General features: G+C 39.9%; 2 protein-coding genes and 2 long non-coding RNA genes across 9 annotated transcripts; 2 read left to right on the forward strand and 2 right to left on the reverse strand.

Moving 5' to 3' along the window:
- The first annotated feature begins 30452 nt into the window (after window positions 1-30452).
- On the forward strand, window positions 30453-66431 carry sdha (succinate dehydrogenase complex, subunit A, flavoprotein (Fp)). Its single transcript, XM_077009517.1, has 15 exons — window positions 30453-30686; window positions 37039-37122; window positions 38845-39006; window positions 42323-42466; window positions 42882-43046; window positions 43908-44056; window positions 44334-44458; window positions 44583-44751; window positions 56217-56412; window positions 56622-56793; window positions 56910-57028; window positions 59536-59647; window positions 62966-63096; window positions 65723-65836; window positions 66027-66431. Exons 1-15 carry the CDS (start codon window positions 30627-30629, stop codon window positions 66111-66113), a joined length of 1989 nt encoding a protein of 662 aa, XP_076865632.1. The 5' UTR covers window positions 30453-30626; the 3' UTR covers window positions 66114-66431.
- A 1346-nt stretch (window positions 66432-67777) lies between these two features.
- On the reverse strand, window positions 67778-82102 carry LOC143517243 (uncharacterized). Of its 2 annotated transcripts, XR_013131905.1 has the most exons (9): window positions 81797-82102; window positions 71335-71392; window positions 71117-71182; window positions 70647-70759; window positions 70436-70512; window positions 70213-70324; window positions 68992-70100; window positions 68351-68824; window positions 67778-68135 (listed from the first exon to the last, which is right to left on the reverse strand). It is a non-coding gene; the product is annotated as an uncharacterized LOC143517243 (long non-coding RNA). The 2 variants fall into 2 exon arrangements; XR_013131904.1 differs by having other exon boundaries at window positions 70436-70759.
- rxrba (retinoid x receptor, beta a) lies at window positions 81313-121544 on the forward strand. Of its 5 annotated transcripts, none has more exons than XM_077009519.1 (13): window positions 81313-81471; window positions 82034-82178; window positions 82702-82931; window positions 91608-91761; window positions 92197-92376; window positions 92781-92804; window positions 93110-93270; window positions 94266-94395; window positions 96646-96778; window positions 115102-115143; window positions 115654-115745; window positions 115837-115942; window positions 121188-121544. In XM_077009519.1, the coding sequence occupies exons 2-13, from the start codon at window positions 82163-82165 to the stop codon at window positions 121333-121335; spliced, it is 1416 nt and encodes a 471-aa protein (XP_076865634.1). In that variant the 5' UTR covers window positions 81313-81471; window positions 82034-82162; the 3' UTR covers window positions 121336-121544. The 5 variants fall into 5 exon arrangements, with proteins under 5 accessions (XP_076865634.1, XP_076865637.1, XP_076865636.1 ...); XM_077009520.1 differs by having other exon boundaries at window positions 81391-81477; XM_077009522.1 differs by lacking the exon at window positions 115102-115143.
- On the reverse strand, window positions 113267-120315 carry LOC143517244 (uncharacterized). The gene is made up of 2 exons (XR_013131906.1): window positions 120187-120315; window positions 113267-115024 (listed from the first exon to the last, which is right to left on the reverse strand). It is a non-coding gene; the product is annotated as an uncharacterized LOC143517244 (long non-coding RNA).
- Window positions 121545-121896: the final 352 nt, after the last annotated feature.

The raw sequence follows: 121896 nt of genomic DNA on the forward strand, positions 1-121896 counted from the left end.
ATATATTAGATTATTTTACTCCCACCTGCTATTTGCTGATACAACAACTTCACGTTCTGTCCCCACCTCCTCCCTTGGACAGTCCTGTGTGTGGTGTGCGTGTATGTGTGTCTGTGTGTGTTAGTGTTAGTCTGTGTGTGCGTGTTACTCATTTCACCTGTCTGTCATGTTATCGTTATGTGTTGCACTTGTGCCTTATCATCAGTGTATTTAACTCTGTGTGTGTATTTAAGTGTGTGTCTGTATTTAAGTGTGTGTACATTTAACTGTGTGTGTGTGTGTGTGTGTGTGTGTGTGTGTGTGTGTGTCTGTGTGTTTAAAAAAAACCCTCTAAACTCTAAAGTGTGTGTGTTTAAATTAGTCTGTATTTAAGTGTGTGTGTGTTTGGGGGGGGTGTTTAGAGGTGCTTTAAGTAATGTTTTATAGTTCTTCAGTATAATAAATATGTACTAACTAACCCTAACCTCTCTTTATTAATTACATACCAACTAACCCTAACCTCTCTTTATTAATTATGTATTAACTAACAGTAACCTTTCTTTGATTATTAATTATTAATAATCATTAGGTTATTAATTAATTGATTATTAATTAGGCCACAGACTGGAGGGTTACTGCCTGAAGGAAAAAGCCCTCATTGAGAGTTGTAAGAGACACAAAGTTGTAACAGACACAGAAAGTTGTAACAGACACAGAAAGTTGTAACAGACACAGAAAGTTGTAATAGAGACACAACTCTCACGCCATCTAGATTGACAGACTGTTTACTCCCTCATGTCAGAATTCTTGTATGCTTTTGTAGTGTGGAACAATTCTAGCAGAGTCAAAACAAACAGCTTTTCAATGCTCCCTTTCATGGTCAACGTGTGAAGAGAGACACCAGTCATGATGAGGGAGGTGTTTTTACCCAGCAGGGGAGTGGGCTACGGGTGACTGGATGGGCGATTGGGTGGGGCAGGACACATCCATCTCTCCACACCAACACTTACAGGGGGATCCTCACCAGATCATTCCAGGCAACTGACCAATTACACAGGTCAACAAAAAAAAAAAATTTACTGGTGCCCAAAATATTTTAATGAATTTGGGGTATTTTTGGGGTGCTGATTCTGAATATGCTATCAGTTTTGCCAGATTGGCTCAAGTTTTTGAGATTTTTGGTATCTTATTTATAACACTTATATAGCATTAGCATATAGCACAAGAAGAAGTTGTAATAACGATCCAGACACATTCTGTTACATTTGTGGTGAATATACACTGCAAAAACATAGAAGAAACATAACAGACTTCATAAAAAAAGTGTATTTGGCCTATTTTGGGGTTATGCTTGAGGACCAAGACAAGTCTTGGGCACCACACATAGTGTGTTTTTTTTACACATTTCACGAAAAATCTCAAAAACTTGAGCCAATCTGGCAAAACTGATCACATATTCAGAATCAGCACCCCAAAGTTACCCTAAATTCATTGAAATATCTTTGGCCCCAAAAATGCTGTTGACCTGTGTTATTTTTACTATTTGCCTACAGCTAATGTCAACAACACTGTGGTCATGAAATTGGTAAATGAAATGGAAAATAAATTACAATATTTAGATAGAAAATTAGGACTTTTCCATTTTAGCCACTTCCATTACTTGCCAGTGGTATAAAAAAATGCACGGGGCATTATACTGTATGTACCACTGTATCCACCACTGTATGCACCACTGTATCTGTATGTATCACCGTATCTGTATGCACCACTATATGCACCACTGTATCTGTATGCCACTGTATGCATCACTGTATGCACCACTGTATCTGTATGCACCACTGTATCTGTATGTACCACTGTATCTGTATGCACCACTGTATCTGTATGTACCACTGTATCTGTATTTACCACTGTATGCACCACTGTATGTACCACTGTATCTGTATGTACCACTGTATGAACCACTGTATCTGTACGCACCACTGTATCTGTATGTACCACTCAATGCACCACTGTATGTACCACAAAGCAAAGAGAGGAAGTGCCTGTGAACTCCTTGAGTAGTGGGTTTCAGATGGCAACAAGTGATTTAACCCTAACTGATGCAGGGAGTAGCTGCTTATGTTAAGTTGTGGAAAAGATCATTAATTTGAAAATTTGAAATTAGTCTGGTTCTGAAGGTCAGGTTAATGGCAATAAGCAGATGTTTCACAGTTCAGTGTGTGTATGTGTGTGTTTATTTATTTATGTATGTGTGCTTGTGTTTACATGTATCAGTAGGCATTTGTATTTGTTTGATGTTCATTGTTGGTTGACATGTAACATCTGATGTTTGTGTATTTCCTGTTTAGCGCTATGCGCTATTGCTAATGCTAATAAATAGTGTGATTTTTATGTCGTTGATCTGGGGGTGCTGCAGTTGGTCAGGACTGGTTCAGCAACGTTATGTACCCAAAGAGATCAGCTGACTACCTGACTATACAGCACTGCATGACCAGGTTATTCCATCAGTGGATGTTCATCTTCCCTGATGACATATTCCAAGATCACAATGCCAGGATTCATCGGGCTCAAACTGTGAACATGGTTCAGGGAGCATGAGAAATCATTTTCACAAAAGGACTGCTCACCACAGAATCTTTGGGATCAAATCAAATCAAATCAAAACAACAGTTGTCAGCTTTACAAGTGAGCAAGCCAAGGGCAACAGTGGCAAGGAAAACCTCCCTAAGTGCGTGAGGAAGAAACCAGTGTCTGCTCTTAAATCACACTGCTCTTAACCATTTATGCCCTTAGGTCAACAGGTCCCAACTCTGCCTAATCGTCTGCTCTCTGATACCTCGACTCCTCCAGAATCTCCATTATTCTCATTCTGTTGCTTTGAAGCAGTGAACCAGAAACCTGAATTCTTTGGGGTAGAGAAAAAGAACAGACTCAACAGACAAAAGATAAAGAGAGAGAGAGAGAGAGAATGAGTGAGCATGAGGGAGAGAGAGAGAGAGGCCAGGGTTCAGTTCTTTCAGAGACAAGGCCACAATGATAAGTGACACACGTAAGGTGTTTTTAATTTTTGGTTTGAGGGCAGTGTAGTAAGGAGCCTCTAGTTCTACTGGAGCCTTATGGACCCCTCCACAGTTCAGCGGGTAGAATTACACTTCAAACAGATGCACTAATGCGTTCAGACCTGTACATGTAGTACCCCCCCCTCCCCACACACACACGCCCCCCACCCACACACTCACACCCTCACTCACACCCATATACACCTCCCCACACACACACACACACGCCCCCCACCCCAGTGAATACGTCTTGCAGTTAGAATTTACTGAACAAGCAAAAAAATACTTTACTACAAACAGATTAGAAAATGAGAATGTTAATTAATTAAATGTTTCTCCATTAAATGTTTCTTTCCCCCCCCACACCCTCACTCACACCCACACAGTAAATGTGTTTACTTATGTTACATCTCACACAGGTAGATGTGTTTACTTATGTTACATCTCACACAGGTAGATGTTTTTATTTACTTACATCTCACATAGGTAGATGTTTTTATTTACTTATGTTACATCTCACACAGGTAGATGTGTTTACTTATGTTACATCTCACACAGGTAGATGTTTTTATTTACTTATATTACATCTCACACAGGTAGATGTTTTTATTTACTTATGTTACATCTCACATAGGTAGATGTTTTTATTTACTTATGTTACATCTCACACAGGTAGATGTGTTTATTTATGTTACATCTCACACAGGTAGATGTTTTTATTTACTTATGTTACATCTCACACAGGTAGATGTTTTTATTTACTTATGTTACATCTCACATAGGTAGATGTTTTTATTTACTTATGTTACATCTCACACAGGTAGATGTGTTTATTTATGTTACATCTCACACAGGTAGATGTTTTTATTTACTTATGTTACATCTCACACAGGTAGATGTTTTTATTTACTTATGTTACATCTCACATAGGTAGATGTTTTTATTTACTTATGTTACATCTCACACAGGTAGATGTTTTTATTTACTTATGTTACATCTCACACAGTTAGATGTGTTTATTTTCTTATGTAACACCTCACATAGGAAGATGTTTCTCTACCTAACAAGTGAATTTGCTACACCTTAAAAGCAACGTGTGTCTAAACAACAAAGAAGGTCAAACCCTAACCCTAACATAACACTTACCCTAACCCTAGGGTTAGGGAACAGGGAGAGTTAGGTATAGTTAGGTTGGGGTAAGGAATACCCTAGGGTTAGGAACAGGAAGGGTTAGTAACAGGGAGGGTATGGGTTAGGAACACTTACCCTAGGGTTAGTAACAGTGAGGGTTAGGTTTAATAAACAGAGAGGCCTCTGCCAAACACACCAGTAGTGTAGTACTGCAGATAGAAAAACATTATTATTTGAAGTGTGTGTGTGAGGGAGAGACAGAAGTGTGTGACTCAGATAAAGAATGTTGATAAGGGTGTTTTGAACCTGTAGGAACAGAGGAATAACATCTCTGAATGGATTTATCTCTATTCAACAGGCTTCAGTGGTAGATTTGGATGTTGTCATGGTGCCTTAGTCAACTGAATAAACAAATACGCCTGAGGACTTTTTGCAAATACACTTGAAATTGACAATAAGATGGTTCATTTACTTATATTCATTCAAACATATGTCTGTGTAAGTGAGAATAGAGGTAGGAAAGGGTTTATGTTCACACAGCTGGGCATGTCTCATATGGTTGACAAAAACAAAGAGTGTCAACAGTGTGGTTGGAAATAGCATCTGCTAAAACATTTATGACATCTCTCTTCTTTAGACCACACCTTTCAAAATGTTAACCTTGTTAAATGGACACCAATCACTCTTGGTTATTTGATGTGGATAAAAGACATTGAATGGCCTTTGCTTGAAGAAGCTTGTTTCACATTTACATGTTTTTCCTTTGCTCACACATATCGGGAAACAAGTGCCCTAACACACTTTTTCTCAAGTGCTCTAATACATTTTCTCTCAAGTGCCCTAACATATTTTCAAGTATAGAATATTGTATAGAATATTTTTAAAGTCTTAAAATATTATGTATGTTGTATTAAAAACTCATGACATAACAACTTCGTCATCAAAATGCCATGCACACTAAACATATGAATTTCTATAAACTGAGTAAATGCACTGCACCAATATATTGTGTACATGATAACAGGATGTGTGCTATGCAGATTATGATTATTGTATACTGTAATCATCCAAGAAGGAAGAATGGATTAAGAAATGAGAAATGATAATAATCACAAAAACATTATAACAGAGAAAACACATTAAGCAGTTATTCAAATCATAAACCAGAAGCTTACACTCTATATATCTATATATATATATATATATATATATATATATATATATATATATATATATATATATATATATATATATTGTTATAGGAACCAGTTAAGAGGGTTGTAAAGAAGCTTGGTCTTGCTCAAGTCAAGTTCAACTATTGTGGCTTGAATTTAATTTGAGTTAAATCTGCCCTTTGTCCTGCAGTTTTTTAATGATTTTGTTAGGGTTAGGGTAAGTGTTAGGGTTAGGGTTAACCATGCTTTTTTGTCCTCCTTGGAGACTTTTTGTTACTGCTCGCATGGTGAGCCAGTGTTTATTTTTTCAGTGTTTCTTTGCTGGTTGCTCTTTGCACTCGCCCTTGGTCCTTGACTCCAGGGACGTCACTAAAACAAAAGTCTCACCTGACTACCTGCATGTTCTTAATAGTAAGATAAAAACATTTTAATCATTTTAATTATATTAAATTCAATTATAAGACAAAAATAATTTGGAAAAGGTGTTATATATGAATTAATTCTCGACACACACATACAACCTAGCACCTATGTTAAGGGCTAGCCCAGCCCTGCTTCCATTAATACTGAGGGGGCAGACTGGAACCTGGGGCTCAGTAGCAGTACTAAAGATTTTATGGACAGATTCATGTAAAGCAAAACGTATTTCAGGAATAAAGAGGCTCCCCCTGAATTGGGTTACAGTATGGAATTATCTGCTCTAGAGCCTCAACTATAGCCACTAAACAGTAGTTTAGATCTCCACATTTGCACCCCTGTACTCAAAGGTAAATTGTTGTTAAATTTACCCAAACATCTGTATATGTATAGAACTTGATTTACTGATTAATATCACTTCAGTCTTTCTTTCACAGCACTATACACTCGACTTGATCTGAAGAGCTATTAGAAGTGCTTGATGTCAGTTTACATCATGTGCAAGAATACCATGCAAATAGTGCAGCAGACATGGTTAGGGTTAGGTTTAAGTTAGGGTTAGGGCAATACCATGCATTTCTGCTCTGCTGAAATAGTGCAGCAGACAGGGCTTTTGACAGAATGAAGGATTGCTCTCTGCAAGTGAGGAATGCAATGTACAGAATCAGAACACATAGCCAGACCCTGGCTCTGTTTGAAATAGCCTACTACATACTGCATACTGGCCAAGCAGTACACCTGTAGTAGGCTATTTTGAACAGAGCCCCTGACATGAAACCAAGTATGTGAATAGAGTCAATGGACTTAGATTCAGTAGACAATGAAATAAAGATTATGGAAGCATTTGTACACAGGACAATTCTGATGTTGTCTGGAATTCAGTGCAAGACTTATATATCAGACTCCTGACACTGTAGGCACACAGTGTCACCTCTCAGGTAACTTTCTATGAAATAGTTTGATTGTGCTCAACAGTGTCTTCACAGTGCATGCTAGAACATTCCTGGAGAGGTGATATAGAAAATCAACATTTTTTAAATATTATGAAACAATCAAAATTTTAAGAACATTTTCTGAACAACAACAGTAATACAGTAATATCATTATAATACACTTTATTTACATAGCAACTCTTTCCATTAAAATGAATATCAAAATGCAATATAGTACAAAATTAAACAGCAAAGAAAGAAGAGACAGAAAAATACAGAAAAACAAACACGATGGAGGCAAGATGCTGATGTGAACCTCAGTGACGAAACAGATGTTTATTAGGACAGAGAAAAACCGAAACCAAAACAACAGAACAATGATAAATGACAACAAGTTAAGGACACTACAAAAGATAAAGCTGGCAGCAATCAGTAAGGCAGACAGACAGTGTAGGCATTGTGTGCAACGTGTACACAGGGTCAAACACCAACAAAGAACAACACCAAAACAGGGACATAAACATACACATTAATGAGGAAGCTAACTAAGGACAGGTGTAACAAATGTCCAACTAACAAGGGAGGAGATGAGAGGAAAGGAAAAGTAATAATCGTAGTTGTAATGAGAGGTGAGGCAGGATGCCAAGACGGAAGCTGAGAGTTTCATACTGACGTTTATTTTTTAGTTTAGTGTATTAGCACTTAGCAAGCAACAAACACAAATGAGACAATGAAATTTGACAAATACATAGCAGGGACTAGACATGATGCAACAAGCATAACATCAACAGACATTAAATACTCTTACATGAACAAAACACACTTTAAATACTCTTACATAAACAAGACACATTTAATGCTCTTACAGAAACAGGACACATTAAGTACTCATATACAAACAACACACATTAAATACTCTTACATAAACAAGACACACATTTTTAAGTTTATTAATTTGTTTTTAAGTTTTTTAAGTTGTATAACAAAGAGTATTTAATGTGTGTCTTGTTGAGTATTTAATACTGCTCTACGCACGTTTGCACCACAGCCCCCTAGTAATCATTAGTGTGTGTGTGTGTGTGTGTGTGTGTGTGTGTGTGTGTGTGTGTGTGTGTGTGTGTGTGTGTGTGTGTGTGTAAACATAAACAAACACAAGTACAGCACATAACGGTAATGTGATCCGGAAGCCGTGACAGGGCTTGCTGCTGGGGAGGATGCACCAACAGACCACCTAAAACGCACCTCCCTGGCAGGACAGGGAGAGACAGACAAGGTCATGGGGACAAACACAGGCACAATGAAGGGAACAGACACAATACAGTAGTAAATATGCAAGAAAGGTAAACAAATGGTTAAATAGGCAATAAACATACAACTAAAACAGAAATACTCTACCAGTAACAATAAAATAACTAATCAAACAACAACAATAATAATTTCTTTAATAGGTACACACTAAAGAAATATGTTTTTACTGCTCTTTTTAAAATCAGTGACATAAGAAGCTTGACAAATATTTATTTATTTTATTATTTAATATATTGTGTTGCAGATCTTAAAAACAGAATGCTGTGTTTCATACATGTAATATGTTCTTATTGTTGCTGAGTGAAGGACTATGAACAATTGGAGTATTTAAGAAAAAATAAATTAATCAATTTAGCATTTTGCAGATGGGGATGTGGACTCACTAATGCTTTGTCTTTTATATGATTGTCACCGGTCCCATTGCACAGGAGAGACATCCATGCCCACACACACACACAAACAAACACAATCACACTCACACACACACAGACGCACACAAACACAATCACACTCACACACACACACACACACATACACACACACACACACACACACACACACACACACACAATCACACACACACACACACACACACACACACACACACACATACACACACACACACACACACACAATCACAAACACACACACACAAACACAATCACACTCACACACACACACACACACACACACACAAACACAATCACACTCACACACACACACAAACACAATCACACACACACACACACACACACACACACACACACACACACACACACACACACACACACACAAACACACACACATTCTCACACACACACACACACACACACATACAATCTCTCACACACACACACACACACACACACACACACACACACAATCACACACAATAGGCAAGGCAAGACAAGTTTATTTATATAGCACCTTTCATACACACTGGCAATTCAAAGTGCACTCCCACACACACACAATCACACACACACACACACACACACACACACACACATACACACACACACCCTAGGCCACTCCCTCGCTGTCCCTTGTGTACTAACTATCCCCATCAGCACCTGTTCCCTATTCTCTCTTCTGCTGTCGTGTCTGTATAACTCCTCAGGTCCTCCAATGCTGTGCATTCGTCTGTGCGGGAGCACTGTGCTCCGGGAGACACTAGCTATTCTCACCCTACCAGCATTACCGCAGTCTGCTCTTTGAGCCTTTGGACTATTGTAATTGCAAGAAATTGCAATTAGTCTGGCTAATGATGTTCCACAAATAAATATGTTACCAGTTTATGTACAGTATTGACATGATGTGGAACTACAAATGTGTACCGACACAGTTTATGTGTGTTGGTGGATGTGGTTCTGTGTGCGTGTGTGTTTCTGGGCATGGTTCTGTGTGTTTGTGGGTGTGGTTCAGTGTGTGTGTGTGTGTGTGTGTGTGTGTGTGTGTGTGTGTTTGTGTGTTTCTGGGCATGGTTCTGTGTGTTTGTGGGTGTGGTTCTGTGGGTGTGTTTGTGGTTCTGTGTGTGCGTTTGTTGGTGTGGTTCTGTGTGCATTTGTGGGAGTGTTTGTGGGTGTGGTTCTGTGGTTCTGTTTGTGCATTTGTGGGTGTGGTTTTGTGGGTGTGTTTGTGGGTGTGTTTGTGTGTGTGGTTCTGTGTCTGCCTTTGTGGGTGTGGTTCTGTGTGTGTGTGTTTGTGGGTGTGGTTCTGTGGGTGTGGTTGTGTGTGTGTGTGCGTTTGTGGGTTTGGTTCTGTGTGTGTGCGTTTGTGGGTGTGGTTCTGCGTGTGTGTGTTTGTGGGTGTGGTTCTGTGTGTGTTGATCTGTGTCATTCATCACACCTGTTGCTTGTGTCGTTACCATTATGTGTTGTACTTGTGTCTTGGTCATGTAATAGTATTTAATGTGTTGATGTGGTTGTCTCATCTTTTTTTGATGCAACACTTCTAAAACATCTTAACTTACAGTTAAAATTGCTGATCATATACATTGTTGGGTTCAGATGGATGCTGGTACATCAGGACTAAAAGCAGTCATTGCTGATGTGCTAGCATTTCCCTTCTTTCTTTTTTTTTACAGAGATATTAAAAACATGCAGTCACAGTCACCATCCCAGCAATCTAAAAGTACACCTTGAGTGTGATGCGTAGAGTTTTTAGAATAATTTCAATAAGTTAACATGTATACTCAGGCTTGAACACTTGTTTGCTATAATTTTATGCAAGGTGTTAGAAATATTCTGCCAAGAAGCATCTGAAAATATGCTTTGACTCCTGACTTTACTTTTACGGGAGACGAAATCTTTAAAACCAGGGTTAGGGTTAACCCTAAACCAGGCCACGTCAAGAGATATTTACATTTTATTTTTCAGTAATATTCAGGCTGACGTCATGGCCAACTGCTACACAGAGTACTATCAGATCTCCTTGACTCTTTATCATAAATTATGGCGTGTAATTGCTCAAGGCAGTTCTGGAAGTGCTGGAAATGCGAAAACTGAATCTGATTGGCAGATTTGTTACAACCCAAATAATGAGTTTTGAGATGCTTCAAAGGGCCACTGGCAAATTGTGGCTTAAAACACACTACATAATGTCATGCCATACTGAATGTGTCTGTTACCTATATATCTATAGACCCATATATCTAAGGGCTCACATATTTATCTGTCTATCTCTGTCTGTTTAAACCTAAAAGAGAAATTAAATCTAAAATCTTGGTAGAGCAGGTATGAACCTAAAGCCTCTCAAGATCATTTAAGATGATCTTAGCAGTATGATGCTTTTGGGAAATGGTGCCCTGGTAACATTCCAATGGTCCTTACATGTGGTCATGTACAGAACCCTGACTCCAATATGAGACTATGTTTGTGTATACTTACATAAGGAATTTGTGGAAGCATTTAAGATCAGACAGGGTATTTGGTTGAGTTGGTAATGCGATATTTATAATTAGGAATGTGCTAGCTGACTGCAGGAGGTCGCCATGACACAAAGGGTGACACTGAAGTACTGCCACCTGGAAGCACTTCTCTGAGGTCAAAGGTCAAATGTATTGAACATGAGTGACAACATCCATTCAAAAACATACTGACATCAATCTGCCATTTAAGAGAGAAGCTGGCACTTGCTTGGTGTTCTTGGTATAGTACATTCTCAAATTAGAGCACCCATATTTTTTTCATTGCTAACATACTTCAATATTGTTATTTTGCTTGCAATGATACAAACTTTTATTAGACATATATAGACATATATCAACTGTTCACAAAGTAAATCATGCCAGCACGTGTTCTGCATTGCATTGATTTCAAAGCACAAAAATAATCAATGAATGTGAAACTACAATTACATACTGTAAAAACAAATGACTCCTGTTTCCTGCTGATGTAATTGAAAGTGAAAAGACCACTATGCTCAGCAGCACCACACCACCACACTCAACACCACCACACCCAACACCACCACACCCAGCACCACCACACTCAACACTACCACACTCAACACCACCACACTCAGTATCACCACACTCAACACCATCATACTCAATACCACCACACTCAACACCACCACATTCAGCACCACCACCACACTAAGTATCACCACACTCAACACCACCATACTCAACACCACCATACCCAACACCACCACATTCAGCACCACCACCACACTCAGTATCACCACACTCAACACCACCATACTCAACACCACCATACCCAACACCACCACATTCAGCACCACCACCACCACACTCAGTATCATCACCACACTCAACACCACCATACCCAACACCACCACATTCAGCACCACCACCACACTCAACACCACAACACTCATTATCACCACGCTCCACACTGCTATACTCAACACGACCACACTCAGTATCACCACACTCTGCATTGCCACTCTTAACATCTACACTCAACACCACCACACTTAACATCACCACACAGCATTTCCACACTGAACACCACAGTTCAGTGTGTGTTGGTTCAGTGCGTATTGGTTCAGTGTGTAGTGTAGGACCTTTCCTACATGTTACTAGGGTTACTAGGTGAACCCTAACCCTAGTTACGTCTAAATGAGCAAAATCATAAAACACTAAACATTCCAGACCTGTTTGTCTATTGGATGGCCTCTGAATGTTGACTGTCATTGCCATGGTTACCACTAGCTTTAGTATGATTGAGGCTTATCAGATTTTATTATTGGCACAAACAACAGCGCATTGTGCTGAGACATGTCTTCCAGGGTGCACGGCAATGCAGTACTCAGATTTACATTCATAATTATAAATATAGACACGCAAGCAAATGCATTTTTCTTTTGCCACAGGCTATGTGCCAGAAAATGAATTTCTTTTAAAGTAGAAACTCAGAGATGCTGGGTAGAACTTGAGTTTTGTAAACTGAGAGAATGTGGTAGAATTTTTTTTATGAAACTGGACTCTGTGAACAATGAGCTTAATTTAAATCAAAGTTCAAATCTGACAGACAGAGATGACCTTGAACTGAAACAGTTGACTTGCTAATGAGAAAGTAAGTGATTTGGATGAAGTGGATTTAGACTGTTGTTGACTGCTCTACTGCTATTGTGAAATCTGTACATCTGAGATAAGAATGAACGATTCCCTCATAGAGTGAATAATCCTTTTGTTAATGTTTTTAGTTAAGAATTTTTGGTCAGATTTGCAGATGTGTTCTATGGAATATTATGGGATTATGGGAAATATTATGGGATAGTTAGGGTTAGGGGATGATGAATTCAAACAGGACATCAAATATATACTTCTGTCTGTCTTCCTAAATCTACATCAAATATATACTTCTGTTGGTAAATCTAACTACATCAAATTACATCAAAAATATACTGTCTGTCTGTAAATTTTAATCTATTTCAAATATATTCTTCTGTCTGTAAACCTAAATCTACATGAAAAATATAATTATGTCTACCTAATCCTGATCACATTTTACTTCTGTCTATCAACATTGAGCTTGGCCTTGTCTGTTACCAACCTATGGATATTCTGCTCTGTGTAAAAACCCCTCCCTAACACTAAAACTAACACTAACCCTTTCCCTACATATTATGTAGGGAAATGTATGTATATACTCAATGCATCTATATGTCTGCATTAAGAATTCTAAATTACACTGACAATGTAAAAGAGCTGCAAAATAAAATAAAACTAAATAATTAATAATAGAATCTGTCAATAAATAGTCTGTAGTAAGGGCAGGTAGTGAGTTTGATGTTAGTTACATGACAGGCATATAAGACATGGATGTGATGCACACTGCCAGCATGACCAGTACTTTACTGAACACTCATCATGTGGAGTACTTTACTGAACACTCATCATGTAAAGTACTTTACTAAACACTGTCATCGTGTGAAGTACTTCACTGAATGCTCATCATGTGTAGTACTTTTTTGAACACTGTCATCTTGCAGAGTGATGTACTGAACACTCATTGTACAGAGTACTTTGCTGAACACTGTCATCTTGCAGAGTACTTTATTGAACACTGTCATCATGCTGAGCACTTTCCTGAACACTCATTGTACGGAGTACTATATTGAACTCTCATTGTGCTGAGTACTTTACTTAACACTGCCATCGTGAGGGGTCCTTCCTGAGCACTGTCATCATGTGAAGATGTGGAGGGAGAAGCAGCAGTGCTTTTGTGTAATGCTGTCGCTGCTGTACGTTCCTGAGCTCATGGTAGACATGTGGAGACAATGCTGGGCTCTGGCATGCACACACTGACCCGATAAACTCTAGAGAGGGTATGACATCCTCAAAAGATAACACATCAGATCAGCATACTTACCCACACCAAACGCACACCCCTACATACAGACATACGCATGCACGTTTACACATGCTGAAGCCATTTCCCCATCTTCCCATCAACAGCTTCCCGCTTCCGACCTGGAATGATGCAAAACTGCTGTCCAGGTATTGTGAACTGGGCAAGTGGTTAAGACGTGGACATAGGAAGACTTACAGTGGTGAAACTTCAGTCTTATATACACATAGGATCTGACATGTCTAAACCACTATTAAAACTGTATGTGCTGATACGCATAGCACATTACAAACATGGCAACCAAAAATGATCATGACTGTTGTAATGATAGCATAAAGTTCTCACAAAATCTTTAGGAATCTGCACCTTGTATTGATTGTTATGAAGGTTACACTTATAGCTGTACACTAGGAACATTTATTCTTTATTTATAATATTTGCAGGAAATTCCCGAAATAATTGTTTACCATTGTTTTTTTAACAACTGCCACACATTGTTCATGAGATAAGATACAATATCATGGTTTTCCTGCAGAAAGGCAACAAACTGGTTCATGATTTATTCTAAAATGATAAGCCAATGATAAATGGTTTCATACAGAATACATTTCAGGGTTGTTATGGCAGTAGGATGCACTTCAGAGTGATGTACGTTGACCTGTGCTGAAGCTGATTCACCTATATTTAATTAACCCTTAATGTAGAGTTAGGACAATGGTTAATCCTTAATGTAGGATTTAAAGTTAACCTCGTATCTATGCTGCTGCACCCACTGCTGCAAAGTATGCAGTAAGTAAGTAAGTAAGTATGTAAGTGTGCTTAAAGGTTAGAACTCCCAGAGCAGGTCCATAAACTCCCACCGAAATTCCATTAACTCCCAGAGCAGGTCCATGAACATGAACAGAACCATGTCTAGTATTATAGGGGAGTTAGGATGGGTTTATCTTCACATATTTCAGTCTGATCTGAATGAATCCATTTTGACACATGGTGCATTAACTGTGATGGCATGGAGAGCAGAATGCATGAGCTGGGGCTGCCATGCGGGATAGATCTTATAGTGTACAGTCACGAACACCCTCATAAAACTAGCTGTCAGAAGATATTTGGGCCAGAATGTGAGATGCCGCATATCTTAAATGCCAAAGAAGAAGGAGAAGAATGAGATTATGCATATAGGGAAAAACAAACAAAACATTTGAAAAGATAGAAAGAGAAAAGGAAAAGGAAAGAAAATCAGATAGCACCAAAAAATACAGGTGTCTAGCGGTGTCAGTGAAGTGAAAATGATCAAATAAACACTCTCTGTTTTGGCATTACAAGACTTCCATTGCCGCATATGAAAGGCTAGTCTACCAGCATGTTTGCTCTAACACTGCAGAGGCATGTCTCTTTATACAGGATCGCCGTAAGTGAAGATGGGATGTTTTCCCAACCTGGCAACATGAACCTGAACCAAATCTCATTAAGGGTGTGACATCACTACATTCCCTCCTGCAGTGCCATGTGGGCTTGAAACATTTTGCTTCGTCTTATGATGGATGCATGTCACTGTCATTGTTGCAATTTCACTTCCAGAGTGCTGGAAATAAATTACAAAAATCTAAATTTACATTTACAGTAATTTGCATTTACAATATCGAGATGCTCTTGATTAAAGAAACTGGCAAAGGTCCTTTGATGTGTCAATGGAAAAGATCCTCATGCTGGTACATTAGAGTCTGTGGACAGTGTATTGTAACGGATTGTAACGGAAGTGTCCCTCTTCACTGGGAATTGGGGGAAGATGCACTGAAACAAGTGAAACATGGAGTGGAACAGCAAGGAATTTATTCTCACTGCATTCTCTCACTGCATTCTCTCTCACTGCATTCTCTTCTCTTTGACAGTGACACCATCAGGAATGTGATAAAGAAATAAGTTTTATTTCTTTATTTTATTTATTAAATACAGTTTTAAATAGGAATCTTGTAATGTTTTTATGTTATTCTATTAAAGGTATGATAAGTATGAAGATTTTGCCACACGGAGGGCATGCTTATATTCAATAAGGCTGTTTTTCCATGACACTCTATATACTTAGAATTTCACCATTTGCATAGGTCGTTTGAGACTGTGTGTGGTCGAGGAGTCATTCTTCTCTCACTGTGTGTGTGTGTGTGTGTGTGGGGGGGGTGTATTTGTGTGTATTTGCGAGCGAGTGTATGTGTGTGTATTTGTGTGTGTGTGTGTGTGTGTGTGTGTGTGTGTGTGTGTGTGTGTGTGTGTGTGTGTGTGAGCGTGCAAGTGTATGCTATGTCTCTGTTCAGGAAGCATCACATGCTACCCCTCGGAAGGTGTCTCCCTCCTCACCATGACAACCACAAAAACCTGATTGTGCTGGCCACGCAGGAAGTGCTGCAAGGACAACAGGAAGTGCCCTGGCTCCGGCGATCAAGCTTCGAAGAATTCCAGGAAGTTATTGTGCTCTGTGGAATGAGAGAGGAATGTAGCATGTCTGCAGCTTGGGTGAGAGCTGCAGGCCACACCAGGAGTCAGGAGGCAGGCCAGACCAGGAGACAGGTGGAAAATCACAATGCTGTATGAAATAGGCACTGTGTACATTATTAATGTTCATGTAGGCCAATGTTAGGTGTTTGGTCAGTGCCAAAATCAAGAAAATACATAAGTATATAAGTATATTAGAAGTGACTTGGACAGTGGTAGTAGATTACAACTAATTATTATGTTGTAGGACTACAGTGTAAATAACCCAGAATTTGCAAATGTGTGTGTGTGCAGTGTAAACATGGACAACAGTATAAACAGTCCAGAATACAAGTGTGCGTGCATGAATGTGTGTGTGTGTGCGGTGTAAATATCGACTGTGGTGCAAGTACCCAGAATCTTGTGTAGTGTATTATAACAAAGCAACATCTCCATAACCATCTGTATCAACTCATAATTCCCATTGTCATCAACTCTTTTATCTAAACACTCAGAAACGCATCGGACCTATCAGGTTCCCTTCTGTCCTGCATCCTTTCCTCTCCTGTTCTTTCCATTTCAAACTCCAGCTAATTGACTACACCACTCAAACCGCACCGTCACCATCCCCCATTCAAATTGGAATTTTAGCCTGTTCCGGAAGAGTCCATGTGACAGTCATTCTCCTTAACGCGTGGATGGAAGGGCTGTGGCTGGGGGTTAGGGTGAAAGGTCAAAGGTTATTCCTACAGGCTGAGCTTTAATGACAAAGCACTCCATGTGCTCCCTACTTTCATCTGTCCATCTGGAAAAGCCCTTAAACCCCAACACATTGAAAACAAACACAGACACCAGACATTACTGGTTTAAGACATGCAAACGCTTCCAGGATGACTAATGACCAATTACTGAACAGCTCATAGCCACCAGGTTCACTCAATAACATAGAGAGCATTAAAATACATAACTTGAACCTGTAAAAAAGCATTTAATAGTGTTGTGTTGTAAAATTGCCTACAAACTCTGGCGTAATGATGCCACAAAAAGTTACAATTTATGAGAAATTTTTACAGATAAATGTAAATTGTAAATGTGAAATTTATGATACAGTTTTGAATTTTGATGTTATGAAATTTGATTTATTCAAGGGAACTGACTTCTTTTGCATTTTAATCATTTCCTATGTATCATCCATGTAATCAAACTGTCACAATTATTTAATTAATCATGTATTGAATTCATATAACACTCCAGAAATGAACGTCCCATAGAGTTGAATGGTACTATAAGCAAATGCAACCCTAACTCTAACCATAACCGTAACCCTAACCCTAAACTCTTACCTAACCCTAACCCTAGGGTTAATTAACTGAGTTCATTGTTACTTCAATGTGAATTCAAGTTGAAAATTTGATGCCAACAACATAAAAAATCACCAAACAGCAAATAAACAAACACAAATATAATGAATCCAAAACCACAAAATTCCATCTAAATAATGAAATGTGAGCCAAATCATTTTATGCTGAGGTAGATGAAACTGAATAAATATAACACATACTGTCAACTTCTATGGTTAGAGTTCAGTTGTTTGCACTGCGGTAACACAAAATATCAACCAAACCCTAGCCCTAGGCCTTACCCTAACCCTGCAGTGCTGTAGTGACTGTGGGGCAGACAGTGCCATCTTGGCTAAACCAACGAGTGTGTTATTCAGTACATGGTGTTAATAGTGTTAAAGGTGTTAATGGCTTTGACCCCACTGCTTTCTGTGAGTCCCTGTCACACTGTGGATGACAGACTCTACAGTGCAGCTATACAAATACCAACATTACATTGTTACACTGCATGACATTAAAAACTGTTTTGATAATTTAGTTGAAGGAATAAGGTATTTTCAAACAAATTAAATGATTAGTTCCAGTGCTAAACCTTAAAACACTTGTTTTCAACATTCATGGCACAGTAATAATCTGAAATAATCTGAAATTTTGCAAATTCAAAGGCCTCTAAATACGTATCATCATATGTTCAACCCTAAATATATTCAATACTGTACTATTAAGTACATACAGTAAGATTACGTACACATATGTCTACTGTCCGCAATCTTGGTTCCAGTGTCTTCTATGAGACACTGAACTCTCGTGAGTGCATTTTCTGAAATCTTTGCATACGATAAAATTATGGTACACTCAACTCTTGTGAGCATGTTTTCTATGAGACACTGACTATAATTTTCTTTGCTTACAATAGTGTATTGTACACAGTAAAAATACACGAATTCGTGAAGCCACAGATTCAGTATACTGTATTACTGTATTACTGTAATTTAATGTTTTGACACTGTTTCCTGAAACTGTTCTCTGTAAAGCTCATACAAAACAAACCCTTCACAACCATATATGAAGCATTGTTCAAATACTGAACAAGGTATCACACTAAAACAATGCATATAATAATAATACTAAAATAATAAACTAATAAAATACTAAAACAATACTTTAAGATGGAATGAGACCACGCTTTTATCCCTTTACAAGTAAATCTTCATTTTACCTCCTATTCCAACTTGTTTAGAGCTTAACAAACACTTTCAGGACATCTTAACCTTTAGAACAGTAGGCTGTAACTCCTTGCATACCAGCTAAGAAATAAAAAGCTGTTACTAAATGGAAAGTGAACACACACTAGTTCTGTGTTCATGTAAGCATGTTACATTCTGATGGTTATTGTTGAAAACAATGGCATGTAAAGCCAGTATACTATTTTTTTGCAGACCTAGTAACTTAACCATATGTGAACAATGAATAATAATGTGTATTTTTGCACTCTGTTTGTCTGTACTGATTTGTGTACTGCAGTGGTAGTGAGGGCCTAAAATACTACAGGCATGTGGCGCCCCCCAGTGTTCCCATAATGAAGCACCTCAGGATAGTCAGTGCTGTGCTGAATGCTAAGAACAGTCCACCAAGGGTCTTTTTCAAGTATCCCAGTGGTTCTCCAGTGTGTAACAGCTTTTCTCAGGTTCTAAACTGCATTGGCCATTAGTGCATGTTGGCAATTCCAAATACACATAAGCTATTTTTCACTCTCATTGGTTGTACATCTGCATTTCAAATGAATATTAGGAATGGAGAGATTAAGACAGTAAACATAGTCCATCCATCCATCCATCCATCCACCCATCCATTTTCATCCACTTATCTGGGTCCGGGTCGCAGGGCAGCAGCCTAATCAAAGAGGACCAGGTGTCCCTCTCCCCAGCCACCTCTTCCAGCTCTTCAGGGGGAATACCGAGACGTTCCCAGGACAGCTGAGAGATATAATTTCACCAGCATGCCCTGGCTCTTTTCCGGGGTCTCCTCCCAGTTGAACATGCCTGGAATGCCTCCTTAGGGAGTTGCCCAGGTTGCCCAGATTCCCGAACCACCTCAACTGGCTCCTCTATACGTGGAAGAACGACTCTACTCTGAACCTCTCCCAGATGACCATGCTCTGTACCTTATCTCTAAGGCAGAGCCTGGACACCCTGCAGAGAAAACTCATTTCAGCTGCTTGTATTCGTGATCTCATTCTATCGATCACTACCCAGAGCTCGTGACCATTTTTAACTGAGCAGTATGGGTTATATATGGGCATGGGAGCAGGCTTCTTGAAAGGGTGTATAGTGCATTATTTTATACCTCAGCTCATGCAAAAGAATGTGAGTGCCATTTTCAGCCCATTTTGTGAACATTTTTTTTTGCCCATTTTGTGAAAATTGAGCCATTTGTACCGAGTTCTAGCAAGAACTGACAAACATGGAGGACATGGAGCGACTGGAGGACTTGGAGGGACTGGGGAACTTGGAAGGACTGACGGCAGGACTGGGGGACTTGGCAGAGAAGAGTGAGATGGGGAAGAGGATGAACCAAAATAGCCACGAGGTCTTTTTGCACAGTCTTTCTCATCAGTGGAGTCAACGTATCTTTTGGGTAAGGTAAGAAGGGGGTTTTGATTTAGAGTGCATACAATTGATCTAATAAATGACAATAAGAAAAATGTGTGTGTCCCCCAAGCTGTTTATCTGCATCACTTTGCACATCAGTCATTAATTCAGCTTATTTTACTTTCTTTTGGGCCTTTTGTTAGCATGCTAGAGTAAAAAGAATGAACAGAATGTACAAGAGTAAAACATCAGATGCTCTGAATTTGCAAAACTGGAAATGAACAATAAAAGTGTACAATTAACACGAGATTTCAAAATACACATTTTAGTTTGTTTGTCCAGATTCTGAATATCTACAGTAGAAATGTTTATTTTCCAAAACAAAAATGCTTTTTGAACAAAACATCAGTACTTCTTCAGGACCTTGGGTAAGAAAATATCAATTTACCAGTTTTGTATATAGAGCAAACTTTGTATGTATTCCATGTAGATTCTGGATCCTCATGGCACAATAGTGCCTTTTGAACTTTGCTATGAAAAAGGTGGAGAGGTCTGAAATTGGAAGAATCATCTTTCATACATCGACAGCTCACCACGGCTACTTCCTGTCGCCCGACAAACTCCACCATGTGGTAAAGTGCCATTCTCTAAAAATAAACTTAAAACATTCAAAATTTTAATATTTACAATTTAAAGTATTTAAAAGTTTAAATGACTTGATCTGCTTGATTAAAGGCCCAAAAGGATCAAAATCCTTTGTATTGGCAAAATTATTTAGATCATAGAACTAAATCACATGCTGAGATCAGTTTTGTGTGTGTTTGTGTAGTCTTTCATGTAAGCAATAATTTTCAGTCAATTCTAGTATTTGGCAAGTAGATGGAGCCCAAGTACTACCATACTGATATTTCAGTAATTAAGACAGTTTACATTTATTTACATTTATGGCATTTAGCAGACGCTCTTATCCAGAGCGACTTACAAAAGTGCTAGTGAAGTGCTAGTAAGTTTAGTGAATTACATGGTTCATTTAAGTGAAAAGAAGCTGTTTCAGTGGAAAAAATGCCTAAATAAATCAATGTGCAAAAAATGATTCAATTGAGGCACTAAAGGTCCAAAACAAATTGTATTGGCAAAATGATTCAGATCATAGAAGTAAATTACATTGCACATAGCTTTGTGTGTATGTGTGTGTTTGTGTGTTTTTTCATGTATGCAGTAAGGGCTTCTTGAGGCTTTTTTGTTTGGCTTGAGCCAAGGAATGCAACAGAAGTAGCAATTTGTTTCTAGACCCTACAGTGTGGAAGATATTGTAGCGTCGGTCCGCTGGGGGACGGCGCTATTTCCCATGAGCCCCTGCAGCTCCGGTATTGTTCCTGTTATGTGTAATGTTGGTGCATATATTTATTAGTTATGTCTTTGATTGCGTGTGTTATGTAGTTTAAGTCACCCTGTATTAGTTTAAGTAGTTGTACATTGTCTGAGTCTACCTGCCATGTGTGTGTGATGTTACTGTACTAATGACCTGCCCTCATGTTTCATGTGTTGTTGAGTTCACGCTGTTCTGCGTGTTCACGTCTCCAAGCGTGATTACGTTGCCAAGGCGATTTGAATAAAGGTCCTTATATTAAAAAAATGGATCGGTTTCTGACTCCTCACTCCCACACCACGCCACAATTGGTGTCAGAAGTGGTCCTACGAGATGAGATAGAACGCATCTCCAAAGACCTCGAACGGCTGAGGAGGGAGACGGAGAAACCATACGGCGCTACGAGGAAGAGACAACAGCTGGACGGCCCGAGTGACAGCAACCCACCGCTCTCGGCCCGACAGACGACGAGGAGGAGCGTGACGGCGGCAGCAACCCCGCCCACTCCTTGCGCGCGAGAAATGGAAACGACGACGGCTAGCATGGGACGCCGGTTTAGCCTCCCATGCTACAATGGCGACGCTGACTGGGCAGCCTTCGAGGCCCAGCTGGAGGTGGTGGCAAGCTGTGAGGGGTGGTCTGATGCGGAGACGGCGGCGCAGCTCTGTTTGTCACTCCAGGGACCAGCGCTCAGGGTCCTGGTAGAACTACCTGCTGAATGCCGACGTGAGCTCGCACCATTGAAAAGGGCACTGATGACGCGGTTCGGAAGACAACCCGACGAATCGGCGGCGAAACTACTTCTGGCCAACCGGAGACGGAGCAGGGGTAAGCGGATAGGTGTCTTGGCCTCTGAGGTGGCACTGCTGGTACGGCAATCCTACCCGTCATTCCCCCTGGGAGGCGCAACAACAGCTCTCCCTCGACCACTTCGTACGCGCATTGGAGCCGGGCGAGCTGCAGATGCACGTCCGGCTGGCGAACCCGGACACCATCGACGCTGCGGTGGACGAGGCGACCAGAGCCGAAACGATTCTCTCCGGGACAGTCGACGGATGGGCGGCGACGACACGACCTCGGATCAGACAGCCTAGAAAACAGCTGACGTGCTGGCGATGCAGCGAAACTGGCCACAAAGCAAACTCGTGTGACGCACCGGGAAACGACATGGGAGCCGCCCGGTGAGGGGGAGCCCTCTAGTGTTATCTCCCGAGTTACCGGACTCCCAGGACTCTACATCAACTGTGAGTTAAGCGGTAATTCCTTTCTGGCGCTTATCGATACGGGGTCGTCGGTCTCCTTAATCAGGCCTGACCTATTGCCCGATGACGTGGGGGGTAATTTAGCACTGTCGGGTAGGGCCACGGAGTTAACAACCGTGACGGGGGACCGTTTCGAACTGGTCAGGTGTGTCCCCGTGACACTTGATTTTGGGCACGTGATTTTTTAAAACGCGCGGGGGCGGTGATAGACTTTGACAGCGGTAGTTTGACACTAAATGGCCGGGGGGTCGCTATACACGGGGATACTGTGACGGCAGAGAGGCCGTGTACAGTAGCCGTGCGACAGGCGGGGAGTGACGTGACAGCGCCGCCTAGTGTGGACCCGGTCCGTGATTTGTGGGAACGTAGCTGTGCGGGGTTGTCTGAATCGCAGAGTCGGTCATTGTGGGAACTGCTCGAGCGTTTCAAAGGGGTTTTCGCTGCTAGCGAGCGTGAGTGCTCCAGGACGGGGCTCGCGGCTCACTCAATTGATACGGGGGACGCGTTACCTGTTCGGCTGAGGCCGCACCGTCTTCCCCTCGCAAAGCGTTTGACAGCGGAACAACAGATCAAAGAGATGGCCGCTGCGGGGGTAATAGAGCCGTCGAACAGCTCGTGGTCCGCTCCGGTTGTGCTGGCTAAAAAGAAGGACGGCAGTTGGCGGTTCTGCGTCGACTATCGTCGGTTGAACGCAGTGACTAGGACCGATTCGTACCCCATGCTGAGGGTCGATGACACGCTGGAACAGCTGGCGGGCTCGGACTGGTTCAGCTCGCTAAATCTTCGCAGCGGGTATTGGCAGGTTCCTTTGGCGGGCGAAGCGAGAGAAAAGACAGCGTTCTCTATTGGCACGGGTCTGTGGCAGTTCACCGTCTTGCCGTTTGGGCTCTGTAACGCACCTGCTACGTTTGAGCGCTTGATGGAGCGAGTGTTAGCGGGGGTCGCTAGGGAAAAGTGCGTGATTTATCTAGACGATGTGTTGGTGCACGCCAGCGGTTTTGAGGCTGCATTAGCCAACCTGGAGCTAGTTTTAGGCCTTATTAAGGAGGCGAGCCTCTCACTTAACCCGGCAAAGTGCAACCTGCTGCAACGACGGATCAGTTTCCTCGGTCATGTAGTCAGCAATGAGGGCATCGTGACTGACCCGAGCAAGACAGCTGCGGTCCACGACTGGCCCACACCCCGCACGGTGCGCCAGTTGCGCAGTTTTCTGGGCTTTGCGTCATATTACAGGCGTTTTGTGAAAGGCTTGGCGGAGTGGCGGCGGTGCCAAATTCCGTTGGTCTGATGATGCGGATAGGGCTTTCCTCGCACTGAAAGACAGCTTGTGCAGCGCGACGGTTTGGGCTTACCCTACAGCGTCGGGGCAATTCGTGGTGGACACCGACGCCAGTGATCATGGGCTGGGGGCTGTGCTTTCACAGTTACAGGACGGATCGGAACAGGTCATTGCTTACTTTAGCCGGCGGCTAGACAAAGCCGAATGCAATTGCTGCGTGACGCGGTGGGAACTGTTAGCGGTTGTGGAAGGATTGCGAAACTTTCGGCCGTACGTCTACGGTGTCCCATTCAAACTGCGCACAGATCACGCGTCACTATTATGGCTTATGCGGTTTTGCGAACCCGAGGGCCAGCTCGCGAGGTGGCTTGCGAGGCTGCAGGAGTTCGACTACATGACTGAGCACCGTCCGGGCCGTAGCCATGGGAACGCCGATGCTTTATCTCGTCGTCCGTGCGCTGAGTCGAACTGCGTGCACTGCCAGCGCGCTGAGAGTAGGACTGCTGAGGTGGGGCATTGCGCGGCGGTTGGTCAAGCCCCCTTTGCTCCACCAACACTGCCATGTGTTTCCTGGGAGGAACTGTCCACGGCCCAGAGGGGGGATCCCAAGCTGGGTTGGGCGTTGCACGGGTTGGAGGCACCGCGGTACGACTGGGCCCCGTAGCCAAAGCAGTTCGATCCAGCTGGGCTAGTATGAGGATTGTGAGGGGTGTCCTCTGCCGCGTGTGGGAAGATCCAGGTAGCAGGCGCCGGCTGACTCAGGCAGTAGTGCCGCGGTGCCTTCATGATACGGTGCTACGAGCAGTCAATGGACTACTGGGCTCAGGGCACTTTGGTATCACAAAGACACTGGGGCGATTGCGACAACGCTTCTGGTGGCCAGGCTGTCGTACTGACGTGGAGCTCCATGTACACTGCTGCGACGTCTGCTCTGCAAAGAAGGGCCCGCCGAGGGCTGCCCGCGCACCCCTTCATCCGATGCAGTCTGGCTCACCTATGGAAAGGGTGGCGGAAGACGTGCTCGGGCCATTCCCTGTCACAGATGCGGGAAACCGTTTTGTTTTAGTAGCCATGGACTACTTCACGAAGTGGCCGGAGGCCTATGCTGTGCCAGACCAGAGCGCGGTGACAACGGCGGAGACTCTGATCAATGAGTTCTTTTGCAGGTTCGGGGTCCCTGAAATCCTACATAGTGACCAAGGAAGGAACTTCGAGTCGGAGGTGATGGGGGAGGTCTGCAGGCTCCTAGGCATCCACAAGACGCGCACGACTCCCCTTCACCCACAGTGCGATGGGCTAGTCAAGCGGTTTAACCGGACCCTGGCCGCTCAACTAGCCATTGCCACCCAGGGAAACCAGCATGACTGGGACAAGCGGCTGCGTGTTGTGCTGCTGGCCTGCCGCTCAGCCGTCCAGGAGACCACCGGGTTCACTCCAGCCATGTTGATGTTCGGGCGGGAGCTGCGGTCTCCCGTTGACCTGGCTTTTGGCTCTCCTGCGGACAACGAGGACAGTGCGTCAGCTGGTCCTCCATTTGTTGCAGACTTGCGGGCCCGGCTGCACGAGGTGCATGCGCGGACCAGGGAGAGCCAGTCTGCTGCTGGAGAAAAGCAGAAGCGTGCATATAACATGCGGTGCTACGGCACGCCTCTGCTCCAGGACTCTGATGTGTGGCTGTACAACCCCCAACGCAAAAAGGGACTGTGCCCCAAGCTTCAGTCAAACTGGGTTGGGCCATGCAAAATCCTCTCCCAGTTGGGTGAGGTTGTCTACAGGATCTGCTGGGGCTGGCGGCGCCTTGTGGTGCACCGCGACCGCCTGGCTCCTTACAGGCCAAAACTAGTGGGCGCTGGACGTCGCCCAGACTCTCATGCTCCTGCTTCCCCCTGTGTTTCCCCTGCTGTCCCCCCTTCTGTGTCCCCCGTGGCCGGACAGGCCAGACCGCAGCACGCACGGAGGCCGCCGCGTCGCCTGCAGGACTACGTGTGAGTAGCCTGCTGCTTAGTGTCATGCTGATGTCATGCGTGGGTCTGGGATTGTTATGGGGATGTTCAGTATGCTTGTATGGTACTTGCAAAAATAAAAAATAAATAAAAAATAAATAAATAAAAACTTTGTCTGTTGTTTCCTGACGTTATGTGCCTCTGTATTCATGCTGCTATTTGATGATGTGCCTTGAGCTGTACTTTGCATATCTGTTGTGTGACCACTGTACTGTTGAGTCCTGCTTGGTCGCCGGGGACGGCTGACCTCTTGGGAGGGGGCTGTGTAGCGTCGGTCCGCTGGGGGACGGCGCTATTTCCCATGAGCCCCTGCAGCTCCGGTATTGTTCCTGTTATGTGTAATGTTGGTGCATGTATTTATTAGTTATGTCTTTGATTGCGTGTGTTATGTAGTTTAAGTCACCCTGTATTAGTTTAAGTAGTTGTACATTGTCTGAGTCTACCTGACATGTGTGTGTGATGTTACTGTACTAATGACCTGCCCTCATGTTTCATGTGTTGTTGAGTCTGTTCTGCGTGTTCACGTCTCCAAGCGTGATTACGTTGCCAAGGCGATTTGAATAAAGGTCCTTATATTAAAAAAATGGATCGGTTTCTGACTCCTCACTCCCACACCATGCCACAATACTGTCAAAATGATTCAGACCATACAACTAAATCACATGCTGAGATTAGCTTAAAAGCACTGACACACTGACCCAGGGGATTAGACAAAAAATATACCTTTGGCTGAATTTGTCAGAAGTGGTGAACATAGCAGCAGGAGAACTCTGGTTAATGCATCACATGTAAACACCACTCTTTATCCCTTTTCATTTAGCTGACAAAATCTGTCAAATGTAAATCCCAAACAAACCAAAGAGCAGTAGCGAACCAAAACTTGTTTCCTTTCCTAATAAACTGCAATAAATAAAAAATAAGAAATTGAGACGACAGTAGGCTACAGCTTTTTTTTTCTTCCTCTCCTCTCTCTCTCATAGGATTTTTGTAAAGCGTCCTTGGGTACTAGAAAGGCGCTATATAAGTCTAACTTAATATTATTATTATTATTATTATTATTATTATTATTATTAATATCTGTACTGGATAACTTCTTAAGCAAAATAAGGTTCGAACAAAATAAGGTTCACAGCTCCGTGTTCCTCGGAAACGGAATATGTAAACAACGTGCATGAGGGCATCAAAGGACTGAATCGAAACTAGCTAGCGGTGGTAGCTAACGACAGCTAGCGTCGCCACAGCGGGCGGAAATTATCATACAGTTAAGCTCGCCTACTAAGAGGGAAGATATGATTGGTCAATTTTACTGTCATTTGAAACTGGTATTACTGAATTATAACTGCCAGGCCCTCTGTAAACGAACAGCGGGCATCACAGTCCTGATGGGGGAGACACAGGCTCACAGGCTTCCACTTAACCCCTCAACTTCCAACACAGATTGAATAGACACGGGTGAATAATTTATTTGCTTATATTTCTGTAATTGTTTAGATGTCGATTGTCAAACTGTAAGTAGATATTTAAAAAAATAGGATAAATTATATATATTTATGTTTTAAGAATATTTTAGGCCCTCTGAGAGGGCATGATTTAAGGTGATGGAGTGAAAATGCTAGGACTAGTATGAAAAGTAGCAATCATACAAATTTGATAATAGTGAAAAATTGGTAAATTTTTGCAAAGCACATGTAATTACAAAGTTGCTCTGTGATTCTGCACAGAATCATAGAAGTCCAATTTTGTCTTGATCATTGAAAATATGTAGGAGAAATTCTGGATTTTCTAGTATCGCGCTACCTAGTGGTGCAGTTCCCATCATACTTGAGTATGTCTTAGAGGGTGTGAAAATTACCATACCATGTCAGTTTCATGTGTATGTACCTATGTTAAGCCTGTCAAATAGCCAAAACCAATTAATTGGTGAATGGTGGCCATGTTTTTTGAGTGATGACATCATCACTAAGTGTTTTGTGACCAATTGACCCTATGAAGCTTCATATAAAGTTTTGGCTTGATTTGAACAATGGTTGATGAGAAACATTTTTTCCATGTTATAGCACCCCCTACTGTGGGCTCTATGACAGGTAAAGGGAGAGAGCTAGCTGATGCGATGGAGAGGAGGAAGCTAGATATACTGTGTGTACAGGAGATCAAGTGGAAGGGGAGCAAGGCCAGGAGCATTGGTGGTAGCTTCAAACTCTTCTATCATGGTGTAGACAGGAAGAGAAATGGAGTATGGGTAATCCTGAAGGATGAGTTTAGTAAGAGTATAGTGGAGGTAAAGAGAGTAAATGATGGGGTGATCTGTGTAAAGTTAGAGATTGATGGGGTGATGATGAATGTCATCAGTGCTTATGCTCCTCAGGTAGGTTGTGATGTGGAGGAGAAAGAAGAATTCTGAAGAGAGTTAGATGACGTTGTTTTGCAGGTTTCTAAAGAAGAGAGAGTGGATTTTGGAGCAGATTTAAATGGACATTTTGGTGGAGGGAACAGTGGTGATGAGGATGTTTTGGGTAGATATGGTGTTAAAGAAAGGAATACGGAAGGACAAATAGATTTTGCTAAAAGGATAAAGATAGCTGTAGTTAACATTTACTTTAAGAAAAAGGAAGAGCACAGGGTACCATATAAGAGTGGGGGAAGATGCACACAGGTCAACTATATCCTCTGTAGGAGACGAAACCTGACTTTTAACAGAAGAAAGAAATAAGTACATACATTTTTAACTATGACCTAAAACAATCGATTCTCTGCAAAAATAGTTTGTAATATATTTTATAATCAAATAAAGAGTAGTATTTTAACCGTAAACATGTTTTAACCACTATTTATTTACAAAACACAAATTTATGAAACATTTTAGAGGATTATAGAGCTTAATTTAATGAAATTCATCTAAAAAAAGGTACTTTCTTACTCTGTTACATAAAGGACCTTTTATAATGCCTCGTTCACCTCAACAGCCTCTAAAATGATTGATCGCCATCGGGTCTTCATCATTCCAAATGCCCTCTCCACCACAGAACTGGCCTTGGACAGATGTCTGTAGTACTGGGCCTGCATTGCATTCTGTACTGGCAGATGGGTGAAGCCAGACAGGGATAACCTCTCATCTCCAGTGATGCACCAGCCTTGTGGTGGGTAGAGCTGCTGCACATAGACTGAGCTCCACTTTTGGACCCGGGCATTGTGCACTAAGCCAGGTAAGCCCATGAAAATGTTCAGGAAAAGGCCTCTGTGGTCACAGATGGCCTGCAGCTGAATAGAATGTGAGTTTTGTAATAAATAAGTCCTCTTAAAAGCCCTTAGGTGACCACTCTTTTGAAAATGGCCACAATCCCTTCAACAGTGTGGTGGACAGCATCATGCACTGTTGTTTTGGGGAACATCGAATGCCTCAGAAACACATAGTAGTGAAGCGGGTTCGGGAACCGAGGCAGAAACTGTTTAATCCAAAAATCCCAAGGAAGGAAACTTTATTTACAACGCAACTCAAACAATAGCACTGTTCGCTCTCTAACCCCTTCCCCCCTCCCCTGCTGCACCCCTGGCGCGCGGCGGGCGCCGCCCCCCCAGTGTCACTTAAAGGGCTAAGAAGAATGCCCACCTCCAGGGCCTTGCCCCAGCTGTGATGTTATTCCCCCTCGAGAGCATGGACAAGGGAGTTGACAGTAGCTTGTGACAGCTCTGCATCACTGAAGTACAGACAAAGGACAGGTGTACTGAGATTAAGCTGACAGTAATGTCCCCTCCTGTCAACCTGTATGAAGAGGTTAAACAATAAGAATTGGTAATATGTTTAGAAGGTGTATGTTCAATAAATTAGTGTTTGAAATAATGTTTTTCATTATTTTTGCAAAAAAAATATATATATATGCATCATATTATTTATATATGAAATTTTACATTTCATGTGTGTATTTTTTGACGGGTGGGTTTTGTTTGATTGTTTTTTTTGTGAAATCAATAAAGTCAATTGAAATCCACGATTCAATATTACCCCAAGCTTTGTTTTCTTCATATGTTTTAAAAGCTAGTAGATTCACTTATAGTATGAGTAGCAAATTGCAGTAATGTTTAATTTCAGTACTGGACAAATACAAGTTGATAGCAAAATACTGTAGGCTACTGGTATTTACTGGATACTGGTAATGATAACTGTGTGGTAGGCTATTTTTAGCTGAATTTGCTTTGCGTATTTGCAGCGCGTTCATCGCTTGCATCGCAATGGGCTTTCAGGGCCACCGTAGCTGTTCCTGACATGGATAAACATTGTCAAAATGTGATAATCTCAAAACGCAACTTGTTGCAAAAATATATATAACACGCCACTGATTCTGGAGTAAATATGTCCACGTCTGGTATATACAACTGCCACCACATAGTAATAATTACCAATAAGCCTACAATTTCCGAACAGCGTACTAGATGTTGCGCGTGCGTAACATAGGGCACGCGAGGCAAGAAGAACCCATTTCTGCAAAAGCAAAATGGCTACGCTGTTCACTGCATCATGTGTACTCGGGAAAAAGATATTGTCGTCAAAGCCGGTAAATAATTTTACAAACTCAGTTTAACAAGTTTATACAAGTTTTATTTTCCATTGTATATTATGAAAAGATTGGTTTATAAGATACATTCCGTAACTGAATGTCCTCTTCCTTACCGTTAGCTTATACACATTACGTTTTATTAGGTTGTCTTTTTTAAATAGTAACTAGCTGGCTAGCTTATAATCCCTTTTGTGCGTTTGTGTATTTTCTTGATGTTATGTGGTAGATAGCTGGATACATAGGTTTTCTGTCTTGGTGGTCATGCATTTAGCTACGTGTCTAACTTGGGCAGATAACGCAGTTAAAGTAAAGGTCATTCAGGGGAAGTCTAGCCATCTAGCTACGTAGCTAATAAACATTACAATCTCTGTTGCAAGGCTGTTATCTTAATCAAACTTTCAGCCATGCAAGTTAGCTTAAAATGTTTTGCAGCGTAAATTTATTTTACGAATTAATGTTAAGCGGGTGCGTTTAAACAGTGCTCTTTGTATTTGCTAGTTAACTAGCTAGTTAGGTTAGCTAAATATTTCTGGACACCAGAATCAAATTATCGATCAGCGTCGATAATGACTCAATAAAATTGTAAGATTATGCCAAGTTGTACTACATGTGATCCTGTGAAGAGCATAAATAGGAGGAGACGGCACCTTGGCCTAAGTTCTGTTAAAATGACCTAAAATATTCGGACCAGGCTGGCTGAAAATAAATATTAGCTAATATTTACCCTTTTAAAAATTATTTGAATGAATGAAGTTCCAGACACACGCGCACTTTATTTATTTATTTATTTATTTATATTTTCTCCATAAAACAGGGCAGGTATTAAACCAATAACACGTTATATCATTTTAGATTTTAGATCTACATTAATGACAGCTTTGCAAGCTCATGGCGTTGTCTTAACCAGTTTCCTGAAGCAGCCACCCATGATGCCTTTTCATCATTCTTGAATTTATTCTCATATGTGCAGAGCACTTGTAGGGTGAGGAACTAAAATTACAAAAGAGAAGTATTTGTATAGGGTGCATATTGTGTGTGTGTAGTGTTTTCAAATTGAATTCATATATAGTGTAATGCCTTGCACCAATTATATTTGTCTTGGAAAAATGCAAGCATAATCAATTAGGTAAAAAGCCTTTATTACTTTTAAAACGTACATACTACCTTTGACTGTTTGTTTGTGTGTCTATATACAGTGGTGTGAAAGTGTTTGCCCCTTTCCAGTTTTCATTTTTTTGTGTTTCAAACATCAAACCAATTTAAATATTAGTCAAAGGCAACACAAGTAAACACAAAATGTAGTTTTTAAATGAAGGTGCTTATTATTATTAAGGCAGAAAAAAATCCCAAACGTACATGGCGCTGTGTGAAAGTGATTGCCCCCTAGACGTAATAAGTGGTTGGGCCACTCTTAGCTGCAACAACTGCAGCCAAGCGTTTGCAGTAACTCGAAATGAGTCTTTTACAGTGTTATGGAGGAATTTTGACCCACTCATCTTTGCAGAATTGTTGTAATTCAGCCACATTGGGGGGTTTTTGAGAACGAGTGACCTATTTAAGGTCTTGTTACAGCATCTCAATAGGATTAAGGTCAGGATTTTGACTAGGCCACTCTTTGGATGTTGTTGTGGGGTCTTTTGTGGCTTCTTGGATGGGTAATCACTGAGCTATATACAGACACGTCAGTACTATGGATTTATGGTGATGAATGTATCGAAAACTAAGGAGATGATTATTGAGTTTTCTAAGTTGCCACATGTGAATTCTGATACCTATATAAACGGACGAGCAGTAGAGAGAGTTAGCACTTACAAATACTTGGGGACAATTCTTGATGATAAAATAAAATTTGAAGACAACACAGACTATTTAAAAAAAAAAAGTCAACAACTTACTGTATGTATTTTCTTAGGAAGCTAATGTCTTTTTCTGTTGATACATCTGTGTTGTTTACATTCTATTGTTCCTTTATTGAGTGTTGTTTCATTTTCTTTCATTTGTTGGTTTCAGTCTCTGAGCTTAAAGAAAATAGAAAACGGTTGCAGTATTTAATATCTACGTGTTCAAAAATTGTCGGACTTCAACTTAGATATTTGAGTGCATTGCACAAAGAGTTAACACCGAAGAAAGGATTAATGATCCTTCACATGCTCTTCATTATGAGTTTGAACTTTTGCCTCATGGCCATAGGTATCTTTGTCCTAGATGTCGGACTGTTCGACAGAGAGTGACCTTTGTTCCTGAAGCCATTAGACTACTAAATGCCACTAGAAGCCACCAGACTACCAAATGAACATTGATATTAATATTTGGATATTGGACTTATTGCTGGTGATTGGTTTTCATATTTGTTTGTTTGTCTGTTGTTGTTTTGTGATGTTGTGCCCAATATTAAATGCCCCTTGGGGATAAATAAAGTTGATTCAAATACAAATGTTCAGATTAACATGACATATTTCTTTTTAAATGATGGGGCAATAAAACTGTGCTATCATTTACTAGAGAGGAGCATATTATTATATTTATTCCAGTTTTTTGCCAGGAAAACTAACTGGTTTACCTTCTCAGGCTTGAGCAAGCTATGAGAAGGGGTAACAATATTGCCAGCTGTGCTGAACAGCTGCTCCAAGGGTACACTTGTGGCACAAACACACACGTACACAAACACACAAGTATTTTTTTGGCCAACTTAGACATAATTGAGAAGCGGGTTTAATTTGTTTTCCACCAAATACGCGAGTCTTCATCCCTGTTGATTACAGGCTCACTAGCGAGGATGAGGATATGCCCGAAACAATTTAATCATGGCCAGTGCAAGAGCTTGACTGCGGCTACAATGTTGGCTCCATTATCCGTAGTTATGGCTGTGAGTTTATTCTCATCCAGTTGCCATTCTCAGATCGCCTCACCAAGCTCATCAGCAATGTTGGTAGCGGTGTAAGTTTCCAGGGAAAATGTTGTTTCTAAACATTTAGACTGTAATTGCCAATCGTGTGTGATGAAGTGGGCTGTCAAGGACATGTATGGTGTCATATTCACTGTTGTCGACGAATAACTGTCTGCTTTCGACACCGCAGATGGACAACTTCTCAAACTTTGTTGTACAAGTTAGGAAATGCTGTTTTAAAAAATAATTTCCTACCAGGTGACTTGAACTGACAATCAAGCGTTCTTATGTTTTTGAATGACGTTTTTTTGGCTGTATGAAATGACAATTCTTTAGCAAGATATTTTGACACCGCTAATGTGCACGCCTTCCATCTTGCACATCTTTTGTAGTGCGTTTGGCAAAAGCCAAAAGTCTGTTGTGATGATTGAGTTGGGGTTTTTCTTGCAGTTGCTACATGACTCTTGAAGATCGAGGTCTGTAAAGCAATTGAAGGGTGCTTAGTTTTAAGATGAGTGTGTATAATGGATGGGTTTCCATGTTTGGCCAAGCTACAGCAGTGGTGTTTTTCTTTGAAATTAGCTCACAGCTAATACTCGACATTGTGACTTCTTGCTTTTTCTCTCTGTATGATTGCTTCAGTGAGAACCCCAACCCAGCTCCAAATGCTTGCCCCTCCCACAGCTCATTTGTTATGGCTGTGCAAATTGTCTTAAATGTCCCACTTTTTTAAGTACAGATTCAGCGCATCACGTCACGTGTCGTCACCATTTTAAAATACCATGTTATACCTAAATACCGTCATTACCGCCCCAAGCCTATTCACCACTGTTCCATGTCTTCACATTTTTGCAGTGGCGATTGCTCTAAGACTGCAAGGGAAGCTCAGCTTCCCCTAAAATGTCAAAAAATAAGTGATCAAACATATACTGTTGTGTGTACATCTGACTAAATATGCGCTACAACGCGCTCAACTTTTGTTCAGAATCAGCTTCTTATCACTGGTAACGACGCGGCTTTCCTCTCACTCAGTCCCGCAGCTACACTGTGCTTTAAACGGTGTGGACGCTGAGCGTCTACAGAGTTCAATTGCAAAGCAAAGAGTGCAGCGAAACGAGACGAGCCATTGGATAAATGCTGGGCTTTGTCCCGCCCACCGGACGCTCAGCCTCTCTGGGGGTCTATGGGGCAGTGGGCTGGCCTCGGCTGGCCCGGACGCTCAGCTTCTGCATGATGATTGGATGATCTGTCTGAGGCTGAATCCCTTTTTGATTGACAGTAAAATGAGCGAATCGGCGATCTTTTGGTGTAAACCTCCACGGGAGTGTTGTAACTTTAATTTTTTTAATATTCATTAGGCCTGTGTTGAAATAATCAATTTTACGATTCAGAATCGATTCGCATATGATGATCTGATAATCGATTCGTATGTCCAAAGATCGATTTATTTATTTTTTTATTTTTATTTTTTTGTGAACTTTTACCCCCGCCTCGTCACTGAATTCACGCAGGCGTTCTCGGTCTAACTAACTGTAAAACAACATGGCATCGGACAGTGCCGGTAACGACGATAGTCAAATCGGAAATCTAAAAACAGAAGGAGTTTATCCAGTGTCAGTGACTATTTACAGTTAGAATGTTTAAAATGTTCTTGTAACGTTGGGCGCAAGGCGATGGAGACAGAATCCTTAATCCTTAATGTGCGAACGCACATTAAGTAGACAAACCACATAAACCCCACGTGATGACGAGACGAGCCAAAGGTGAGACGGTTTATCACAAGACGCAACCGCACCCACGGAGATCCACAGACGCAGACAACGATAACACGCCCAAAAGGGAGGGGTCGGGGACCGTAACGTGACAGTTCTGTTCTTATATTCTCACTTTAAAGAAAAATACACGTTTACATTTTATACTTTCAGTTTATTAAGTGTGAGCACTTTTAAAATAAAAATGCATTTGGTAGCAACAGCTTTTGGGTGAATTCTTAATTATTTCAGTCATAATAATAATGCACTGGTTAGTGACCCAGTAGGAGTCCACTGGTGCAGATATAGACACCTCAAAGATGTCCTCTGTTTATTGTCCAGGATTACCTTTCTTGAAGGTAGATTTACGATTACCCTTTTTACCAGTCTTCCAGCCATCAGTAACTACCAACTACCAGTAACTATTTGCTGATTAATATCGATATAATACTAGTTTTAACATGTTGCTTCTGTACACAGTCAGGAAACAGCTCAAATATATTTTTAATAACACTAAACGCCGAATTGGATTGAATCGGATCGAATCGATTAAATCGAAATAAATCGATTCTTAATCTTCGGAATCGGATCGATTCTTGGAATTTGAATCAATACCCAGCCCTAATATTCATTCTGTTTTGAGTTGAACCGGAGATTTTCCTAATCCTCTTAGCGTCATTTTCTTCATTAAAAGAAAGAAGCGTTTCTTGTTGGTACGACAGGGTCACAGAACATTTTCTTGAAAAGGAACGGGTAGAATTTAAATATAAATAAACCGACACATTTTATGATGTAGGCCGAAATTGAGCTTCCCCTCTTTGAAAGACCAGCATCCGCCACTGCATTTGTGGATAATGGCTCTCACTGTGGTTTGCTGGAGTCCCAAAGCTTTAGAAATGGCTTTATAACCATTTCCAGACTGATAGATCTCAATTACTTTTCTCAATTGTTTCTGAATTTCTTTGGATGTTTAGCTTTTAAAGATCTTATGTCAGGCAGGTCCTGTTTTTAAGTGATATCTTTATTGAGAACAGGTTTGGCAATAATCAGGCCTGGGTGTATCTAGAGACAGTGAACTGAGGAGTGATAAACCACAGTTATGTTTAAACAAGAGAGGCAATTACTTTTTTACATGGGGCCATGTAGTTCTGGATTTGTTTTCTTCCCTAATAATACCCACCTTAATTTAAAAACTACATTTTGTGTTTACTTGTAATGTCTTTGACTAATATTTAAATTGGTTCTGAAACACTTAAATGTGACAAACAAGCAAAAAAGGGGGCCAACACTTTTTTCACGCCACTGTATGAGCTCCCAGGTAACAGGAAAAGAGAGTACTGTAGTGAAAGATGTACAAGTAGTAAAAATTGCAACGAAGTACACAGTTTCTGGAGAAACAGGACATTTTGGGACAGCAGTCCTTCATCAACTGTGCAAGCAAAGTACTAATTAAGTTGTAGGAGGAGGAACCATTTTTCAAATATAAACTGCTACTTCTACAAATTCAGAAGCAGATGAAGAAACTTTTGTTAAATTTCTTTTTTCTCTGAAAGCCTTATGTACTTTATTACAGTTTAAAATATCTTTGCATCTCTTACTAAATACTGTTACACTTGATTGTGTGTGTGTGTGTGAGAGAGATTTGAGAAATGTGATTCCAATGCTTATTATGTATCGTATGTTCTCTAACATGTATCAATTGTCCATTTAGTTATTGACATACTGCCCAGCCAGCATCCACAAACTTCATTTTTACGTTAATGGAAAACGTGGAGATGCTAAAGTCACAGATGCTGTAAGTGTCTTCATTTTTTATACTACACATTTACATCAAAATGAACACTGATTATGACATTTGTGTGAAATGGGATACGCTGTCCTGGTTGGGGATGTTTTGAAGCAGCAGGATTGTAAATTCATTTTGGTTTGTTTTGTATAGGTCACTGCTCAACTTTTGACAGCAAATTTTCATTGTTTTAGTTGTAATTTAGTCATCTGAATTGTTGTAGTTTTAGTCTACAGCTGACTGTCAACTAAAATATAAAGGGTGTAAAATGTAAATGCTTTTTCTGCAGTTCCCTTGAATTGTCATTATATACACTTCCACAAAATGAAATATTACTTAACCAGTTATGGAATATTATTTATGTTTGAAAGACCAGTACACAGATTCAAGAAAATCTTTATTTGCCTGACTTTGCTTAATGAGCATAACAGTAACAAAATATTGATGACGAGTAGGCCTGCTCTGTCTCTATAAGCATTGTTCATAACAAATTGAATATTACATTGTTTATAAAACCAAGTACCATGAAAGCAGCAGTGGCCTTTCTATGGTGTATGTAGCCTTTTGGGACATGATCAAACGCATATGCCTGTTGTTAGCTAGTTTTCCCATCTCTGGTAGAATGTTTTACCTGCTTCTCACAACTGATTCAACTTATCTGATCATTAAAACCACCTTACTGAGTTAACACACATGTTTTACAGTAAGACACGCTCTAAAATGTACAGGGCAGTGTGCCTTGAGGACTAGGATAAAGAAAGGCTAAGATAGCATTAGCCACAATAAAGCTGGAGGGCTGGTTTCCAGTGCGGTGTGGTGGTTGTCTGTAAACACATATGTTAAGTACTTTACCCCTGACATGAAATCATGAGTAATGACATTTCAAAAGCTAATTTGCAAATTTGTGCAAGTGCGCGTTTGATTGGATGGCTGCCCGGCTTGTTCCACCTCTCCATATAAGATGAAATTTATGATTGGATGGTTTTCTATCTTGTATCTATCTTCTTGCTTTTCCCAAAACTTTATCAGTTCTGATTGAATGTTGTCACTACCAAACATTTTCATCTCATTTTTATTCGTTGATCTGATCTTGCTTGTAGAGCACAACAGTATTTGTCTGTCCAGTCTAATTTGTTGTTCAGATGAGCACTCAGATACTTGTAGGATGTTACTACCTCAATGTCTCTACCATGGATGATCAGGAGATTATTTAGAACTTTTATTAATTAAATTAACCACCAGCTTGGTTTTCACTTCAGTGAGGCTGGTAATTGTTGAGTCATTGGAAATCATCTTCAGGAAGCACTTAGTAGAGTAGTAGCCTATGTAAAGTCTGCAACAAATTAAGGGTAACCAGAAAAGGAGCAAGAACTGATTCTTGTGGGACCTCTGTTTTGCAGACCACCATATCAGACTCACAGTACAGCAACCTGACATACTGCTGCATTTCCCTATTCATTTCTACCATTTTTTGCTAATTTATATAATAACCAAAAACCTACATTCGTCAAAAAGATCTAGATTTATTGCATATCTGTGCAAATTTGGTCTCAAAATATTTTAAAGAATATGAACCTCAATTATTGAAAATGGTTATTGTTAATAGACTTTAAAAAAATTCTAGCTGTGAAGTGTACAAAATAAGACACTTATCACTTGTTACATTTTGTTGTAGATGACAAAGGATCAGTGTTATTCTTGATTACTGAGATACTTGTGATTTTATTACAGATGTCCAAGCATTACCCAGTCGTAGATCATGAGTTTGATGCTGTTGTGGTGGGAGCAGGTGGTGCAGGTTTGCGGGCTGCATTTGGACTGTCAGAAGCTGGCTTCAACACAGCATGTGTCACCAAGCTGTTCCCCACACGCTCCCACACAGTGGCTGCACAGGTATAAAGCATCTTTTCTTGTTAGTTTTGTTTTTTATTGTTATAGTCTTCCAGATCTGCTTGTAGTCAAACTTGTTTTACAACCCCATCTAATAGAGGTGTGCCAAAAAATCCACTCGTATATCAAAAATCGATTCTCATTTACTACAATTCAGAATCGATTTTAAATGTCCCAAAATCGATTCTAAGTCGTGGTGAAGTCTCGCATTACGTAATTACAAAATTACGCAAGACTTTACGCAGCAGATTCTGGGACATACTCATGTGCGGAAAAGGTTCAAAACAGATGGAGGAAAGAGATATTCAACCTGTCCGGTCTTCATTTAAGGCAAAAATATGGGTTCATTTTGGTTTTTACCGAATGCCAGGGAAGACCGAACTTGACACAATGTAGCTCGTGTTCAAGGCTTGTGTAACGCGGTGAGCACGGGAGCGTTAATATAGAGAAGGGTGAGAAATAATATAGAGAAGGGTGGACCCAAGTGAAATATTATAGAGAAGGGTGGACCCAAGTTCCTGCTTGCAAGAGCAAGACGTGTGACACTTGTCACATGTATTAGCGAGAGGTAAACGCGCACAGCGACCCAGAACAAACAAACAAAACATGGAAGACTCAATGCGCAAAAGAATAGAAACAAAAACCGTGAGGTCACGGAGTAAATAGAAAATACAACACGTGGAAAATAACACTCAACCACAGATAGATGGGAGAAAGAAGCAAAATAACAACAGTAACTAAAAAACAGCGTGGATAAATGCAATGCGAAAACGAAACCAAGGACGCCAGCAGAAGTAACTGGCAAAAAACGCCGCAGCAAAATAAAACCCTTCCCAAAAATAAAGGCAAAACGTATAGGAAGAAATACAGGATTGGGAAAACTTGAGAAGCGACGCAGGAAATAGATAATCAAATAAGTAAAGAGAAAGCATAACAGAGAGGTGGCGAGACACCATTAAACGAGAAAGCAGGGACCTGGCTGTGTACGGTTACTCCAGTGGAACTGCATCCGAGCCAGCCCTGAGAGCTTGCAAAATGAAGCTAAAGAATTTTGGTAACACAACAGAAAGTATTTTATTTTACCAAAGCACATTATTTTTGTTAATTAAAAGTGAGACACTTTATTTTCTGTATTTGTCATTCTGTCTTGAAAAGCAGACTGTAGTAGATCATGCAGATTTTAGACTGAAGCAGAAATTTTTATAAATCAAATCCTTTTTTGAATCTAAAATCGTTTTGAATCGAAAATCGAGTTTGAATCGAATCGTGGCCCCCAAAATCGGAATCAAATCGAATCGTGAGATAGTAAATGATTCCCACCCCTACCATCTAAGCACTGTGAATGGTTATAAAGGAGGAATGCATATAGTTATCAAAAAAATAGTGATCAATAGGGCTTGGTGATATGGGAAAAAATCTTATTACGATATGTTTTCATATCAGTCGATATCGATATACATCATGATATATCAAATCACGATAGATCAAATCACTATTTCCTTTATAGTATAAGTGAGAAGTGAACACAACACTAACACCCTTGATATCATCTTCAGACATAAATCATAGCCACCAGGGTTCATAAACAGCATTATAAATGTAAGTCTGCAGTCATATAGTCTCTCGTTATGGTGAACAGCGCTGTTCTGAATTCCGACTCCTCACAGAATCTGACTCCCCTCATTTGCACGTACATAGATGATAGACAAGTATGATATTTGAGATTTCTGTTGTTTATATGCATATGCAGAGTCGAATTCTGCTGAGAAGTCTAGAAAACTAGCCGTTTAGACTAGGCCTGTGTTGAAAAAATCGATTTTCCGATCCAGAATCGATTAGCATATGATCTGATAATCGATTCGTACGTCCAAAGATCGATTAATTTTTTTATTTTATTTTTTATTTAAATAATTTTTTACATTTACCCCCGCCTTGTCACTGAATTCACGCAGGCGCGTTCGGTCTAACTAACTGTAAAACATGGTGTCGGACAATGATTGTAACGACGATAGTCAAATCGGAAATCTGGATTCAGAGAACTAAAAGGAACAAATACCCTCGACGAAACTAAAGCCATTTGCAAAACGTGCGGAATAGAAGTCAACCATTGCGGAAACACTACCAACCTGAAAAATCACCTGCTGCGGCATCACCCCTACCTCAAGCTAGAGCCACAGCAGATGAAGCTAAGAGATTCATTGACACTGCCAGCTAATTCGGTACGTTCTCAGAAAATAACTGAGGCGATTGCGGGCTTCATTTTCAAAGACATGCGGCCGTATTCTGTCATTGAAAACGATGGCTTCAGACACCTGATGAAAGTTGCGGAACCTCATTATTCAATTGCAAGCAATTGACGGAAGAAGTGATGCCAAACATGTACCAGTCATTTAAGGAAAACGTCAAGAAACGCATTCACTTTACATTTTATACTTTCAGTTTATTAAGTGTGAGCACTTTTAAAATAAAAATGCATTTGGTAGCAACAGCTTTTGGGTGAATTCTTAATTATTTCAATCATAATAATAATGCACTGGTTAGTGTCCCAGTAGGCGTCCACTGTTGCAGATATAGACACCTCAATGATGTCCTCTGTTTATTGTCCTGGATTACCTTTCTTGAAGGTAGATTTGCGTATACCCTTTTCACCAGTCTTCCAGCTATCAGTAACTACCAACTACCAGTCACTATTTGCTGTTTAATATCGATATAATACTAGTTTTAACTATAATACTAGCTTCTCTAGACAGTCAGTAAACAGCTCAAATACATTAAACCCCCGAATTGGATCGAATTGATTAAATCGATTCTTAATTTTCAGAATCGGAATCAGATAGATTCTTGGAATTTGAATCAATACCCAGCCCTAAATAAAGTAAAGGAAAAAACGAAATGTTCTCGTGCGTGCATACAGTGTGAGAGAGCGATCGTGTTGCTGAGATGGGCTGCGGTGGACGCTGCGCTCCATCATATTGTACACAATTCTCCACTGTGCTGCCACTGCTCCTCAGAAAAAAGAAAGTCAGTCCTCAGAATTACAAAAACCAGACCCATTAACAAGCAGGGACTCAATGTACTGTATATGACACATGTATCCATTTCCATTAACAAGCAGGGACTCAATGTACTGTATATGACACATGTATCCATTTTTAAAATTAAAAATGTATTATTTTAGTTGTTATAATGTATAAAAAAGCCACATTGTCATGAATCTAGTTTCACTAACAATAGGTTTTATTTTACTTTTGAAGCTCATTTGAATTGTTAAACCATATTCATTTACCCCATTACTACCTAAACAAATTTATCTTTATAGGGTGGAATCAATGCTGCCCTTGGTAATATGGAGGACGATGATTGGCGCTGGCACTTTTATGACACGGTAAAGGGATCTGATTGGTTGGGAGACCAGGATGCAATCCACTACATGACTGAGCAGGCCCCAGCTGCAGTGGTTGAGGTGAGTCTTGGTTTGCATTATAAGACCATCCTGGAATTGGATTTAACTATTACGGAGCACCTGTGTGCACCTTCTGGTGCTCTGTTTAAATCATTTTCACTATGTCCTTGCAGTAAATATTGTAATGCAAATGTAAAATATAGCCACAAGTAGCAATCATTGGAAGTAAGATAGATAAAGGTTTTAAACAAATCTATTATAGAACAAATGGAAAAGTTTAATTTGCTAAAATATGATTAAATTAAGGTATAATTTTCTTCATTGCCAGGTATAATTGTCACATTTACATTTAGAGCATTTAGCAGATGCTCTTATCCAGATCGAGTTACAAAGTGCTTTGCATCTATTCAGTCTCTTTACAGCTTATTCTATGCTTTTTACTTTTACTCTCCCTTATCAATATCCTCAACTTCAGCTGGAGAACTTTGGCATGCCTTTCAGCAGGACAGAGGACGGAAAGATCTACCAACGTGCTTTTGGAGGACAAAGTTTAAAGTATGGGAAAGGAGGCCAGGCTCACAGGTGTTGTTGTGTGGCTGACAGGACAGGTCATTCTCTTCTGCACACACTCTATGGACGGGTGAGTACATTTTTTTCTTTTATAGATTGGTTAACTGATACCATGTATGTACTTGCTTGTACATGTTGTTCTCCATCATATAAGTAAGCACATCTTATTCTGTGTTATATATATATGTCATTGTATATATGTGTAATTAATTAGAGGTTTGACATCCATCTGACTGGCAGAGAAGAAGCTTTTATTGAACCTGCTTGTGTGAGATGATGCTGTCTGCTCTGCTCTTCCTCAAGTTGCATGTAGTGAGTTTGTGCTGAAGGATATAGTGAGCAGGCTGTAGTATGTCCTTGATGATGTGGTGTGCCCTCTTTTTGCATCTTTGTGAGTATATAGTGTTTATAGATGGAAGTCCAGTCCTTCCGATTCTCTCTGCTGTAGTAATGACTATTTGTTGATCCTTCCTTTTTGATTGTGAAGTGTTGTCGTATCACACAGAGATACCATTGGTGAGGATTCTTTCCACCAGTTCTCTGTAGGCCAGCAAAAGGGTTGATAGCTCAGCCTGCCCTTTCTGAGCACTGTGATGTGCAAGCGCTTCCTTGTCGTGACTTCTGTATTTGTTGACCAGCTCAGATCAGATGACATAGCCAAGGATTTGTGGCTGTCTGTCCTCTCCATTTCACCCACCCTGATGGTGAAGGGGTGCAGTTTAGAGGCTTTCTTCCTAAAGTCAATGATGAGCTCTCTTGTTTTTAAAGATGAGATCATTATCCTCCTCTCATCAGTAATGACACACTAATAAGTAGGGAGCAATAAAGTCCTCTGGTCAGAGGTGAACTTTGGTATTGCAATGCAATATTTCAGGTGTTTTCATTTTCTTCCTGTCAAGCATTCCACCTCACTTTAAATGTTGTTCAACAGTCTCTGAAGTATGATACAAACTACTTTGTGGAGTACTTTGCCTTGGACCTGCTCATGGAAAATGGAGAGTGCCAAGGAATCATTGCTCTGTGCATGGAAGATGGCTCCATCCACCGTTTTAGGGCTAAGAACACAGTCATTGCTACAGGGTAAGAGAACAAAACATACCTCATGTCTCCAGCAGTAGTGTCTCATACCTGGTTTAAAAAAAGAGAACTCTGGTCTAGGTCTTTCATAGTTTCTGCTACTTCATTTTCTCTAAACAACTTTACCAATTCGACCAAATAAAAAAATACAAAACTTTTTTATTGTAAGATCATGAAGATTTTTAGCAGTTAAAGTACCCTTGTTAAAAGATGCCTATATACTAGCAAGCCTTTTGCATTATTGGCTTACAATGTATACCAAACATGAATGTGTCTGCAGTGGTTATGGGCGAACATTCTTCAGCTGCACTTCGGCTCACACTAGCACTGGAGATGGTAATGCTATGGTCACCCGTGCTGGGCTGCCATGTCAGGATCTCGAGTTCGTTCAGTTTCACCCCACAGGTCAGCCTTACAATCATTTATAGTACAACTAGTAATGTTATAAAAACATCAGTATTTGCTATTAGTATCAATAATATTAAAATTAAGTTAATTATATTATAATAATAATGACATATACTCCTAGGTATCTATGGAGCTGGGTGCCTGATAACGGAGGGTTGTCGTGGTGAAGGTGGAATCTTAATCAACAGTGAAGGCGAGAGATTTATGGAGCGTTATGCTCCCAACGCAAAAGATTTAGCCTCCAGAGACGTGGTTTCACGCTCCATGACTATTGAAATCCGCGAGGGACGGTATGGCTTTAAATTATTTTATAATTTCATTTCTTACATTTCTTACTAATTGCCCAGAATTACACATCTAGAATATAGAACAGGGTGATTTCAATCAAAGCCTCTGATTCAAGTCAGGAATTTTGCTGCCTTTATTTCTTGGCATATTTTGAAAAGGCAATGTCTTGTTGTCTGGCCAGTATTTTTAAGTAAATTTTGACATTCAGTGGTTTCAGGTAGTGTTTTATTGTGGATTTGATGTTAATGGATATACATTCCATTTTTATTCATTAATCTACAATTACAATTTATCAAGATGACCTGGGTGAGAGACCAGTTGCCATTGTGACTGCTCCTGTCAAGCTGTTTTTTAATTTTTTAAATAATTCATTAATTTTTTTAAACCAAGTTTTTCTTTACACTTTCACCATCCTGACACTAGCAATGATAACGGAGAGATAACAGATTTGGCCGTCAGAGAGCCTCTTCGGAGAAAGTGTAAGAAGCAGCACTTGGAAAATGCGCCTTATTGCGGGACACACAACGAGAGAGTGCACATCGTCCTCCTCTGCCCAGTATTCTGCTCACCAATGTACAGTGCTTGAATAATAAGCTGGACGACATTAGGGCTCGAGCCTGCTACCAAAAAGACATACTGCAACATTCTTTGTTTCAAGGAGACATGACTAACTCCTGTGATTCCAGACCATGCCGTACAACCTGCAGTAACTTTCTCACTGTTGAAAATTGATAGGATGGAAAATTCTGGTAAATCTAAAAGTGGAGATGTGTTTCATGTCCAACAACAACTGGTGTGCTCCTAAAAACCTTTCTGTTCTGTCATGCTCATGCTAAACATGGAGCACCGGGGTAGGTAGAATGGATGACCAAGAATATCTCAGTGATCCATTCTACCTACCCCGTGAGTTCTGTTCAGTCATCATTGTCGCCGTTTGTTCCTCCACAGGCAGACAGACATTGCTCTAGCCTCTCTAGATGTTACCATCAGTTCTCACCAGAGGTGTCAAAAGTATTCACATTCATTACTCAAGTAGAAGTATAGATCCTAGGGTTTTAAAGTACTTCTGTAGAAGTGGAAGTATCAACTCAAGCTTTTTACTCAAGTAAAAGTGTTAAAGTACTGCTTTCAAAACTACTTAAAGTGTAAAAGTAATGTAAGGAAAAAAAGTCATTAAGGACAAAAGCTTAGGTCGCACCACTGGGGTCTATAGTGCACTAGCCCACAGAGGTGTTTTTACATCTACACCTGATCTACAATTTGACAGCACAGATTCCGTGACTGTTTAAAATTGACATATGAACGCGACACGCAAAAAGTTATGTCCATTCAATAACTGCCTTTCACCGTTTCGTATTGTAGCAGCAAAACACCACGATGAAAGCCAGTTACTACTATAAACCCTTTAACTCGCACTTCAGACATCCACAGCGCGTTGCCTCAGTATCACCAGTTTATACAAGTGGCATCAAGGAAGTATGAAACACTTAGTAATGACGCTTGTTTGTTAAACAATATTCTTTAGTTATCTGATAGTATGTTTAAGCGGGAAACACTAATGTGTGCGATATTGTTGGAATCTTCGTGCCGAATTTAAAAAGGTAGCGCGAGCTAACCCAGTGGTTCCCAAAGTGGGGGGCGCGCCCCCTGGGTGGGGCGCGGAGCTATTGCAGGGGGGGCGCGGAGCTTGAAAGTAAAACGTGCACATGTGTCAATATTAGGGATGCACCGATTCCGATATTAATATCTGAAAAAATTCTAGATCGGGTATCGGTGACAATGTGACCGATCCATAAAAACAGATCTATTCAGTCTAATTCTATGCTTATATTGCTTGCTTTTCGGAGTTGGTTCAACCTTAATACTCGCGCTGGTGGTATTCCACTTAGTCCGTTTATTTGCTGGTTGACCAAAATAAACCTGGGCTCCAGCAATACTTCACTGTTCATACATGAACTGGTGAGTTGTCCAAATCTCATTTAATGCGTTACTTACAGAAATGAAATAAAGAGCAGTGGTCTGACTCGGCAGAAAGCTAAAAAAACAACAATATTCCATACGCGCACTCAACTCGCTCCCTTAAAGAGACAGTACACATATTTCTGGCCGTTACATGCTTTGTGCTCTGCGTGATGTCTGCGCTTGCAAACTAGCCGCATATGTATTGCTGTTTCTCTTATTTCATCTCCTTATTTGTTTTAAATTATATTTAGAATTCTTGAACCATTTAAAAGGTTTCTTGCAGTTTATTTTTTTCATGTCTGACCAAAGTTGTGAACCTATTGTTTTTGTAAGTTTTCAACACATCCCTAGTCAATATGGGGAGGGGGGGGGTGTAGGGGGGGCGCAAAAATATTCTCATCTACTAAAGGGGGGCACGGCAGAAAAAGTTTGGGAACCACTGAGCTAACCAGTTAACGGACGCTCAACGGTTTTACGAGCTTAGCGGATGACGCCGCTCTTCCACCAAGTACTCCTGTTCACCGTTTATAATAATAATAATAATCTTTATTTGTATAGCACCTTTCATACATACATGTAACTCAAAGTGCTTTACAGTATAAATACAAAGAAACATTAAAAGAAGACAAAAAGACAAAAAGAAAATGTTAAAAGAAATTAAAGATAAAAACATTAAAATAACATAAGTAAAAAAGTAAAGTAAATAAGATAATAAAAAGTAAAGTAAATAAGATAGAGTTTCTTAACTAAAAGCGGATCTAAACAGGAATGTTTTGAGACTGCTCTTAAAACTATGCAGGGATGAAATGCCTCTGAGCTCTTCAGGAAGAGAATTCCAGAGCTCAGAGGCATTTCCAGTGGCTAAAAGCACCCTCACCAATCTTTAATCGGCTTTTAGGAATCACCAGTAGATTACTATTTGAAGACCTGAGAGACCTGACTGGAACATATCTAACCATCATTTCACTCAGGTAAAGAGGGGCAAGACCATGAAGACATTTAAAAACCATGACTAGAACCTTAAAATCTATTCTAAAGCTGACAGGTAACCAGTGCAGCGAGTGGAGTGCAGGTGTAATATGATCTCTCTTTCTCCTGCGGGTCAGAACCCTTGCAGCCGCATTCTGAACTCGCTGTAGGTGCGAAATAGAGCTCTTTGGAAGAGCAGATAGAACAGCGTTACAATAATCTAGCCTTGATGTGATAAATGCATGGACAAGTTTTTAACTGTCAGCAGGAGAGAGCATATCTCGGACCTTAGCGATGTTTTGAAGATGAAAGTAAGCTGTCTTGCATGTAGTCATGATGTGTGATTTGAAGCTGAGCTCATTATCAAAGGTGACGCCCAGGTTCTTAACACATTGTCTGGCATTCAGATTCATTTGATTTAAATAAGTCTGGACATCATTCCTTTGTGAATCACTGCCAAGAACAAGAACCTGTCTTCTGTTTATTTAACAAAAGTAAGTAGCTTTACTAACTGGCTAACATTTGCTGTCAGTGGCCAACTTTCCCGAAGAACCAGTTTAGGAGCAGTTATTTTATGTTATATTAAAATGTTAATGTTGAAAAATGGGCACATATGCCCATTGAAAATGATCCTGGCTACCAACCTCCTCGCTGGTGCTTAGTTGGGACACTTCACTCAAATTCTATTGAGTCTGCCACGGACATCTTTATACTAAGCTACATACGACTGCTACGTCCTCGCTGGAGTGTGATGTGATGGATCACGTACAAACCAATAGGGTGTCGGAATATTATGTTTATACTTCTCATCCAACCACAATCAAATTCACTCTATCCGGATGGCGTGATTAGGATAGGGGTTTTTTTTAAACGATGACATGCCGGAATGAAAACAAGTCGAAATGAAATAGCAGTAACGAGGCTATTTTTTAAATGTAAGGAGTAGAAAGTACAGATAATGGTGTGAAAATGTAAGGAGTAGAAGTAAAAAGTCAGCTGAAAAATAATTACTCCAGTAAAGTATAAATAACCAAAATTTCTACTTAAGTAAGGTAACGAAGTATTTGTATTTCGTTACTTGACACCTCTGGTTCTCACTACACCAAACACCCAGACACAGACAGATTGTGGCTGGGGACCATGCCATCATTTTCCTTATGACTGAATATAAACAAAGACTTAAACGGGAAACCCCAATAATTAGAGAGGTCAGACGCTGGACCGCTCAAACAGAGGCCACGCTTCAAGGTGTGTTTGGCCAGATTCGTTCTGTTAAGCTAGGTTTATACTTTCGCGAATGACCGTAGCTCGCGAGTCCGCACACCTCGCGCGACCCTGCGCGAACCGCTTGTCCGAAATGATATGTGGTAATATAAAGAAACACCCCTCAAAAACAGGGGAAGGAACATCTGACGAATTTTAATGTTGCTTTGTGTTTCAGGTTTGAAAAGTGCTGGAATTTAGGCTGAAGTACTTGAAAATGCTTGCAATTGTAACTTCATTTCACAATCAATATCTGTCTGACTGAACAGTTGTCTTGTATTACGTTATTGTAATTCCAGGACGAAACATGAGAGAACGTGAGGACGTTAAGATTGGGCGTTTTGAAAATAAACAACCATTAAATAATGTGATGAACAAATTATTTCAAATAATTTCGAGTATATGTATAAATATTTAACTTAATTAAGTTTAACGTGCTGGGAAATATTGAAATGGACCTTGAAAGTTACGTACAAGTGCTTGAATTCCATCTTGTAAAGGAGTATGAACCCTGCAAACATGACAAAATTCGAGAGGTGCATGACCTCGTGAATCGACAGCGCACAAGGCCACCGCGATTACGTCATTTTCGCCTCCGTCAAGTATAAACCAGGCTTTAGCGCCCTTCATTGAAATGTTCCGAAAGCACCGCTTGCAAACTGGCTTGTTCGTGTCCTTCGGTTTTCCCAGTATTTCCACACAGCACTTCTGCTGCTTTCCTTGTTTATTAAGACAACCTGCGAACACACTGTGTTTGCTTTAGCTGCCATTTTAGCATTACAAACTGTTCTGTGCATTACGGCAGCTTGGGTGGGTCAAACGAAAGCGCATTTTATGTAAAAATAATCGATACTTGTAGAAATGAGTATTGTACCGTTTCAGATTGTTCAGTATCTATACGTACCGATATATCTTTTTTTTTTTTTTTTTTTTTTATTAATTTTTTTGACTAACTAGTGGCAAGGATTCCAAACTATCACAGACGTTCAAAAACAAAGGCACACCCCGACTGACATGAACCCCTCGTTGCCAGAAGATTTAAATACATTTTATGCACGTTTCGAGATCAGCACCATTAATGTCAATGTAAACACCTTTATCACAGTTAGCGCCAGTGCTATAGCTGCGTGTGACCCAATAACTGAGGAAGACCATCCACTCACCACCTCAGTCCAACGTAAGGAGAGCTCTGAAACGAGTAAACAGCAGGAAGGCAGATAGCCTGGAGAAGGCCTACCTGAGTGATGTGGTACAGATGTCAATACGGTGTGATGTCAACAACTTGAGGATGAATGTCTCCAAGACCAAGGAGATTGTTGTGGACTTCAGCAGAGGTGTGTACGAAGTCCTCTTCTTTTTCCTGATCAAAGAAACTGTGGTTGAGAAAGTGATTGGCTACGGGTACCTGGGAGTTAACATCTTGGAGGTTCTGACATGGACTACACAGGTCTGATAAAGAAGGCAAGGCAACGCCTATACCACCTCAGGACGTTGAAGAAATTTGACATCTCCTCAGTGCTGCTGAAACAGTACTGCCATCATTGGATCTGTTCTCTCTAGGAGCATCACTGTCTGATTTGGAAATTGCAGCTTCCAGAACAAGAGAGATCTTCAGAAAGTGATTCAATGCTCTGAGCATCATTAGTACTTCACTGCCAGTTTGAGGACATCTATTCCAGGTGGTGCAGGGCATAAGGAAAATGGATTAGGAAGGACGGACACCACACCAACCATAGTCTGTTCCAATGGTTACCCTCAGGAAAAAGACTCAGTATCAGTACTGAGAGCCTGAGGAGGAACTTTTACACCCATGTCATTCAGTCATTTAAATGAAGATAGGGGCACAGCTGTGTCTCACCTTATGTTGAATGTTTAAATCAAGTCTCAGGTAGTCCATTTTGCTTTCCACCAAGCGTACATTGGCCCGCAGAATGAATGGAAGTTCAGGTCTGTGGGAGCTAGCCTTTAGCCTTGCACTGACACCCACCTCACATGCTGTCTTTCCGTGGCTGCTTGCACCATTTGCGTTGCTTTCTGTGGCTGTGTTGCTTTCTGTGGATCTCTTATCCAACTGTGTCGGGATGGAGAGTACATTTAACACAAAACGCACATTGCTAATGGGAACTGAAGTAGCTGCTGCCGAACAGGGCGCCGCCATCTTGTACTAAATATTTATATTCCTGCTCTGAAACCCTCCTCTTCTTGCTCAGAAGAGCCTTCAGCTCAGGAGTTATCCAGGGTTTGTTGTAGGCCTGTGTTAAAAAAATTGATTTTCCGATTCAGAATCGATTCGCATATGATGATCTGATAATGGATTCGTACGTCCAAAGATCGATTTTTAGTGAACTTTTACCCCCGCCTCGTCACTGAATTCACGCAGGCGTGCTCGGTCTAACTAGCTGTAAAACAACATGGCGTCAGACAGTGACGGTAACGATGATAGTCAAATCGGAAATCTAAAAGCAGAAGGACAGTTTATCCAGTGTCAGTGACTATTTACAATTAGTCCATGTCACTGACAGTTTACCCAGTGTTTTTACAGTTTAAAAAAGTTAAAAATGTTCTTGTAACGTTGGGCGCAAGGCGATGGACGAGACAGAATCCTTTGCACTTTCCAAATCGTTACGTTTATTACATTTACCGAATCGCAGACAGCGCACATAAAACACGTTTACATAGAACATGTGTGACTCAAACAACGACGAGCACAGGACGCTGCGCGAACGCACATTAAATCGACAAACCACACAAACCCCACGTGATGACGAGACGAGCCACAGGTGAGACCAGTGACTGTATGGTCTCTTGGTGAGACGGATTATCACAAGACGCACCCACGAAGATCTACCGACGCAGACGAGTAGACGCAGACAACGTTAACACACGCCCAAAAGGGAGGGGTCGGGGACCGTAACACGACAGTTCTGTTCTTATATTCGCACTTTTAAAGAAAAATACACGTTTACATTTTATACTTTCAGTTTATTAAGTGTGAGCACTTTTAAAATAAAAATGCATTTGGTAGCAACAGCTTTTGGGTGAATTCTTAATTATTTCAATCATAATAATAATTAGGGCTCTCAAGTTTTGGATTCATGTCAGAGTGTGAGAGTTGTTGACGGGGGGTGGCGAACCTAAGTTGTTGAGCGGGTGGGGGTTTGTATATATCGATCGCCAGTGGAGGGCGACATGGATATGGATCGGAGGTAAATAAACTAGATTTTTTTTCTCGCTGTGTGAAATCGGAAGTGTGGCGTGTGAGCGTGTGAAGACGGTCAAATGCGTGCGTCACACGCTCAATGCGTGAGACTTGAGAGCCCTGATAATAATGCACTGGTTAGTCCACTGTTGCAGATATAGACACCTCAAAGATGTCCTCTGTTCATTGTCCTGGATTACCTTTCTTGAAGGTAGATTTATGATGACCCTTTTCACCAGTCCTCCAGCCATCAGTAACTACCAACTACCAGTAACTATTTGCTGATTAATATCGATATAATACTAGTTTTAACATGTTGCTTTTGTACATAGTCAGGAAACAGCTCAAATACATTTTTAATAACACTAAACCCCGAATTGGATCGAATCGAATCGATTAAATCGGATTAAATCGAAATAAATCGATTCTTAATCTTCAGAATCGGAATCGGATCGATTCTTGGAATTTGGATCGATACCCAGCCCTAGTTTGTTGTTTGTTCATTCAGAAGTTTATATAGTCTGTGATGCAGCTCATGAGGCTGTCCATATCCTCATGGGTTTCATTGCTAAATTTCTGGGATCAATTGCTAAATTTTTGGGATCAATAAAGTATCTGACTGACGGACGGACGGACTGATTCTAAGCAGTCCTTCAAAGTCTCATAAGGCTCACCAGTCCAGTTTCTCACCTGTTGTGTATAGAATAGAATAAACTCTATTGATCCCATGAGTGGGAAATTCAGTTCCTCCGGGGCCAGACTCGATGCCTATGAACAATAGGTCTGTAGACCGGCAGGAGATGCACCAGGTTATAGTCAGATTTGCTAAGGGGGGTATGTAGGCCTCCTTGGTGTTGGCATATCTTAACGTTGTCCAATATGTGTTAGTGAGCTAGCTTAGCTGAGCTACAGTCCTGGCACAGTTAAAATTGTTGTGTACTATGACTTTTGATTCACCCTGTATGAATGAATGTGTGTATATGTATGTACACTCACCAGCAACTTTATTAGGTACACCTGTAATTCATTCAATGGAGCATTCATTCATCTTTCCTTCAATAATTTGAAGTTTGTCAGTACCAAATGGCCCCACAAATCTTAGCATTTGATTTACTTCTATGATCTGAATCATTTTGCCAATACAATTTCTTTCGATCTTTTAGTGCCTCAATTGAATAATTTTTTGCACATTCATTTATCTATACATTTTTTTGCACTGAAGTAGTATTTCACTTGTAGGTCTAAAGGACCTTTTTTGACTTTTTTGCCCGTTGAGGCCAAAATGCCTATTCATGTGTGAACCCGCCATCACCGCTTGCGGCTATTCTTCTTCTTCTTCTTCTTCTTCTTCTTCTTCTTCTTCTTCTTCTTCTTCTTCTTCTTCTTCTTCTTCTTCTTCTTCTTCTTCTTCTTCTTCTTCTTCTTCTTCTTCTTCTTCTTCTTCTTCTTCTTCTTCTTCTTCTTCTTCTTCTTCTTCTTCTTCTTCTTCTTCTTCTTCTTCTTCTTCTTCTTCTTCTTCTTCTTCTTCTTCTTCTTCTTCTTCTTCTTCTTCTTCTTCTTCTTCTTCTTCTTCTTCTTCTTCTTCTTCTTCTTCTTCTTCTTCTTCTTCTTCTTCTTCTTCTTCATCTATCTATCTATCTATCTATGATAATTCTATCAAAGTATATCTAATCTATTTCAATTTAAGATGGTACATGACTTATCTGATCCAATGACTTAAGCTCGTGGGTTAAGAGAATTTATCTTCTAGCAAGGAGAGAACAGGGGCTACACTGAACAATGCTATGAATGGTGATGGCTCCACCATGTTCCCATAGACCTTTGGATAAAGGCTCAAAAATAGAATTCCAAAATGTATATAGTTTTGAGCACATCCAGAACATGCAGAAGAGAAGGAGGTGCTAGCTCACATCTGTCACATGTAGGGTCCAATCAGCCCAGATCTTTGAAAGTCTGTCTTTGTGCATCGTTTACATTGGTCCAATATTCACCTGGTCAAAGACCTTATCTGCATCAAAAGATAATACTTCGATTCTCCGGGAAGAAAGGGAGTATAAAGAATATAAGCAGGCGTCTAATTAAAAAAAAAAGCGATTATTTTTAATAATACCAGTCTAATCCTGTGAGATAATTATAGGAGGAACCCCCTCTAAACTGCGAGCTAGGACTTTGGCAAGGATTTTAGCATCTGTATTTAATAAAGAAATGGGGCTATATAGACTACAATACAGAGGGTTTTTATCCTTTTTAAGAATCAAGGAAATAACTGATGCATAGTTATTGGTATGGACTGTACTGAAAGTGATTCTTCAAAGACCGATAATAATAATGGAGAATAGATCTCCATTATGCATGCTTAAAGCCCGGATGAGGTGAGGGGCCATCTGAAATGAAAATGAAATGAACCTTTATTATCATTACACATTGTACTTGTACATTTGTGCAATGAAATTGGTTTACAGCCCCCCTTCCCCTCTTGGTGCAAATAGAGAATAGAAATGTTAAATATAAAATGGAAAAGCTTTAAATATAAACAAATTAAATATCAGATTAAGAGCTACGATTAACTATACAAGCGTAAGTATAAATTAACTAAGCTCTTCTCTTTACACACTAAGCTTTCCTATGTACACAAGTGAAGAAAATTAACATTTGCAGCATCAGTTATTGCACATTATATTATATTTTAGCAGCATAGGTTATTGCACTTGTCCCTGTAGGCCAGGGGTACTCAACTGGCGGACCGCGGTCTGGATCCGGACCCGAACGCAGTCCTGTCCGGACCCAATCTCATTCCTGATTAACTGGATACGGACAAAAAACTTGCCTGTCTGTGGCCAGTGTTGCATCCTAATCTCACAGGTGGCTCCTGTGAGCTCCCTTGTGCTGTCTATAATATGTCGATTAACCCTTTGATTTTCCCAAGTCTCTAACCTTTATTTAAAGTGTATAATTCTCAACTTTCCCACAGACTTCATTGTGTGATTTTTGACCAGAAATTGTCAAAATTGTATACCTTTCCAACCTATGTCCATTGAGTTCAAATTGTATTTCCACTCTGAGTTCTATATATTTCAGAATATACTTAAAGCAAATAGGGTGCACCTGATGACAATTTGTAATGCTTCAGCATTATTTATCTCCAAATTTTTAGAACTCTGTAAAAATGTTTTCACTTTGTCACTAGACGTGATTAAATGTAAATTGATGGGTAAAAATTATAGCTATATCCATTCAAAATCATTTACACTACATAGTGTTGGCCATCAACTAAGCGTTGACAGTTTTGTCTGCAAATAATGCAAAAAATTATTTGAAAGGACAGTAGGTGTATAATTTCAGTAAGACAAACAGTGGCTATAAGCAAGTGTACTATAATGTTGAAGCAATCCCATTTTGAGAAATCTGAAACATTTAAATAGCAGGAAAGATTGAAAATATTCTTGTGACTGTGGGCCATTAGTAATTGAGGGGAGGGATGCTGCAGGTCACTATTTAAGGCCAGTCTATTAGTGCATCTATGGGTTAATTTAAAAAACTTTATGGAGGTATCCTAAATATTCGTATTATTCGTCAGTATTTTGCATGAAGCTGAGCTCTGCTTCTCATTTATATAAACATAGGCTGTGTTCGAAATAGATTACTGCATACTGGACTCAGTATATACTGGATACTGCATACTGGTCCTCGTAGTAGTATGCAGTACAGTTTCCAGTATGCGACAAAAGCAAAGCATACTACAGGGTCACGTGATCGTAGCGTTGCATGATGGGATGCAGTACACCACGAAGATAGCTCTGTTTGCATACTGGAATATTTTGCGGAAGTAGTAGGTCATTCGGGTATGTTTCGCGTACTGGAAAATTTCATTTTGGTCACATACTGCATACGGCATACTGATTTGGGGCTCGATCAGTACGCCAGTAGTATGTAGTAGGCTATTTCGAACACAGCCATAATGTGCTAGATGTATATTTTGTTGCATTCCTGCAAGCTTTGCCAGAGGTACAAAAGCTTTACGCAGTTTATCTAATGATGCAATCATATCTAATTATGCTGCATTTTCTTGCTCAGAGGTGTTGGGCCAGAAAAAGACCATGTCTACCTGCAGCTTCACCACCTACCACCCCAGCAGTTGGCTACTCGTCTCCCTGGAATCTCAGAAACGGCAATGATATTTGCTGGAGTGGATGTCACCAAAGAGCCCATCCCAGTTTTACCCACAGTCCATTACAACATGGGTGGCATTCCTACCAACTACAAAGGACAGGTATTACAAAATACTTTTTGTTGTAATGCCAATATAATTGTTATCCTGAAAGTGGTTGTTGCATATGTTGATATTGGCAAATCATTCAAACAGGCTGATTTGTATGATCAGCATTTATATGATCAGCATTTACTAATTCAGTATAATAAAATTGTTAGGAAGCTCATGACCTATGGAAGTCTGTTTTGGTTTTGGTAATATCTGTGTAGGTCATCACTTACAAAAATGGTGAGATTAAGGTTGTGCCAGGGTTGTATGCGTGCGGTGAAGCTGGCTGTGCGTCTGTGCATGGTGCCAACCGACTTGGAGCCAACTCATTGCTGGATTTGGTAGTGTTTGGCCGTGCTTGTGCCCTCACTATTGCACAAAATAATATTCCAGGTAAGTTTCAATACATTTCACCGATGCCCACAATGTCACTGTAGAATTTTGTAAACATTTTACAGAATTATTTAAAGAAATTTGCTAGTTTTAATTATTTTTACTTTGTTGTATAGGGGAAAAGGTTGCACCTCTGAAAGCCAATGCAGGAGAGGAATCTGTTGCTAATCTGGATAAAATACGCTTTGCTAATGGCAATACCAGAACTTCGGAGATCCGGCTAAATATGCAAAAGGTATAGTAGATTTGATTTCTATTCAGAAAAAAATTATTGAAAGTTAAATTAGAAAAACTAAATGGTCTGGGTCAAGAGGGTCTTGACAAACTAGTGATAGATTATTCATGCTTAAATATAGACCTTTGAGAAAAGTTTAGCAAAAAATTGTGCACAATTGTGTTTTTTCAAAAATAGTATGCTGTATTTCAAAGCTCATGAATTGTTAAATTGTTTTACTCCCATTATTTGTCATAAAATTTCAAATATTGGGAACCTAACTTCAAAAAACTTTTCAAAACAGCTCATTCATCTATACCCCCCCATACTCAAATAGCTGCCCGCGGGCCACATGGTTATCTATTTCTGGCCCGCGGGCAGCTATTTGAGTATGGGGGGTATAGATGAATGGTTATGTTTTGTTCATACTGAACACTGCTCAGTGCAGACGAGTCTTTTGCTTTTTTGTAATAGTTGCTGTAATTTTTCTTTACTTGCAGACATTAATCTTCATATAGCCTTTTAAAACTTCATGAGGTTTGATATGTAATAAACAATTGTCACATACGTGTGTGTGTGTGTGTGTGTGTGTGTGTGTGTGTGTGTGTGTGTGTGTGTGTGTGTGTGTGTGTGTGTGCGCGCGCGCGCGCGTGTGTGCATGTATGTGTGTTAGGTGTATGAATACACCTAAATAAAATGGGAATAGTTGGCGATACTAACTTCTTGTTTGTGGCACATTAGAATATGGAAGGGGGAAAACTTTTGAAGATGGGTGGTGACTATGGTGGCCATTTTGATGTCGGCCATTTTGGATCCAACTTTAGTTTTTTCAGTGGGAAGAGGGTCATGTGACGCAACAAACTTACTAAGAATTTCACAAGAATAACAATGGTGTGCTTAGTTTTAATGTTTCTGACCACTTAAAAAATGTGTTCAAAGTGTTGCTATTCACGTTTTTCACTTCCGATACCGATTCAGATATCTGAGGCTTAATATCGGCTGATACCGATCTGATAGAGTATAGACAGTGCTGAATCGACTTAAAACATTTTTTTTTTACACAGACGTACTGAATTACAAGTTTATTGAAAACTCTGCACCAGCACACTTAAACACACATAAAAACATGTAAAAACAACACAACTTGCAATTGTTCAGTCAGTGCAATTATATAACATTGAATGTAAAATAAACAATACCAAAGAACCCGAAACTGACAAAAAAAATAGGTTCACAACTTTGGTCAAACATGAAAAAAAATAAACTGCAAGAAACCTTTGAAATGGTTCAAGAATTGTAAATATAATTGAAAATAAATAAGGAAATGAAATAAGAGAAACAGCAATACCTATGCAGCTAGTTTGCTAGCGCGGACATCACGCATAACGCATTCAATGAGCTTTGGACAACTCATCAGTTCATGTATGAACAGTCAAGTATTGCTGGAACCCAGGTTTATTTTGGTCAACCAGCAAATAAACGGACCAAGTGGAATACCACCACCGCGAGTACGAGTCAGCGATTCACCTCTCCTCTGTGTGCTTCGTGTTTCACTCGCCTGTTAACTGTCCAAGTTCATTCTGTCCGGGACAGAGTGGATATTTAAGGTTGAAATAACTCTGAAAAGCGTAGAATTAGACTGAATAGATCTGTTTTTATGGATTGGTCACATTGTCACCGATACCCGATCTAGAATTTTTTCCAATATCGGGACCGATACAGATATTAATATCGGAATCGGTGTATCCCTATTGCTATCAGTGGGAGAAGAGGATTGCATTGTAAGTGGTCAGAAACTTGTAAATAACTCATGAAAGAATAAAGTTATGTTACCGTTGTTTTTCTTGTGAATTTATTAATTCAATTCTCAATTCACACATACTCTACACACCATTGTATACCCACATACAATCTTCTTTAATGCCATATACACACCATCAGTCACACACAATCAATCTCTCACATACACGTACATGCACACATACACGTACCCACCATATACACACATTGTGCACACTTTAACACACTGCAGAAACCTTGATACACACCACACCAGACAATAAACTCCTTTATACACATCATACATACTATACAGACTACACACTTTCATACACACACCATATACACCATACACACTACACTTCACACATTTTCCTAATACACCTTCATATACACCACATGCATTCCCCTTTCTCTCACACATATACATAGACTATATTGCCAAAAGTATTCGCTCACCTTGCTTGACTCACATATGAGCTTAAGTGACATCCCATTCCTAATCCATAGGGTTCAATATGACGTTGGTCCACCCTTTGCAAGTAGAACAGCTTCAACTATTCTGGGAAAGCTGGCCACAAAGCTTGTTTATGGGGATTTTTGACCATTCTTCCATGCATTGCATCTTTTGTTCACATTCATTTCAACAACTGGAGGAAGTCAATCCTATAACTAGTTACATATAGTCCACTTGTATATGCATTATATAAATATGTAAAAAACACAATTTTGGCACTCTTCCCCCACAGACTATGCAGTCTCATGCCGCCGTGTTCCGCACTGGAGAGGTTTTGAAAGAGGGATGTGTTAAAATGGATGCCCTGTATCAAACACTTGATGACCTGAAGACATTTGACAGAGGTTGGTCTTTTGGATTTTAATTCTCAAGAATACATATCAGATATTCCACAAATCATCCAGCACACTCACACCGGAAAACTGTACCATTGCAACACGGTGGCTTGGTGGTTAGCATGTTTGCCTCTCAGCACTGGGGTCTTGGGTTCAAGTCTCTATCTAAGTGGAGTTTCCATGTTCTCCCCGTGTCTGCGTGGGTTTCCTCCGGGGTCTCAGCTTTCCTCCCACAGTCCAAAAAGATGGAGGTTAGGTAAATTGGCATTCCCTGACAAATTCTCCCTGAGTGTATGTCTGTCTTCATGTCCATAAAAAAAATTAAAAAAAAGCAGTCTGAGTCTCTGTGCATGAATGTGTGTGTGCTTGTATGCCCAGTGGTGGATGGTGCTCTGTCACTAGGGTCTGTCCTCTCCCCCCTTTCTGCCCCCCATTCAGTCCCCCAGGGGGCTGTGGATCCTGGTAGAGTGTATGCTGTGCGCAATTGGCTGCCGGTTCTCGCCGGTGTGTGATTGGTTGTGTTAAAGAGTTGTATTAAAATTGTAAATTGTAAAGCAACCTTGGGTTTCTAGAAAGGCGTTATACAAGTTGAAAGATTCATTCTTTCATTTTAATATAAAGAATAAGTAAAGAGTAGTTTAACATCACTGCATTTGTATTAATTTCAAGTGCAGTAACTACCCTATTTTCCAGACAATAAGCCACTACTTTTTTTCCCCACGCTTTGAACCATGCGGCTTATAATGAGGTACAGCTTTTCTGTAGATTTTTCTTCACCTGTCAGGGGCGGAGCAGAAAGTTAATCAGGTGGTAGGTCAAAGTTGTAAATCAAAGAAGAAAGTGCTCATTTTCATTTAGCACATGCAAGCAGCAGGCACGACAGAGAATTTTTTTCAAACCAACCTGTGTTGTGCCAAATTCAGACTCCCCGGCAGAATCAGAGTCCCCTCCATTGCACATGCATAAAGATGCTACAGATGATATTTGGGAGTTAGTGATTATAACTTGGTTCATTGAGCACTCTAGTTTTGTCCTAACTAGATATTTAGACATAATCCTGATGTAATACTGGAAAATCAAGTGGTCAGTGGTGAACTTTGGTATAGCCAGTGTGTTTTTTATTTAAAATAATTAACACCTTTGGGCCAGTATAGCTTTGAACATAGATAATGCCATGCCGTTTACTGTGATGGATAATGAAAGTCTAGCTCTTATTTATGCATAGAAACGTAAATCGACAATATAATCTGTAGCGTCTTTATGCGCGGATAAATGAGGGGAGTCTGAATTCTGCACAACAGCTGATAGTCAAATCTATCGCATGTGAAGTGCTACACTGCACTGTTCGAAAACTGATCAGTTAAATGTGTTCAATTCAGTAGATATATGCTTTTTGCCCGGTGTGGCTTATTTTATTTTTTTACTTTAGAGTGCACCTCAATATAAGCCACACCTACATAGTCGAGAAAATACGGTACTTCTACTGACCTGTTTTTTCTTCAGGAAAGCTTGGAGGGAAAAATACTTGTTTTCCCATCACATTTCTGAAAATACATTTAAAATGAAACCAAAAATGATTCAAAGAGTATTCCCAGAAAAATTATGTATAACATTGTTTGGACAACTTGGTGGTTAGAATGTTTGCCTCTCAGCACTAGGATATTGGGTTTGAATTCATACCAAGTTTCTGTGTTCTTCATGTGTATGTATGGGTTTCTTCTGGGGTCTCTGGTTTCCTCTCGCAGTCCACAAACATGGAGGTTAGATCATGGGTTAAAGTTCTCCGTCACCATGATGGATTACCGTTATTTGAATTTTTTGGGGAAACAATTCTTCAAATCATAATAATAAACCACATCTGTTTTGAGGCCAAAATATGATCTCACTGGCGCTCATCAGTGCTGGATGGATGATGGCAGTGTCATTTAATTGACTTGCGGATCATCCCGCCTTCTGATTTTTGGACATTACGTAGAAAAGTTACCTGCCTTAAGTTCAGTTTGTTTTGGTTAGTTTATGTTTTCAAGTTGTTTGGTCATGCTGAACATTACTCCAATTCAAGACATTGCTTGAAGACATTGCTCAGATTCAATCGACATAAACGTCATGCATGCGGTCCCCGGGTTACGAGGTTCCCGAGTTACGGTTTTTCATGGTTACGACACATTTCCCCTTTTATAAAGCCTCGTTTGGTCTTAAGTGGTTCTGCGTCTTAAACGGAACTTGGTCTTTGGTGTGGACGGCGGAAGAATACACGGTTACGTGGCTCAGGACCGAGGAAGACGGCGTCAGGATAGGTGTTAGGATAGGATAAATGCGTACCGTACGTTATTTTCCGACTTACACCGAAAATCGGTGCCAGCATAGGAACGGATAGATGTCGTAACCCGGGGACCGCCTGTATTTCAGACATCGGAAGAGCTTCAGGGGTAGATGTAAGATAAATTCAGTATTTTATCTTTATTCTGAAGAAGTTTAATTTTTATCAGAAATATAAGAAAGCGTTTTTTTTTTTTTTTTTGAGCTGGTACAGGTGGTCAAACGATCTGGTTAATCATGGCCACCCGTAACTTATGGTGTAAGGCATAATACATGAACAAAAGCACATAATTTGTCCTAATAAACCAACAACATATTTTATATATTTAAACCAACTATAATCATAAAACTTTATTTGCATAATTTCTTTGAATTGTCTTGTATCCGATCGTTTTAATAACAGTAATTAATAAATAAATAGCAGGAGGACCCACAGATAACTCCATTATATAAACATTTATTGCTCAGGTGTGGCATTTTTTTCGCTTCATAGATTTTCTCTTCTCTCCTGACACAGGCTGTTTAGATTAATATACTTTATAAATGTGTTTATTGTGTAGAATTAGGCAAAAGAGGCTGTCTCCCAACTGCACCACATTTTCAGGAATTGCTGGCATTGTCTTTTTCCAGGAAAAAATTTCAGTCAAATGAAAATTTCTTGCTTTAACCCATAGGTTAGATTTATAGGATACTCTAAATTGTCCTATGCAAATTGTGTTTATGTATGTATGTATGTATGTGTGTATACATTGTGAAACATACATATACATTGTGACTCATGCAAATTTATTTAAATATAAAACACATAGTATATTTTGAGGGATATAATCGTGTTCTTCAATGTGGTACTCAGCCAACAAAGGTTTAGGCTAATAAACTAAAACAGCTAAATGGATATCAGAAATTACTTTTTATGAACATTTTTGCTTTAACATTAATATTTTTTATCATGCATGAAGTTTATCATTCTTAATCAATACGTATTAAATTCTCACTTTGGTTTCTCAGGTATTGTTTGGAACTCTGACCTGGTGGAAACTCTGGAGCTGCAGAATCTGATGCTAAATGCTGTGCAGACCATTAATGGAGCTGAAGCTCGCAAAGAAAGCAGGGGGGCTCATGCCCGTGAGGACTTTAAGGCAAGGTTCATTCAATTCTCATTATAGCTTAATGCAGAAGCAGATGTCATTCTTTACTTTGGTGTTACACTCCTCCCAATTGTTGGGCTCCAGTCTAGGCTACAGAGTGGGAGTGGTAACAGTTAAACAGGCAGTGTAGTGTTGTAAGTAGTTTACCAATCTTTAGTCTTGTTGGGACAGGGTTTGTTTACAATGGTAAAACAAACACACCACTACAAAATACAGCAAACCAATCAATACCTATAAACAACACTATAATATAGCACAATATACGAGAAACACCAAATGATTCCGAAGGGGTGCTACAGGCTAGAGAACAATGGACGACGCCCAAGGACTGAACAAAATATTTCTAAACCCTAACCCTACACAGGGGTTAGGTGTCCTCCACTTGCCTAATGAGAGATAAATTTGTTCACTTGGAACAAAAGTTGCATGAATTAGAGGTATGCTTTGGCCAGAGGAGAGAGCAGTGGGTACATCTGAGAATTTTCTTACCACCACTTCAAAGGACAGTTGGTCAGTGGAAGAGTTGTCTCTCTTCTGTACATTTGAATTCTGCTTATATCCCACTGTTGGTCTGGGCTGCTGTTGTAGTAGGTCTTCTACACTGAAAAATATTATGAGAATTTTACTTTAAAAACGTTTTGCAAGTTTATGCATTTGTTAAAAGTAAATTTAATTTAAGATAAATTTAAATAACTTCAACTCTGTTTCAAGACTTGCATGCTACACAGATTAAATAAGTGAACTGAACTCCAATCAGTCCTTTCTTTTAATAAACTGTACTTAACCCTTTGTGGTCTGCGAACATGGAACTGCGTAAAAATCTTATGTTCTAATCTTTTATTAACCTGTTAAATCTCCAGCCTTTTTTTTTTCGTTTTCTGCCCAAAATTACACACCCAAATCTTGAAGCTTTCTAATCAAACAGTAGACAGACTAGAGCAGGGGTGTTGAACTCAAATTCATAGTGGGTCTGCCTATTTTTGTTTAGACAATTATTGCACACTTTCTGTAAATTATATAAACTTCATTTCACTTCTCAAATATCACTGTTTTTGTCCCCTATATGATATATTTAACTGAATTTTTTAATCCAAACATTCAATGATTTATAAAGGTAAATCAGGAAAATTAACAAGGGTGCCCAAATTTTCGCATCCCACTGTAAAGTTAACTACTTTGTTACATGTTCTATCTTTATGGCTTTGCCACACAGTGATTCTTCTTGTATGATGCAGTGATAAACAGTTAGCACACCTGCACAGTTCTCAGCTCACATCTTCTCCCATACTCTGTTCACTCTTTTGACCACACCTCGCTGGTGCACCATTTGTCGTTAATCCCATGATTTTTTCCCATGGCAACTTTCAGTTACACATTTGGAAACCTCTTCCAATATTTCCTTCCCTGTGGTTGTGCCATGCATTGATTTTAATTCTAAAAGTTCCTTCGTAACACAGATTTGAGTCCACCCCACGGATGAAGACTGACAGCTGGGCAGTATCTGATCCATCACTGCATCAGATACTGCCCACAAAATAACATATTTCTATGTATTTCTGTACTTACAAGAGCTGCAGTTATGGCTGCTTGTTGTTCAAGTGATCTAGTCCATTGTGTTATCACATCCATGATGAGTTTGTGCTGTCGGACCTGTAGCAGTTTCTGTTTAGCCACGAGAACAGTGGTGGCCATGGCAATTCAATGGAAGAAGGTGGCTATGTGTCTTACTCAACCTAGCAATTGACTGACATGGTTTACACTTAGGCCTGCTTGAGAAGCCAGATTTAAAGTGTGGGCAAAACATTTTATCTGTGGTGCTAGCCCAGCCACTTTCACTTCTACCTCCATATTGTGTGTGTTGTCCATAACAACAGCAATGATGTGACTATTTCTTTCTAGCTCTCACTTCAAAACAGTGATTCAAAAAGAGGCCGTGTTTGCAGTACGGTGCTTGCCATTCCCCACTCTCCAGTGATCACATGTGCCGTTATAGTGATATAGCTCAGGGTAGCCATCGATGTGCACCATCGCTACGCTGTCTGTCTCTTTCAAAGTTCACATGTTTGCTATTGTTTTGCTGTACAGGGCTGGGAAAACAACGCAACTGATGTGATGGGATACTGTACTTGGGCATCAACGTGTTGACATGTCACAGATTTGGACAACGGCTTTAGGCACTAATGTGTTCTCTATTGCTCGCACTCAGCTTATTATTTCTCCACCTCCCCTCTTCCTGGAAGCAGCTCGCGAGCAGTTTATATCTGAGAGACTCCGTCCATATAGTCATGGTGCACATCAATAGGTAGAGACCAATAGAATTATCCTATTAACAAAGAGAGACCCAAAGAGACAGACACACACAAACAGAACCTCGAGCAGTCACAAGTCAGACACATTTGAGAGTTTTTATTTTTAAGATGCATTTTTATAATGATCGGGGGGGGGGGGGGGGGAAGAATAAAGATAAAATAAACAATATTCAGTGCAGTACATCTTTGATTAGACTGTTCTGTGCATATATGAGCATGTCGGTGGATTTCAACTACAACTGCTGCAACATTGCTTTAATTATTTTGCCAATATTCAAAAGTAAGCATTAATGATTGTTTTTATACAGGAGCGTGTAGATGAGTATGACTACTCCAAACCACTACAGGGTCAAGAAAAGAGACCTTTCAGCAAGCACTGGAGGAAGCACACACTCTCCTATACAGATCCTAAGACAGGAAAGGTATTCTTGTATTTCTTTTGTGTATTCATCAGGAAGTCCTCAGTTGAATCTTTAGTGATGGTGTGGATATGTGAAGAAATGTTATGGATAAATAATGGTAAATGCACAAATCTTGTTACGTTCACAAAATGTAGGAGTATAACAATTAGCTTCTCAGGTTCATTTGTGTCATTTATTTTGTGTTTCTCAGGTCACTCTGGAATATAGGCCTGTGATTGATGATTCTCTGAATGCTGAAGACTGTGGCGCCATTCCACCTGCCATACGTTCCTATTAAACACATCCACAACTTGTCTTCTAAGGCCTCCTACAAGATTCTCAATAATATGCCTCCATCAGATATCTTCATGTAAAACTTGCCATTAAAATTGGGTATCCTGTGCTGTGCTTTAAACTATGTGAACTGAGATCTTTTTTTAAAGGATATATTTGAATTTCAAAATATTTTTCCCCTGGCAGATCATTTTTTATTTGGGGGCAGTTCATTTTGCATCTCACTTAGCTTGTGTTTGTAAGTTTGTCAGATCAGTAAAGACATGTTAAAGATAAATACAGATAAATACAGATAAATAAAGATACAAAAGATGTGACTGCAGCATTTGATTTTAACATGGGTGTGGACCGTCACTCACAGAAACTGTAATGTTTGTGATAATAGTTATTTATATAGCACCTATGGTGTTCTTAAGGAAACTTTAAAGCTTTACCCACACATGTGCACAGAGGCGGTCTTTGCATAGAGGCATTGATAGGCAACTGGTGCTGGCCTACAAAGCAAAGAATGGTCCAGCTCCTCCTTACTTGATGGCCATGGTAAAAACCCAGATGCATACCTAGAGCCCTCCGCGCCTCAAGTATGTCTCGTCTTGACCCTCCATCATCCAGGACACATGGGAGACAAGCATCCAGACTTTTCTCTGTCCTGGCTCCAAGGTGGTGGAATGAACTTCCCTTGGGTGTCCGAACATCGGAGTCACTTGCTGTCTTCAGACGCCGACTGAAGACCCACCTCTTTCAAGTGCACTTTACATAATTATGCTTCGTCTATTGTGCTTTATTGTCTCTTTCCTCAGGTGTTTGTTACAGGTATTGCTTACTCAGGGTTCCCGCGGAGTCTTAAAAAGTCTTAAAATGTCTGAAATTAAAAACTTTAAATTTAAGGCCTTAAAAGACTTTAAAAACAGCCAGATTTTCATCCAAGGTCTTAAATTTAATTTAGTCAGGTCTTAAAATTTTACCTTAGTTAATTTTAGAAAAGTGTAGTTTAATCGAAACGTCCGGAAGTCAGTTCTGTGTTGTCTGTGTTTGTGCGGGGCCAGAGCCGTATAGAGAGAGAGTCGCGACAACGGAAGTTCAAAACGCTTGATGGTCACGTGATTCACGGAGCCTTCAGATAGTTCCAGGAAGTTCAATTTGAGCGCATAAACACACAGACAGAACTGAGATTTGAGGATTATTTTGACCTTACAGCGACCAAATTTAGGCTAATGTGAGAGCACATTGCTGTTTAATGCTTTGATTGTTTTATAATTCTTATATATTACGTTCATTTATATATTTAGAGGGACAGGAAGGGGTGAGAAATTCAGATCAGATTAAATTTCCAATATTAACATATCTTTAAATCATGGTGATTTCTGTAATCCCATGGTATTGGGGACCTAAGTAATCTAAATGACTAATGTACATTTTCTGACTTTCAGATACGACAGAAGGAAATTCTTTGACTTCATTGTGCAGAAATCTGCTTTAAAAGGGTACATTAAAACACATTACATTTACATCCAGACAGTATATGACGTATTAAAATACATTGATAAATTATATATAGCTTGTCTTTTTAATACACACTTATTTGCAGCAATTAATTCATTAAAATATCTGTAATAATCTCAAATATGAATATCATGTCAAGCAGTTTTTGTGTGTCCTTTCCTCCGTGTTGTTAGTGTAGTGTCCACCATGGTTTGCTGTGCTGCATGGGGATGCTCCAATTGATCGGAGAAAGGAGCAAAAATGTATGGTTTCCCCACTGATATTGAGAGGAGAAAAAAATGGTTGTCTCAACTCAGCAGGAGCAATCTTACCCTCACTAAAAATTACAATAGCAAAAAAATATGTGAGGTAATCATCAAACACTGCATTTGCACTTTTCACAATAAACACACTATTGGAAAGCTTAATGCCTGATTTATTAAAATACAGAATAGTGAACAAAAAAAAAAAAAAACAGACTCGGGTGCAGGGTGAGGGTGCTATCTAGTTGCAGGCTCCATTGAATCCCCTATGGTTCTTTGGCCTAAAGAGAGAGGAGAAAAAGACAGGAGAAAATGATTATTATGAGTATTGATGTGATATGAATTTGAACTTGTTGCACACCCTTGGTTGTTTTTTATACGTGTAATGAGTGTATACGTATCCAGTAAGTGTTCTCTAATACTGTGTATTCACCCACTATGGGATATGTATATGGGCAGACAAAACTGAGTTGTCATGTGTGAGGAGTAAACTCACATCACTCTGCAGGCACATTTTGAGGCAGACCAGTTCATCAGAACCAAACAGGGCAAGACTAGGCTGAGAGCAGATGCTGTTCCCACCATTTTTGTGCATCGCCCCGCACTCAGAAAGAGGAAGCCCCCTGCAATACGACGCACCACTGGACCTGTAAAGACAGGGCCCATAGCTGCTGATCACAGCTATAGTGTTAGAGGTGACACAGGTATAATAAGTATGAACTCCTAATAATTATATTATTTCTATAAGTGATAGAATATTTAAAATTTAATCACACTAAATAGTATATGTCTTTTATATCCAGCAGTTTCAAAAACTGAGGAAATAAGGGATGAGGATACAGAGAGAAGGGAAAGTGAGATTGAACAAAGAGAGAACATGGCTAGTGAGGAGAGACAGGGAGAGCTAATACAACCCAGTGAGCCAGCAGCCAGTCAGCATAACCATCAGCCAGAAGCCAGCCAATCAGAGCTATTGAAAAAATTAAAGAGACAAGAAAGAATCATGAGGAAAACAAAGGCAGCACTACAAAAAATAAGGAAGGAAAATGCTACTCTCAAGAAGACACTGAAAGTTAGGGACACAAAACTTAAGAAAACGTTTTCAAAAGATCAAATTAAAGCATTAGGCAGACTAACCACAAAAGGGATGAAATGGAGCAATGAGACAATTAAGAAGGCGTTGAAAATTCGCTTTACTGCTGGTGGGACAGGTTACAAGACCCTGCAGGAACTGCAAATTCCCCTGCCAGGAATAAGAACCCTACAGAGAAGGATGCAATGTGTTAGATTTGAGCCTGGTGTGCTGACAGAGGTGTTTGATTTCCTTAAACTGAAGGTAGATGGGTTGACAGAGATTGAACGGGAATGTGTGTTGACCTTGGATGAAATGGCAATCACACCAAGTGTGGAGTTGCATATGCTTACCGGCAAACTCTACGGTGATGTGACTTTGCCAGGTCACACAGGAGTAGCAACACATGCTTGTGTCTTTATGCTGGCTGGAAGCACAACACGGTGGAAGCAAGTAGTGGCATATCATTTCACTGGCAATTCTACCAACGGAGCACAGTACAGGCCAATAATTATTGAATTAATACAAAGGGCAGCATCCATAGGGCTACATGTGCTCAACGTCACCACTGACATGGGTAGTCCTAACCAGGCCATGTGGAGATCCTTTGGGGTCAACCTCAATAAAACATCTGTGCCACATCCATCAACACCAGACAGACAACTTTATTTCATGCCTGATGTCCCACATCTGGTAAAGAGCTTAAAAAGTGCCCTTGTCCATGGACATGTGTTCAAAATTCCTGAGGACATTGTAAACAAAGAGAACCTCCTCTCTAATGAGGTTTCAGTGGTCCCTATTAAAGACCTAGTGGCCTTTCAGGAAGGGATGGCATTAAAAATAGCTCCCCATCTGTCAGCTGCAGCCATCGAGCCAAGTCACTTTGACAAGATGAAGGTTGGTCCTGCTCTAAATGTATTCAATAAGGCAACAAGTGCTGGGCTGAAATACATGGTGCAGCAAGAAAAACGGCCTCTGTCCTACACAACTACAGCGTGGCTACTGGAGCAAGTTGATCATTGGTTCGATCTAATGTCATCTCGTCATCCAATTACGGCCCTGAGCAGACTGAAGATGGAGGAGTACCAAAAGGCCATCACCTTCCTCCAGGACATTGTCCATCTGTTCCGTGGGATGAAGATTGGTCAGAAGGGACACTGGAAGCCTGTTCAGACTGGGGTGATAATGGCAACAACATCAATTTTAGCCATACAAGAGGAGATGCTGACTAGAGGACACAGGTTTGTGTTAACATCAAGATTCACACAAGACTGCCTTGAAAATACCTTCAGCTGTGTGAGGTCTAAAAATCCTGTCCCAACTCCAGTGGAATTCCATCATGCACTGAAGATCATATCTGTGGGACAGTTCCTCACAGCCATCAGGTCTGGGAGCTACCTGGAAGACAACAGTAGCTTTTTGGCAGACTTCTTGGATACAGTGGAGCAAAATGTCATACCATCAGTCAGAGTGGAACAGCTAATGGCGGTCAACAGAGCTGCACCTGACCTCACAAAGACCGAGAAATGCATTCTCTTCCATCTTGCTGGCTACATCGTCCACAAGGTCATCAGGTTTGCCAGCATCTGTGAAAAATGCAAAATTGCAGCACAGCACAGTGATGACAGTCCTGCTGGAGAAAACAGCATCTTATTGAACTTAAGAGTTCAAGGCAGGTGCTCTTTGTCATCCGTCCCAAGACGCATATGATTTCATTCACCAAATTGAGGAACTATTTAGGACCAAGACTGGTTCCTCCCTCATGGAACTCCCCAATGCAGTGAGTGTCTTGGAGAAACAAGCTCAGGCACTTTGCAGTAAGCTTCCAGCTTGCTGTGAAATACAAGACAAAATCATGAAAAGATTCATACGGCTGAGGTTGAGAATTGAGGCAGCAACAATACGAAATGACAGAAAGAAGAAACAGTTAAAAGATGGTCATTTTGGAAGCAAGAGCCAATCCAGAAAGTTGAAAAACAACTCCAGTAGCCAAGCTTCAAAATCCGTCAACCCCTAAACAGCTCCAAATGTGCCATCAAGCCCATTAGTCACTCCAACAGAAACATTTGGACTAATCATTGCTCCTACAAGTGCTCCAGCCCCCCAGCTAACATCACTACTCCTACACTCCTACAGCCAACATACGGCAGTGTAATAAACATTGATTTCTTATTGCTATTTGAAACTTACCTTGTTGTGTTTTCAAACTCATCATGGTCAGCACCCAATTATCCCACAGCAGGCAACTAATATACACTAACAAGATAAATTAAATACAACATAAATAATACAATACAAGTCTAGTATGGTTACATATATCATACTGTACTATAACATTTTAGTATGTTGTATTCCTCTTTAGTCTTGTAAGATTCATTGATCAAAACTGCCACCCAGTTTCAACTTACCTTGTGTTTTCAATCTCTCTTGATGACCTTCTCTCTCCCTTTGCCATCAATACAAAGTCTGCTGAGCATAATACAGATAATAGTCAACAGAATAACAAAACCTACAAACACTTGATCTATAAATCACACTGTTGTGTACTATTTAGAAGTCTTAAATATGCATTCTAGTCAATATCAGCAATGATGTATCAAAAGAATGGCTCTCCTCGTTATTATGCGTTATCTTAACGTTAGCTGGTACTCCAAAATGGATATCCTCATTTCACCTCCTCGACCCAACACACTCTACAATCACACTCAAATGTTATATTTAACTAATACTAGCTACCCCGCAAAAACATCGCGTTTAGGTGAGATGGCATTAAGAGAGGAATTTACTATTAATAGGCTGTCAGTCGTTAATGTGAAATATCGCTAACCGTATTCGCGTTGTCTTAGCATAGATTTAGTTGTTGATGTTTATATTCAGGTATAATTGTTAGGTATCATTTGACTTTCATCTAGTGGTTTTTCCAGCTTTGAGTACCTTGTGTTCAGGACTATCTATTGTACCTTGGAGATTCCAAGCAACTACATAGCACTTTTGTAAGTCGCTCTGGATAAGAGCGTCTGCTAAATGCCGTAAATGTAAATGTAACTGCCTTGGGTCCCTTCCACTGCAGCATACTGTAGGGCATACCTGTCAAGTTTTGTATTTAAAAATACGGGACATTTCCTGTATATGACGTCATCGCCTAATTTGCATAATCAGTTATTTGCATATAGCCGCAATCGAGGCTGTAGGAGAAACGAAAACATCTTTGGAGTGGCAAAAGTGAAGAAAAAACACCCCAAATATGTTTTGAACTACAAATGAATTAAAAAATTTAAAATTTCTAGTGGTATTTCTAGCTACAAATGGGGACATCTCCTGGGCATATTTCTGTGCCTTTAGCCCGCGTTTGTGCTTGGCAGATTGTTCGTGCTGACGGACATCGTTCCTTCCCCCATGAGAGACACTAAAATCACAGCTACATATCTTACAGAATGAGTAGCTGTGCCCCTTCATGCTCCTCTTTAGGAAAATAAATTCCCTGTCGCATTCGTCAAGGTACTTACACGTACGCTTAGCTTTTTAGGCAGGACTGCCTTCTCTCGTTAAATCCTGATTTGTTGTTCCACGTTTGCTCCCACTGTCTAAACCCGCAAGTTTTAATTTATATATTTTTTAAAGCATTCATGTGCCGCGCCAAACAGAATTCTGTCACTAGCCTCGCGAGAACTGCTACCTGCAGTAGTCTGGGTGGCAGTTCTCGCGAGGCTAGTGACAGAATTCTGTTTGGAGCGGCACATGAATGCTTTAAAAAAATAAAAATTGAAAACTGAAAATACGGGACAAATACGGGAAAATAAAAATACAGGACGTCGCCGGGACAGAGCGGTAAAATACGGGACTGTCCCGGCCAAAACGGGACACTTGACAGGTATGCTGTAGGGGCCCCTGCCTAGCTAACTTATTTCTCACATGTTAATGTAGATGGGCCCCCTGGCTAAATTCGCCTTGAGCCCCCCAAATTGCTAAGTCCGCCACTGCATGTGCACATACACAAAGCCTAAGAAATGTTGGGGAAAATAGATGTTTCAGTTGAGCTTTGAAGGTGGTAAGAGAAGAGCATAGTGGAAGGGATTGAGGTAAAGAGTTTCTGTGCCATGATGCTAAATGATCTGCTGCTAGCTGGGCACAGTCTGAATTTCATTATGGACAGTAATCCAGAACCAGAGAACCTCAGTGTATTGGATGGATGGTAGGAGAGAAGGAGTTCTGAAAGATATGATGGAGCTTAATCATGCAGTGACTTGAAATGTGAGTAGGAGTATTGTAAACTGAATGTAGAAGGATATGGGAAACTAGTGTAATTGATGAAGTGGCTTCTTTATGATTGCCAGACAAATGGCTTTTTGCAGCTTTGGGTCCAAGAACACCTGCCAGTCAGCAAACATTCTGGCCCTCAAAGACCTGTTAGTCCACTTCTAAAAAGTCCACCTCCACTTATTATTCTAAATTAGAAGCACCCGTTTGAGGTTGTTGGCTGCATAAAGACACCTGTCCACCCCACACAATCAGTAAGACTCCCAACTACTAACATGGATAAGACCAAAGAGCTTTTACAAAATTGTAGACCTCCACAAGGCTGAAAAGGGCTGTGTGGCAATTGCCAAGCAGCTTGGTGAAAAAAGATCTGTTGGCGCAATTATTAGAAAATGGAAGAAGCTAAACATGGCTGTCAATCTCTCTTGGACTGGGGCTCCATGCAAGATCTCACCTCGTAGAATAATCAACCCAGAACTACATTGGAGGAGCTGGTCAATGACCTGAAGAGAGCTGGCACCGCTGTTTCCAATGTTTTCCTGTGGGTGATACACTAAGATGTCATACTTTAAAGTCATGCATGACACGGAAGGTTCCCCTGCTTAAATCAGCACACGTCCAGACCCATCTTAAGTTTGCCCATGACTATTTGGATGATCCAGAGAAGTCATGGGAGAAAGTTCTGTGGTCAGATGAGACAAAAATAAAATGTTGGTCTTAATTTCACTTGCTGTGGAGGACAAAGAATGATGAGTACTATCCCAAAAACACCATCCCTACTGGGAAGCATGGGGATGGAGGCATCATGCTTTGGGGGTGTTTTTCTGCACATGGCACAGGACAACTGCACTGTATTAAGGAGAGGATGACCCGGCCATGTATTACGAGATTTTGGGGAACAACCTCCTTCCCTCAGTTAGAGCATTGAAGATGGATCATGGCTGGGTATTTCAACATGACAATGATCCAAAGCAAACAACCAGTATAATCAAGGAGTGGCTCCGTAGGAAGCATATTAAGGTTCTGGAGTGGCCTAGCCAGTCTCCACACCCAAGTCCTATAGAAAATCTTTGGAGGGAGCTCAAACTCCGCATTTCACAGTGACTGTCCTGGCTGATCTGGAGAAGATCAGTGTGGAGAAATGGGCCAAAATCCCTGCTGCAGTGTGTGCAAACCTGGTGAAAAACTACAGGAAACATTTGACCTCTGTAATTGCAAACAAAGGCTACTGTACCATTACTGTACTACTGTACCAACATTGATTTTCACAGGTGTTAATATGCTTATTTGCAGCAGTAACACAAATTGTTAAATACATTGTCATTTCCTGATTTTTATTTTTTATTGTCTCACAGTGGACATGCACCTAAGATGAAAAGTTCAGACCCTTCCATGATTTCTAAGTGGAAGAGCAGAGTTGCAGCATGTAATGAGAAAAATCTGGGGCCCATTTCAGATCCTTGTGGGACACCATATTTTACTTTTGTGTGCTCAGAGCATTTTTTATGTACAAGGACAAATTGGCAACAATCTGTTGAGTAGGATTTGAACCAGGAGAGTGCTTGACCTCTTATGCCAATGAGCATTGATGGGCAGTAAGGCATTAGAAGTAACGTAACTGTAATCCAATTACTTTATTCAAATAACAAGTAAAGGTATTACAATTGCAAAAACAGTAATTAGATTACTGTTAAAACAGTTTTAAATCAAATCAAAACTGTTACTTTCCCCGCAAGCAGGCAGCCTTACTGCATTACCAAACCATGATTTTGTTTGTGAGAGTCTCATGACAATCACGTATGTGAGGTGCAATGTCAAACAACAGACAGGTGTGTAGATTAACAAGAGAAACTGGAGCGCGAAAGAGAGCAGGACCATGCAGCATTTAATTCTTGGACGTACTGACATTACTTATATAATACACTGTTCACAAAAATAAAGGGAACACTTAAACAACACAATATAACTCCAAGTCAACCACACTTCTGTGAAACCAACCTGTTCAGTTAGGAAGCAACACTGATTGTGAATCAGTTTCACCTGCTGTTGTGCAAATGGAATGGACAACAGGTAGAAATGAGAGGCAATTAGCAAGAACCCCCCTATAAAGGAGTGGTTCTGCAGGTGGGGACCACAGACCACTTCTCAGTACCTATGCTTTCTGGCTGATGTTTTGGTCACTTTTGAATGTTGGTGGTCCTTTCACACTTGTGGTAGCATGAGACGGACTCTACAACCCACACAAGTGGCTCAGGTAGTGCAGCTCATCCAGGATGGCACATCAATGCGAGCTGTGGCAAGAAGGTTTGCTGTGTCTGTCAGCGTAGTGTCCAGAGGCTGGAGGTGCTACCAGGAGACAGGCCAGTACACCAGGAGATGTGGAGGAGGCCATAGGACAACAACCCAGCAGCAGGACCGCTACCTCCGCCTTTGTGCAAGAAGGAACAGGAGGAGCACTGCAAGAGCCCTGCAAAATGACCTCCAGCAGGCCACAAATGTGCATGTGTCTGCACAAACGGTTAGAAACCGACTCCATGAGGATGGTATGAGGGCCCGACGTCCACAGATGGGGGTTGTGCTCACAGCCCAACACCGTGCAGGACGCCTGGCATTTGCCAGAGAACACCAGGATTGGCAAATTCGCCACTGACGCCATTGTGCTCTTCACAGATGAAAGCAGGTTCACACTGAGCACATGTGACAGACGTGACAGAGTCTGGAGACGCCATGGAGAGCGATCTACTGCCTGCAACATTCTTCAGCATGACCGGTTTGGCAGTGGGTCAGTAATGGTGGTGGGTGGCATTTCTTTGGAGGGCCGCACAGCCCTCCATGTGCTCACCAGAGGTAGCCTGACTGCCATTAGGTACCGAGAGGAGATCCTCAGACTCCTTGTGAGACCATATGCTGGTGTGGTTGGCCCTGGGTTCCTCCTAATGCAGGACAATGCTAGAACTCATGTGGTTGGAGTGTGTCAGCAGTTCCTGCAAGATGAAGGCATTGAGGCTATGAACTGGCCCGCCTGTTCCCCAGACCTGAATTCGATTGAGCACATCTGGGACATCATGTCTCGCTCCATCCACCAACGTCACGTTGCACCACAGACTGTCCAGGATTTGGCGGATGCTTTAGTCCAGATCTGGGAGGAGATCCCTCAGGAGACCATCCGCCACTTCATCAGGAGCATGCCCAGGCGTTGTAGGGAGTTCATACAGGCACGTGGAAGCCACACACAATACTGAGCCTCATTTTGACTAGTTTTAAGGACATTACATCAAAGTTGGATCAGCCTGTAGTGTGTTTTTCCACTTTAATTTTGTGTGTGGCTCCAAATCCAGGCCTCCATTGGTTAATAAATTTGATTTCCATTGATGATTTTTATGTGATTTTGTTGTCAGCACATTCAACTTTGTACAGAACAAAGTATTCATTGAGAATATTTAATTCATTCAGATCTAGGATGTGTTATTTGAGTGTTTCCTTTATTTTTTTGAGCAGTGTATATCACTGGCTATATTGTCGAGGACGTTGTCCATTTCTACCATAGACTAAATAATTTCGATGCACCGTCAAAAAATATCGACCAAAAGTGATGTAAAACTGCCACAAAAAAAGTCCTTTGCAGGATACCTTGAGAGAGAATATGATTCAGCCAATTTGAAAGCTACTCAGATACGTAGACATTGTTTCCACCACTGCTGACATCTGTATGGTGAATAATAAGTTTTATGGGTGTAAGAGTTCACTGGATTAATTCCACTTTGCAGTGCAACAAGGTTGCACTAGCATGTAAGAAAATTATATGATGTAATTGGAGCAGAGATAGAAGAAATCCATTCATTATATGGTCTGCGTGATTAATTGTTGCCACTGTAACGGATAATGCATTCAAATTTGCCAAAGCATTCAGAATAATTTTGGGCCTGTAATTTTGGGTCTGAATCTTAAAGTGAAGATGATGATGATGATGAACGAACTTTTACAGATTGCATAGAAGCTCTTTCAACTGCATTTTGGACAGTTTAGCCTCTCTTCACACTACAATTAACCTAATTTCAGCAAGCAATGTTGACAAACTTAAATTTAAATTACAACAAGGCTGTATATAGGAGTAGCATTGCAAAATGCACTGCTCTTTGGACTAAAGCAAGTCGATCAACATTACCCTCTGAACAGGCGGCTATTAGGAGGAGGTCAGCCACAGGAAGCTAATGGTACCCACGTCCACAAGGTGGAATTCCCTGTACGAGGCCATTTACAGAATCTTCACAATTTCCATGAATGAACTGAATCCCTTGTGTGTCAAACCTGGAATTAAGTGCCTTAATGAAAGAGTACCAATTCTTCAAAGAGTACTGCACTGGACATCTTACAAGAGGATGAGTGCACCTATGGAACTTTACTACCAACACGCACAATGTCAAAGACATTTTCCATGAAAGACGACCTCTCTAGAATGATAACCAGCCTTCCAAATGTCATTGTAATGACATGATTATTGTCTGATAATTGATAGAGTGGATTTATTGAAGTTTAGGTGGATCGGCACTTTCCTTGAAAAGGAACAGACTGTCTGATAAGATATTTGAGAAGCTTTTGCTGATGTGAAAAAACCACTGTTTCACTCCAACAAGGTAGTCATGGTAGCCATAAAATGAGACTGGACTAATAGCCTAAATGTGCCATGCCACATCATTGTTTGTTTTGGTAAACTCATTATTACTCCTCTCTGCACTTTACCAACTGTTAAAATATGTAAATGTTGTTCATTCAGAGTATAGTCAGGAGAGACATTGATTTTAATGATTTTATTGCTTTATTTAATTTATAACTATTCAAATGAAGGAGTATAAACACATAAAAAGAATTTATTGAATATGCTGGAAAGTGCAGAAATATTTGATTAAAATGTGGTTTAATTTGAAGAAAATTTAAATGTTAGTTTTCTTCGTCAGAAACTGTTGCATGTAATTTAATTCTTGTTTGATACAATGTGCATAAGGTTAAAATATTGAAACAAATAAAACAAGTTTGAAAGACTTTCATTTGATTACATATTATATGATGGAATATGCAGAAAAAATAGAATTATGCTAGAAGGTCTTGCTTTACAGAATATTCAGGTTGTGTGTCATGTTTTTGAAAGGTACGACATGGAAAAAAATAATTAAAATATTATTACTGGTTAAAGTCATTGGATTCAATCTTCTTTCTAATATGCATTTTAAAATCAGGGTCGTACAAGAAGGCAGTGGTCAAATCCGAAAGGGAGTCCATAATAATTCAGCTCCGGACCCTTCCTTGTGGGCGTGTTGCTACATCATCTGCATCTAGTTATGTCCATGTTTGTAGTTCCGTGGGCGTGGGTAGTTTGTGAGCGTGTTTGTTGGTTTCACCTGTGCCTTGTCTCATGATCACTGGGAAACGTGTTATTCACCTATTTAATGTGTGTTCACGCAATGTCTCGTGCTCGTCTTTGTCGTGCCTGATAGAGTTACGTTTGAGTGCTTACGCTATCGCACCGAACTTCACCGTTTCATGTTCATTAAAAGTATGTGTCACCACCAAATTCTTAGTTGTGCCTGCCACCTCCGATCATCATAGAAAGACGAGCAAACAGAATGCCAGGATACGTGTCCAGAGCGAAGAAGGGGAAGAAGAAGGCCAAGCGCCGTCATACACAGGGGCAGTTTGTTCATTAGGGCGATTGGGCGACGCACCACGAAAGGATGAAAAAGGAAGCTTTTTTTTCTCACATTCTACCACGGCATTTAACTAGCTACGTCTGTTCTGGACAGCTTCTCTGCCTCTGAATGCTATTGTTAGCATTCAGAGGCTAACAATTCTCATTCTCGTTATTCTCATGTTAAATGTTCTTATTCTAAAGTGTAGGCGCTGCAATGCAATGTCTATGGGTTCCGGGAGAGCTTGCCCTTAAGTGCTTACATGGGCAGTCATGGCCTAGCGGTTAGGGAACTGGTCTTGTGACCGGAGGGTCGCAGGTTCGATCCCCAGGCCATGACTGAGGTGCCCCTGAGCAAGGCCCTTAACCCTCAATTGCTCACGTGTAAAAAAAAAATGAGATAAAAATGTAAGTCGCTCTGGATAATGTAAATGTAAGTGCTTGCGTCAGACTTAACGTAGGGAAAATAATCTGCTCAATACGGCCAGCGTTCCTTCAACTCAGAACCACTTAGTCGATTCCAGAGTTGTATAATCCAGGTTCAGAAAGTAAAAGTCCTCACCAGGATTTTGCTCAAGCTTGCTAGGTTTCTAATTAGTGCAATCCAGGTAAAATGAGTGGAATCAACACAATCCAGGAAGCCTAAGCAAAATCTTGGTGAGGACTTTTACTTTCTGAACCTGGACTATACAACTCTGGTCGTTTCATTAAGAGAAGTGCCATTCTGTCGTCGTAATAATAAAGATAAACTAATAGATGTGGATATAGATGTGGATCAGAGGTAAATAAACTAGATTTTTCCGGCGTGAGATATCGGAAGTGTGGCGTGAAAGCGTGTGAAAAATGCGTGTGTCTCACGCTCAATGCGTGAGAGATGGCAACCCTGAAAACATACTCTCTGCAACCATCTCCCGGCCAACATAACACAAAAAAGTGATTATTAACACAGAGCACATAAATGTAACTTAGTCAGTGGGAAACCTGCGTAATCACGTGCTGACCTTAGTAAGGGTCATATGCAAGTCATATGCACGCTTTGAGCGTGAGACTCACGCATTTTAGGGATTTCACACGCTCTCACGCCACACATGGAATTTCTCACGCTTGAATATTATTATTATTATTATTTGTTTATTTATTTTTTAAATAATCTAATCGCCGCACACCGCAGCATATTCAGCCAATCGGTTGTATATTATAACAGGTTGAACCAATCAGAATATAGATTGCGCTGTTGCTTGGTAGACTTTAGCCAGCCCGCTCCCCAACCACACCAGAGACCGTGAACCACACACACACACATACACACAGCCGCTACACTAACCATCGCGACAGATTCCAATCCCCCCGCCTGAAAAAAAGCTCATGCCCACCAAACTTGAGAGATCTGGTCATATGAAATAAATTTTATAATTTTTAAATTATTAAAGCATATTCAAATGCTTAAATGTTCTGTAGTGAGTGTCTGAAATATTTGGGCCTTTCTAACTTCTGGGTCTCCAAGTGCAAGTTCTATAATCTCCTGTGTTTGGGTTACTATTTCTCTCTCTCTCTCTCTCTCTCTCTATATATATATATATATACACACACACACACACACACACACACTTAATTTGGGTGAATGAACTTTGCTGTTGAACTGTTGAACACTCCACATATGTGTTCATAAACTTTATTTAAATGCTTAAACAAACCGGCATCAGCAGTTTTGTCGTTTACGGTAGCAATGGACGGAAGTGTCATGCGGCGTACAGTAAAACTCATAAAACGTGAGGGGTCACTCTTCCCAGAGTGAACACCGCTCGCCTTTCACGTTAAATGTTTATAAACTGAACGGTTCAATTTCAGAATTCACAAAAAATATGAACGTGCATTCATGCAACACTACACACACACAATTTTGGAAGGTAGCACAACCCATATGCAATTTTCTATTGCGCACGTTTCGTGTAATTATAGCTACATTTATTTCAAGCAGGTCGCCCAAACGTACAGTGCTGATTGTAACGCATTCTGTTTAAAATGTATTTATTAATTTCTTGTTAATTATTCAGTACAGTTGTATAACTATCCATCAATAGTGTACACCTTTTCAGACTTATACAGCTTATCGTTTATCAGTATCACTTGCTCATTTACAACACATTCTAAAATCATGCTTTCTGTTCAGTCAAAACCGCAGAGTAGTTTTTAATTAAAACAAACAATGAATTCAGTGAAATAAGCTGCTACTTAAAATCTAGGTCTTGCACACTTGCATGAGATACTAAGTGCCAGCCAAAACCTAACGATTTTATATAATCTATTACAATTTATTATATTACTTGAAGACGAAACTATTTTGTATGAGTAAGATATGGTTCATTTTTTATATTTCAGCTATGTAGATCTGGTGACTTCAAAATGATTAGATACTGCATGACACATTTCAGTGTAAATTACCTTTACTGGATGAGCCAAAATGGCGTAATGTAAATAGATTCAGTTTCCTCTTTAGAAAGGAAGGTTTGCTGACGATACAGAGTAACATAGCCACAATCTGAAGTGGGAGAAAGGCAGCAGAAGACCAACGAAGTATATTTTTGTATCACACATGATTTTCTGGGTAAAAGTGAATATACATTTAAATTTATCTACGTTGACTCGGATATTTCGTTGAAAACTGATCAAATATCTACGCCAGACAACCACTTTTCGCTTTTGTCTGCTAGCATAGAATGTTTTCGGTCAGAGACGTTAGCTAGCTAGTTAGCCAGCTAGATAGGACTCAATCAATTTACACTTTATTTAAATTATAATAACTCGCAACTTGATTATCTTGTTTCGTTTTAAGACGGGTAAAGCTAGTTTCGAAGCCGATGCATTGGTGCTCCTTACAGTAAGACGAGTCGTTATTATATACATAGGAGACCAAATAGCTATCTTATTACCTTGCAAGTTAGCATCCCGTGGACCACTTGGCTCCAGTCGTTAATGCATTTGCAGTAAGCAGGCCGTCTGTATAGCTAGTAGGCTAGCCAGCTAACTGGGATAGCTAACATTAGCATGCTGACCATTTATTGTGGCATATACAAGAAAAGCAGATACAGTGTCGCACAGATAAATATTGTATCCACATTTAAGGTTCCAGCAATTGGTTCTCACCACTTGTGTTTTGTGAACTGCAGATAATTATATCTGGCTAGTGAAGAAACCAGCGGCCCGGGCCTCAGTCCGCGGTCTTAAACTGCACTAGTATTCGGGTTTCAAGTTCGTGATTTGTTGTGCCAAACAGTTCCACGGACTGAGGGTTCGTCATGGGCGACAGTAGAGGTGAGTTAATTTGGGGTAGGTGACTATCCTTGAAATGTTTTCTATAAATTCCCATCTTTAAGTTGGTCAAGGGATGTCGTGTCTGGATTTTATTCGTTTCATTGCACAACCTTGACGCCACGACTAGATCTGCATTAATGTAAAAGAAAGGGTAAATCGTTGTAGGTTATACCTCATGGCTAAGCCACGACCAGTAGTCTTTAAATCACAATTTCACTGTCCACCCCTTACAAAAAAGAAAATACATTTTGATTTTAAAACTTTCAAACCTGGTACAGGGTAACGGTTTTAGTAGGCTTTTTAGATTCTGGTATCCAGTTTGGATTCATAGGCTTTTGTAGTATTTCTGGGACTTTTGGGTTTACATCTATATTCTTACTAAAAGTGTACTCCCTATGGTTCTTAACCTTGTGTTAAAGTTAATTATTTGAAAATGCGTTGTGTGAAGATGTAAGTTATGGTTTATGCACTGTACGCCCATAGAATATACTAATGATCTGTTGACCCTTAATATCCTTTCCAGATTCTCGAAGTCCAGACAGCTCTTCTGTGTCTTCACCACCTTCTGGCCAACGATCGCCCCCTTTGGCCGCCTCAGCAGCTGCCATGACATCACTGCCACCAATTACTTCTGCGGTCAACAGTCCTATTAGCAGCATGGGATCACCTTTTTCTGTCATCAGTTCTTCTCTGGGCTCCCCATGCCTACCCGGGACACCTTCCATTGGCTATGGCCCTATCAGCAGTCCACAGGTAAGGTTCTGCTTACAAATCTTTTGATGTGAGGAACCTCATAAACTTTGGTTGTAATTCACTCACATATAATTAGAAGGTGTGGGGACGTATCAAATCAAGATTAATTTGTCTCATACATGGAACTGGCAGTGAAATGCCTTTTGACTGCTCAGGCACAATATTAATCAAAAGGTTGGCAAAAATATATAGAATATTAAAATAGAGATTTAAAATGTAAAAGGAGTAGAACATTTTAGGTCTACTTTTTCAAAATGAGAGACTATTAAAACAATATAAAGAGTATAAAGTGTCCAAAGTGTAAAGTGACTGAGATATATACATACATATATATGTAGATATACACAAATAAACTGCTCAAAAAGGAACACTAAAATAACACATTCTAGATCTCAATGAATAAAATATTCAAGTTGAAAATCTTTATTTATTACATAGTGGAATGCGTTCAGAACAAAATAACAAATGATCCATGTCAATCAAAATTATTATCCCATGGAGGTCTGGATTTGGAATCATACTCAAAATAAAAAGTGGAAAATCAAATGACGGGCTGATCCAACTTCAGTGGAAATTCCTCAAGACAAGTTAAAATGATGCCCAGTAGTGTGTGTGTCGTTCACCTGCCTGTATGACCTCCCTACAATGCCTTGGCATGTTCCTGATGAGGTGGCAGATGTTCTCCTTAGGACTCTCCTCTCAAACCTGGATGAAAGTGTCAATCAACTCCTGGACAGTCTGTGGTGCAACGTGGTGTTGGTGGATGGAACGAGACATGATGTTCCAAATGTGCTTGATTGGATTCAGGTCTGGGCAGGCCAGTCCATAGCATCAATGCCTTCAGTATGTAGGACATTGCTGACACACTTCAGCCACATGAGGCCTAGCATTGTCATGCATCAGAAGGAACCCAGGGCCCACTGCACCAGCATATGGTCTCATAATGAGTCTGAGGATCTCATTCCTGGTACCTAGCGGTCCTACTGCTGGGTTGTTGTCCTCATATGGCCCCCTCCATGTCTCCTGGTGTACTGGCCTGTCTCCTGGTATCTACTCTATGCTCTGGACTCTGTGCTGACAGACAAAATGCAAAAGTGACCAAAACATCAGCCAGAAAGGATGAGAACAGAGAAGTGGTCTGTGGTCCCCACCTGCAGAACTCCTTTATAGGGGTTGTCTTGCTAATTGCCTCTCATTTCTACCTGTTGTCTGGTCCATTTGCACAGCAGGTGAAATTCATTCATAATCAGTGTTGATTCCTAACTGAACAGGTTGGTTTCACAGAAGTGGGGTTGACTTGGAGTTACATTGTGTTGTTGAAGTGTTCCCTTTATCTTTTTTTGAGCAGTGTACATATCTGTATACACCAATATGCATAAATTTAGAATAAATTAGGCCTAGTTGCATTTTTCAAGACTTTGAATAGCTTGTGGAAAATAGCTGCTGTTTTGTATTTCATAGCGTGAAAGCACTTCCCACATGGCAACAGTTGGGGTGGCTAGTGTCCTTAACTATTTTACTGGCCCTTGAGCAACATCATTCCCTGTGGGGGAGATCAGGAAGCTTGGTCTGAGTGAACTTCTCAGCTGAACGCACCACCCTCTGAAGAGCCATTCCGTCCTGCTTGGTGCTGTTTATGAACCAGACAGTTATGCTACCTGTTAAGATGCGTTTGATGGTGCATGTATAAAAGTTCCACAGCACCTTGGAGGACGGTTTGACGTACCTTAAGGGCCTGAGTTGATACCGATGCTGTTGGGCCTTCTTTGCCAGTTTTGTGGTGTGGCAGGTCTATTACAGGTCATACAAGATGTGGACTTCATGGTACTTGAAGCTGTTCACACGTACCATTGCATACCCATCGATAACAACAGGGTGATGGTTCCTCTCCTACTTGGTGCTGTAGTCCACTATCAGCTCCTTTGTTTTGCTGACGTTAAGGAGGAGGTTGTTGGCCTAACAGTCCTCCGGGTGTTTAATTTCCTCCAGGCTCATCATCATTGGAGATCAGGCCTACCATAACCATTTTATGATGGTAGTGGAGCTGTAAGTGGCCACACATTCATGTGTTTACAGTGAGTACAGCAGGGGACTCAGCACTCAGCCCTGGGGGGCTCCAGTGCTCAGAGTGAGGGTGGGGGGAGACATGCTTGCCTACCTGAACAGTTTGTGATCTGTCCATTAAAAAGTTAGAGATCCAGCAACACAGAGATGAATTAAGTCTTGGGTATTTCCACTTAACCTATAGTGTGCAGGGAATAATCATGTTAAATGCCGAGCTGTAGTCCACAAACAGCATTTTGACATAATTACCCCACTCGTCGTCCAGATGTGAAAGTGTGATATGAAGCAGGTACGTGATTGCTTCATCTGTAGAACGTTTGTAGAACGATTACAACTCATCCTAGTCAAATATGTACCGTACATTTTGTATTATGCTTTCTTTATATAATTAGAACCTAAGAAATTTCTTTAGCAATAACTGTTGTTCGATAAAGATAAAATTTAGACTAGCTAGGTCTAAGTTTTTATTTTCCTGGCATTTTTGAATAAGCCAAATATTATAATGGTATATGGAGATACAGTAGTAGAACAGAAATGTGGAAAGTGTTTTGCATCTTTAACACCACATATTAAACATTTTATGGTGAACCTTCAAGGTAAATTTTTTGTGTATTCTTTTTTATTATAAAAATTTTTAGCAATGTAACAAAACCAGACATACAAACTAGAGGTGTATTCAACTAAGTATTATCATAATCGAATCTGATTCGTTAGATTTCCCCTTTAGTCGACTAATAGTCAAATTGGGTTGTTTTTTTAATTATTATTATTTTTTTTATCTAGAGCACCTTAACGAGATCCCGTTCTCATTCAGGACTTTTTTCCACTTCAAAGTAAAAACATAAAACACTCAGATAAATGAATAAACATGGTAGTTTGTCTTTATTCAGCTTTTATTTATTTACATATTAATTTTTTTATGAAACGTTAGAGAACATTAACCGCATATCGAACAATGTGTCAGACAGGCACTGTGCAAAATGTCAAAAATATTTTAAATAAAATATGCCTGCCTGAAAATATAAAAAAATTGCCACACAACAGCAAAACAATTATAAGTAAATGTTCAAGTAATGGGGTTTAAAAAGCAAACAACAACAAAAAATGTTTATAGGCCTACTTGCCACGCACCGAGACGACATGACCGAAACGACAAATGGCTGAACTCTTTATTTATTTTTTATTTTTTTAATTAATTAATTTTTTTCGCCTTACGCATTTTAAATGGTATGCCATGTTGGTTGTTGTCGTGCGAAATGAAAGACGTTGATGACATAACTTGCACTTTGCTTTGTTTGTTTCATCTTTATCTTTTTCAAAATAATTGTTGTAATCTGATGTCAAGTTGCATAGAGACATGTTCAAGGAGGGGGTTATTATATTTTGTAGAGGTTGATTACTTTGGGTGCAATTTCTTAAAGAAACAGAATGGGTAGTGAATCTAGTAAGCAAGTGGAAGATTCTTACCATGAGATCAGTGACCTTAGTTCAGGATGTTTCTTAGTAGTAAAGGATAACCCCTTTATTGATGTTATTTTTAACATGCAGAGAGCCTAATTTTCTCATTGTAATTGAAATGTAGAATAATTTGGACAGAGCAGACAGAGAAGTGGTTTGAGTGGTAATAAGTATCGTTCTATAGTTAAGAATGCTCTCTTTGGACACAAGCTGTTTACAAATTCACAATTTAAAACACTCAAAATAGTGAACATTACCAGTTTAATGTTCACTATTTTGAGTGTTTTAAATTGTGAATTTGCTCATTATACTGTTGTACAATTTTTTGTTTTCTTTTTTTAATGTGAAGCAACATCATTAAGGAAAATGCTGATTCAAAGTGTTCATCATCGAAGTCATTAACTTCTATAGGTTATGAGGGTATTGTAGTCTGATGTTATAAATTGGGAGATTTGTGATAAAGCCAGGTGCAGTAGCTGGCATGGTTGTGTGTCTGCTGTAGTGAGACAACATGAATATTGTGACTAATGTAGTTTAAATGAAATGTGGCTGAGGCATCAGCCTGGAGTAGAACGACTATGTTCTTTATGTCTGTGCCATACATCAACAGGGCTCCAGACTGCAACTAAAATGGTTGCAATCGCTACCAAAAGTATTCATTTGCGAGTAATGTAATTATTTTATTCGCTAGTGGCAACAGGTGATACAGCAGCATTTATTATTATTTATTAGGGGTGTGACGAGATATAACTCAGAGATATAACTAACTATAATCTCGTCGTGTAAAAAATCTGTCTCGCGAGATTTGTGATCCAGCAAGCAGCCAGAATGACGTTGGAAAATAGTTATTACTATTGAAGATGCCCCCGCCACTTTCAAATCGTTTGTTTGGCAGCATTTTAGGTACCAGGTGGAAATGGCAAGAGAGTGACTGATAAGACACAGACCATATGCAAACATTGTATGAAAATAATGCTGTACACCGTGGTTAATACGAGCACGATGCAGACATTTACAGCACCACCACAACTCAGTACTCAAATCAACATATCTCAATTGAACAGAGGTAGCAGGGACAGAAAGACATGCTTTGGCAAGTTGAGACAGCAAAGGATATCGGGAGCAGTGTGGGGATGGTTCTTAAAAATTAACATGGCAGTGTAGTTGCAGCAAAGTCAGTGACATACTTGGTCAGGCTCTGTTTGCACTATTTGCACTCTGTACTGACAGAGAAGAATGTTTTGTTTTGCACATAATGCAGTGAGTCCCTGCTTAACGACGGGTCTGGTTAACGACGGACCGGAGTTACGACCGACTTTTTTTTTTATTTCGCGCGGTGTGTGGAGGAGCAGTGGCAACACAGTGTAGTGTTGTGGAGTGTTGTGTACGATAACATTGTTAGTTTTTTCTATACTGTACTTACGATCAAAGCGTATCTAAATCTATGGTCACGCTTAACGACGAAAGCTCCTTTACAACGGACTTTTCAGTCTCTAACCCCGTCGTTAAGCGGGGACTCACTGTAATATTGTTTGTGCTTGAAAAAAGGAGAAATATTTTAATTTATTTTAACTTTCATGAAATTTTTATTTCAATTTGTCGAGGAAGAAGTTTATTAAAAGTTCATGCTTACATCATGCATGTTAAGAGTTATAATAATTTCAAAATGCATGTGTAACTGTAAATAAAAGTCCAGTGTTGTCCAGTCATATAATTCGTCATTTTAGTTTTCTTAAAATCTCGTCTCGTCTTGTTCTCGTGAACCCAATATCGTGTCTCGTGAGCTGAGTGTATCGTCACACCCCTATTATTTATTTATTTTTTGTGAGGATTTTTTGTAATTGGAAAAAATGTCCACAATTTTCTTTTGAATGTATATTTTAAAAGCTAGACAATAGGCTATCATAAAATGCATGCATGTTCACGGGAATTCGATAAAAGCAGTGTAGCCGAGCAGAAACTTTAGCACTAGGCGTTATCTTGTTGAAAATGGCGAATCGAAAAATATCAATTTTTTTTATATTTTTTTTTATTTACAAAATCTATGTGTGACCTGAGGCGAGTGTTGCAATGCTTATTAGTTTGTATATTATTATGGCACCTAGAAAAAAGATATTTTAGGAGGCACTGGCTCCTTGAGTAATTTTTTTTGTCTGGAGCCCTGCAAGTTTAAGATCAAAGGTGCTGAATAATCTCAATGCCTGTCTTCCATGAGACATGAAGCATGATGTTTCAAACCAAGCCATACTTGAAGTTCGAATTACTCGAGGTATGATATATTCATCATGTAGGGGAGTGGCTGGTCCATTTTTGGCTTTATAGGTGAACATCAGGATTTTAAATCTGATGCAGGTAGTTGGTGTAAGCCAGTGAAGGGAATGGAGCTGTGTGGATGAATGGAATGGGTGTGGGGCTCTCATGGGCGAGCCAAAGCTTGGTAGCTTTTCCATGATGTCACCTGTTTGCCCTGCTGCAAGGGCTGCGATGACAGACTTGAGGGCTTGTTAGTTTTACCTAAAGCATCCTGAACTCTAAATCTGTACTTGATTCCTTTGTCAACAAACCTGTGTGAATGTTTGAGTAGTGGGAGGACAGCACCTAAACAGTTTACATTAATTCTCTGTGTGTGAACCTCAATATATGTACCATTTATGTAATATAAACAAATAAGCTTGTGTAAACAAGTATGTTTACAACCTAACCTAAGTAATTGAGACCTTAGTAATCCAAGTAAATCTCAGAGTCTTCAATGCTGACTAAAGGGTTATTTCAAAGCCATCAGCATTTATATGACAATGCTGTTACCACTGATGCATTTTTCATTATTCTATCAACTAATACATATCTTGTGATCTAGTGATAGGATTAGTATGTTGGTAACAGAATTTTGCAATCAATATGGTATTTAACAGGCAACCAATGAAGGAACACCAAGGCTTTGTGCCTTGTTGTGCCTTGTGGTGAATATGTGGAACATCCAGCAAACACAAATTAAATAGCTAAATGCTTGGCTTGCTCAGTATTTTAGTACCTACGCAATAAAAAGTTTGATTTTTAAAAGAAACAAGTGAACTATACATTTTAAGAGACATATTGTTCTCTCTTGTAAATTTACTATTGCTCTTTGACAGCGCAAAAACATTGATCTGATTAATCGATGGAATAATCGTTAATATACGTCAGTTGATGGAATACTTGAATACTAAAATCTAAAGCTGCAGTCTTGTGAAGATTTTAATGTAGCATCTTACTATAGTAATATATACTAGGGGTGTATTCAACTAAGGATTTTCATAGTCGAATCTGATTCGTCAGCTTTTCCCTTTAGTCGACTAATAGTCGAATCGGGTTTATTTATTTATTTATTTTTTTGAGCACCTTAAACGGGATCCCGTTCTCATTCAGGACATTTTACCTCTTCAAAGTAAAAACCTAAAACAGTCAGATAAATGAATAGGCTAAACATGGTAGGTTGGCTTTATTCAGCTTTTATTTATTTACTTATTTATTTTTTAATGAAACGTTAGAGAACATTAACCGTTAGTGCGCATATCGAACTGTCAGACAGGCACTGTGCAAAATGTCAAAAATATTTTAAATAAAATATGCCTGCCTGAAAATATTAAACAATTGCCACACAACAGCAAAAAAAATACAAGGAAAGGTTCAAGTAACGGGGTTTAAAAGCAAACAACAACAAAAAATGTTTATAGGCCTACTTACCGAGACGCACCGCGACGAGACGACACGACTGAAACTACAAACGTTTTTTTTTGCCTTACGTGTTTTAAATTGTACGCCATGTTGGTTGTTGTCGTGCGAAATGAAAGACGTTGATGACATAACTTGCACTTTACTTTGTTTGATTCATCTTTGTTTTTCAAAATACTTCAAGTTTTTTAGTAGCCATTATAATCTCAGCAGATGCTGCGCGTATTCTGTAGCGTGTTCAGCTCCGCTCGTTTGGATTGTGCAACAGCAGGGTGTGATTTATTAATGTGTAGTAAGGAAGATGCCTATTGTTAATGCGCAAACATCATTTTAAAATATTTATTAACAGAAATTAGGATTATTTTATTTGACAAAAGGTTATATATAACGAAAACAAAGACATTTCATGCAACAACTAATGCTTAGCTGCATCCTTGGGCACCTCCATGCAGTTAGAATGGTACATTCGACTATGACGTTCATAGTCGACTAGGGGGTATAGTCGACTATAGTCGAATCAGCGACTATTGCAGGTCACCCCTAATATATACTACACCCGATCCATACCAGTTTGTGTATAAATATGGCTGTTGTACTGAAGATGCTGATTGGGAGGGTCAGGGTGAGTCAGAAAAACATTTGACATAAAGGAAACTAAACAAAGAACATGGCACAATGATAAGTGGTGTGCACTTATATGTTCTGCAAAGCACATCATTGACAGACAACCAGTGCATTAGACAACAGAGTTTATATATGAACACTGACACTGCAAAGAACAAGGGACATGAGAAACCAAGAACAAGCTAGGCGTGGCAGCATGTTGGAGAAAGGTACACCCGTGCACATGGTGAAGCACTGGCATAAAAACAGAAAGCCTTGTGATGATCCTCACCACGTGGAAATGGGAGGATGCCATTCCACTTGGGATCTCTTGTTTTGAGATCAGTACAAATCTCTGAAATGACATCAGTCAATCCTCAGATCAGCAAAAATGCTAAGGCACACCATCAGATTCACAGATCTTTTAAAGAAGGCTCATGTATAAAGAAAAAGGATCTAATGTGATCCCTCTGTCAGTGGAAGACTAAACCCAATTAGTTGCTAAATGTTAAGTATATAAATGTATTATTGGGAAGATCTTCGCCTACGAAGGTTTCTTTAGTCACTTAAAATAACATTTAGTATGCTACTGATGTATATTTAATAATAATGACACAAAAATAATGTAGTGTAATAAAATTTAAGACTTCATGAATCCAAAGCTGCTCTTCCTGTTTGTGTTGGGATCTCTGTATATATCTTTTAATATAACAAATTTCATATATGTTGTGATGGTAACTGAAATATTATGGTATAATCTGAATATTTGACATTTATTTTAGATTAAAGTGTATAAAATAGGAAAAAAAACAAATGCAATTTTTTTTTTGTCTTTTCCAGATCAATTCCACAGTGTCCATGTCAGGCCTGCATGCTGTGAGCAGTTCAGATGATGTAAAGCCACCATTTGGCCTAAAGACAGTTTCAGGTCACAGCCCTGGACCAACACTGTCTCAGAAACGTCTTTGTTCCATCTGTGGGGATCGCTCCTCTGGTACATACTAGGGATACAAACAAATATAAAAAAAAACTGGAAAACTAAAGGAATGATCCTGACTCTGACCACTGTCTGACCAGTTAAAGAGAGACCCAGTTCTGTAAACTAGGGCCAAGCATTTTGGAGTAGACTAGATGATGAAAAGCGTACAGTCAAAATCTGGTTGATTAATTCAAGAATTACAAAAGAATATTACTTCAGGTTATTACTATTATTTTACTTATTACAATTCTGATTATTATGTACAATATTTTACAGTTACATTGCTTAGTGTGAAGCGTGGCATCGTCGTCATTCATCACAAAGCAAATCACTTTGGGACCATAATTAGTGACTGTAATGGAAGCCATATCAGATTTTGCACTCATGATCTAACTCTCCCTTTCATCTTTCCCACTCCATTCACTATTTCCATCCTTCTGATATATTTAGGTAAGCATTATGGTGTGTACAGCTGTGAGGGTTGTAAGGGCTTTTTTAAGCGCACTGTGAGAAAGGACCTGAGCTACACTTGCAGAGACAACAAGGACTGTATGGTTGACAAGCGCCAGAGGAACCGCTGCCAGTACTGCCGCTACCAAAAGTGTCTGGCCATGGGCATGAAAAGAGAAGGTAAGACCCCTTACGTATACGTATATTGTGTCACCTACCACAATCTGAAACCTGTTTGCTACAGAAAGCATTACACTAGAGTTAAGTAGAATGAAAGTAAGCATGCACTCAAGCATGCAAAAACAAATGGTGTAAGAGCTGAAGGGAGGTTTTTTTTTAAAAAAAAGCATTTGATACTTTGCTTTGAAATCTGTAGATGTGAAGTTAATAGAGAATTCAATGGTATTCTTCTCATACCCACATTGGTTTTACGTGCGTAATTATGGTTAGTGGCAAATGTCGGTGTTAAAAGAATGGGAGAAGATAAAGAGGAGAAGGGGGGAAATTGTCAATACTAACCCCTGTCCCCCTGTGTCCCTCTTTTTTTCCTCTCATTCTGTCTGTTCCTCCCTCTCCTTCTGTAGTGGTCCAAGATGAACGACAACGATGTAAGGAAAAAGAGAGGGAATGAGGGGTGTGTGTGTGCGTGCATGTAGGGATGTAGAATGAATCTACATGATGAGTTGTTCGAAGATGCTAAGACACCGGCTATGTTAAGTGTAGGGTAGAATCTTTCAACTGCAATAACTGAATCCATATCTAACCATTTGAATTTCTTGAATTTTATACAGTTCTCAAAATGAGGTGTCTTTACATGCATGTAAACATGACTTTAAAACTAACGTGTATCTGTATATATGTATGTTGTCTTCTCTTCCCCTTTGTCCCTTTTTACTTTGTGCATGGGTTTCAGCTGTTCAGGAAGAGCGTCAGAGGAACAAGGAGCGAGATGGGGAAGTGGAGTCCACCAGTGCAGTGAACGAGGAGATGCCGGTAGAAAAGATTCTGGAAGCAGAAATGGCCGTGGAACAGAAGACCGAACTACACACTGATGGAACTTCAGGAACCAGCTCTGTGAGTGAGTGGACTGTTGGTCCACACACACTACTAAAGCTTTGAAATCAAGGTTTTTGTCATTTACTCAAGAAACAGAAATTCATATGCAAACCAATTTTAATTACAATATACTAGGGGTGTAACAGTACAGAAAATTCATGGTTCGGTTCACATGATGGTGTGGAGCCCATGGTTCGGGACGAATTTGGAATGGTTGTGAGGAAAAAAGGAAGAGGCTGGAGCTCTGTTAGAAACTACAGCCTACTACATACAACTCGCGTCCTGATTGAGCACCAAATCAGTAGGAAATATGCATTATACGACCAAAATTAATTTTTCCAGTACACAAAAGATCCCTGGATTATGTAACACTTAAAAAAACATGACTTGGCAGACACTAATGCAGAGAGAGATAGCATATGTGTTTATACTTATACTACTCAATTATATTACTCAATACTTTCAAATGAGAAAATCCAGTAACCATAGCTAAATAATAATCTGTGAACCATTATTTGGTTAGTTAAATAGAGTTTTCTTAGAAGACTCGGTAACTATAAATTTCCAACCATAAGCTATTGTCAGGGTAATTATCAGTATTAATTATCAGTAGCATATTTCATTGTAAAATTTTTTATTGGGTATTACTACACTAAATGTGACAATTGCTTATTGGGACAGACCATATTACTGCAGTTAAAGTTTGTAATATGTCGGTGCAGAGTATTCAGTATCCAGTATATACTGAGTGCAGTATATAGCACGTCATTTTGAACATAGCGGGAGAGATGCTTAGCAATGTGTACAGCTATGATTTCTGGGTGCAACTCGGAAAATGTGTATTCTCCATGCAGCTGCGTGCACCGAATCGTGAGCACCGTACCGTGACAGTTCGGTACAATTACATGTACTGTTACCTCCCTACAATATACATATGCATATACATGTCCTCAGTCTTCTCATTTACGGCCTTGCTAAATTGCTTCTCTTGGTGTGCTTTTTTTCTCCTTCAGCCAAATGATCCTGTTACAAATATTTGTCAGGCAGCTGATAAACAACTCTTCACTCTGGTGGAATGGGCCAAGAGAATCCCACATTTCTCAGAGTTAGCTCTGGACGATCAGGTCATCCTCCTGCGTGCTGGTAAAAATTAACTAATATGTAATCTATCTAGCATCTTTTAAATTATTTTTTTGGAACTCATTCTGTTTCTACTATTTCTATTATTGGTAGTGAACAATTACTTTTTTACTAATAAAATCAGTATGTCTCCTATTAACTACATGGCCATGTCCTGACCAAAAGATAGATACCAAAGCAAAAACTAGAATATAAATAACAGCTAGAAATATAGCCGCAAGCGGAGATTCCATGTTCACGCAGGCCTAAGCAGCCCAAGAGGCCCAATGGGCTGTTTTGGGCAAATTATTGACCTTTGATATGAATGCATGAAGTGTTCTTTTTAATATCAGGTCTACATAACCTGATGAGGCACTAAAGGATTCAGATCATAGAACTAAATCATATGCTGAGATTCGCTTTGTGTGTATGTGTGTGGTCTTTCAGTTCCAGCATTTGACCAGTAGATGGATCCCAAGTACTACCATATACCATAATGAAATATACCATATTGCAGTGATGAAATTAAAGACATTTTAGTGAATTAAAAGGTTCATTTCTGGTCCGACAGTGTACTTTTTGTTATAAGATTTAAGTACAAAGTTATTTAGCATCATAAATCTGCATCATACAAGACCCATTACTTGTCTGTATTCAGCATAACAGAATGGCAGTAGGAATTTTGATGATTTTAGAGGTTTTTATGTACTGTAGCACCACAGACGTGTCAATTTGGACCAATTTTGGCATACCTCACAAGAACCTCAATCTATAAAAGTGCTTCACATAGTGCACTATGTGCATGAACCCCAATAATAATAAAAAAGCAATGTTTCCCGCATTATGCATCTCAGAAACTAGGCTACTGGAGTAAAGGAAAATTTCCAAATGATTACATTTACTGTTATTTATTAACTTCCTCATGTATGTCTTCTTCAGAATTTAAACTAACAAAGCAGTAATGCTGCAGACAGACCCTACCAGATATCGTTTAGTTCAGGGGTTCTCAACTGGTCTCAGCCCGGGACCCACTTTTTCTCATTGTCATTAAGTCGCGACCCATTAAAGAAAAAAAAGTTGTAGGTTGCCATACACCATGCACTTTATGTAATACAACTTGTTTGATGGTCTTATGAAGGACCTTTTAAAAGCTATTGAAATTATTTAAAAAAACAGAGTATGTAGTGCTCTTGGGCCTTCACGACCGCCCCTTGCGTCCGTGTTATGGTAATTTGTAGACGGTGCTTTAGACGTTGCAGTGGTGAAAGTTGCACATTTAAAATAACATGTTGTCTGCTATTTAAAATGCGTCTATTCCTGACGTAAACAAAGTTGTAGGTGTTTATCTTAGTTGCCAGAAATAAGAATTTTCATATTCTGGCACTTTTGCTAATACTGTCAAAGTTATTGAAGAAAGAATTCAGAATATGTGAACGTGAAACAAACTTTACTAGTATGCATACGAGTGACTTTTGATCGCATTAAAATTACCTTAAAACTATGTACAGTTATAAAGAAGTGTGTCCTCTTTGGGTCCGACACAGAGATACGGTCTCTGGTCCGATAGAGATGTAGACTGTGAAAAATGCGATATTTTTCGCTTGGCCATTTTCCCACGCTTAGCGATTAGCGCTCCGCTGCTTTGCAAGTCACGCTGGTGATCAGATTCCCGCATTTGTTGATGGGGAGTGAAATAATTTAAATACTCGCAAATTTAAATTTATGGTCGTGATTGCGACGATTTTAGTCGCAATCTGGAGCCCTGGCATGTCTGACGGGTGCCTCTCTGTCTTTTTTCAGGATAAAAGGTGAGTAGCCTACAAAATTAGAAGAGTAGCATATTAATTTGTTTACAAACTGTCCGCGACCCACCCAGAACGTGTCGGCGACCCACTTTTGGGTCGCGACCCACCAGTTGAGAATCACTGGTTTAGATCATGCCTCAATGATGGCCATTTCATGCCTACATGGCCATGAAACAATTCATGTGTACAAAAAAAGATTTTGGATGTGGGTGGAAAAACTGCTGTAACACATAATTGATGTCAGTCGAGTATTTCCCAGACCTTTTGATGAGGTCCACAAAGCTAAACTGCTGTAAACATTCTATAGAGACTGTAGATTAAATGGCTCTTTTCTAATTAAGAACTAACAGAACAGAGATGTGCCAGTATGGTGCTCAGGGACTGAAACTGGTGTAGACACAAAGCATCTAGGATTGCATTTTGGAGGGTTTTTAAACATATTTTTTCCATTATACTCCTTTTCCTTCAGGCTGGAATGAACTGCTGATTGCCTCGTTCTCACATCGCTCCATCACGGTGAAGGATGGCATTCTGCTGGCTACTGGCCTCCATGTCCACAGGAACAGTGCACACAGCGCAGGTGTGGGAGCAATCTTCGACAGGTAATTCTTTGCACACACTGCAGCAGTAGTTAAATGATACCAACAAAACCCAACTCTTTCACAGATCTTCAAGAACAGGATTTATTTTGTAATAATTCAGTGATGATCATTCCCCCCCCTCCTCTGAAGTGGGGGCATGTTGGGTCACAAGGTGATGGTCATTAGTTAGCAATTTGTACAAGTTGGTTAATTAGAAAATCAGTTGGGTTGTATTCAACGTGATGCCTTTATAAATCTGCAGATGAGGGGTGCTGACTCTTTCAAACCATACATAGCAGGTGGTGAAATCTGCCCAATATACCTTAACACATTGCATTTTGTTAACTGACCAAAATAAACTAGTAATGCTTTTAGACAAATGCAAAGTGAATGAACAAAAGAGAAAGCGAAATCAAATCAATATTTGTTGTGACCACCCTAAGCCTTCAAACAGGATAAATCCTTCTAGGTAAATTTCTTCAATTCTTCTAGGTGCACTATATTTCATGGAACTCAGCAGGTTGTTTGAAACATCATGGAGATCTAACCACACATCTGTGTATGTACGCTTGCATGTAATCCCAGACAACTCAATGAGGTTGAGATCAGTGCTCTCTGCAGGGGGCATATTATCACTTCCAGGACTCCTGGTTGTTCTGTCTCTCTCTCTCCGTCTCTCATATATACACACACAGGTAGGGCTGCCACAAACAATTATTTTTATAGTCGACTAATCACTGATTAATTTTTATGATTAGTCAACTAATTGGATTGTACGTTGAATATAAATTGAATATAAAATTGAATATAAAACACACAGCTTATCACATTAGAATGCAACTGCTATTATATAACCATCATTAGATTTCAGCTATATGCTAACTAAAAATAAAAACAATTAAGATCATAGTTCATTAAACCTTTAATGAAATATGCAGCTTGTTGCAACAAACAATTATTAAAATAAGTATAAGGCACTGGCTTAAACAACACAAAAATACATACATTAATAAAGAAATAATTTTTTCTTTCTTTCATTTGTCTCTGGCATCAAACTTGGCTACATTTAAATCAAATTAGGTAGGTACCAGAAACTAAGGAATTATTCACAAAAATAAAGTTTTGGTCTCACTGACGTTACAGAAAACACACGAATGCGTGCTAAGGCTAATGAAACAAATCGCCATTGCCATCACTAATGTTAACTTTTACAGCTACCATGATAAGTATGTACTAAGTTAACGCTCTGTTTACGGTAACTTTAGCAGCTAACTAGCGATTTAGATTACAGAGATGATGATCCCTCTTCATCATTGTCACAATCAGCCACAATATGCTTCAGGTGCTCGTACCTCGTGGTTGTGCTGCCTTGGAAGTTCTGCCTTGCAGATATTGCATGCGTTTCGGAACCCTACAGAAAAATTATCCCACACTTGAGTTCCGTAGCTGGGTAGCCATTATACCAGTCTGTATAACGTCCTGGGATGTTGTCCACTGTTTACCCCGGTTTCCACTACTGTGCATGTGCGTCAAGGACAGAAAGGCAGATGCAGCAGTGGAAACTGCCGCAGCAGTTTGGAGAGAAAAAAAAACGACACATCGACTATTAAATTAGTCGACTATTTTAATAGTTGACATAATCGTGGCTAGTCAACTAATCATGGCAGCCCTACACACAGGTGTTGGTCATACAATTAGAATACCATTTCAAAAAGTGAAACTTGTATATTATCAATCAGTTAATCAAAATGTATTTATAGATGTTGCCACAAAGCAGCTTAACAAGTGTCCGAGTAAAAGCCCCTAGTGAGCAAGCCAAGGGCGACAGTGGCATGGAAAAATTCCCTAAGAGCATGAGGAAGAAACCTTGAGAGGAACCAAGACTCAGGGGAGGGAGCCCTTCCTCCTCTGGCCGACGCCGGTCACCATAACAACAATTACAGAGATAGAAAAACAAAAAAAGATGGGAAGGATAAACAAGTCTTATTTTTGTGTGTATTTATATACATGACTTATATACGTGTTCAGTGCTAAACGTCTTGATGGTTGATAATAGTAGTCATAGCAGGGGAGAATTCGGGACAGTGAGAGGGGTCCAGGGCAGTGGGTTTATCCTTCATCCACAACTGGTTAGTCAGGGCAGAGGGTTGATCCTTCATCATAGTTGGTTAGGCAGGAGGTGGCTGGCTTAGGGTGGATCTCGGGAAAGGCTTGTCTCTCCTCGTCTCAGTTTTTCTCGGGTAGGCGGGCAGCCATATGGAAAAAGAAAACAGGGAAAATTAGCTCTCATATGTGGCACAAACATTTCAGGAGTGTGGCAGCAACTCCGGCATTAAAGTAAATGATTACCGCATAGCTAAAGGACACAACCAGAAGATAACACAGACTTGGGAGCATTCTGAGACATTGGCATCCATCCACTACACCGTCAACAAATTTGACTGACCACATGCAGTGACAGGATGACCGCACCAGCGTCCCAGTTTACCATAAAACTCTTTGCCCATGAACACCTGGATCTGTACCTGTATCTAAGGGGGCACATTAATTACCAAACACTAAACTAAGTTTTCAACCTAGACTTAAAGATTGAGACTGTGTCAGAGTCCCGGACACATTCTGGAAGTTTATTCCATAGTTGGGGGGCCTTATAAGAAAAGGCTGTTCCCCCTGCTGTTATCTTATTAATTGTTGGAACTAATAAGAGGCCAGCACCCTGTGATCTTAGTGGACGTGGGGGCTCATAAAAGGAAATATGTTTCTTGAGGTAATCAGGAGCAAACCCGTGCAGTGCTTTATATATAAGTCTGTAGAAGAATTTTAAAATCAAATTGGAATTTAACTGGGAGCCAATGCAGGGCTGATAGAACTGGCCTGATATGATCGAATTTTCTAGTTCTAGTCAGAACTCTGGCTGCGGCATTTTTAACTATTTGAAGTTTATTTAGATTCCTATATGAGCATCCTGACAATAATGAGTTACAGTCGTTTAATCTGGAGCTAACAAAGGCGTGTACCAGTTTCTCTGCATCATGCTGTGATCATGCATTTCTTAGCTTGGCAATGTTGGGGAGATGTAGAAAAGATATCCTAGTAGTATTATCAAATGATAGGCCAGAGTAGGATATTTAACATCCAGCATTTAACATCTTACGCAGGCCTCAATTTTTCCTAAACTCATCAGGTGGGCTGATATGTAAAGTTGAGTGTCATCTGCATAACAGGGAAAGTTGACACCATGTTTGTTTATAACTATGCCCAATGGTAGCATATATAATGTAAATAAATTCCAACCCAGCTTCTGTTCTAGCAAGATCCTGTGATCTATTGTGTCGAAAGCTGCACCAAGATCCAGAAGCACTAGCCTTGATCTAAGGCAATGTGGGGGAGATTCACAAAAACTGGACTGCAGCTGGAGTCAGTGCTCCACCATGTATGTAAGAGGGGTGGGTATCACCACTGATTTCCCAGTTCGATTAGATTCCGATTCAATTTGATTTTTGATTCGATCTGATTCAATATCGATTCTTGTAGGGAAATTTCAGTTACAATAAAAAGTGTAGTTTGAATGTGAAATGTTGTAATGATACAGGGAACACTCAAACATTATTAAAATGTATTAAGATATTAGTGTTTATACTGTGAACAACAGTTACATTCTTTTTAAAATATCAATTAATGCACATACTTCCACATAGCTCCTTTACCAGAAAAGGCATTGAAAGCGGTTTTGAACAGCCTTTTAAAGTGCAAATAAAGTTTTGTTTTTTGTTTTTTTAACATGTAACAAACATTTATGAACATAATTCTGAATATTGTAAACATTAAGGTTCAAAAACTAAGATTTATTCATGACTGCTTTCTGACATCTTGGAGATTGTCAATTTTTTGCAAGAAAAGGAGCTGATCAACGTTGAGGAGTGAGACAGCTCATTTGTGCAGTAACAATATTGCCAGCTGTTGAGATCTTCACAGCTTTATACTTCACAGCTTTATCGTGGTGGTTCCGCCCATGCGCTATCGCTTCGCGAGGTCGTGTACCTCTCGAATTTTGTAACTTCGCGCGTGCCGCACTTCAGCGCAATGAACAGTCATGTTTTAGGGTTCATACACCTAAACAAGCTGGAATTCAAGCACCTTTATGGCACTTTCAAGGTCCATTTCAATATTTCCCAGCACCTTAAACTTAATTAAGATAAATATTTATACACATAGGCCTACTCTAAATGATTTGGAATAATTCGCTTTTTTATCACATTATTTAATGTTTATTTTCAAAATGCCCAATCTTAACCTTCAGTGAGGGCAGCCCTGTTCATAATCAGAATGTAGACAGCGTTACTGTCAGTATGCAAGCAACATACAACACCCAGGTGTCCTGGTTTTCCCAAATGAAAATATGGTCACCCTACCTTACATATAAATCAGAGCTTCGGTTATTTTTTTGCACGGGGAGAACTTGTAGATAGTTTAATTGCAAATGCCTTCTCTAGTGGAGTTTGTTTGGGTTCTGGTGGTTTTTGAATATCAGGATATTGTCGCGTTAAATGATTCCTCAAATTTGTTGTATTCCAACAATATTTCACCTCCATGTTGCACAGTTTACACACGGTTCTGCTTTTATCCAGCTCTTCCGTACCATCATGGTTTCTGAATTCAAAATGTAACCACACATCTGCCTTCAGGGCATCTTCACTCTTGCTCCAGTCATGCTTAACTGATCACGCCAGCCAAGTGGCGGTCCTCGAGGAAAAAAAAGGATGGTCTCGCGAAATAAAACACGAGACATTAAAACTGTACGCATATGCGGGGAAAATTAGCTAATTCTAAAGATTGATCTCGGGTTTAATAAATCGATATCGAATCATTCAAATGAAGATCGATTTGAATCAAAAAATCTATTTTTTTAAACACACCCCTATGTAAGACGTATGCAAGCTATGGATTTCAGCTGTCGCATTCCTTGTGTCAAGCCCCTCTTGAACAAGAGTCAGAAGCGTCTCGCCTCAGATAAAGACAAAAGGACTGTAAGGCTGCTGAGTAGTCCAAAGTTATGTTCTCTAATGAAAGTAAATTTAGCATTTCCTTTGGAAATCAAGGTTCTGGAGTCTGGAGGAAGGGAGCAGAGGCACAGGATCTACGTTGCTTGAGGTCCAGTGTAAAGTTTCCACAGTCAGTGATGGTTTGGGGGTGCCATGTTATCTGCTGGTGTTGGTCACTAGGAAGTTTTAGAGCACTTCATGCTTCTTGCTGCTGACCACCTTTATGAAGATGCAGATTTCATTTGTCATCAGGACTTTGCACCTGCACACAGTGCCAAAGCTACCAGTACCTGGTTTAAGGACCATGGTATCCCTGTTCTTAATTAGCCAGCAAAGTCCCCTGACCTTAACCCCATAGAAAAACTGGGGTATTATAAAGAGGAAGAACAATACACCAGACCCAACAATGCAGAAGAGCAATCAGAGCAACCTGGGCTCTCATATTTGAGCAGTGCCATAGACTCATCAACTCCATGCAACTCCGCATTGCTGCAATTATTCAGGCAAAAGGAACCCCAAAAAAGTATTGAGTGCTGTACATGCTCATACTTCAGTTGGCCAGCATTTTACCTTTTTTGTAATGGTCTTAAGTAATTTTCTTATTTTCTGAGATACTCAATTTGGGGTTTTCATTTGTTGTTGGTTATAATAAAAAAAATTAAAAATAAACGCTTGAAACACGATCAGTCTGTGTGTAATGAATGAGAATAATACAGTCCCTGACATAAGTTCCGTCGCTTATCCATGTTGTGGAAACAAAAGCTTATAACCTGACTTTAAATTCATCGATTGGTTTTAGAAATGACTCGTATTAAAGCTGAAACCCTCCCAAATGAGATTTAATTTACAAAAATAAATTTGCTTGACCTCAGAAATATTGATAATTTAATGAACACAGAAAGGTCAGATTTTGGCAAGACAAAAGTCGCCCACAGAAAGTAAGGTGAAAATCAAACAAATATTTCACTTCATATACAAATATATGCTTCATAACACTGGTGAATGACGTTGTGGTGCTATTAGAGCCATATTTAATATTTTGTGTGACTTCCATGAGCTTGAAGGACAGCATCCATGCGTTTCGACAATGATTCATACAATTTATTGATGAAGTCATCAGGAATCGCAAAGAATGCAGTCTTACATGCCTCCCAGAGTTAATCAAATTTTCTTTGGTTTTGTCTTCCAAGCTTCCTCTTTCATCCTACCCCAAACATGCTCAATGATGTTCATGTCTGGTGACTGGGCTGGCCAGTCCTGGAGCACCTTGATCATCTTCGCCTTGAGGAACTTTGATGTAGAGATGGATGTATGAGATGGAGCACCATCCTGCTGCAAAATTTTACCCCTTTTATGATTGGGAACGTAAGATGTAGTACTTACCTAATACTAATAAAGAAGTACCTAATACTTCTTGATATTTTAGGCTATTGATATTGCCTTCCACCTTGCGAATGTTTCGCACACCCCCATACTGAATGTAACCGCAGACCATGATCTTTCCATCGCCAAACTTGACTGTTTTCTGGGTGAATCTTGGATCCATACGGGCTCCAGTAGGTCTCCTGCAGTATTTGCCACTTTTCCAGCGTCCATCCGTTTAGCAGGCTGTGGGCCTTGGCAAATGCCACACGGTTTTTTACTTGCCTTTTGTTTAGTGCTGGCTTCTGGGCACTGATTCGACCATTTCGAGACAGAATCCTACAAACTGTTCTAGTTGACACAGGGACTTGAGGTGACCAGGCCTGGTAGAGGGACTGGCTTTGGATTTTCTAACCAACAAACGTTCTTCCTGAGCAGTTGTCTTGTGGGGTCTGCCGGACCTGGGCTTGTCAAAAATATCTCTAATCTCTTCAAATCTTTTTTTTATTCTTTGTACTTGACGCTGAGACACATTAAAGGTGCCAGCCACCTCTGCAGTGGATTTGGTCTTCAGCGTCTTGATAACACTATGTAACACAAGTTTTATTCCCAGCTTTTTAATGTTATATTCCAATTTCTTATGTCTAAAACAAATTAAAAATTGCTTATATTCATCATAAACTTTGCTTTTGTGACCACGGCAAATGAAAATTAGGAATTTTTATTATAGAAACAGACGATTTTGCATTTTCTCATTTATACAGTCAGACTAAGAACACTATAGGCATTGCAAATTTACACAGATTACCAAAAATGTTCAGAAGTGTGTGATTTTCTGAGATTTATGACTACACTGCAAATCATTTTCATGAATCAATCCCCAAATATAGTCGCCCATCATGTTCTCGTTATATTGTCCTTGGTAACAGCGTTCAAGTTCATAATGTCCTGGTGGAAGCGCTCGCCTTGCTCCTCTGAATAAGCTCCCATGTTCTCTTTGAACTTATCAAGATGAGCAGATTTAGAGTGACATCCTGCAGCCCATTGCAGCATAGTTCTTTATCAGAATCTGAACCAGTTGTACAGTTTTCATCTTTATGATTGCCTAGGAAGCCGCGAACCACTGCGACAAAACTGTTCCAAGCCGCTCTCTCCTTCCTATTCAGCTTCTTGGGAAATTCACTGCACTCTATGATCTTCTTGATTTGTGGTCCGACTTATGTTGTGGTTTGATCTTTGCTTCAGATAACTTAGGGAAAAGATCTTTGAGGTAATTGAAAGCTCTCGACTCCTTATCTAGAGTCCTGACAAATTGTTTTATGAGCCCCAACTTGATGTGTAGTAGTGGCATCAGCACCTTGCGTTGGTCCACCAGTGGCTCCCACTTTACATTGTTCTTCCCCACAGTGAACTCTCTCCGCTGATGCCAGTCCCGCCTGTGGTAGTGCGCTTTAGTGTCCCGGCTGTCCCAAAGGCAAATAAAGCAAGGATACTTAGTAAAACCACCTTGGAGGCCCATCAGGAATTACACCTTTTGACACCAACAGAGTACTTTTTGGCTGTCTTTATAAAATGGCCACATACATAGCAAAATGCGTCTGCTGGATGTATGCAACCTCTAGATGCCGTCTAAATTGACTAAGTTGCTGTGTACTGTAAGGAAAAAGGATGGTTCTCCAAAATCTGTAAAAATGGTCAATCTTTATTCCATGCAGTATCAAAGTACAAGAGTGTACTGAGGATTCAGCAGAGCAAGATTGATCACCCTGTAGCAGAGTAACACACAATATATACATTTGAAAGTAGTGGTCCTTCCTAAGCTCCTCCTGTAATGGGTGTGGGGTGAAGTGTGAATACTGTTGTTATCAGAATCTGAATAGATATTGAATTCACACCTGTCTGTCTAGGTCAATTCCCCTTTGTCTGTGATTGCTGTGGCCCACTTGATATGCAATCCCAATCCATTAGATCATGTCTCTCAGGAAGGGCTATAGTGGCCCTATATTTTACATTTACATTTATGGCATTTGGCAGATGCCCTTATTCAGAGCGACTTACATTTCTATCTCATTTTTATACAAGTGAGCAATTGAGGGTTAAGGGCCTTGCTCAGGGGCACCTCAGTCATGGCCTCAGGTCTGGGGATCGAAACCACGACCCTCCGGTCACAAGACCAGTTCCCTAACCACCAGCTACCTATAATTCTGTACAGTCCCAGAAAGTTCTAGATAATTCTGGACAGTTCTAGAAACCTCTTGATAGTATATTGAAAGTATTCCTTAGGTATCTTGAAATATGGAGAATATCTTTAAAAATAGATCAATTTCAAAATATCATTGTGCTGACCACAAAAGCAAAGTTTACAGGGAATAATAACTTTTTTCTATTCATTTAGTGTACACACAATCAGGAAAACACACTTAACAACTGGGAACAATCTTTTTTATGAAAATTGTTACATGGTGTAATCAAGGCTTTGGTCGCAGGATGGATTTTTGGCATGTCAGAGGACAAGTTGCAGTGCAAGTGAAGGTCCGGGGTGCTGGAGTTCTTTTTATACACACCCACTAATTAACCACCCACTAATTAACCAATCAATTAGTGAGCACAGGTGAGGCTGTAAACTAGGATTGGGTGCATTATATGACATGACAAGGCAACAAAACTTTTGTCTTGCCAAAATCTGACCTTTCTGTGTTCATTAAATGATCAATATTTCTGCAGTAATGCAAATTTATTTTCGTAAATTAAATCTCATTTGGGAGGGTTTCAGCTTTCATATGAGTCATTTCTAAAACCAATCGATGAATTTAAAGTCAGGTTATAAGTTTTTGTTTCCACAACATGGATAAGCGAGAGAACTTGTCAGGGATTGTATACAAGTTTCACTATTTGAATGGAATTACTGAAATATATACACCATATTTTCCGGGCTATAAACTGTTACTTTTTTCCCCACACTTTGAACCATGCGGCTTATAATGAGGTGCAGCCATGGTTGGAGCCATTCCCCTAGTTTGGGGGTCACAGCCCATAGTGCTCCTATTATCACAGGAACCACCATTGCTTTCACCTTCCAGTTCTTTTCCAGTTCTTCTTTCGGCCTTTGACATTGTAAGAGCTTCTCGTGTTCCTTCTGCATAATGTTGCTTGTATATGGAATTGTCAGATCTATCACTAGAACCCTTTTCTGCTGTTTGTCCGTCATCATGGTGTCCAGTTGTTCAGCCATTACCATTTTGTCAGTTGGTATCTGGAAGTCACACAGGATCTTAGCTTGGTTGTTCACCATCACTTTTGGAGGAGTGTTCCACTTTGACTTTGGAACTTCCAGCCCATAGTCAGGACAGATGTTTCTGTATATTATGCCAGTCACTTGGATAGGACATTCCATGTATGCAGGCATCTTGCTCCCTGCTGTTTTGTGCTGGATTGTTTCAGGGGCATCTTTGCATAGCCTGCATTTGGGGACTTCCCTGGTGCGATCCCAGCCTATATTGATCTTGTTTTGAGAGCTTGTGCCTGTGTGAGATGTTGAAGGATCCCAGCCTCCTGAGAAAGTAGGGCCGGCTCTGCCCCTTTCTGTAAAGGATGTCTGTGTTAGACTGGACTGGTCAGCCATCATCCAGGTGCAGTCCAAGGTACCTGTTGGTCTCAACATCAAGCCCCTCAATAGAGACAGGCTGGTTGACTGACCTGACCCCGCAGGAGTCTACCACCATCTCTTTCGAGGTGTTCAGCAGCATGTTGTTCCTGCTGTACCAAAGGTGTCTGTACTCCTCCTCCTGCCCCCTCTCTACACAGTTCACAATTGCAGTATCGTCTGAAAACTTCTACATGTGACGCATATCAGAGTTGTACTGAAAGTCTGAGGTGTAGAATGTGAAGAAGAATGACTACAGTCCCCTGTGGTGCTCCATATCAGCCACTTCTATTATTTGCCGGTGGTATATGCAATGTATGTTTAGCCATCCATGATGGCACCTGTTCCTCTTCATTCATCTCCTCCTTAGGTTTCTGCTCTCTAATGTGCTCCCTAAGCATCTTGTCGCTTTGGGCCATCTTCCTGGACCTTGGTTGTTTTGTCCTGAACTGTCTCTGATGCTCCTTAGTCCTCGACCTCGACTAATAGTCGAATCGGAGTCGAACACTCAGATAAATGAATAAACATGGTAGGTTGGCTTTATTCAGCTTTTATTTATTTATTTATTTATTCATTTTTTTTATGAAACGTTAGAGATGTTAGAGAACATTAATTAAAAAAAGTCACTGTCAGTGCGCATATCGAACTTTGACAGGCACTGCAAAATGTCAAAAATATTTTAAATAAAATATGCCTGCCTGAAAATATAAAAACAATTTGCCACAAAACAGCAAAAAAAAATTATAAGTAAAGGTTCAAGTAATGGGGTCTAAAAAGCAAACAACAACAAAAAATGTTTATAGACCTACTTTCCAAGACGCACGAGACGAGATGACACGACCGAAACGACAAACTGCTCAGCTGTTTATTTTTTATTTATTTATTTATTTTTTCTCTTGCTTGTTCAGAATCCTATTGTTTATGCACACACATCATTTTAAAATATTTATTAACAGAAATTAGGATGATTTTATTTGACAAAAGGCTATATATAACGAAAACAGACATTTCATGTAACAACTAATGCTTAGCAGCATCCGTGGGCACCCCTATGCAGTCAGAATGGTACATTCGACTATGACATTCATAGTCGACTAGGGCTTCTCCAATCGAATAGTCGAATCGGCGACTATTGCAGGTCACCCCTACTGGTTTCTTCAAAATAGCCACCCTTTGCTCTCATTACTGCTTTGCACACTCTTGACGTTCTCTCACTGAGCTTCTCTAATTAACCCTGATAAGGCAAACCTGAAAACCATTTCAGGTGACCTACCTCTTGAAGCTCATTGAGAGAATGCTGCCTTCAGTGAATCTACAATGTAAATACTCATGAAAATAAATCAAACACATTGAATGAGAATGTGTGTCCAAACTTTTGGCCTGTACTGTATCTGTACTATTATGTTGTTTGCGTACATGTTCTGTGTTTAACTAGTTATTTAAAGCTGCACTGTTTGGGATCCTCTTTGATGTAAATATATAATTGCATGAAATGTGAAAGGACATTTAAAAATGTGGGTTGTACTGCATTCCTTTTCTGTGCAAGTGTGAATACTCTTTGAAACCTCGTATGTGAACGCACTCACAATCATCACATATTTCTGAACTCAGTGATGGAAGTTTTAACTCATCTCTTAACTCAACTTTATTTATATAGCACTTTAAAAACAGCTACGGCCGTGCTAAAGGGCTGCACAGAGGATACAAATCAGTTAAAAGACCATAACACAAGGTGTATAACAACCCTTGAATATACACTACCGTTCAAAAGTTTGGGGTCACCTAGACAATTTTGTGTTTTGCCCTGAAATCTCATACTTTTATTTATCAAATGAGTTGCAAAATGAATAGAAATATAGTCCAGACGTTGACAAGGTAGAAATAATGGTTTTTTTTTTTATTTGAAATAATTTTCTACTTTAAACTTTGCTTTCGTCAAAGAATGCTCCCTTAGCAGCAATTACAGCGTTGCAGACCTTTGACATTCTAGCTGTTAATTTGCTGAGGTAATCTGGAGAAATTTCACCCCATGCTTCCAGAAGCCGATCCCACAAGTTTGATTGGGTTGATGGGCACTTTTTTCGTACCATACGGTCAAGATGCTCCCACAACAGCTCAATGGGGTTGAGATCTGGTGACTGCGCTGGCCACTCCATTACCGATAAAACACCAGCTGCCTGCTTCTTCTCTAAATAGTTTGTGCATAATTTGGAGGTGTGCTTTGGATCATTGTCCTGTTGCAGGATGAAATTGGCTCCAGTCAAGCGCTGTCCACAGGGTATGGCATGGTGTTGCAAAATGGAGTGATAGCCTTCCTTATTCAAAATTCCTTTTACCTTGTACAAATCTCCCACTTTACCAGCACCAAAGCAACCCCAGACCATCACATTACCTCCACCATGTTTGACAGATGGTGTCAGGCACTCATCCAGCATCTTTTCAGTTGTTCTGCGTCTCACAAATGTCTGTCTGTGTGATCCAAACACCTCAAACTTTGATTCGTCTGTCCATAACACTTTTTTCCAATCTTCCTCTGTCCAATGTCCAGAGCCGGAGTGGCTAATCAGGAGATTTGGGAGGATTCCCGATGGGCCGGCTCATGTCAATCTCTAGTTTGGGCCGATTGGGAGGGGAAAATAATTTTGGGCCGTATTTGGGCATGATACTCCCGGGCTGAAAAAGTGGCCCACTCCGGCCCTGCCAATGTCTGTGTTCTTTTGCCCATATTAATCTTTTTCTTTTATTAGCCAGTCTCAGATATGGCTTTTTCTTTGCCACTCTGCCCTGAAGGCCAGCATCCCGGAGTCGCCTCTTCACTGTAGATGTTGACACTGGCGTTTTGCGGGTACTATTTAATGAAGCTGCCAGTTGAGGACCTGTGAGGCGTCGATTTCTCAAACCTGAGACTCTAATGTACTTGTCTTCTTGCTCAGTTGTGCAGCGGGGCCTTCCACTTCTCCTTCTACTCTGGTTAGAGCCTGTCTGTGCTCTCCTCTGAAGGGAGTAGTACACACCATTATAGGAAATCTTCAGTTTCTTGGCAATGTCTCGCATGGAATAGCTTTCATTTCTCAGAACAAGAATAGACTGTCGAGTTTCAATTGAAAGTTGTCTTTTTCTGGCCATTTTGTGAGTTTAATCGAACTAACAATTGTAATGCTCCAGATTCTCAACTAGCTTAAAGGAAGGTCAGTTTTATAGCTTCTCTAATCAGCAAAACTGTTTTCAGCTGTGCTAACCTACTTGCATAAGGGTTTTCAAGGGTTTTCTAAATATCCAATAGCCTCCTTACACAGTTCGCAAACACAATGTACCATTAGAACACTTGAGTGATGGTTGTTGGAAATGGGTCTCCATACATCTATGTAGATATTGCATTAAAACCCAGATGTTTACAGCTAGAATAGTCATTTACCACATTAATAATGTATAGAGTGTATTTTTGATGCATTTAATGTTAGCTAAATTGAAAAAAAAAAACAGCTTTTCTTTCAAAAATAAGAACATTTCTAAGTGACCCCAAACTTTTGAACGGTAGTGTATGTTAAGGAATAATACAACATAAAAACTAGATAAACATAAAAACTAGTGGTGGGACTTTAACGTGTTCATTTCGATTAATTAATTACAGGGAAAATAACGAACTAAAAAAATTAACGCATTTTGACGCATTTAACGCATGAGACACTTTTGCACCGTGGAATGTTTTTCAGTGCACGAGTTCCAGGCATACAGATTATATGGACACACAATAAAATGAGCATGATGGAGATGACTGAAAGGCTACGCTGGTGGATGGGAAATTTAAATATAAGAAACTTCCAGATGGAAGTACAAACACAAATATTGTTATTTGCACTTTATGTAGGAAGGAGTTCGCTTATCACAGAAGAATTTCCACCCTTCGTTACCACCTCAACTCAAAACATGTTGGGGCTAACACGCAGGTCAGTAATGATCACTTAGCTGCTAAATGTATTCCTAGTACAATAGGGTGACCAAACGTCCGTATTTCCCGGGACATGTCCGTATTTCACATCCTGTCCCAGGCGTCCCGGGTTTTTTTTTTTAAAGTGAAGAAATGTCCTGGTTTTTAAATTACCTTAATTGGACCATTAAGACAGGATTAAACTTTCGCCAGTGACCGTAGCACGCAACTCCGCACACCTTGCGCGAGCGAGTCACATTACTTGATGCGTCACATTATTTGCAGTGTTGTTTGCTCTCTGTGGTTGAAAATAAAGGCTTTACAAGAAGCGCTGCAAATTGCGTCAACTGATGCAAGTTACAAACTGCCGTCCAGAAAGACAATGTCGAAGAAAATCCAGCAGCTGTATGATGAGGAAAGGGAAGTAAAACAGGGTATTGTGAAGAGCGCCACAAATGTGGCTCTGACTGGGGATCACTGGACTTCTGTTAGCAAAAAGAATTATCTTGGTGTGACAGCTCATATTATAGATGATGAATGGAAGATCCAGTCATTTGCTTTGAGCATGCAGAAGACCACTTCTAGGCACTATGGAGATGTCTGTGGCAGAGGCCTGGGAAATTAAAGAAATATACCATCTAAAATTGTATTAAAACATCTGATTTACTTAAATTCTTCTTATTCTTCCAATATCCTGAGCAAAACTTCCAAAATTAAACAACATTTTTGGTCAGAATTTCCAGTGTTCTGAAAACTCTTTGCTCTGTTTTCTGCACTCATCTATTGGTCTGTGAGGTAGACTGGTGGAAAAATAAATAAGATGTTGAATTTTATGATTATGTTCATTGATTCATTCGTCATTCAAACTTAAATTAATATTTCTCATGTTAAATACTGAAATGCGATTAAAATGCGATTAATTTTGATTAATTAATTACAAAGCTTCTAATAAATTCAAAAAAAAATGTTTTATCGCGTCCCACCCCTAATAAAAACTAAAAAAAATGTATATATATATTAAAACCAGATAAAAGGTCACATGCTGGGTTAAGGAATAAAAATAGGTTTTAAGGCGATTTTTAAAAATTGGCAGTGACTAGGCCTGTCTACTGTATCGGTAGGTCGTTCCATAATTTAGGTGCAGCAGTTGAGAACGCTTGATCACCTCTGAGCTTACGTTTTGCCCTCGGCGCCTTCAGGAGCAAATGATCAGCTGATCTGAGCAACTGAGTGGGAGCGTACGGATAGAGCAGCTCAGAGAGGTATGGTGGGGGGGCGGTCCAATTAATGATTTAACACTAGTCACATCTTTTTATCATGACTACTCTGAAAAAATTTGACTTATTTATTTAGCATGCCTAGTTGAAAAATGAAGACAAAAGCTGATTTACAATAGTTGTGTACAGCAGTCTACCCTTAGAACAGCGAGATGCATCAGTTGACGCAGTTGAAGATTACAGTATGCAGATTGAAGACGTTGTAGCCTGCTCTGCACTGTTTTGCAGGCTGGCGAGACTGTGACTGCTCTTTTCATGTCTATAATAATAAGGCAGTTACTACTAGTCACAATGTCTACAGCTGCAGCGCGATAGCAAGTAGGCTAGTGAGCGCGGGTAAATTGCACCAGAGTAATAGGCTTAGTGTATCCTTGACTTCACACTTCTCACGCTGCTGGATGTTGGCACTGTAAACAAACACTGCTAGCATGCCAAGCTAAAAATATGGGCGTAATAAATCTGTAAACAATTTGCGCTGCTGCAGTGCGACAGTAGCATGTAGCATCGGTGGAGCGTCAATTGACGCAAGCTGCCATAAGTGGTAGTTAAAAACAGCAGCTGTTCTAGTGTTAAAACGTTAAAATGGATTCTAAAATGCACGGGCAGCCAGTGGAGGGAGGCCAGGATAGGAGTTATGTGCTCCCTCTTACGCACTCCAGTCAACAGTCTGGCAGCAGCATTTAAACTTCATTTCACTTCTCAAATATCACTGTTTGTCCCCTATATGATATATTTAACTGAATTTTTTATCCAAACCTTCAATGATTTATAAAGGTAAATAAGGAAAATTAATAAGGGTGCCCAAACTTTTTCTTTCAAAAAGAGAAATTTACAAGAGATCCTAAACTTTTGAGCGGTAGTGTATATTGTGTTGTTGTACATGATACGTTATTTCATCATCATTTGGAATTGATTGTCTTGGGGTAAGATATTCTGAGCATGTCTCCATCTGATGTCATTGGACACATGTCCCTTCACTTTTTTAGTAATCCTAATGTTAGCCAGCTAATGCTAAATGAACTTTAAAAAAAGTTTTTTATATCCGTAATATTGGATAAGAGCAAATAAATTCTGTAGACTAGTTCTAGTCATGCGTGAACTCGCATTTTCGCCCAATGCATGTTTTGACAAATGAATGTACTTCAACAATACAACTGTACTTCAACCATAAGCTGACACCGTTATAGGCACTGAAACGTTAAAAAAAAACCTGAACTGGAACTCTGTAACGAACTGGAAGAGCAGGCTGGACACAAGTGCGGACCGAGCAAAGATTTATTAACAAAATAGATAAACTTATACAGAGCACACAGACTTGAACAAGAACAATCAAACAACCACCACCTTAGGAACCAAAAAACACTAACAGAAATAACTGGGGAGACATGGCTAAAGAAAAAGAAAGACATTAACAAGCAAACAACTAGAGAAACCAAAATCATACTAAGTACTTTTAAAAGAGAATGCAAATACACAGAACAGGGAGTACATACAGGCAAATATTAATGACACAGATGACCAAGATTGCAAACAGCATGCAAACAAGAGGTACTTACAATAACTGACAACACAAGAGACTAAAGACAACACTTAAATACACTGACCAAACAAGGAACCCAACAAGAACCCCACACACACACCAGAAAGCAATAACGAGAGGCGGAGAACATGGCAGGGGCGTGAAGACAGAGACAACTGGGAATTTCAAAATAAAAGGCACACAAACACATGGAGAATAAAACAGAAGACATAACTGACAGGAGGAAGGCAGGACCATGTGACAAACACATTGCATATTTATCATGCATTTTAACAGAATAAAATGCTTCTTTTCATTAGGTAATAAAAATGACTGAACCTTTTCCTTGGTTTAATAGGTAGTGGCAGTAGGACATATGCTGTATCTTTTGATAAAGGTTACAGATTACAACATAGACTGTAATAATATTTGTTAGTTTAATGTAACCTCTGAAGAATATAAAATGATCTACAACTTTTTCTTTTCTTTTTAAACTGGTCTTGACGTGAACTCAACTGCTGCGAGGTATAGATCTTGACTCGGACACAATTACTTGACTGTCTCAATGTGTCCCAGTCTTTATTCAGACTCTGGGCTAAAGGTCTTGACTATAGCCTGACTTCCTATTGCTCTTTCTGGTTCTGGCAATGGTACGCTCTTGTTTACTACATGATATCCCTTTCAGTCAGACGCCATAATCAGCAGTACTTAAATTCATCCACATAGAGAGAGGGAGAGAGAGAGAGAGAGAGAGAGAGAGAGAGAGAGAAACTTGAATGATCCTTTTTGATCACTGTGTTAATTCGCTGTTAATTACATAGCAATTACATTGTTATCATAAAGCTATATTAATCACATTTTGACTCCATTGTCAAAATAATAATGAATCTTGGAATAACTGGTTGCAGGCTGTTGTTTCAGATTGACTTCATTTGAAATTTCCCTGCTTCGGTGTACTATGTCATACCCATCTCATACATATTTCTCTAATTCAGGGGTCTTTTTTTCTTTTATGTTTGTTTAATCATAACATTTGAAGAGTGAAATTTAGAATGTAGTCTTTACATCTTTACTACATGCGTCTGCTTTCTTTTAAACTTTAATTTGCTCTCTGGATAATTTGTGTATATTTGCTCTAACCTGTGATGCTTTATTGCTATTAGTCTTCAGTAATGAATTGTGTGAATATCAATGGTCATATATATTGCTTTCAAACCAAAAGATTTTAAGATCATTAAAAAAAGAAACATTCCTAGATTTGTAGTACTGTTCTTTAGTTTGGCTTAACTGGCTTAATTCCCAGCTGGTTCGTGTTCAGAAATGCTCTTTTTGCGGCATATTTTTCAGTCTAACTGACATCTGTCATTTCAAGCTTTGTTGCCAGTGTATGTGGCTAACACAAAATCACATCAGGCTGATTCCCTCTGAACAAGAGCCTGTAGCTTGTTACTCCTTGAATGGGCCTCTGACCCCCATGGTGTAGGCGGAGTCAGAACCTTTAAAAGAGGGAAATGTTAACAATGTAATGTCTGTGTATTGACATTGTAATAACACATTTTGATTGAATACACAGGGAGAGTGCGCACAATGCAGAGGTTGGGGCCATTTTTGACAGGTAATAATGCTGCACCTGACCAAAAAAACTAACAAAACAACAAAAAACCTGCAAAAACACACACACACAGGATTATTTGCTTGTGAGTTTTCAGTTAAAATTTGCGGAACATGAAAAGTCAAGGGCTTTGTGGGTATATGAAAAGTGGGTTGTCATTGTGTGCCTGAACATGTAATCAATATACTAGGCACCACATTTTGTCAAGTGTTTGATTTTATTTTGTGACATTTGTGTCTTTTTCCACCTTGTTTTTAAGCAAGCATCTCCAAAGACAGCATAATAATCTGCATACTTTGTGTAGAAGCCATCTGATTTGGGATTTGTATTGTTCTAGTGCATGTACACTAAACTGTAACTGGGCAGAATGATTATCTGAACGTGTGTTTGCTGTGCTGCCAATATTATGTTGAAGTTAAACGTAGATATAAAGCTGAAACTGTTCCCTCTCCCTGTCCTCACACCCTTGTCCTTGTCTTTACCCATTTGTCTCATTTTCTGTTGGTGATGCAGGGTGCTGACTGAACTTGTGAGTAAAATGAGGGATATGCAGATGGACAAGACTGAGTTGGGCTGTCTGAGAGCCATTATTCTATTCAACCCAGGTACTTGCTGCAATTCAGACATCATGTATTTATTATTATAAATATGTATGCCTTCACTAAGTTCCATTACTAAGTTGTCTTTGCATTTCAGATGCAAAAGGGTTGTCAAACCCCAGTGAAGTGGAATTACTAAGGGAGAAAGTCTATGCATCGCTGGAGGCTTATTGTAAACAGAGATATCCTGACCAACAGGGCAGGTACAAAATGTCATCTTTGTCAGTTTATAATGATTCGGGGAAAACCCACAGTGTTTTCATGTTCTGCTTTGTCAGGCAAGGGAAGTTACTGCAGGCCATGGTTATTTATTGCAGTTGTATCAAAAGAGCTGACGTCATGCATGGAGGCCATGACTCATTTTTGATAGCAATGGGTTAAATAGGACCCTGCTATTAGACTGATTGTGTTTAATATTAATACAGTGAGTCCCTGCTTAACGACGGGGTTAGAGACTGAAAAGTCTGTCGTAAAGCAGTTTTCGTCATTAAGCGTGATCCTAGATTTAGATAAGATTTGATCGTAAATACAGTATAGAAAAAAAACGAACAATGTTCTCGTGCGTACAGCGTGAGAAAGATCGATCGTGTTGCTGAAATGGGCTGCGGTGGAGGCTGCGCTGCCTCAGCTTAGCGTACACAAGACTCCACAACACTCCACTCTGATGCCACTGCTCCTCCACACACTGTGCAAAATAAAAAAGAGCTGGTCGTAACTCCGGTCCGTCGTTAACCAGACCCGTCGTTAAGTGGGGACTCACTATACTCACATTTATCTTCTGTTTTAAATTTAATTCTGCACTCTCAGAAACTATATACAGGCATTGCGACAACAGGCTGAGACATCAACCATATATGCATAGCAGAGCACACGTAGTAGAGAGCTGTACAGGGATGAAACTGTGTCCCTATTGTTATGTGCCTCAATACAATCCTGACTTCAAACCTGTGTAATCTAACCACCCACATGAATGTTCCCATTTGCAGCTGATCCCTATAGTGCATTTACTTCTGTCCAAATATGTAATTGTTCGTCATATAAGTGTGTACATTTGGGGTGGAACTATAATAGCATTAGGACCATTATAACATTCACCCATATGATGTAGAAGCAAATAAATATAATTAATTGCAGCATTGCAACTGTAAATGTTTGCAACGTTAGGATGTTCCAATATTTCAGCAACAAAATGCAACAAAAACAAAAATTAGCAACAAACTTATGTATGCAATGTGCAACTAAGACTCAAAACATATTCAATCAGAGATTTAATAAGCTACTAGACAGTACAGCCTTTGGGAAACTAAAAAAATGCTGTTCAGTGCTGAACAGTGTGCATGTTCACTGCCAATACCAAATACAATGTCGGGAAACATCTGCTTTTACCACTCATTCTTTCAAATTGGTACTTTTATGATGCATAAGTAACTTAAACTCCATCTTAGGGACTGCTAAGTGTGAAACATTTTCAGAACGCTTTTTTATGCAGGCCTTTTGATCCAGTGCTCCCCTCCCTTCATTTTGTTCAAACTTGCCTCACTGCCCTGAAAAGCACTGTGCCAGTTCAGGGTACTGTATCTTGACTGACAGCCATCATTGATCAGTCATTTGAAAAAATCCAGAAGAGCATCCTGCAGATCAGAACTTACATAACCCTGATAGCACTGATGATGATGATGATGATGGCATTATTAACCCTGTTGTGCTGGTTCCATGCTTAGAAATGTATTGGAGATGGAGAAGTTCATTTTCCACTCCAGTTTCCTCATAGTAGGAAATATGTCTGCGTTTCTCCATCTGTCGTGTGTGTGTGTGTGTGTGTGTGTGTGTGTGTGTACGCTAGTGTTGTCAAAAAAATCGATATATCGATACGTATCGATACTGAACATTCTGAAACGGTACAATACTCGTTTCCCTTAAGTATCTATTCTTTTTACATAAAATGCGCTTTCGTTTGACCCACCCAAGCTGCCGTAATGCACAGGACAGTTTGTAATGCTAATATGGCAGCTAAAGCAAACGCAGTGCTGTTTGATTCGAAGCAGATACAGATGGAAAACCGAAGGACATGAACAAGCCCGCAAGCTGTGGTTTTGGAACATTTCAATGAAGGGCGCTAAAGCCTGGTTGAGTGACCATAGCGCTCGACTCCGCACGCACCTCGCACCTTTCCGCTTTGCAGTGTTGTCCGAAACTATATGTGGTAGTATAAAAGAAACACCCCTCAAAGCAAGGGAATGAACACTTACCTGACAAATTTTAATGCTGCTTTGTGTTTCAGGTTTGAAAAGTGCTGCAATTTAGGCTAAAGTGCTTGAAAATGTTTAAATTGTAACTACTTCGTTTCACAACAAATATCTGTCTGACTGAACAGTTTTCTTGTATTACATTAACAAATACGAGCCTCTTGTAATTCCAGGATGAAACATGAGAGAACGTGAAGAAGATTGGGCGTTTTGAAAATAAACAACCATTAAATAATGTGATTAAAAGTGCAATATTTCGAATCATTTCGAGTATATGTATAAATATTTAACTTAATTAAGTTTAACGTGCTGGGAAATATTGGTACAAGCGCTTGAATTGAACCCTGCAAAATGACTTTGTTCATTGCGCTGAGGCGCGGCGTGAGGTGAACGACCTCGCGTGCGCCGCGCTTCAGCGTGATGAACAGTCATGTTTGCAGGGTTCATACACCTTGTGGAATTCAAACACTTGTATGTCACTTTCAAGGTCCATTTCAATATTTCCCAGCACGAGCAAAGACACTTTTTCAGACGTTCAAAAGACGTCCACTGAAAAGCCAGAATGAAAGTTTTAGCGACGTCTTTTTTAAACGTCTATTACTGCCGTTCAGTTGCAGTTTTTGCACGTCCTGACATCCAATAAAGGTCCTAGTCAGATGTTTAGATAGAAAACTCGTCATAGACATTCATGTTAAGTTAAAAGGTTAAGGTCCTAGTCACACTGTCAGATTTTGAACCAGTTTTGAACGTCCACCAGACATGCAAAAATGGGTCTGGACTGACCGACGTGATACAGACTTGATTTTAACGTCTTTCTGACATCGCATGTTTGTTGGGATAAGTTAAATATTTATACATATACTCGAAATTATTCGCTTTTTTATCACATTATTTAATGGTTGTTTATTTTCAAAACGCCCAATCGTAACGTCTTCACGTTCTCTCCCTGGAATTACAAGATGCTCGTATTTGTTAACACAAAAGAACTGTTCAGTCAGACAGATATTTGTTGTGAAATGAAGTTACAATTTCAAGCATTTTCAAACACAAAGCAACATTCATTTGTTTGTTTATAAAAAAAAATAAAAAAGGCTTTAAAACGGAAATTAGCACCATATCTGACTTTGGTATCGAAAATGGTATCGAATTTCAATATTTTTTTAAGTATCGTATCGAAGTTGTAATTCTTAGTATCGTGACAAGCCTAGTGTACGCTACCAGTTACTATTTTCTTGATAGTAAAAAACACATTTTAATGTAATGTTCATAAGATTAATATAATTTAGGAAAGGTGCTGTCTTGTATATGAATTCATCCTCAACAAGACACACACACAATTTTAAATGTACCCTAAGCACACTTAAGTTTTCTTCAGAACTTTAGTTCCTCATTCAAGTGCTACAAATGCTCTGCTTATATGCAAATACCTTCAGTGTGTGTGTGTGTGTGTGCGTGTTATTACATTAACATTTGATGTTATCTGAAATGCTTGCGTAGTATTGACTGGTTTCCTTTACCATTAAATCATGAGTAAACTGTGAACTAGACTGAAAAGTTGCACTAGGACTCTTGTCCTCTGCATTAGTGCTAATCCTCTTTTCGCATTAGCATCAACTGTTGACATTCTCCCAAATAGATTTTCAGTGAGGTTCATAACCCACTGCACCTCACTGGCACAGAGCAAGGGTATGCTACATTTCCATTTGACACTAGCAGGACTTAAATTTCTCAATCCTGAGGACATCACCCCTCCTTTTTGCCAACAATTAGAAATCTGTTATTCATATTTTATTACATTGCTATTTGACATGACCATAGGGTCTCACTAGGGGAATCGCTAATTACAGATTCTTTGATAAGTTCTGATTTTCCTGGCACTCTAGTAAAAATGTCAGCAAACTTGTCTATTAAAGTCACACATTGTTACGTTTCCCCTCCAAAGGCAACCAGACCAGGAAAAGTTAACAAGAACCAACACAAGGGTTTTTAGTCTATCGTGTATTTACATATAATATACAAAGGTAATACATATGTACACCAAGCCATCTCTCCAGGGGTAAGCCAGGCCAAAATAACAATCAAACCAAAGTAAATCTACAACTACAAAACAACCAAAGAACAGGCAACTACACTAACACTACTCCTTAACCCACACAAAACAGGACAAAAAATACATACATTCCAAAGAAAATGGCACTTACCCCCTTCTGGCAACATACAATAAACCAGGACACACAGTTCAACCCTGAGCCACCAACACAGAACACTCAGGGTACAACAGTAACACAACTTGGATACAACTAGTCAACAATCACAAAGAGCCTGCTCCCCCTTCCTCTCTCTCCTTTTCTGGCCTCTTGCCATGCCCTTTTGGGGATTTCCTGGATGGTGGGGTATTACCTCCAGGACAGCACCACCTAGGGACACGGAGGAAAAAACAGGCAGACACAAGACAACAAACACACACACAGAGCACAGCCATAACAACCCCTCACCAAAAAAAAGTTTAGTAACTAAACTGTTCAAAGTGAGCGAGACAAGGCATCAGCCACCAAATTGTCTGAGCCTCTTTTATGTTTAATGACAATGTAGAACGGCTGTAGAAGTAATGCCCAGCGCATCAACTGCTGGTTCTTGTTGCACATCTGGTGCACATCTAATGTTTAAACAGAAACAAAAACAGCGGTAATACTACCTGAATGTACATTTCCTTGTTTGCTGTAGTAAAATGTATCTGCATACAAAATTTGAGCTTGTGTTTGGTTCCATGTCACTAATTTATATAAAAAGCGCAAACTTCAGACTGCCTTAGTTAAGGCAGCACTTGAACCAGGGCAAGAACAGGCCACATTCAGGAGTTTAGATCATTTACTGATGACATCTTGTTCTTTTTGTATTGAGAGGTGCCACAAGCAACAAGTATTTGCATTGCTTGAATAAATGACGAGAAGAAAAAAATTTGCTGTGTCTCATAGGGTAAATAGCAAACCCAGTACTTTAGTACAACAGAGCCTCAAAATGTAAGACCATATTTAAATGTCTTAAAAGAATGAAAGACCATGACATTGTAATAACCTGTGTCCTTTATTATAGGTATCATTTATTAAGACAATATTGGTATTTACTTGAATATTTCTAATGTTTCTCTCATACTGTGAGTGTAGCCAATGTATACATACTGTTCCTGTGACTTTGCCCCTAGGTTTGCCAAGCTGCTCCTCCGGTTGCCAGCCCTTCGCTCTATTGGCTTAAAGTGCCTGGAGCACCTGTTCTTCTTCAAGCTGATTGGTGATACTCCAATTGATACCTTCCTTATGGAGATGCTGGAGGCTCCTCATCAGCTGACCTAATCTGGTCTGCTCGCGACCCAGTTAAATTCGGTTTGCACCAGGGTTTACCGGCTTCCTGGACATTGGAGCTTCACTGTGTCTGCTACTACTCCAGCTCACACCCTCCTTTACTCTGTCAAACCTTTAAACTTCCCTCTTGCTCATATGCCGGTACTTCAAAAAAAAAAAAAAAAACCCAAAACTTTGATCTTTCAAAAAATGAATAAAAACCTACACATTTTCCAATGATTTTACACGGGGGATTCTGAAATGTATCCTAATGTAGGCTTTTGTTGTAGTCTTAATCTTTACATTTTAGTGCCCCTATATTCAGTTTTTCCCATGTGTAAATATACAGATGGAAATTCAGTTAAAACAAGTAGTTGGCTAAATTCACAGCTGTTATGACTGCGGCATGACATTTTACCACATGAACCTACACCCCTATGGCCCTGCCTCTTTGTGTTCAATATGTTGCAGTATGACTGTAGATTTGAGCTGATGTGCTATGCTGTGGCTTCAGTTCATAATTAATTACTTTGCTCATGAAATGAGTCCAATCTGTAGTTGCAGCATTGAATT

This window comes from Brachyhypopomus gauderio, chromosome 6, assembly GCF_052324685.1.
Source record: "Brachyhypopomus gauderio isolate BG-103 chromosome 6, BGAUD_0.2, whole genome shotgun sequence".
Taxonomy (NCBI): domain Eukaryota; kingdom Metazoa; phylum Chordata; class Actinopteri; order Gymnotiformes; family Hypopomidae; genus Brachyhypopomus; species Brachyhypopomus gauderio.

What these genes read in the sequence shown, in the direction of transcription:
- rxrba (XM_077009519.1), top strand. An exon ending in GAACTTCAGGAACCAGCTCT is followed by an intron (nt 93,271 to 94,265) that starts GTGAGTGAGTGG and finishes TTTCTCCTTCAG; the next exon opens with CCAAATGATCCTGTTACAAA. An exon ending in GTTGGGGCCATTTTTGACAG is followed by an intron (nt 115,144 to 115,653) that starts GTAATAATGCTG and finishes TTGGTGATGCAG; the next exon opens with GGTGCTGACTGAACTTGTGA.
- sdha (XM_077009517.1), top strand. Translation starts at nt 30,627, where the DNA reads ATGGCTACGCTGTTCACTGCATCATGTGTACTCGGGAAAAAGATATTG. An exon ending in CCCCAGCTGCAGTGGTTGAG is followed by an intron (nt 42,467 to 42,881) that starts GTGAGTCTTGGT and finishes CCTCAACTTCAG; the next exon opens with CTGGAGAACTTTGGCATGCC. An exon ending in ATGCCCGTGAGGACTTTAAG is followed by an intron (nt 63,097 to 65,722) that starts GCAAGGTTCATT and finishes GTTTTTATACAG; the next exon opens with GAGCGTGTAGATGAGTATGA.